Here is a 144179-nt window from a genome sequence, read left to right on the forward strand (position 1 = left end):
TACGCTTTATTTATCTTACTCTACCCTTTTATGCAGGAATTTATCTCAAGACACTGAGCAAAGAAGAAAAATCATGAAAAAGTGAAAAATGGCAGAAGTTGAACCAGAAGGCAGTAGCTACTCGCATCCTACTCGCAATGGCGAGTAACAAAAGCAAGCAACTCGCAATTGCGAGTTCATTCACTCGCAATGGCGAGTAGGGGCGGTTTAGCCCCTCAGAGGTGACGTGGCAAAAGCTTATTGGTGAAGAAACTTCAGCTCGCAATGGCGAGTGAAGTAGCTCGCGAGGCGAGTTAGGGCAGATTGAATTTTCTATAAATAGGTCACTTGCCTTTCCATTAGGGTTAGCATCTTAGATCTTAGTTTTTCTTAGTTTTTCTCATAGTTTTCACTTGTAATATCTTTTAGAGGGAGAAATAGGGTAGATCATATAGAGTGAGAGTGATTAGAAGTTGGATTCTTCTTCCTTTGTTGAGACATCACAAGTTGTAATGAATCCTTCCTCTTCAATCCATTCTTGCAAGGCTTCCATGACAATGAGTAGCTAAATCCCCTTTGTTGGGATTAGAGGTACTTGATCTTTGCTAACATGTAATCTTTTGATCTATAAATATATGGTTCTAGCATCTTTATTCAATATTGTTGTTATTCTTGCTTTAAATGTTTATTGAGACTCAAAATGCTTTGGACACGAACTTTTGAGTCTAGACATAGAATAACAATCTATCTTAAGTTAATACTCTAGACATGGATGTTAATATTTGATAATCACTTGTAATCTTGAACTTAATGTTTTTGGACATTTAATCGGTTGGGAAATCGTCGATTAGATTATCCGAACGACTTTGTGATGGTTTAAATGTTTGGGAAATTGATGTTTAAACGATCCCTTAGAACTAACGATATCATTTGGACACGAATGGTATTGTCGAGTGATTGTGATAATATCGTTTGAAAGGCTAGAATCCGTTTATGATCATTAGGTTATGTGTGACGTTTGGTTAAGGAAATCTAGTCCTAACAAGTTTCACGCCTTATTAATCTCCATTTTATTATTTGCAAAATAGTTTACATAAGTTACAAATGAAACAAAGAAGTACTCTTATAACTTAGAATGATATTTGATGTTGAATGGTCTTTGATGTCGCGCTAGTCCCTGTGGAAACGATATACAATACTTATCTTGTTTGATTTCAAAAACATTTCATCATACATTAACCCTTAAAAGTCTTTAGAGTAAAAGTAATATAAGTTTGTGTGGGGAATAATATGTTAAACCAAAATGGGGCGGAATCAATATCCACTACTAGAAAAATCAATTTTAGAGAGGGTAGAAATCCGTCACTAAACTACCATAATTCCCTCACTAACGAATTTAGTGAGGGATTTAGTGACGACCGGTAATCCCTTAAGAATATTGGCCTTGCTAAATTTTTGTGAGGGATTTTGGTTTCCGTCCCTAATTGACACGGATAAAATCCCTCACTAATCATATAAATCCGTCACTATATATGCACCAGAAAACTTTGGCAAATCCGTCAGTAATCAGTGAGGGATTCTTGTTCCCTCTCTAATAGTGAGGGACTATTCCATAGTTGTTTACCAATATTTCCGTCTCTAATTAATGACGGATTGCTATTCCCTCTCAAATTGTGAAGGCATATTTCATCACTAATTGTGATGAAACTAAATTCCCTCACTAATTCAAACAGAAATTTAATGACAAATCTCAAACCAGATTTCATTAATTAATTATATTAGTATTGTAAATATATTTACTATATTAAACTTGTTGAAAATTATAAATATACAATAAAAAACAATTGATAAATTGTCTTCATACCCATCACCATAAAAGTCATGAGGAAACTTAATAAGTTTACAACCATTGTTCAACTCTCAAAATACATGAGTCATAAGGAAACTCTCAAAATAAGTTTCATAAGAAACGCATAAACATTTTTAATGGTACTAGAAGTAGCACATTAACTAAGTTTGCAACCAAGCTATCAAAATAACCATATGTTATACATACTATATATCTATATATCAAGTAGATGGAGGTAGAGGTGGGTGTAGATGACCTTGAGAAATCATTTCCATCAATTTAGTCATTTGCTCCCGCGATGCACGAATCAACTTCTCATGAGCCTTCAATTTCTCTTTAAGTGATGTGTTTTCAGCCCTCATTTGTTCAAATTCAGAATGTAAGATGCCATCAGATATGGAAGATCTAAATGGCTTATATTTCCCAGCTTCCGGGCCCAAACCATATATACGACCCTTCTTATTTACTCCAACAACATCTAAGAAGATAATGTTGTCACTTTCATGTCTAGAAACATCATCCCCTAGTGCCTCCTCATGTGAATCCCTCTCAATAATCCTTTTTTCAAACTCATCCTGCAAAATAATAATATTTTACTAACAAGTAATAATTTCATACTTCATTCAGTCAACAAAAACAAACTAACATTCTGATATATCTTCTTGTCAAGACAATTCATTATTTTTCCCACAAGCAACATTATTATACTGTGTTCACTGCTTGCCTATATTACAAAAACTGAAGCATCAAGTGGAGTTAGGATTGGTATGGAATAAAAAAAAAAAGAATTGAAATGTCAGTGCTCAGTCTAAGTCATAGGTACATTTATATTATTTCTTAATATCTTTTAAGCTAATTGATTAAACATACACTTGCAGACTGCTACATATGTGCTTAACATTTAGCATCAGTGTAGAACCTCCATAAAAATAACATCAGTGTATAACTAGTTCCCAACAACTAGCATAAATGAACAATTATTTCAGTGCAGATCTATTAAAACAATTAGAAATAGCATCAGTTCTTAACAATAGACTAAATACTAAATATTCATCAAGTTCAATAAGGTCATGAAGTATTAACTTACAGCAATATCCTTTGATTTTGAGGATATTTTATCTAGAGATAGTTTATCACACACAACTTCAAGATAAGAAAGAAAGTTATCTAGCTCCTGAAATTCAAGAACTGTGGTATAGTCCTATCGAAACAAGTAAAGAATGAATTTGGAATGGTACAATAAAGACAACAAAATAAGAGGATATTCGCATGTAATGAGGAAATTAAACAAAAACAGCAACATACCCATTTCTTCTTGAACATGCCAATCTTGAGACACTTTGATTTGGGAACGCCATCTACAACCTTGTAGCCATATACTTTGGGCATATTAGGAAGGTCATCAACAAACATCTTCAGCTTGGATGCATTTATATGTTTCACTGTAGCTGATGATGATGATGTTGATAAGGTAACAAAACATAGTAAATAAGCTAAAAGAGTGAGTAGCTTCAGGAGCAATGTTTTCTCCATCGCTACCTTGTTGGAAGGTGGATTTGAGATAGACTAATATAAAGAGAGGAAAAGGAGAATGTTGTAGTGAGAACTCTCCTTACAGCAACATCCTTTTATGTGTGTTTGTTGTTGTATGAGATGTGGAAGGATTTGTTGCTTGCCCAACAATAGAGTGTGATGGAGTAGTGGCAGCCATACCTCTCCCAGATGAGTGTGGTACCCCCAACTCTCCTACCTCTACTGATACCTATACCAGTACCTCTTCCTCCACCCGTCATAGTAACATTTCATGCCATCTATATATACATATAAAAAAACATATATTTGATTAACACATCAAAATCTGGACATATCTAAAACATATAACACAGATGTCAGAAGAAAGTTCAATGGTTATTTGTAAGAAAAGCTTCTTATCATGTCGGTATGAGTACTTCTTATCCTACCAAATGCAAAAACAGAAAACTACCAAGGGAACAAACATAAAAGGCTGGGACAGCAGGCCAAACTACAATTACAAAGCAGCTGCGCAGGTACCTCAGCACAGAAGAACAGCAGAAGGTGCTGTTAAGGTCAGATAGAATCCACCAAAAGCAACAGAACAGCCAAAAACCAGCAGCTTGTTTGCACCAAAAAAAACTCCCATGCCCCATCAAAAAGTGGGCATATATCAAAAGTTGCATACACAAAAAAAAAACAGATTAGTTCATTCTCTAAAAGAGCACAGTGACCTACTTAAAGTGGCTATATCAAAAGTTGTTGATTTTTTAGGGAAATAACAGGTGTACATACAAAACATAACTCATTTCATCAAGAGGTGGAAGTTGGAAAATGTACACTAATCAATACTGATGCTGCTCTCGATATTCTTCTTTGTCAAAATATATATTATTTGGTTTTTCACTTGTGTTTGTCTAAAAATGAATAGCAAGTAATCTTTGTCAATGATATTTACAAAGAAGTTACATGGAAGGGTTATAGAAAATTCAAAGGAAGTTTCTGACTCTGCAAAGCCAAAAAAAAGCAAGAGGGTCAGTGCTAATAATAACTAATCCATAAAGATTACTAGCTAATTAGTCAACACAATAGAAAACGAGTTGTGTTATTCAAATATACAAAAACTGAAGCAGTTTTCATACATAATGTACAATACATACATTTTTATGCGCTGTATGTTCTGTTTTGAGTGTAAATAAATTCAAATAAATATCAAAATGCTATCAAAGTTAAAGCAACAAGTCGTATCTTTATAACTAAGTTTAAAGTCATAAAAGCTTAACCAAGTACAAATTTGACGATTTCTTAAAATTAAATGACCTATATCAGGGACAGCACCCTGCTCTAAATTGTATCAACACCATATCACATATCAACAAAATTCGAACCCAAAATCCAAGTGTCACTTCAAGTAAGGCCATGATGAAAATCACAGTTAATATATATAAATTAAAACAACATCAGTATCACAAACATCAATTTCACTGAAGAAAAAAACTCTGAAAAAAATAAAAATAAAATAAAAATAAATAACAAATAAATTCTGAGATTGAGAGAGTGGTTACCGTGATTCTGAGATTCACTGAAGATTTGAGAAAGGATTTCGGGAGAAGGAAGAAGATTCACTTTTGGGAGTGAGATTCAGTGAAGATCTGTATTGTGAGAGCATGAGCACAGTGAGGAGAAATTCAACATCAAATTCAGAAGAATCTACAAATTAAACACATAAATTAGTAAAGATGAGAATGGGAAGAAATTTAAAATTGAAACCTTGACAAAAGAATCTGAAACTAACCGATTTTGGGACTGAGAAGAGCTTTTGCGATTTCGTGAAGATGAATGCGATTCCGTGAAGATGACAGCGATTCCGTGAAGGTGTGTGCGATTCTGAGAAGATGAGAGCTTGCGATTAGTTTTTGAGAAGAGCTTGCTGTTTGGGATCGATAGATTTGGTTCAGATTTGGAACTTTGGAGCGATTCATTTTTGGATTGAGAAGAGCTTTGGTTTAGATTTGACGTGAATTGGGAAATTTTTTTATCTGAAGAGTGGTTGAGTGTTTGGGAAATTTTTTTGGTTAATTTAGGGTTTGTGAATATTGAGTTCTTGGGTTTGAGTATGAAATTTTGTTGGATAATTATTTTAGGGTGTTTGTGAGCCAAAAAAAAAAAAAAAGAGGGGGGATATTTTAGTAGAGAGGAGGGAAAAACCAAAACGTGAAAAGAATTGAGGGGGAAATAATTCAGTTTTGATAGTAGTGAGGGTTTTAGTGAGGGATGCCTTGGATAGAGTTATGTAAGTGATATTAGTGAGGGTTTTAGTGAGGGATCCATTAGAGAGGGATAAAGTCCATGCCAAATTCCGTCACAAACATACAGTTAAAGAATTTAGTGAGGGATTTAGTCACGGAATTTTTGTGACGGAATTTTTGTGACGGGTATTTAAACATTTCCGTTACTAATGCTTGGCAACTCATGTTTTGTGGAAAATACAAAAATCCGTCCCTAAATCCGTCCCTATTAGTGAGGGATTGTCTTCCCTCCCTAAAATCCGTCTCTAAATCGCGTTTTTCTAGTAGTGATCACCAACACATGGAGGAAAGGATACCCCCTCGCTGACTTCCTATGAGAAATGGTATCCCCTAAGCAATCTGCAAGCCCCCAAAGCATTTAAATTGTCAAATTAAATCTAACTGATTCCCATCTCTCTTATATGGAATGAAGAAAAGACTTTTCTCGGTTGTCTTAGTGCTAGGATTAGAACACGTTTCCTCATAATATCTATCTTATACATGAGCAAGAAAAGGGTTGGACTACAAACACACACACTCACTTGAAACTTGTTGTTGGGTTGAATAAAGATCATAAGAAATGCTTGAGTTTGTGATTAGTGTACGCTTGAAATAAAAGCCTTTGAGGAGACATGAGTTTTAATTGTATTGTCATTCATTAATCTTGTTTTATGCTGCTATGTTTATGCCTTTTGCTTGAGGACAAGCAAAGATTCAAGTGTGGAGGAGTTTGATGAGTCAATAATTAGTAGTTTTAATTTAATATTTAATTCTTTTTTAATTAGATTTAAGTTTATTTTATTTTAATATTATTTCCTTTTAGAGCTATTTTACTTCAGTTGCATATTATTATATTTCAGGAATAAATATTTGATGGATTGAGTCTTGGAGCAAAAGAAAGGAGTTTGGAGCTGATTCGGAACAAAAATACGAAGATTTGGAGACAAAAATATGTCTCCCCCAAGTCAGAAGCTTGGCACGGCCGTGCCACCTCCCAGGATCTCCTTTTGCTGCTTTTGCTTAGATTTCAAGCTACTCTATTTAGTTTTGACCAAAAGGCCTGCAGTTTCTTGTGGAACATTCTAGTGATGTATTGCTTAGGTTTTAAGTCGAATGTAAACTATAAATAGAGTAGCTAGCCATCACAACAAATCATCTTTTGTTCTCTGAAATAATAAGTGACAATTGTTTCTTTGAATAAAAGTTCATCTTTATTTTCTTTATTTTATTTTATGTTTGTCATACCCCAATTTTTGACCCAAGATCCTACATTCATACAGTCTCTGACCCCGAATATTCTTTGTCTTTTCAGAGGAAAATTCGGCAAAGAGGTATTTTAAAATACCTCATTTTTGTACCGATTTTGGGCCTTCTTCTCACTTTTTTTTATTTTTATTATTTATTAGTTTTTTAGTTTTATCTTACCTTTTATTTTCCATCTTTTAATTTTATTTTACTTTACTTTATTTTATTTTAATTTGTTTTTATTTTGTATTAGGTTTATTTTATTTTTCATTTCTTTTTAATTAATTAGTGCAAAAAAAAAAAACAAAGTGTCAATGAGTCCAAAAATCCAAAGTGTCTGAGGTCCTATTTTTCTTTCTTTTCTTTCCCATGCCACAATCATAGGCAATCACCAAAGTCATCCTCTTTTCTTTCCATTTCAAGCCAAAACGTGTACCATTCCATAAATCACCATCAAAAACCATTAAACCACTTTTCCATTCTCATCAACCTCCTCACCTATAAATAGAGCCCTCATTCCACACTTCAAAACACAAAAAAAGTTCTCTTGAGTTGTCAAAGAACTTTTCTCTCTTCTCCCTCATTTAGTTTGTGTTGACGAGCTATTCTTTTCTTGCTATTCTTTTCTTCTCCCTCTTTTTCTGTCCCTTCGGTAATTTTGTCCCTTCGGTTGTTCCTTTCTTTTATTTCTTTATTTTCTTGCATTTTATTTCTTTCTAGCATTTTTTTTTTGCGTTTCATTTTATTTCTATTTATTATTTAGCATTTTAATTGTCATTATTTGTTTTCCAGCAATTAGAATGTATCTAGGTTCAATGTAAACAATATAAATGCAAAAAAATTAGATTAGGGATTTTGTGGTGATCCAACGTCACTACAAAAATCCACGCGCTTTTATTTTTATTGCTCCGTTAGTTTAATTTTCATTTATTATTCCAAAACGACAAAAACATTCAAATAACAAAAACCACAAAAATATTTTCATAATAAACCTTGATTTTCAATCAAGTGATCGTTCTTTTTATTTTCTTTCTTAATCAAATTTCAAATCAATTTTAATACTACTTTGAGTCATTTTTCTTTCAATATAAAAAATACAAACAAATACTCATTTGCCACTTGGCTTTTATTTTAAAACCTTTTCAAAAACTAATAAAAAACATACAACAAATCAAACGCCAATTTTTTACCCCGAACTAAGAGGTTTTGATCCTCCACGGGTACGTAGGCAAAGGACTTTGTCCTTCCAAATCAATAAAAAAATGTAAATAAAAATGTTCCTTTTCTTTTATCACTTTAATTCCTTCTTTTAAAAATCAAGCAAGTTTAAGCACAAAAAGTTAAATAAAATCAAGAGGTTCTCGTAGAGTACTACGAATATTTAGGGTTCTAACACCTTCCCTGAATATAACCAACCCCCGAACCCTTAATCTTTAAAAATGTGGTATTTGAACCTTTTTCCACTTTCTTTTGAAAAAATTAAAAGTTCAGTCGTGAAATAAAATTAGTGAGTCTATACTAATCAAATAGCTTGACCTCCAAAAAATGGCGCGACAATGATCTTCTTCTTCTTCTTCTTCTCTATGTCTACAATGAACGTTAGTGAGTAGACTCTTCTTGTCTTGGGATTGTTGGATAAGTCTAATGACGTAATCCTAATCAAACCAAACCATAAACCCTAATTTTATGTAAATATACTTTCTAATCTAATTTCACCGTTTTTATAATGAATTAACAATTACCGAACTAAGAAGCGAACGCGGAGGGTTTTGTAATCGTTAATTCATCATCTCAAATATCAATTCATAAAGCGAACGCGGAGCTTTGATATTGGAACAAGTGAAATTAGACAAGGGTTGCGAAACATGAGAATAGTCTAGCAAACCTTGAGACATATAAAGTTTCGTTCTTCAAGGATTCTAATAGCAATCAACCATGAGAATAGGCGTGGTTGCTAGAGGAACACACTCACTGACTTCGAGAGAAGCTTTGATACGCTAAAGAGAAACTTGTCTTTAGAAAGTAAATCCAATATAAAATTCTAGTTTAGGGTTTGTTTGTGAAGGGCTTGTTATTTAGATGAACCAATAATCCCAAGGCAATTTTATTTTTATTATTTTCTTTCAATTAAAAATCCAAACTTTATAACCCAAAACTCTTTTCTAATCATTGCTGAAAGTTAATTGAATTCATAACTCCCTGTCCGAACGATACTCTCTTTTATTACTACTTCGGTAGAACCGTGCACTTGCGGTTTTATCCCATCAGTGACCTACGTGCTTCAGCAGCATTAACAATAGACATAGGCTCATCAATGGGAGAAGAAAGGGACTTATTATTACTCTCTTCTTGAACAACCAATGAATAAACCTTGTTGATAGAGGGAAGTGAATCAAGCATGAGCACTTGAGTTTTCACAACATTGAACTGGTCATTCAAACCAGTAAGGAACTGAATGACTTGATCTTTAAGTTTGAAATTTCTAACTTCTCTCATTGCAGCACAACGACATGGAGGCTGGTGTGAATTCAACTCTTCCCAAAGAGTTTTCATCTCAGTGAAATATTCCAACACCGTTTTAGAACCTTGTTTCAAGTTGTTGATTTTGGATCACAATGTAGCAATTCGATCAACTTTAGCAAAACGTTCCTTAAGGTCAGACCACGCATCCATGGCGTTTTCATGAAATACAAGAGTTTGCGCAATTTGCGGTGAAACCAAATTGATTATGCATGATTGAATGAGATGATTGCATCGCTCCCACACACTTCGATTCAAGTCATCTTCATCAGGAATCTCCATGGATCCATCAATGAATTTCAATTTGTTTTTTGCGCCAAAAGCTCGAATCATGGAACGACTCCATGCGAGGTAATTTGAACCATCTAGATGAGGAGTAACAAGAACAGAATTTGGTCCTTCACTTGGATGAACATAGAAAACGGATTAAGTGTTCAGTTGATTTTGGTGAGGCATGGTGAAAAACGAAGAAGATGAAGAAAATTGCAGAGAATAACGAAGAAGATGAAGATGAAACAATCAAGAACAAGCAAGAAAATCTACGAAGAATAAAAGAAGAACAACGCAAGAAATTTCTGCAAAAAACAGTGAAGAATCAATGAATAAGATGAGAAATGAAACCGTAACAAACTTTGTAACTAACTTTCTCCATGGAAATGGGAGAAAAGGCTCTAGATACCATGTTATGAAAATCAACAAATGAATAATAGTCTCATTCTCATTAATGAAAAAGTGCTATTACATCAAGTATTTACAGGCAGATATGAAATATTACAATGGCCTAAGATACATTCTAATATGATAACTTGAAACTCAAGTAACTAAGTAACTTGTGGCTCAAGTTACTGCACTATGCTTAGTATCTTTCTCCTCAATAGGTGCTCCTGGTAGTTGTTCCTTGTTTTCTTTTTTCTTTTCGGGTGTTTGTTTTTCGGTGCCTTCAGGTTGGTTCTCTTACCCCGGTTGTGGAGCTTGAGTTTCCTCCTAGGGGTGTTTGTTAATTAGTGGCGTCTTTGGATGTCCTTGTTGGTGTATCTTGTACTTTTCTTATTTCTCCTTCTTTACATACATACATACATACATACATACATACATACATACATATATATTTTGCCATTAAAAAAAAAATGTACTTAATTAATTCATTAAAATTTATATCATTCTTTTCCCTCTTCTATTTCTTTTCATAAAATTTCTCCCCTCAACTACAACTAAACATATCATTACTTTGATGAAAAAAATACCACTAAAAGATGAATAGAAGTGCTAAGAAATTAGTTTACATAAAACAGATGCATATTTTCATACTCTTAAAAGATACATTCTCCTTCTACCAGATTGCGCTACAATTGTGTTTTTCTTCTGTTTCAATTTTTGGTTCTTAGAGTATCCTCGAACAACTGCATAAACTAATTCTTTCAAAAATATTTTCAATTGTTAACAAATAACCGCAAAAAAGTAAAAATTGAAGAGACTAGTTTAACATTTGACCATTCAAAGAGCTACTAGTTGTTCCATATTAATAGGAGATGTGTATTTTGAAGGTCCATTATAAAGTCTATCAACAAAGATACGCATGGCTGCCTCAGTAGGATGGACTGGATCCCAAAAAATATGGTCTTGTCTATTGGCACAAAGGCTTGAAACTGGTGTACAAAAAAATTGAGCATTCAGCTCACCAAGTCCACAACAAGCATCTTTCACATCTTTAAATCCTGAAAAGGGCGTATAAAACCAAAGTCATACAAATGTCATTCTCATCACCACAATCCAATAAACATTTTACTTCATATATTCTTTAATGGTCTGTTTAAATTCCAAAAAGGGAATGAGAGGATATAGAAAGTTAATAGAATGAAAATAAAAGCTCTATTTGACAAGAAACAATAAATAAGTGATAAACAGATCTACCCAAAAGAAAAATAAAATAAGTGATAAACTAACTAATAAACTAATTAATTATATATTCTCTCCTCTCTATTTCCCCCTCTCCAACAAGTTGGCCCTAATTTTTCTCTCTCTAGGTTATCTCTTTCATTTTCTTCATTGAGGGGGTGATTGAGTCAATTTTTAACTAGAAATCACCCCTCATCATCTGTTTCTCTCTATTCCAAACAAAATAAGTTATTTTCGCATCATCTAGTTTTTCTTCTTCGTGATTTCGTTGTCTCAGTGCGACATTGTGTTGTTCGTCGTTTTATGCGTTGCTATTTGATTTCATGTGCGGTGTTCATTTGCTTTCTATTGAAAAGTAGGATATTCATTCAATTATTTGGATGTCAACGTGCAGATCCAAAGTCATGTGTCTTCCGCTCACTTTAATTTTATAAGTTAGTAGAAAAATACTTCAACCATTAAAACATGTTATAGATAAACTAGTGGGATAAGGTTTTTTATTAAAGAATTCTTTATTTTAAGTTAGTACATGGAACTTGATAAAGCGAGCCATAGAGAAGAGCAAAGAAGCTGCTGCCTTCATGCAGAAATGCGGGGATTGTATACAGGGTTGCAAATTAACAGAGAACAAGGTTTTATTTTTTTCTTTTCATATTATAGTTGGAAGTGATTTTAAGATTTTGATTGATATGGTTACCGGGAGTTGTAGGTTTAATGGGCACATCCCTATAATATTGTATTAATGGATACAAGATTCTACTAATTTGCAATATAATGACACGTCATTTTCAGGCATACCTTGTGTGAAGGAAACATATGTACCGATTAATTAGCTAATTATAATCTTAATTAGAGTTCATATTATGTTACAATCTTGGAGGTTCCTCCTATGAGAACTCCAAAATCTCTTCTTTGATGATATATTTGGGGCTTGCGTGCCTAGAAATGTTAGTGTAGTTGTGTAGTTTCTTTTTTAGGTTTTGCCCTCTTTTTTCACCAAAAAGAGAAGAGTAGAGAAGATGATATTATATTTAAGTGTGTTTAATATAGATCTCTCAGTAATTGTTCAAAGGTTAGTCTTTATCTTTTTTTTTAATAAAATAATTTTATATTAATAAAACAAAAAATAAATATTTAGTAAAATTTACTAGATATAAGGAGATCCACCTTTAGACCGGGTCCATATTAGACGCCCCATTATATTTTGCTTGAAGATAAATAAATAAAAATAAAAATGTGGATGCTATCCTATAACTCTTGTTATACATATGAGACAAAATTTAAGAGAAAAAATGTATTTATTTTTAATTTTTTTAATTTTTTTTTTCAAATAACAGTAGATGATAAAGAGATAAATTTTCCATTTAAAGTAAAATGAGATATAGGATTATGTGATGATGAATCATACCGTAAGAAATTGAATTCTGAATGATGTCTTGTAGGGCAGCAAAACTATCAAAATATGAGTAACTTATTAAGTCCTTGTTCTCCAATTTCCATTCCTTCAACATGGATTGAAGGTCTTTATTATATTTAATTGACAATAAATTGGTTTTTGAAAAACATTCTGTTTTGTTCTTGAGCCTGCTTATTGGGCAGCATCCAATTGGACCAACACCAACAATCTCAAATTTCCTTGCACCATTGTTATATAGTCTCTGCCAAAAAAGGTACCAACCCAAAATTATTATTTTGAGAAAAATGGGATATAAATTATTTTTTTTTTTTTTTGAGCAAATGGGATATAAAAATGGGATATAAAATTAAAATGAAACCAATACTCATTTTTGAAATTATTACTAGACTAGATCATGTGTTTACCATTGAGCCATGTATAGGTACCGATCCAATATTAAAATGCATGCAAAATAACATAAATTTTAACCCTTGTATGCATTTGATATATTTCACTATATAGAATTATAGGAATCAGTACTTCTTTAATCCCAGATTATATGACGTTTTGGCCATTTTATACGTATTATAAAATGTAATTAATTTTGTATGAGAAAGAGATATTATGAGTTGTTTTACAAAATTGTCCTTGACAAATGGTATGAGAAAAATAAATTAAAGAATTGAATGAAAAGAGAGTCCGGTCCTTATTATAAGAAACAATTTTGACTTTTTACGTTCATTGAATAATTGATGTATCTCGTTATAATTTATAAATATAGACTAGATACATCACTTACACAACGAATTTAAAAAGTCAATTGTTTCTTATAATAAGGACCAGATGGAGTAATACTTAAGGATATAATAGGAAAAATAACATTAATGTTTCATTGATATTGTAAAGTGACATATAATTTGAGACACTTTTTTTTCTTCAAAACGACATATAATTTGGGAGGGAGGGAGTAGTAATTTAATAACAATTTACAAACCATTGTGTTTACCTGTAGTTGTATTTTTAGTGAGGAAATCATGGAATCCACATATTGTTGTGGGGTGATTTTCTTTTGAAGATCCATTGAGTTATAGTAACCAAATATATCATTGCTTCCAATTACAACAGCAAATATGGATTTTGAGATGTGTTTCTGAAGTGTAGATGCTTCTGTTTGTTGTGTCAATTTTTCATGCACTTGTGAATAATAGTCCACTTGCTTTGTCAAAGATATTGATTGTCTCTGCAATAATTTCCACCAATGGGAATCTCAGTTAGAATGATATATTTTTTCTCATTGCTTAATCATTTTCTTTACATTTTGAGCTCTTTGGTTGCTACTTTTCCTATGTTTTCATCTTTGGCATTTTTCATTTTATCTAATGCTCTCCTTTTTTGGTCAATAAGGTTGAGAATAAGTTAAGATCTAGACCTATTTTACCGAAAATGTATATAATTTAGGGTTTGTCTAACATGTTAAATAGTCACTTTTTATTGAAAAACGCAAGTTATTTATTAAAAAATTATATGTTTAATATAAAATGTACAAATTCTAAGACAAATTTACCATGCTAAATTTTTTAACATGTGCAAATTTCCACATGATAGAAAAACTCATTAATTTTAATTCAAATTGTCACTTTTTTCATGCTGCACAATTTCTTTTTTGACTACAATTTTTTTGTACAAACACGTAAATACAGAATTGGATAAAGAAAAGAAAGAATTAGAACTACACTCACAATTTTTGGATCTGTGCGATTAAATATTCCAGCACCTCCAGATGCAAAGTTAACACCATGCAAGAATGATATATTCTTGTTGAATTTGATCTTAGATACTAAGGAGAGGTAAGGTGGTGACGTGGCAAGGCCTACTTTTTCAGCTGCAACCAAATATACCATGGCAAGTCAAACAAAATTTGTTGAATTTATGCAAATATTAGCAAAACAAATTTTGTATATTACTATTACCAAATATCAATAATCAATATGCATGTCCCAACATAATATCAACAAGACAAAAGCATTAAATTTTGGTCCTTTATAGTACATATTCACCCATTTCCTCTTTTCTTCCAATAAAAAATATATATAAAAATTGTGCAAATATTTTCTTTCCTACCCTTTGATAGCCAACATGCTTTTAAGTTTTTTTTATCTTTCTTTTTACAAAGGTTTCTTTTTAACCATATGCATGCATAAATGTTTTAACTATATATGAACTTTTATAAATTTGATGCTTGGGTCCAATATTGATGCATAAGCTAGTTTCCATCATCGGATCAATTATCATTATATTAAATGAAATATAATGTGACTTTTTGAACCAATGGGTGAAAAGACACTTATGTGCGGTGTAAGACCATTTTGCTTGTGCATGTTAGGCAAAACATTCTCAAAGTTGAATTTGTAATAGACAAACAAAGAAGCTAATAATATTTTTTTAAAGAAGCTAAATTGACCCACCTAAATTAACACCAGAGATAATCGAACCTGAGACCTGAGGAACACACTCTCAGGTCCCAAGTCAATGCCACTAGGCCAACCCATGTGGGTTAGGAAGCTAATATAATATTGAAGCAAAAGAAGATTGCAAATGACCAATAAGTGGTTGTGTAATGTTCCAAAAAAGAGTGTCAATTTGTCATCTTCCAATAATAATAACAACAAACACTTGTTTGAAAATCAAAGAGAGTGAACTTTGAATAACTTACCAATCAAATCAGCAGCATTTTTGCCATTGCTAAACCTCCCAGTTGGTTTCTTAGTTGGAAAGTCAATGCCATAGTAAGGAAGAATTGCCTTTACAAGAGAAAGAGTCAAGTGATTGTTGTTGCCAACATCAACAAGTGAGTCTCCAAATACATAAATAGCTGGAGTCTTTTGAGCTTCTAAGAATCCTAAGCTTATAAAGATGAAGAAAGATAGAAAGAAATTCCTTATCATAACTATGGAAATATCCATTTCGGAATTTGTTTTTTCTGTGTGTGTGTGGAGGTTGTGATGGCTTTGGGAAGATATTTATGAATGAAAAAATTGGACAATTGTAAAAGATATGTGTGGAAACAAGAATTTTGATTGGTGGCTAGTATGAGATAGTGGTGCAAAGAGAGTACTCTTCAGATATTGCCAACAATTCATTATGATTTCGTTGTGTAAACTGTTTACTTATATAACGGTGGTGGGACAAATATATATCGTCACAAATATATATTGAGAAGGGTCGAATCATGGTGACTCACTGTGATTTTGACAAAAGTCATTATTTGTATCTCCAACAAAAATTACGATGTCTACGTGATGCCATCAAATTAACTGCTCCGACAAAATTACAATACTCTTTCAAGATAATAAGTGGTTTTGAGTTTGAATAATAGTTGTGAAAATGTAAAGGTGCTAAAACTTTTGAGGAAGAATTTGCCTTTTATATGGTCTTATTTTTTTTTTTTTTGGTAGTGGCGGGGTTTGAACCCCAGACCTTGCTTATTTTATGTATTGTCCTAACCAACTGAACTAAGCTCACGAGGACCTATATGGTCTTATTTGATATAAGAGATCAATTACTCTTGTTATGTGTGGAAATATTAGATTTACAAAAAATATATATACATATAGTCAATATATATGATTAATGAACTTCATGGTGAATTGTTCAGGAAACTCAAACTCAAATCTTACATGAAACAATCTTTGGATATACTTTATTTGCCTTTGGACCAAACTCGTAATTATCACTAAAAAAATTTCCAATAAAACTTGGAGGTATGCAATCAAAAAAAAAAAAAAAACTTGAAGGTAAAAAAAACTTATATTTGCACATACATACATACATACATACATACATACATACATACATACATACATACATACATACATACATATATATATATATATATATATATATATATATATATATATATATATATATATATATATATATATATTATTTGCCTCAAAATAATTTATACGTATTATTGGAAAGAAGGATAATATTCCGTCAGAAGTCTTCTATTTAACTTTTTGTGTGTCGACATACTCGTTGTTTTTTATATCAAATTATTCATTAAGTTATCAAACTTCAAACAACCTCATTTTCGTCTATTCTATTATTACAAAAAGTCTTATATGGCAATAATCTTAAAATATATGACAGGGAGAGTAATGAACGAGCTCAAGATTAAAGCTCCGCGTTGAGGATACTCAACAACTTCCTTTGAAACGGATTCAATAATAATAATCTGATTATAACTTTTATCCAAAGCCAACTTAACTCTGGAATATTGCAAAGCTCAGTCGAGATTAATGGTACAATCCCCCATAGGAGTTGCGGGTGCATGCGACATAAGACTTCTTGATGAGGAGCTTAAGGACAACAAGAGGTGTGCTTATTACTAGAAGTAAAGCTAAAAGACTCCAAATGAAGACAAACTATTCCAAGTATTGTTTGTTTCTAATTAGGAGTTTCTGATGATAATAGAATTTACAAGTTTGAGACTTGTGTGTGAGGTACATAATATCCCTCCTAGGGTTCTTGATTGAACCATGTGAGCCTTATCAAGAGGTTTTTCAAATCTCTTCTGGCGATTGCTTTTTTTTTTTTTTTAATCTTATCTTTATCATGAAATTTGCAATCATTCATTTCCATTTCATCTTCTATTTTATTCCGCTTTGTAAGTTTCAATTTCTATCTTGATTTTTGTTTTTAGGGTTAGCTCTTGAAAAATTGTTTGGAAAAATTAAATTGAATCGTATTAAAGATCCTTCTTGTACCTTTATCTTAGGTTCACGCACTTATGTTATAATCTTTGCTTAGCGGTGCAACATGTTCTTCGCTTGTCTTGCACTCATGTGTAATTTTGAAAATTGAAAAGAAGAAAAAAACTGTTTAAAAAAAACACAATCCAAAGCCACCACAATTTTTCCTACTATTACTTGTGAGCTTCTTGCACATAACACAATATAAGTTTGCAGTTTCTAAAGAGGACAGTTAGGATTTGTAATGAAGCACAAAGACATGTCCAATAATTGGAACCTGGTTAGATACCATATAAAGAAGGAAATTTTATGTAGTAATGATCGGTATAACTATAAAAGTGAGTTGCATATGCTCAACTAAATAGAAATACAAAGATAGTGTAGGTCAATCACCACCAAAAAAATTACTAAGAGAAGAATAAAGTTGCCAATAAAATAATTGACATAAAACAATCACATATTTCTCCTTTTAGCTATTAGCATTACAATTATGTTTTTCTCCTCTTAAATACTTTTTTTAGAATATCCTCAAACAACTACTACATAGACTAATTTCTTCGAGAATCTTTTTTAATTGTTGTTTGATAACAAATAAACGCCAAACAATTCAAAAAGGAATTGAAGGGACTAGTTTAATGTTTAACAATTCAAAGAGCTAGTAGTTGTTCCATATTAATAGGAGATGTGTATTTTGAAGGTCCATTATAAAGTCTATCCACAAAACTGCGTGTGGCTGCCTCAGTTGGATGGAATTGATCCCAAAATACATGGTCTTGTCTATTAGTACAAATGATTGAAATTGGTGTACACAGAAATTGAGAATTCAATTCACCAAGTCCACAACAAGCATCTTTCACATCTGCAAATCCTGAAAAATATATATAAAAGTCATTTACAAGTTTCATCCTCCTCACAACAATCCAATAATTATTTTACGGGAAATTAGTCACTTTAGTCCCTGAATAGGAAATGAGTAGTCACTTTAGTCCCTGAATGCAGAGAAATTGTAAAACAGTCACTGAATGGAGACTCTGTTGGTCAATTTCAGGGACTAAAGTGACTAATACAGTCTACATTCAGTGACTAAATTGACTAACAGAGTCTGCATTCAGTGACTAAATTGATTAACAGAGTCTATATTCAGGGACTATTTTGCAATTTATCTGCATTCAGGGACTAAAGTGACGACTCCTTTCCTGTTCAGGGACTAAATTGACTAATCTCCCTTATTTTACCAAAATGATAATTCTAAGAAAAAAAATATAAAAATTGTTTCAAATGAGAAGTTGTTTTGACCATCTAATATAATATTTTTTTGGTATATATAATGCAAGGAGACATAGGATTATGTGATTATGAATCATACCATAAGATTTTGGATTTTGAATGAGGTCTTGGAGGGCAGCATAAGTATCAAAGTATGAGTAACTTAAGTCCTTGTTTACAAATTTTAATTCCTTCAACATGGATTGAAGGACTTCATTATATTTCATTGACATTAAATTTGCTTCTGAAAAACATTCTGTTTTGTTCTTGAGCCTCAATGCAGGACAACATCCAATTGTACTAACACCAATAATCTCAAATTTCCTTGCACCATTGTTGTATAATCTCTGCCAAAAAGGTACCAAACCAAAATTAAAATGCATGTAAATAACATAAATTTTAACTCTTTTGCAATATGGTCTAAGTTATTGTCCGTATATATAAGCATCCTTTCAAATTACTAATTCCATTTATTAATTTTTTTAATAAATCTATTCTTTATTAATACTACTAATTTATCTTCGTCAGTATTGAATACATTTATTCTTCAGAAAAATATTGAATACATTTATATATAAATTTAATAAAAGTCGTACACAAAATATACTCATTAATTACCCTACTAATTTTTCTTGATACCAGTGAAAATTGACAAAAAGAGCTTATGAAAAGAAACGAAGGAGTAGAAATGTGTAATAACATAATTACAATTTGAAACCATTGTGTTTACCTGTAGTTGCACTTTTAGTGAAGAAGCCATGGAATCCACATATTGTTGTGGGGTATTTTTCTTTTGAAGATCCTTTGAGTTATAGTAACCAAATATATCATTGCTTCCAATCACAACAGCAAATATGGATTTTGAGAGGTGTTTCTGAAGTGTAGATGCTTCTATTTGTTGTGTCAATTTTTCATGCACTTGTGAATAATAGTCCACTTGCTTTGTCAAAGGTATTGATTGTCTCTGCAAGAAATGTAATATATTTTTTCAATTACTTAGTCATTTTATTTAACATTTTGAATTTCTTGGTCAAGTGCATATTCTTTCTTTCTTTCGGATGTGTGAATTTCAAATCATGTTGAGATGAAAAAAGTTTCTCCAGTAAAAAAAAAATTAAAACTTAAAATCATATAGTCAAGATATTGACATTGATGGATCAAGATTGGAACGATTGACGTAAGTCATCTGATCTTTGATCTAACAGTGTCAATTTCTTTACTGTATATAATCCAAATCTTCACTTTAGTCCGTCTTTAGTTAGAGTGCAAAATTCCTTTTTGGACTACAAATTTATTGTACAATATGTAAAAACAGAAATGGTGAAGGAAAACAAAGAATTAGAACAAAACTTACAAAATTTTCATCTGTGCCATTAAATATTCCAGCACCTCCAGATGCAAAGTTAACACCATCCAAAAATGATACATTCTTCTTGTTGAACTTGATCTTGGATATTAAGGAGAGGTAAGGTGGTGACGTGGCAAGGCCTACTTTTTCAGCTGCAACCCAACCATTCATTTCATGCAAATATTAGCAAAACAAATTTTGTTTTACTCTTACCAATTATCAACATATCAACAATAAATTAATAGCATTAAACTTTGGTCCTTTATAGTACATGTTTGCGTACATCCTCTATTCCTCTTGTCTTCCAATAAAAATGAAATAATAGTGTCAATCTTTTTTTTCCTACCCTTTTATAACCAATGTGCTCTTTGAGTTAATTCCAAACATATAATGCATTTCAGTTTTTTTTTTTTACCATAGCATAACAAATCATCTTAAATTCCAAATTGGTGGTTTCTAAGCTCAATTCCAAACTACTTAAATTCTAATCTGTGTTTGAAAAAGAAAATTGTCATTCTCAAAGTTGGTGGCTTCTAAGGTACATGTGCATAGGCTACCCATACTCAACGGTTACCCTACCCATACTCAACGGGGATGAAAAATTGAATCCCATCCTCATCCCCGATGAGTTCGGATATCCCTGCCTCATCTCCATCCCCGCATTGAATATATTTTTTTAATAAAAAATAGCAGTTTTTTTTTGCAACCCCAAGAGCAATGTTGTAATAGATTATCCAATAATATGCTCACTTCAACATTCGTTAGTCTGAATGATTTAGTTGCTCCTTTAAATATCAATGGTAGTTTTTATAATATGACAATTATGAAACAAAATAACATGGCATATCAACATAAAATAATTTTCTACATTCGCGACGGGTTTGAGTATGGGTTCAGGGTGGGTACCTATATACCTGTTACCCGTCTCATACCCGTGTTTTGAAATCGGGGAAAACCAAAACTCATACCCAAACCCAATCAAAAAGGGGAAAACCCGTCAAATTGGGTTTGGTTTGGGCGGGTAACCGTGGGTATGGGTTTTGTTGCCATGCCTACATGTGCAAAATCCACATGTTATAGTATAGTTGGTCTTTGAATCAATAGATAAATGAGTTATTTAAAAACATTATAATAACTACTAATAATAATAATAATTAATCTTTCCCTCAAAAAAAAAAGAATAATTAATGTTTACCATATTTTAAGAAAAAATGTAAAAAAATTAGCAAAATGCTCATGTAGAAAATGAAATTGTGTTTCTTTTATTAATGATTCATAAATATGATAATTAACTTACTTGTTAAGAAAGCAACTCATTGAAAATCTTTAATTTAGTTTCTATATTTAAATAGGTAATCAGAGAAGCTAATAATTGTATTATAGCAAAAGAAGATTGGAAATAATGAGCAATTAATATGTAGTTGTGTGTGTGTGATGTTCATTTTGAATAACTTACCAATCAAATCAGCAGCATTTTTGCCATTGCTAAACCTCCCAGTTGGTTTCTTAGTTGGAAAATCAATGCCATAGTGAGGAAGAGTTGCCTTTACAAGGGAAAGACTCAAGTAGTTGTTGTTGCCAACATCAACAAGTGAGTCTCCAAACACATAAATAGCTGGAGTCTTTTGAGCTTCTAAGAACCCTAAGCTGAAGAAGATAAAGCAAGAGATAAATAGAAATGAATTCCTCATCATAACTATGGAATCCATTTTGGAATTCATTTTTTCTTTGCAAGTGTGTTTAGGTTTAGAAGAAGGCTTGGTAAGATATTTATAGATGCAAAAATGTGGACAAGTGTAAAAGATATGTGTGGAAACAAGAAATTTGATTGCAGCTTTGTGAGTATGAGATAGTGGAGCAAAGTGACTAGTCATGCATTGCCAAGAATCCATTATGATTTATAGTGTTATCTGTTTTCTTAAATAACGGTGGTGGGACAAATAATAATTGTCACATCAAGTATTTAAATGATATCATATGATTTTAAAAAAATGTTTTAATGAGACACTTATTTTTTTCTCCAAACCTGCGATACTTGGTTAATCACGTTTAAAATATTGGTTAATTCAATTTACAGTAGATGATTAATTCAACTATATGATTAATTATAATTATACAATTTTCAACTATAAAATTTTTGTAACCAAAAAAAAAAAATACAATTTTCAACGCGATATAAGTTAACTATATATTCAATTGAATTAACCACAATTTTCTATGTGATTATCCAAGTGTTGCAAGTGTAAGAAAAGTTTAGTGTACAAGAAATTTGTTTGTTATGTAAAATGAATGTGAAAGTTTGAAGGCCAATTTTATAAAAATAAAACAAAAAGGAAGGCTAACAAGGAAAAGCTTATTATATCAAAAAATTATTAAAGAAAAAGCTTCATCATAAGTATAATCTGAACACAAAAGCATTATAACTAGTCTTTCATCAAAAAAGAACACTAAAGCATTCAAATTCTTATTTTGGCAAAACACTCGTTTTCTTCATACGCGTAATAGAGAGTAAACGTTCACAACCTAGCTAATGATGGTTCTAAACAAACCGACATGAGAGGAAAAATATATTGCCCAATTAATTTTGGTTTCTCATAGTATTCTATGCAAATAGAGAGTAACAAAGGATATGAAAATAATTAAGAATATTTTCTCTCTAAAGAATTGTTTCTCTAATGGATGAATTTTCACACAGAAAAACTAGGTTGTTTACCGTCATTATTGTCCTTTGTTTCCCTTGCAATTTACTTCCTATCTTTGTTTTGATAAATCTCTTTTCGTTCCTTTTTATTTTAGTAAGAAAAATCAACCAAGGTAACTGATGAGATTAATATTTGTGATATGATTGAATTATAATATGGCATGAGATGATGTTGTATATTTTAGATATTTCAAAAGTTATTTATTTTATTCTAATTAATTTTATTTAGAAATTAAATTTGTTGAGTTATGTAGGATATACATTAAAAGCTCAATTTGTCTAATGATGTATATCATCGTCACGTTTTGGTTTTGTGGTAATTCCTTTTTATTTACTTTACGAATTTAATAGGTAATAATGGTTATCCTTAATTATTTTCAATGTGCTTTAAGTGTGATAAATGAATATGACTTGGTCTCCATATATGTGCAATTCATATCCTTAAAAGTAGTGGAACGTGCTCCATCTTCTATTTTTTCTTGATTTGTTATTATCATTATTAATTATTAATTAATATATAATATTGCTTTATAAACTCAGCTACTGCGCTACAATTCGTATCTTGATTTTTGAAATTTTCCCATATCGGCGTATCGATGCAGTATCGTATTCGTAACGTATCTCGTATCCGGGCTTCACAGATGATATGTATATATGTATATGTATGAATTTTGTGAAAATTTTGGAGTATATGTGAATTAATGTTTGGATGTCATAGTATGCAATGTTTAAGTGGACTGTTGTGAAGTTATCTGTTATTGTGATTTAAGAAAGTTTAGCTTTAATTTTAGAAATACATTGGCACGAGTGGAGTGAAAAATTAATTTCATATAAATTGGAATGAATTGAACATTAACTTATTTAACTGGAAACCGTGATGAACTTGATTTACCTTGCTTTTGCTATCCTTGTATGAGAAGGATGTGGCAAAGTTCTATACTAAATATGATAATTTCTATGTAGTTTTTAAATGTGATGTACAAATGAGATTTTGTAATGATGCTATTTGAATTAATCATGAGATACCACAAAAATTATGTTTATTAAAATTCGTTTACATGAAAATATATATTTACGGGAATTTGTTTTCTCCATTGTTAGAGTGTTGTCACTAATCATTCAAGTTAATCTGTTCAATAAATTTACACATTGCATTATATTAATCCAATGTGGGGGTTTGTTGTTTGAACATTTTCTAAGTAGACTTTGATAGTAACTTTATCTTTAGATTTAGTTTTTCCTTTTGCGGAGATGTTGTCCATTGGATTTATCTAGGTAGACTTGATAAACCATATTAGGGAAATTGATTTGACAGCACATGTAATATTATTTAGAGAGGATAAACCATTGTATTCAAATAATACAATGATGATAATTGAGTTTTAACCAATAAAATAAATAGATTTATTTTATTGATGAATATGTCGTTGCTTACTTCGTATAAGCAAATTTGTATAAAGCAAATTTGTATAAATTTATTACGAAAACCAAGTTTATTTTTATAGACTCGACGAAATATGAGATTAATTGACTTAGAGACGTCTTAGTCAATATTTGTGAATTTAACGAATTCGTAGACAAAAACCCCGGGAAGAAAACGAAGGAAATGAGACTATGCCACTCGAAAACGACAAGTGATGGTAACCCAACCTTTATGATTAGAGATCCCATGAAAAAGGTTCAATGGGAAAAACAAGTCACTTGTTAGTTATGTTAGCACTAAACTGTTTTGTTCTTTTCCTATAGTGTTATGACAATGAAAAGAGAAGTGCTAATTAAATTAAAATTTGAGGGTTAGGCTATTAATGCCTTTAATGATTACCATAAGCCTTTAGGGTGGTGTGTGGTTGTAGCATGCACTAGATGGAATCACCTATATGAGTGTCAAGTGGGGCCGTTTGCATGAGACCGTGGCGAGTCTCTAGAGCACTTATGAAAACCAAACACGCGCACGGCCTAAATGCGCAAACACGAGAACTGTGGGGGTGTAATGTGATTATGAGACATCTAGCATACATCAAGTGTATTGGGTTCCATAGCTTACTAAACCAATTCACTGTGTGTTAAGCCTCATTAGTCTAGGACAGGTTCCATAACTTGCTACACCGTTCCGATGCATTACATTCAAAGGTGACTCAGGCTAACTATTTTCTTAATTTAAAACTTTTGATATATGTGGGGGATAGTTGTATATTTTAGATATTTTAAAAGTTATTTATTTTATTCTAATTAATTTAATTAATTTTATTTAGAAATTAAATTTGTTGAGTTATGTATGATATACATTAAAAGCTCAATTTGTCTAATGATGTATATCATCGTCACGTTTTGGTTTTGTGGTAACTCCTTTTGATTTACTTTACCAATTTAATAGGTAATAATGGTTATCCTTAATTATTTTCAATGTGCTTTAAGTGTGATAACCGAATATGACCTGTTCCATCTTCTATTTTTTTCTTGATTTGTTATTATCATTATTAATTATTAATTAATATATAATATTGCTTTATAAACTCAGCTACTGGGCTACAACAATTATATGAGAAAAAGCATTTTTGTTTTTGTTCTTCTTTTCTTCCTTCATTTTACACAAAAATACTAACTGCCTGAGTTACGATTATTTCTTGTGTCTTGATAGCGTCGGCACGATTACCGCTGAGATGACCCAGTTGTATTTTGGGAGAGTTGCGCAATTCTGCGGATAATTAGTTATTGGTCGACCAGTTTTTATTTTCTTGTTTTGCAGGTTGTGATCCTTCAGTCATCCGCGAACAACAGATGATACTTTGATAATTTTATTTGTGGGTGAAGTTGTTATGATTCAAAGAGATTATTGAGAGAGAGACTTGAAGCCTACATAGTTTTACTTTATATGTTTTGATGATGTTCTTTAGTTTTCTTTACCTTCTTGATGATTGTCTAGTATTTAGCATGTTAAAGCACCCAACATCTATGTTTCTTGGTCTTAGGATTCACTTGTCTCGTGTGCATTACTCACTCACTTGAAAAAATTGTCAAATTTCATCTTTTCATTATTTGAATCGATTCAACATACCTTGAATCGTATCATCTGAAGTCTCCGACTTCAAATGAAACGATTCACAACTCTTTGAGTCGTATCATATGTGAATTGATTCATCACAGGTTGAATCGCATCATAAAACTCTCTGACTTGCACTGAATCGATTCATCAAAGGTTGAATCGTATCATTCTTCATCCTGGGCTCACTTGAATCCATTCACACTTGCACTTAATCGTATCATTCTTCATGTATCTTTGGGTTGGATTTTTTTTGTATGAATCGATTCACATATTTAGTGAATCGATTCACTATGTTGTTTTTGTGCGAAAATTTACTCTTGTCACTCCTCACTATATATATAGTCTCCTCCTCATAACTCTAAAATCATTGAATCATTTGCATCTATTCTCTCTAGATCTCAAAAATTCTTTGTCCATAAATTCTTCAAGATTAAACACTTTTTCTTAGAATCACTTTGAACATTGAGTCACATTGATACACGAGTAGAACAACCACGAGGAGATGACATCAGGGAAGGAGCTACTAGGGGCTCCTGGAAAAAGACTCCTTATGGACGATCTTGAATTTGCGGCTGTTCTTCACAGACGATCAGTTACGTTATATTACACACGAGACAATTTTTCTTTGGTACCTATAGCCTTTCAAGCCACCCTTTTTTATATTCTTATTATCCTTGGTGAAACCACTTTGAGCCTCCAAACGAAAATTTTCTTTCTTTATTAGTGACGAATCATGTCACAGTCCTACACTTTAAATTCACCCTGTTTGATTTCACTTGGAGTTAGATAGGTATTATTATGACTGCACATGCTTTGAAACTAAGTTTGGGGTTGCTCTTTGGAATTAGCAACATTTTAAGTTTGGGGTGGGGTAACAGTAGAACACATTTGTCAGAAAAAGAAAAAAAATGAAAAAAATGTAGATGACCATGGATCTACAAAAAAAAAAATCAAGAGCCAAAAAAAAATGGTCTCTTAAAAAAAAGTATGTTTCTGTCAAAAATAAAGACCAAAATTTCTACTCTTTTACCCATCTTGTTTGAATCAAGGAAGGAAGGATGGTAGTACATAATGTTTTAGTAGAAATCCCTAGGTTACGGAACTAACTCCAAGTTATTTTGTTAGCCTCCTTTCCCAAATTATATTCACCCTTAACCTAAGTCAAGTTATAACCCTCAAAGTCCTCTAAATGTGTGAATAACTTTAACTTGACTGTCTGTTTAGCATTGTTTCAAATTTATAGCAAGGTACATTCATGTGACGACTGGAGTGGGAAAATGTCGTGAACAGCCCTACTGGCTTTAGGAGATACATACGTGTATCATTAGAAAAGAGTATGGCTAAGAACATAGGTTCTTTTCACCAGGCTAGACCCGCTTGAATGTACTGTGGTAAGTTAGTTGTTGCTCTGCTATAAATGTGATGAAGGATTCCTAAGCACAACTTCCGTAAAGATATGTTTTTCCTGGAAAAAAATGCAAAGAGTAAATTATATTTTCTTTCGTTACTTGAGGACAAGCAACAATCTAAGTTTGGAGTTGTGATGATAGGTCATCTTACGTTATTCTTAGCATGTTTTCCAGTTATTTTCGGTAGGGTTTAGCAGCAAAAAGGAGGAGTATTAGAGCAATTGCCTATGATTTCGGGACTTTTGTAAATGTTTTCTATATTTGAGTCTGTAATTCTAGTTTTCCTGAATCATAACAATTTTAGGGGGTTTTTGAAGTAATTCACGAAGAAATCATGCAGATCGGCAAATCAAGAACATCTAAAGAATTGTAAAGATTCAGGAAGACAAAGAATGAAGATTCAAGAGGCCTCGGGGAAACTTACAACAGGGAGGAATTATGTTCCCAAGTTCCGAGGCAAGTTATTTGAAGACGAAGACCTAAAACGACGGAAAATCAGAGAACTTGGGCCCAGGAGATGAGCCATGAACCTAGCACATGTACCATGTTCCTAGCACATGGAAAGGCATGACATGCTCCTAGGGTGTTATCCATGCGCCTAGGGCATTTCTTTTGCCATACACTCATGCGCTAGGCATGCTATCCATGTGCCTCGTGCATCTAAAAATGAGGGGCGCAACCATCTTTTCCTGCTTTTATTTTGGGTAAGCCCAAACTTTTAGCCCGAACCCAGGTAGAAACTCTCACTATAAATATCAGCCTTCCTCATTCAGAATTTCTCTTTCAGGACTATGGTAGTTCAAGAGGAAGGAAACTTTGGAGCTTCGGGAGAGTTTCTATGTTCTCCTTGATTTTCTAGGGTATGTTTTTATCTTTAGTAGTTTGTTTTTAGTTACCATGTGTAACTAAATCTTTTTAGGTTAGAGTTCTAAGATGAACCTCTGTTTAAATTTGTTGGATATTTATTTAATATAATGTTGTTTATTTTATTTATTCTTTTGTTCGCAATTAAGTTCCTGATTTAGTTATTTATTTCAAAGGAGCGTAACCCTAGATTAGGTAATTAGGTTGTGACAGGGTCTAACATTGTTATTACTATCTTGTTGCTTATATCTTGATGTTTATAGTATTATACTAGTAACTATCTGTCTAGGAAGTAAGTAGTTATTAACTAGCGAAATATACCAAAAGAGAGTTGACCCTAGTAGTAAGTGCTTAGTAAGTGACATTACTAAGACTGAGTAGTAACTCTACTGAACCTAGGATGTAACTGGTTATTAATTAGGGAAACAAGCTTCTACAGGGATTAACCTTTTATCGAACCATTCTCTTGAAACCCTTAGTAAGATAGACGTAGATTAGGGCTTCCCGTTTGTAGAACTAATAAGAGTGTAGAGAGGGTGTGCTATGAGTGTCCTAAGATTCATAAATGGGTAGACCTACTGGAACATTGGACAGGACCCACACTAATAATTCTTACGAAGGTGGCAGAATCTTATAGGATTAATAACCCTATACCGTAACACCTGTATAACCTTAGTGTGACCATAATTGCCTTTGGAAAACCTAGAACGCCAATTTAAGTTTATGTTTCAATTACCTTTGAATTAGCAAGACCCCACACGTAAGGATCACCGTGCGATCAGTAGACGCAGTTAGCCGTCGGAGGGATAGACCAATTAGGTTAGTAACGTCCCAACGGCTTCATCACTTGTATAGTCTACCTAAGATAAATAAATGCGACATTACTGTTACTTATTATCCTACAATATAAACAGGGGGGATTCAAAGAATCCTAACCGCTGCTTACTTTTCTGCAACCAAAACAGGTAAATTTGCTCTGTTGCAAACAGATTAAAATTGCAACCTTTCTAACCCTTATCTTTTATATCGTCAACTTACAAAAATAAGTAACGCAAATTGTTTGGACCAAACGACAATCCCCGTGGATATGATACTCTACTTATCACTTTATTACTTGCTAAACGATTTGGTACACTTGCCACATCCGATACGCATTAGTTATCAATGTTTGTCGCTGAACCGTGCGGAGCAGGTAGTTGACCCACAACTCTGTACGAGTGGAATTGTCTTCCACCTTGTCAAATCGTGGAGGAACGTTGAGAGGTGGTTCATGCACGTGCATCGCTGGTTGGGAACTCGGTTGCTAGCTTCCTCGTCTAGAGCTGTTTGCAGGAGATGGAATGACGGTCTGTCCGTCACGGTTGACACGGCAGATTTAACTCTGGATGAACGGGTTGGCACCATTGGCAGTCATGGTATTTTAGTTTGGAAAGCTTTGGTTTTTTGTATGTAAAAAATGGGGATAACTTGTTATTTCCTACATACGGCGCCACTGATCGTACTTGATCAGAAGGTGACTATCAGTGTTGTTGAGTACGGTGGTTGTACGGTGGTGGAATGCTTTAGTTGACAACTGAAATGGCGGGGGGTCTGTACTTGTAGACACTCTAACACTCAAGTCAGTAAGAGATCATAATGGAGGTTCAGAGAGAAGATATATTCTACCTTGGGGACTGCAAAGAGTCCCCTTTATATAGAGGTGGGTGTTTGCAAAGCCGTTGTAAGGCACACGTATGGTCGGCGGTTACAAATTCGTAGGAAGTGTAACCGCCGAGGAGAGATTCGCAGGAAAATAGAAAGTTGTGTAGTAACAATCATACTCACAACAAGTACATCTTGCGCCCAACGTGAGATGCGATAAAATTGACATGGGCCACACCTTTCCCCGAACAAACTATTCCCGAGTAATTTCTCAACGTTGAACAATTGTAGGACGTAGCCCAGTGCAACATAGCACCTCCCACTACCGATGAAAATGCCCTTGCAGTAGTGCACACAGCCATGGACGGAATACATCTTCAAATTTAAACCTTACAAGATACCCTCACTATATTCACAACAATAACAAGACCATCAGACCGAAGGAAACCAAGAATATGTGGAAATCAAGACATGGCTCGGTGTGTTACCAGGATTGCCTTAGAATTAGAGTGGCAAATCAAAATCAAAAAATTTCCCCAAACTAAAAATGACCTTAAAGAAATCCAAATAGGTATTCAATGTTCTCAAACTAAAAAGATAGGCACCACCCTTACAAAGTTTGAGGAAGAACAACTAGAACGCATTGAACATTCCGAGAATTGACGTCAGGGTCATATGTCATTCTCTTGCCCTAAATCCCAACTCCAAGCTTGTTGTGCAAAAAAAGCAAAAAAAAATGGGAGAAGAAGAAGAAAAGTTGTTGATGAAGATGTTAAGAATCTGAAAGGGCACGATTCATTAATGAGATTAAGTTCACTACAAGGTTAGTAAATGTTGTCGTTGTGCAAAAACCATTAGGGAAATGACATAGTCATCTCCTGTGAAAGAAAATCAAACCAACGTTCATTGTTATGATAAGGAATCTTAGAGTTGGATTTAATCATATATCTGCATGTAGATAGTATTTAATGCATGTATTAAAAGTTTGACATACTATATCAATGTATTTAAAAAAAAAATATTTAATAAACTAGTTGTAAATAAAAAGGTTAATTGTTGAAATTGACTCGGTAATATACACGAAATTTGGAAAGAAAAAATAAAAACACATAATTTGAGATTCTTCTTATTTTTAACCATTTAATATACGCGTAATCCAGAAAAGTGACTTCAAAGTTGAATTTTTTTTCATGATTTTTTGTGGACATTTACGATGTTAAAATATGACGTTCCACAAAAAATTATAACTTTCAAACAAAAGACCAGTTAATTATAAATTTTAAGGCACAAAAAATTCAAAAATGAAAACAACGGAAATTTGATTTTTAATAGCATTTGGAATAAGCCTCAATTTATTTGATTTTTTAACCAAAACTTGCAAAATTGCAATTTTGTTTCGAGCAAGCATATACTCAAGGGTCGAATTTTGTTCTTTAATTTTGTAGGTATAGTTAGAACATCATAAGAACCTTCATCATAAAATTTTAGAATTTTTAAATGAGGGGTAAATTAACTATGAATTTTTTAAGAAATTCATAATTATGAGGAACAAAAATTCATGATAAATTATTTCCTTTTCTAAAAATTCTCTTTTTTTGTGGAAAACCGTAGTTCAACGTCCTAAACATGCATGCAAAAAATCATGAAAAAAATCAACCACTAAGTCACTTTTCTAGACTTCGCGTATATTAGAGGGTAAAAAATAAGAAAAATCTAAAATTAAAAGGTTAGTATATGTGCTTTTATTTTTACAGAGTCATTTTTTAGACTTTACATATATTATAGGGTCAATTTTAACAGATAACCCTAAATAAATACCATGAAGTATGCAAACAAAAAGAACATACACATATCAGTGTTTAATTAATCAAACCAAAACCAAAATCTCTCATATCATTGATTGATGTTTTGTGAAAAAAATGTCAAACGATGTCTTAATATTCAAAAACAAAATACAAAGTAGAATAACACAATAATAATTCTTTGTTCAATAACAGAACAAAATTTCTAAATCATTTGAAACCCTTGGTGTTGTCATCATATGTTCTTCTACTTTACGACATTTTTCTACAACCTCAGTCTCTTCATTTTGTACATTGATATTAACCCTTTTTTAAAACAGTCCCATTGCAGATAAGAAAACGAAGCATTAAAATCTCATTCACAGCTCCAGTAAAGTTATTCATCTCTACCACCTTCAAGGTTGATATCAAGCATTGACAACTATTTCCATTCTCTAACCAAGTTCTCTTATGATCAAAATCAACTTCTTTGTAGTAGTATTCACCAGGAACCTTGTGTAATGAATACAATCATATAAATACACACTATATCAATAAAACCAAATAGTAATTGCTAGAAAAAACTGAATTTAAAACCGAAAAACTCTAACTGTCCCTAAATTTTATGAATAATGTATCTTTTCTGTTACTAAATAACACACATGCATAAAGATATAAAAAATCTACTTACATGAATTAATCTTCCTGATCCTAAGTCAAAGGTGAGGAGCTCCAACATAGGACAGCTATTGAGGAAGAATCTGACTCTAAGACATTCATCACTTTGCAAGTTTGTCATCATTTTCAAATGTCTCGTATTCATTTTCAAATGCCTTCGTTCAAAAGAAGTTGAGATCCTCTTCATTTCCTACAATAAATGGCAATGTCCATTGCATACGAAATAATAAATGTTTAATGCATTTAATTGAGATTGTTTGCTTCATGTAATCGAGACTAATACATATTAAATATCTAACAGATCCTTTAATTTATATTTTTTTAGAGAATCAGGTATGGATATAACAACAGTTATAGATAAACCAAATTTTGGAAGAAATCTCGCATTATCCAATCCAACAAAGTGAGAATATACATGATTAATAAACACATATGTTGAATAAATTTACTCAATAGAAATGACTAATATATAAGTATCAATTACTTACAAAATAATAACTCCTCAAGGTAAGTGTTTTTAATTCTAATGTTTTGTCATATTTTGGTACAAAAATTGCATTTAGTCGAGCTCATCAATGCATACAATGTAGTAACAAAAAAAATGTGTTTTCACTTGCACTTCTAGTATATATATCTAAAACTCTATAGAAGAAAATTCATATAGAAAAGAAAACGGAAATTTGTATTACCTTGAGAATGAAACCGCAGACGGTGAGAACCTTAACATGTTTGAAATTTGTAAGGGATAAAAAAAGCCATCTTCTTCAGGATATATTCGTATTCAAGGCCAAAGTATAGATCAACCTCTTCCAAGTGTGAGGAATATTCTATATCAAAATACATTATATTCCCATAAAACTTGAAATAAGTTAAATTTGGCACATCGAATAAAAATCCACCCTCCATAAAAAAGCAACTATCAACAATGAGCTTTTTCAAACGTAATTCATCAACTCCAACACAATCAAGTCTATTCCATGACCAACATTTTTTTATGTTTAAAATCTCAGTCATCTTGCAATTGGATAAAAGAGTTTTGATTGCATTGTTTTTCAATTCCATCCAACCTAAAGAAACTTCTTTGAGTGCATGGAACTTCATCAACTCATTTTCAGAAAAACTGCAAGAAAAACAACTTGAGAGATTTTAGGGTTTTATTTTCATATACCTTTATTCTCAATGCAAACAAAGGCTTCAGGTTCCTCAATATCCTCTTCAGTCCAATAAGGACTAGAAAAATCTAGATCCAAATCTTTAACCACTTGTTGAATAGCAAAATCAACACATCTTTCGACAATCTCTGAACTAGTTACATGACCAGGATCTTCTAATGTCAAAGATAATTTTTCAACAATGGGATATTCTTGGTGATTTTCAATACATAATGTAATGAAATGAAGAAAATCCCATCTTTGGAATTCAGATCCAACAAAAAAGTGTTCATTGAACTCAATGTTGGTTGTGTTTTTCCACAAGTGCAACCAACGTTTGGAAAGGATAGATGTCCTTACAGCTTCCTTGAATGGAATGAGTGAGATGATGATGAAAAGCAATGAGTCAGGTAACAAACTGATCATGTCAAAGTTTTGTGTCATATCTAGCTATCTGGAATAATATTTTTGATGGAGAGGGTTTGATAGAGAAAAGAAAGCAATGATACAAATGATTAAGGGTTTTATACTCTTATGTAAAGTTTATGAGGATTTTATGAAAATGATATGTCTAATGCAGCATTTATATAATAATAACTAGCAAGAAAGCGCAATATACTTGATTCTCTTAATTTTAAGTTTTTATCCATATAGAGGTTGTTCTCAATTTTAGATAGTCAATATAATAAATGCTCTTTTTTGAGTAAAAGATTAATTATATAATAACCAGAAAGAAGGTAAAATATATTTAATTCTCAAAATATATGTAAAAAATAATAGGATTTCAAATTTTTGTATTTTTTTTCCCTTAAAGAATATGTTTTCATATTCATATAGTCAATATAATAAATGCTTTTTTCGAGTAAAAAATAAATAAATGCTTTTTTTTATAAAATTCCAACTTAGTCTTAATGAATATTATTAATGTATTCACATTATACTAAACGAAGGGCACTACGTGCCCGCCCGCCGGTCCGCTCTTTTATTGCGTTAATGCGTAAAAATAATACTACCTCCGTCCCTAATTATAAGACCCTTTTGAGAATTTTTTTTGTCCCTTTTTATAAGACTCATTTGCTATTTCCAACTACATTAATTATTTCTTTACATACATGCCCCTATTTATTATACATATTTTTCTTCAATCAACAATAAATAACATGTTGAAAACATAAACCAACCCTCTCTCTCTTAAGGGATAAAATTGTAAAAACAATAGTAATTACAAACATATTTAATACAAATATCCACTATCTTAATTCCCGTTATTTTTTCAAAAGGGCCCTATAATTAGGGACGGAGGTAGTAAATAGTAGTTTTTATGAAATTTTTACTTTGATTAAAATTATTTAGATTTAGATTAAAACTATAAGTTTATATATTTATCATTTTCATTTTGTAACAAAATATACTTATATTTTTCAATGACACTGACAAAAATAATATTTTTGCTTTCCTCAACAAAATGGTAAGTACGTCGGATTTTATTTAAAAATAAAAAATCAAATACACATAGACCACACTTAGCTCGACTTATGTTTGTAACACAGATTTTCTGAACAAGTGTTTATAAAATCATTTTAGTGATGTGAATCAAATTAACAAAAACAGAATAAATAAACTTTGACACCTATGGTGTAAAACCCTTAAACTATTTAGACCACCATTCTTTATTAGTCAACAATGAGTCTTTGAGTGCCACAACCGACTAAAAACAAATGAGGGAGGATTAATCCTTAATTTTCATGAACCTATATGAATATAGTCTAGTTTATGGAAATCATCCACGTCTTGCACCCTTGCGAGTCTAAAAAAATCCAAAAAGTTTCCCCCATCTTGTCTCTCTACCTCAAAATGAAAACATATATCACCGTGGCATAACCTTTGAAGAGATGCAAAGAGACACATCCGTTGACTCTTCTGGAAAATTGGACACAAAGAAAAAGGTGGATTTTTAATCCTATCCCTCACATAAGTTGGGAGTTTGTGTTCCTTACCCTCGAATTTGTCATCTTCGATACCAACATGTGGTAAAACCCATACTTTACGGGGAGTACGAAAAATGAGCAATACACAGCCCATATTCCGGCGAGCTGGTGGCGTTTCGAACATCCTACAGGGAGAATATAAGTAAACGTAGAACTATCCAGACATGAGCCAATCAGTAACAAGGTTTACGCTTTGCCGGTGAGTTCATAACAAAACAATTTCCAACCCAGATTCCGGCGAGAATGAGTAGTTCCAAAACGGAACAAAGTTGACCATTTCCTGCAAGAGCAAAACAAGCAAGTTCAACCAAGAATCCGACGACATGGTGGCGTTTGAAAGTGGAACACAAAGAAGAGAAAAAACCAATGATTTTTTTTTTAAAGGTGACCTCGATTTGGGAGGTTTGGTTGTAGATAATAGATGATTGTTATTGTGGCCTCATGATCAGGATGCTTGTCCGGAGCAACTAGAAAAAGAAAGGTGTAGCCGTTTATGTACTACAATGTTGCCTCTGAGGTTTCACAAAGTAAACCCTAGCAGAGAAAACATTTCACAAAAAAAGTGATCCTCTTGACTAATATTTTATTTTCCTGATAATTTTTATTTAATATCTTTAAAAAAAAACTCACAATCTTACATATTTAAATAGTTTTTATATAATTATACAATATGTGATCCATGCCTATACATATATCAATTACTAGTTTTAATTTAGAAGAAGATTTTAAACGATTGTATTCTCGATTGGGTTATTCCTGGGTCAGGTCTCATGTCCCCTAGTCTTTGTATCTCTTTTTTTTATTTATTATATTTTCTATTTTGCCAAAAAAAGGGTTCTCACTTTCCATATATCTTCAAAGTGTAATAAGAATGAGAGGCATTTAAAATGACATATAAAGTCACGTGGAAGAAAAATCAAACTAATGTTCTTTGCTATGATATTAAGGAATTTTAGAGTTGGATTTAATCATATCTCTGCATGTAGATAGTATTTTGTTAATATCATTGTATGAGCGTATTAAAAAGTTTGACATACTATATTAATGTATAGCAATAAATATCTTTAATAAACTAGTTGTAAATAAAAACCATGAAGTATGCAAACAAAATAAAAATACACATATTAGTGTTTAATTAATAAAACCAAAACCAAAATCTGTCATATCATTGATTGATGTTTTTTCCAAAATAAGTCAAAAGGTGTCTTAATATTCAAAAACAAAATACATAGTAGAATAATACAATAATAATTCTTTGTTCAATAACAGAACAATATCTCTAAATCATTTGAAGCCCTTGGTGTTGTCATTATAAGTTCTTCTACTTTACGACATTTTTCCTCGACCTCAGTCTCTTCGTTTTGTACATTGATATTAATCGTTTTTAAAACAGTTCCATTGCAGATAAGAAAGTGAAGCATTAAAATCACATTCACAGCTCCTGTAAAATTATTCATCTCTACCACCTTCAAGGTTGATGTCAAGCATTGACAACTATTTCCATTGTTTAACCAAGTTCTCTTATGATCACCATCAACTTCTTTGTAGTAGTATTCACCAGGAACAAAAATTTAAGCCAACTTCGCACCTCAACACTGGTCATGTAAGAACTAGTTGTTGCAGGTTCGATCCTCGGCATCCAAAGTCTAATTTCTTTTTTTTTTTATCTAAATTTTTTTGATAATCTTCCTTAGCCCAAAACTATATTATATATTAAAATCACGCCTAATCTTTTAAGCCCAAGCTCATAGTCCTTAACCCTAAAATTGAGTCCCCCTCTCTTACTACTTGTTAGATCTCCATTTTATTTATCTCTTCTTTTTTTTCCCTTCATGTTATGTCATTACTATTTCTTGTGTTTCTAGGTATTCTTCGTTTTATCAGAATTGTCTAAGTGTCTCTATGTGTTGAGCAATTGCATATGCGATATGGATTTCTAAGTTGCTTCATTTTAATTAATATTCTACCCGGTCTAACAATTTCAACAATATTCTAGATCTGATTACTTAACAATGCCGACTATGTGTTCAATTCTAGGTCAAGTTAGTTCATGTTTGAAATTCATATCACTCGACGATTATGAAGGTGAAGATCACTCGTCGATTTGATTTTATGATTGATAATTGTTTTAATTATAAGATCATCATCTTCAACATGATCTTCACCTTCATCATCGTCGAGTGATATGAATTTCAAACATGAACTAACTTGACCTAGAATTGAACACATAGTCGGCCTTGTTAAGTAATCAGATCTAGAATTATGTTGAAATTGTTAGACCAGGTAGAATATTAATTAAAATGAAGCAACTTGGAAATCCATATCGCGTATGCAATTGCTCAACTCATAGACACACTTAGACAATAATGATGATAAAACAAAGAATACCTAGAAACACAAGAAATAATAATGAAATAACATGAAGGGAAAAAAACAAGAGATAAATAAAATGGAGATCTAACAAGTAGTAAGAGAGGGGACTCAATTTTAGGGTTAAGGACTATGAGCTTGGGCATAAGAGATTAGATGTGATTTCACTACAAGAAATCTTGCATTTTGCCAGGGGCAGAAGCCCTGGCAAAATGCAGAAAGCCCTGGCAAATGGACATTTGCCAGGAGTTTTGCCAGGAGCAGAATACCCAGCAAATCCGCTCATCGCAAATGACCCTGCCAGGGCTTTAGCTCCTGGCAAACGCGCTCCTGGCACAGGCCCTGGCACAACCCCTGGCAAAATGTGTCTGGTAGAACACAGGCTTTTCTGACGCATTCTGGTCAATGCAGACTGTGTCAGTCCTTTTCAAAAACATGTTAGGCGCTTTGCCAGGGGTTAACCCCTGGCAAATTGTGTACGACTTTATAAAAAAAAAACGTTTTTTATTCGTTAAAAAAAATAAAAATATTAAAATTTAATAATTAAAATAATTTTAAAAAAGAATTTATATTTTCTTTTCGAAAATTAATTAAATTTAATTATTAAATTTTTTAAAATAAACGTTTTTAAATTGTTTTTTTATTTATTATTAAAAAATTGATTTAATAATAAAAATTATTTAAAAAACGTTTTTAAAATGTTATTTTAATTTAATTGGTTTAGAAAAAGAAGTTAACAATGCAAATTAAAGTAATAGCACACATAAAATAATAGGTCTAGCAACATTGAAATTAAAATTGTGCAGAATATTACATACATAAGTATCAAATAGGTAGAAATTGTAACCGGAAGTGTAAGAAACTTCCCCAAATATTACCGACCAATAAATTAAATAGATAGGCATCGCTCCAAATAATGAAGGATGCTGAGAATCATGTCCCACATTAGAAGCTTCTTTCAAAAAAAAAAAAAAATGTCCCACATTATAAGCATGAGACTGTGCTTTCTGAGCTCTTCGGGCTTGTCTTTCCTTTTCAGTATCAGCCCATTTGACAACTAAGGGAACACTTGAACCCTATACATGACAACATATATCAGAATTTTTTTTTTTTTGAAGAACATATATCAGAATTGGTAATGATTAATTGAGAGGAAGCAATGAATTTGTAATGAATATAATGTGAGCTAGAATTTGTAGTCACGATATAACTGAAAGGAAGTTGACATTGCATCATAACTTAATATGGGGAAAATTGGTAATGAAGACTATTGTATAACATGTTTATGCTAAAACATAAGTTACCTTCAAATTCAATTCAAGCAATTACTGGATCATAAACTTTGACCCAACAACTCTCTTAACAATTTAATTAAACAAAAAATATAATACTCAGTCTTGCTATGACTAAGTTACAATTTTAATCAAGTTGAATTAATTAGCCTCTCAATCCTCCCCTCTATATATAATCAACTAAAACAGAAGTTACCTTCAAATTCAATTCAAGCAATTCTAATTCTTTTCATAAACACAAGTACTCAAACAGGGGCGACCTGAAACACAAACCATAAGAACATGTCTCAATTAAAGAATATGTCAAATTTCATTGAAATATTTTTTAACATTACTATTACATTCTCCTAAACAAACTTGGAACTAAAATCTTATCTTTAGTATTTGGGAATTTACAATACTTCTCATACACAGAGCTTTTCAGTTACAAAATAAACATCACATTTTTAGGGCAGTTCAGATCACATTTTTAGGGCAAAAAGCTTGAGATAACAGTAAGAGTAAACATTACAGTAAAAGAGGAACATTACAGAAGTTACAAAATAAAGCAATTGAGAAATCATGAACAAAATAAGCATCACAGTAAACAAGGAACGACTGCGGCAGTGAGTTAGAGAAGTTACAGATCTATGAACAAAATAAGCATCACATTGAATGGGTTCAAGAAGTTACAGATCTAAAGAAGATTTCGGAAAGAGAGAAAACACGAGGTCAAGAAGTGACAAACCTGATGAACGGCAGCGGTGAGGAACGACGACGGCGTTTGACGGTGAAGGAAGGAAGCTGCGCTCTTGAGAGAGTGAAGGAAGGAAGAGAAAAGCTGAAGGAAGGCGCGGCTGGTAAGAATGAAGGAAGGAAGAGAAAAGCTGAAGCTTTTAGGTACTTTAGGGTTTGATGAAAAGTCAAAAAAACCCTTGTTTTTTTTTTAAAAACCAAGGACAATATTGTATTTACAGCATTACAATACAGGCTATTCACGTAGCCTTTGCAGGCTGTGCTGACAAATTTGCAGGCTTTGCAATTTGCCAGGGGTTTTTGGTGGCACAACCCCTGGCAAAGTGTTGTACCGTCCTGCTTTTCCTGACAACACAAGAATCTTTTCTGCTCCATACATTTTGCCACGGCTTTTGTGAGGGGTTGCCCCTGGCAACTTTGCCAGGAGTTTTCCCTGGCATAGCTCCTGGCAAATTTGCCAGGACTTCTTGCTCCTGGCATTGTTCCCTGGCAATATGCAAGATTTCTTGTAGTGTTTTAATATATAATATGGTTTGAGGCTAAGGAAGATTATCAAACAATTTTAGATTAAAAAAAAAATTAGACTTGGGATGCCGAGGATCGAACCTGCAACAACTAGTTCGTACATGACCAGTGTTGTGTTTTTCCACAAGTGCAACAAATGTTTGGAAAGGATGGATGTCCTTACAGCTTCCTTGAATGGAATGAGTGAGATTATGATGAAAAGCAATGAGTCTGGTAACAAACAGATCATGTCAAAGTTTTGTGCCATATCTAGCTATCTGGAATAATACTGGTGATGGAGAGGGTTTGATAGAGAAAAGAAGGCAATGATACAAATGATTAAAGGTGTTACACTTTTGTGTAAAGTTTATGAGAATTTTGTGAAAATGATATGTCTAATGCAACATTTATATAATAACCAACAAGAAAGCGCAATATACTTGATTTTCTTAATTTTAAGTTTTTGTCCATATAAAGGTTGTTCTCAATTCTAGATAGTCAATATAATAAATGCTCTTTTTTGAGTAAAAGATTAATTATATAATAACTAGCAAGAAGGACAAATATATTTAATTCTCCTAAATATACGAAAAACAATAATAGGTTTTCAATTTTTAATTTTTTTTCCTTATAGAATATGTTTTCATATTCATATAGTCAGTATAATAAATGCTCTTTTTGAGTCAATAGAAAATAAATGCTCTTTTTACAAGATTCCAACTTAGTCTCACATTATCCTAAAGGAATGGCACCCTGTGTCCGTTCACTTGTCTGCTCTTTTTTTTAAAGACCGCCTGTTGGTCCTCTCTTTTATTACGTTAATACGTAAAAATTATAAATAGTAGTTATAAAAAAAATTATTTTGATTAAAATTATTTTGATTTTGATTAAAACTATAACTATATATATTTAGCATTTTCATGTTGTAAAAAATATATTTATCTTTTTCAATGACACTGAAAATATAGGATTTCTGCTTTCGTCAGCAAAGTGGTAAGTACATCGGTTTGAATCATAAAAATAAAATATTGAATCCACAGAGACCGCACGTAGCTATATTTATGTTTGTAATACAGATTTCTAAACAAGTGTTTATAAAAGTGTTTTAGCACACTCGTAGTCCGAACAAAGCCTCAACAGAATGAGCTTCGGGAAGTGCTCCATAACTCATCCCAATAGACACAAAGAGACACAATAATACTAACACAAGTATCATACAAACAAATATACATTAGAGACAATGTTCAACTTATGCTCCTTCTAAAACTAAAATATATAAAATATAAAATAAAAAACAAACAACACATCGTTAAAAAAACAATAATTAAAATAAACATTAAATATTTTAACATAAATATAAATTCATAAAATTAAATTTAAATAAAAATTTAAATTGACGCGCGTAATTTAAATCTAAACGCATAATTTAAATTGACGATGATGACAGGTCATCTTACGTTATTCTTGACATATTTTTCAGTCATTTTCAGCATGTTTTAACGGCAAAAAGGAGGAGTATTAGAACGATTGCCTATGATTTCGGGACTTTTGTAATGTTTTCTATATTTGAGTCTGTAATTCTAGTTTTCCCGAAACATAGCAATTTTAGGGGGTTTTTGAAGTAATTCGCGAAGAAATCATGCAAATCGGCAAATCAAGAACATCTGAAGAATTGTCAAGACTTGGGGAAGACCAAGAATGAAGATTCAAGAGGCCTCAAGAGACTTTACATAGGGAGGAATTCTATTTCCAAGTTCCGAGGAAAGTTATTTGAAGACGAAGACCTAAAACAATGGAAAATCGGAGAAACTGGGCCCAGGAAGCTAATGTCATGCGCCTAGGGCATATGCCATGCACCAAGGGCATATGCCATGCGCCTAGGGCATGGCAACTTTGCTAGATGCGCCTAGGGCATATAGCATGCGCCTAGGGCATCTCAAAAATTACACTAGATGCGCCTAGGGCATGCTATATGCGCCCCGAGCATCTCAAATGCGAGGGACGCAGGTGTAATTTTATTTGTTTTTGTGGGTTTACCCGCGTTTTTAGCCCAAACCTAGTTAGAAATCTCCACTATAAATACCAGCCTTCCTCATTCATAATTTCTCATTCAGAACTGTGGCAGTTCAAGAGGAAGGTAACTTTGGAGCTCCAGGAGATTTTCTATCTTCTCCTTTATTTTCTAGGGTATGTTTTTATCTTTAGTAATTTGTTTTTAGTTACCATGTGTAACTAAATCTTTTTAGGTTAGAGTTCTAAGATGACTAAAGTTCAAAGTCCACAAAATACATACATAAATGACTCAAAGCCTATATGCAAATATTCTTTAGTAGTCATAATAATGCTAAACAACCTAGACAAAATACTTAAAGGCAAATCCTAGATGCCTAACAAAATACTTGATCACAAGTGAGTTAGGCTATTAAGTTTCAAGGCAAAGATTAGATGCCTAACAAAATATTTAAAGGAAAATCCTAGGTACTAGCCATCTCTAAACAAAACAGAGAGCACAAACAGAGAGCACAATCAGTATTCAGTAACCCAAAAATGCAAAAACGCGAACAACATATCTGGAAAGTTAAAGCAGATTAAACCATTCACCATTTTGAACGAATATGAAATCAATGTGAAAAAGAAATGGAAAATATGATGGATTGAAGATGAAACAATGATGGATTGAAGGAAAGGAAGATGGATTGAAGGAAGGAGACAATCTAGTTAGGTTTAGTTCATTTTGAACTAGATGAACCGTGTAACTATTGAGGAAGTGAAAGAATGAAAAAATTTGGCCTTTTGGGTATTTATAGAACCGGGTCATGGATTCTAATCGGGTCAATTTATGAATATAGTCAAAAATTGACCCTTATCAAAAAATGAACAAAATCCATCAAAATCCTGCGATTTTGTGCGATTTTGATAAAATTTTGCCTGTTTTTGGGATTCTGCTATGGATTTGAGTCGTTGAAGTTACGCAAAGTCGCAAAAACCTCGACTTTGGGACTTAAGTCGCGATTTTGACAATCATGGTCAAGACTGACATGGCCTAAAGTATTAAATTGTTGCAATAAATTATCACATTACATTTACATTAGGACCATGCACTCATCTTAATAAATAGGAGAATTAATAAGGAACATTTTTCGAATAATTATATTAAATAAAGTTGAATTTAGTGATCTTTGCTTATGTTTGATGATTATGAAGACGTTTGCTTATAAATAAGTCCGGAGTAAGAACAATTTTTTCTATAAAAGTGATAAGCAATAAGAAACGGAAGGGACTAAGGAGTATCAAATATTGTGTCAAATTAGACTCTGATTAAAATCCAATCTGAGTCTTATGACTTTTATCATGCATAAGTTTAGACCGCAGATAACCGAAGAGTGTGTGAGTGTTGTAAATCTCGATATACAAAGTTCATTTTTAATTTTTTTAATTTTGTTTTTTGAAAAGTCACAATTTTCGTTGCAAGTGGTCATCACTTAAGCAGTAAGCATAACTGAAAGGGACCAAACACTACATCTACATGAATATATCATTATTGGTTCATATGCTTCTTGTGAGGTTCCTCAACTCCACACTACCATGCCAGCTCAAATTGTTTCATGGCCACTACTCTTGTTTGTACGTGACAAGTTGTCGACAAAAACAAGACGTGTTTTGATTGTTGTCACACGGACAGTTTCTGCAAATCTTTGACCTATACGAATATTTTAATATTTTTCCTATGTTACTTGTTTCCCACTAGTACATAATAAAATGTGTGTGTTTGTTCATACCTTATATATAAATAATCAATCATCATGAATGCAAATTCAGCTAAACCACTTTGTTTTCTTTCTTGGTTCCTCAAAGGTGAAAAATCAATAATGGCTTTGTTTTTCTTCTGTTGTTTCTCTGAATCTTCAGAATCCAAAGACTTTGTATGCCATGGTGATGTTTGTATGCTAAGAGATCGGAATAAGTACCAAGCCAAAAAGTCAAAGAGCAAGCAAAAGCAATAGCAAAAGGCCTATTTGGGAAATATGGATTTTGCCATTATCATGATCCAATAAACCATTCAATTGTTTAGGGTTACTCAAGTTGATTTGTAGTACAATTCTTTTGGAAAGAAAAACTATATTTGAGTTTTAACAAAATTACGAGGTGTTATCGTTTATCGTAGTTTTGTCAAATTCACCGTAATTCTAAACATGCAATTAATAGAGATGGATAAAGATTTTTATTTTTGTTTCACTTCTTTACCTGAATTCTCGTTTATGTAGGATATATAGCTGAGAAATAGATGGTAAACTGATTCATAATTTGTACTTCATTCCTATCATTATGTTTGTCTCTAGAAGCGTTTGCATAAACAATTTAATTAAATGGTTATTGAATAAGCTACTATCTAGAGTTTAATTAAGAATTTGTTGATTCCTTCAAAAAAAAAAGTAAGAACTGGTTGATATACTATTCCGAAAATTAAATAATAAAATAAACAGAATGACATTTTTATAATTATTTTTTTGGTTACAAAGGAAAAAAAAATTATAATTTTTTTTGAACAAGCAAAAATGGAATATATATTAACCATAAAAAGCAACTCCTCTAGCACAAGATGTGCCTAAAGAACTACGGAAGGAACAAAGTTTCAATTACACAACCACCAAACAAACCATTATGTGATGCCCAAGCATTGAAACGGGCTCGAACACCACCTATATGTGCCAAACCTAAAGGCAGCCTTCTTGGCTTTCATCCAGGCTAAAGACATATTTTATCTAACAACCTGGGAATAGGGGTTACAACATTATTGAAAAACCTATTATTGCGCTCATTCCATGAGACCCAAACGCACAATAGCTAAATAACCTAAAGGAATGACCGTTTTGCTCTGCCACCACTCAACTTTAATAATACAACTCAACTTTTCTAAAGTATACTAGATGCATCCTTGAATATCCACATCCTCCTGCAACGGGTACGAACGAACACTTGCCGCAACATCCATTCGGCTACTAGCTTGCTAAACCATGCATCCTGATCTCTGAAACAAATAAGGATTGGGATGAGACATAATGTCTCAGTGAGTTCCACCTAATCCTAGGCTATAGGTAACCACAGGGGAAGCCTATGGTCACCACGTGTCTACAATACAACCTGCCGGTTGATTATACGTGTGTGGGGACTTGCTTTCCTAGACGGTCGTGTATACTAGACCCGTCATAGGTACTTCTTAACTTGTTATTGGCTTCTCTTCTTATACGTGTCATGGCGGTCAAGGGGAAACTAATACCGCAATGCCAAGATACGCTATACGTATCGAGGCCTAAACATAACATAAACATGACACGGTTCTAAACCGGACGATTAGGGGAAACCTAAGATCGTCATCGGCAAATCTTTCTTTACTTGCTTCTACTTGCTTGAATACGTTGTATCTAACAACATATCCTATCTTATCACATATAGTGATTCTTGCTATCTTACTAGTTCTTGGAGATCTACGTCAAGGCTCTATGACAAAACATATATATGTCTAATAAATATGCATAGTCAGATTCATTGATTATGTTAGCGTTTAACAAACAAACATATCTGAGTTCATTTTTACGGATTAGTCCCAGGTGGAGTAACCTCGGAAGTTAATCCCTTACTACCGGTGAAAATCCTAGCTAAGGCACACCGGACTCCTTCAGTGACGTGCGGCTCCCTTACGGCTTAACCGTTCTCCCCGGAGAACCCCTTGAATCGAACCTTGGAAGGATTACAAGAGACACGGCACCTACTCTTACTTAATGGTCTTGACCATACATGATTCTTGTCTTAAAAGTTGCTTAAACTTTCTTGTGAATATGATATCTAATCGCATCACAACTTTAACAAAGTCTTGGTCTTATGCATGCATGAAGGTTAAACCTATTCATACTATCTCTTTTACCTCGGATCCTTAAACGATCCCACTAGAGGTAAACTATATGCTTGCTTAACTTACTTTGAGAATAGATATCTACTCAATTCACAACTTGCCATATTCGTATGGCTCTTAGCTCCTACGCGAAAATAATACTCTAAATCACTTCGCGTCTTATCAAGCATATCACTAATGCATAGCATTCTATTTCTTTGCTAACTATTCTAGTTCTTGACAAGCTATGTCAAGGCTCTACTTTCATTCCCTTCCTGAATGATTAACTTGCTACCCGATTCTTATCGTACTATTCTCTCATTTGCCATGCTTTGTTAACTTGCCAAATACTTGCTTTTCTTCTCAAGAAAACCTTGCTCAAGATTTATCAAATAGGACCTTGGTTTGAGGGGTTTACTTTCATAAAAGACTGCACAAGAAAAATCGGTACGAAAAACATCGAAACAGCCTGAAACGAGCAAACGGTGTGCTGCCACACTGTCTACTCGCGAGGCGAGTAACCTTGCTCGCGAGGCGAGTAACCTTGCTCGCTGTGGCAAGTTCAAGGCGAGCAAACCCCCAGTTCTGGTCGTCTAGCTCGCCTAGCGAGCTGTCTGCTCGCTGTGGCGAGTTGTGACAGTCCAGCACTTGTAAAAATGGTGTTTTTGACCCAAAAACCTCAAAACCAAGTGTCTCTATGCATTTTATGACTCTAGTGCTCATTTAAAACCTGTAAAACAGCCTCAAGACAAGTATTCACAAGCATAGAAAGCATGACAAGAAAAGGGGCAACTAAACTTATACTTAAAAACCCTAGAAATTCATATTATCTTTCAAGAGTAAAACACATAATTCCCAAGGGTGGAAAACTATCTAGGAACTCACTGATAAGTAGATTTATTACGTATTTTAATTAAGTTATTTAGTTTAATTCTATTTAGATTTAATTAGATTCTATGTGTTTTTATTTATATTTAAGAGCTTTTTACTTCAAAGAATCCAATATTATATTTCAAGATCAAATATATGATTTGCAAGGCTTGGAGCTAAAGAAAAGGGATTTGGAGCACAAAAATAGGAGATTTCCAAGATTTGGGACCGAAATATGCACTTGAAGAAATCAGAATTCGCTCCCCCAAGTCAGTGAAGGGCGCACGGCCCACGCCTGCAAGGCGCACGGCCGTGCGCGATTGCCAGCATCCCTTTTAGCTGTTTTTTTGCTCCGAACAGCGGTTTTCTACGCAGCCTGCTTTGACGATAAAGCCCATGGATCTTCAGAGAATATTCCTTCAGTTATTTCTTAGGGCTTAAGTCATTAGTAGGCTATAAATAGAGAGCTTGTTATCCTTGTTTTATCATCTTGAATTCTGAATATTGTATTGTGACAGAATACTATTTCTCAATAAAAGTTCTCGTTTTTATTCAATTGTTCTTATTGTTTTCTTCTTATTCATTCATGGCAACACCAACCATGAGTGAGTAATTCCCTTAGACCTTGGGATTGTTGGGAGAGTCCTATGGCTTGATCCAACAATCCTAATCCGAAACCCTAGTTTATGTAACCCTACTTTTCTTATCTAAATTCACCGTTCTTCACAACGATATTAACAAGTACCAAACTTTGGATGCGAACGCGGAGGGTTAGTACTTGTTAATTCGTTACCCTAGTTATTAAGGTGATGAATCGAACGAAGAAGTCTTAATAACCGAACAAGTGAATTTAGACAAGGATTGCGAAGCATGAGAATAGCCTAGTGAACCTTGGGACTTATAGAATCTCGTACAATCAAGGATCTTAATATAGGAGTTAGCCATGAGAATAGGTCTAACACCTTGAGAGACACACTCCCCGGATATCGAACGAAGAAGGGGATAGGCTTTAGAGAGATTCGTCCTTAGAAACTAGGATTTACATAAACAAGGATTAGGATTAGGATGTTAGGTCAACCATAGGATGAACCAATAATCCCTAGGTTGCCTTTAGCTATTGTTTTCAACCGTCGTTTAGATTACCTTGAAACCCTAATTATCGATTTCTCCCTAACCTTTACTACTTTTGATTGGAATTTAAATAACTCCCTGTGGATCGATACTCTCTCTTTATTACTACTACGGTAAACCCGTGCACTTGCGGATTTACGGTAACAAGTTTTTGGCGCCGTTGCCGGGGAGTTGACCAAATTCCGATCAACTTTGGTGACGGTTAGGTTTTCTTTCTGTATTTACTTTCCTCTTGTCTTTATTTCCTCTAATCGATTTCTTCTTGTTCTTTTTGACTTTCTGATAGCTTGCAGCCATGGCAGACAATCGTACCCTCAAGGAGTACGCTACTCCTTCAACGGAAGAGACGACGGCTATCATAGTTTATCCACCCGTCGAAGGGAACAACTTTGAGATCAAGCCTGCACTTTTAAACCTTGTGCAGCAAAACCAATTCTCGGGATCCCCCGCTGAGGATCCCAATCTACACATCTCTACTTTCCTTAGGCTTAGTGGAACCATTAAAGCCAACCAAGAAGCCGTCAGGCTACACCTTTTCCCTTTCTCCCTTCGAGATAGAGCGAGTGCTTGGTTCCACTCCCTAGAAAGGGGTTCCATATCCTCATGGGACCAAATGCGACAAGCCTTCCTTGCTAGATTCTTTCCACCCTCCAAAACCGCTAGAATGAGGGACCAAATAACTAGGTTTAACCAAAGGGATGGAGAGTCTTTATATGAAGCTTGGGAACGCTATAAGGAGATGTTGAGAGTTTGTCCTCACCATGGTCTAGAACAGTGGCTCATAATCCACACCTTTTACAACGGTCTTTTGTATAATACCAAACTAACCGTTGATGCAGCTGCAGGTGGAGCAATCATGAATAAAAATTATGCCGACGCCTATGCGCTGATAGAGGATATGGCCCAAAATCATTACCAGTGGACAAACGAAAGGGCCAACACTGCTGGAGCATCATCAAAGAAGGAAACAGGTGTGCATGAAGTCTCTTCTTATGATGATTTGGCTGCTAAGGTAGAGTCACTAACCCTTCAACTTGATAAAATCAATGTTAATGCTGTTTCTCCTTCTCCTTCTTGTGAGTTATGTGGAATCGTTGGTCATAGTGGCAATGAGTGCCAGCTGGGAGGTGTTGCTTTCACCCAAGAGCAAATGAACTACGCCCAATACCAAGGTATTAGGCAAGGGCAAAACTTTTACAACAGAAACTCTTTTGGGCAACAAGCAACACCGCCTAGCTACGGTACCAACCAAAGGGCACCCCAGAAATCTAAGTTGGAACTCATGATAGAAAATTTTGTCCTAGGACAAGAAAAACTAAACCAAGAGTTCAAGCAACAAACCGAACTTCTGAAGGAATCCCTCTCCACACTCTCCTATAGGGTAGATTCTATTGCCACACACAGCAAAATGTTGGAGACTCAGATCTCCCAATTGAACCAACAAGTCTCTTCATCCTCTCAAGTCTCTAGAGCCCTCCCAGGCCAACCTGAGACTAATCAAAAGAGCCACGTGAATGCTGTTAGCCTTGTGGAAGAAAAATCTTTAGGAGGACCCATCTTAGATATCCATGTCATTGAGAGTGAAGCGGTTAGCGATGCTAGGGTAGAAAGCAAAAACCCTATGACCCTAAAGTTTAGTAGAAAGATGAACCCTTCCCCACAAGGACTAGCCAAGCATAGTAAGAAAGCACAACTCCAAAGGTTCATTGAGATAATGAGAGAAATATGTGCCAAAATCCCATTCGTTGAGGCCTTGTCCCGAATTCCTCTTTATGCAAATTTTTTGAAAAATATTTTGTCTAAAGGACGCAAAGAGGATAAGGAGACGCCGGCATCACCTAAGGAGAGTGGCGACATTTTTCTAGAGAGATCAACCCCAGAATACCGTTATCCCGGTAGTTTTTCCATCCCTTGCACCATAGGGAAGGAAAGTATAAAAAACGCTAGGTGTGATCTAGGGGTTAGCGTAAATCTAATGCCCCTATCTCTCTTTAAGAAAATTGGGGTAGGAAAATTAGAACCGGCGGAGCATACCTTAGTATTGTTTGACCATTCCACCGTTGACCCAGCTGGCTATGTTTCAAATCTTCCGGTAAAAATTGGAGGCACTATCATACCGGTTGATTTTATGGTAGTTAATGCGAAGGAAGACCCCCAATTTCCAATCCTTTTTGGTTTTCCTTTCCTTGTGGTCTCAGGTGCTTTTATTGACGCGTTGAATGGTAGGATCGTGTTCCATATGAATAATGAGAGGATGGAGTTTGAATTAGGAAACCACCTGAAGGAAATCTCTCCTTCCTCCATCAAGGCTGAGTATGAGATGAGAGAACGCTACCTAGCATCAACCACACAAAATGTTGTGTTCGATCCTATCTGAGGGTCCCCTCTTATCGTCAAGCTAATGACGTGAAAAGAGCGCTTCGTGGGAGGCAACCCACCTATTTTTACCGCTTTGTTTTCGTTTGTTTTGTGTTGTTTTTACTTGTTTTGTAGGTACATGTCCGATATGATATAGAAAACTTGAAAAAATTTTAACCCAGAGGACCAGAAACAGGCGCACTGCCCACGCCTCAATACGCGTGGGCGTGCGCGATTTTTTTGAAAAAATTGCCCAGCCAGAACAGCAAGGTCCGCACGGCCCACGCCTCCAAGGCGCACGGCCGTGCGCGACTTTCCCCTCCCATAAACATCAATTTTTCATCTTCTTCTCATTCAAACCACACAAAAACCTCTCTCATCCAACTTCTCTCTCTAAACCTCCATTTTTCCTCAACCTTAAACCTCACATATCTCCATCAAAACTCCACCAATTCACACAAAACTTTCACCCAAACCAATCTAAAATCAATTCCAAAAACAAACACCCAAACAAAATCAATTTCCATCCATCCAATCCATTAACCCCAATTTTCGTATACCCCATTAACCTAAACCAAAAACCACAAATTTTCCAACCAAATCCAACCAACCACTCAAAAACCTTACTTCCAACGTATACCCATCACAAAAACTCGGTCAAAAATGTCTTCAAGCAAGCAAGGGAAGGAAGCATCACCAAGGTTCCATGGCATCAAATTTAAGAACTCCGAGCAAAGAAAAAGGTATAACAAACTTCTCTCTCGACCTTTATTTCCGAATCGTTATCCTTGTTTCTTTGCTATGTTGGACCTAGGTATAAAAGAGCAAGTAGAATCGTTAATTGAAAACCTAGGATGGTCCGGCTTGATGAGAACTTACCCGGGGTATGAAAACCTTGTCTATGAGTTTTTAAGTTCATTTTGCTTCATAAAAGATAAGACAAAGTCGGATTACCCCCAACATAAGGTCTCGTTTCGGTTTTTAGGTACTGACTATGACATGACATTTGATTACTTTTGCCAAACCATGGGTTTCGCCGATGCGGGGCTCATCCATGATTCAACTAGTCAATACTCAAAACCCGTGAACTATGACCCTAAAGCCTTTTGGACCACAATCACAGGTTTGAATAACTACGTTGCTAGGTCCAACAAAGCTAGTGCTATCCAAAACCCTGTCCTCCGTTACTTTCAAAGAATTATGGGATGCACTATCTTCGGTAGGACGGACTTACATAGAGTTATAGCACCCGAGCTCTTCATTCTTTGGGCTGCACTTAATAATCACCCCGTGAACACATGCTACTACTTACTTGATCACTTATCCTCTATCACCAAGAGTGATAGTGTGATTGTTGCCGGTGGTATTATAACATGCATAGCAAATAAGTTTGGGGTAAGATATGCAGGACTCAATAGGATAGAGGGAGACAACACTTTGAGCAAGCACGATCTTGTGCAAATGAACTTTATCCGAAATGAAACTGATATAGGGACCTTTGAGTTTCGAGGCAGCCGAGGAGAAACATTGATTATATTGCCTAACCCTGCCCGCACCGACATAAAGGTGGCAGGAAATTTGTTGTATGTTGTTAATCCTCAGGTACCCGAAGATGATGAAGATGCAAGTGAAGAAGGTTCTGACTTGCCTAATGAAGCCAGAACACAAATGGATGATGAGCAATGGAATTGGATGCAAAGTGAGCTCCAAAAGATCAACACCAATCAACAACAATTTGGTGAAGAGTTCTCCGGTATGCAAGAGGAGGTGCAAAGAACAAACCAAAGGCGTGAGGAGACCCATAATGCTCTTCTAGCAATGCAAGAATATCTCAACGCCCGATATCCTCCACCGGGGAACCAATAAAAATGTGAGCTTTCCTCTTCCTTTCTCTTCTTTTCTTTTCCTTTCTTCCTTTTAATTTCTTGTTTTCTTTATGCATTGAGGACAATGCTTCTCCCAAGTATGGGGGGGAGCCAATAAAGTGTCTAGGTAGTAAGAGTCGTAGTGTTTCAAACTCCCTTGAATTTTTATCTTTTGTTTTGTTTTATTGCGAAAGGCATGTAAGCGGCTAGATAGTTTTCTTGTTTTAATTGTTAAATATGACATAATCTTTTGTTAAGTTCTCTTCCAATATAGGCTAGATAATGTTCTTGTTGTGTACATGAAAATAGCTTCTTGTTGCCTTAAGTTTTTCCAATAGACCCACATTGATTCTAGGTGAACAAAACTTCTCCAATGAGAAAATTCACAGTGCATCCTTTGAGTAAGTGTATGAATAGGTATTTTAAGGACCACGTTCTAAGTTTAATGGTACATGGACCCTTTAAAGTCTCTAGGAGTAAAAGTAGTATAAGCTTGTGTGGGGAAATTTAATTAACTTTATTTAACGTTGAAATAATATGGGGGGAAGCATGATTTTCACTTTTTCACTAAGTTGAGAACACCGCCGGAGCATGGAGGGAAGGATAGTGTACTCGAACAACTCCTACGCGAAGGATGGTACCTCCTTAGTGATTGTATAGCTTCTACAAACTTCTGAAGAAAAAAAAATATAGAAAGAAAAGAAAAAGAAAAAATTTTTATGAAAGAAGTTACAAACTACAGCACTACTTAGGGTGATTGCCGGAGTAGTGGAGGAAGGAGTGAGTCCCTCTCCGACTTCCTATGAAAAGGTGATATCCCCTAGGCATCTGTAGCCCCAAAAGAGACCAAAAGAAAAGAAAAATATGGTCCACAATTTAAAATTGAACCAACTTAAACTTAATTCCCACCTTGCTTATATGGAATGAAAATGAGGTTTTTCTCGGTTGATGTACTGTTGGGGTTAGAACCTGTTTCCTCATAATACCTGTTTATACAGGAGCAAAGGGGATGCACTACACACACACACTCACTTAGTTTCTCTTGTTGGGTTGAATAGGAATCATAAGGGGCTCTTGAGGTTGTGATTAGTGTATGCTTAGGACAAGGCCTTGGAGGGAACATGTGTTTTAATTTTGTCATATACTTAAATGTTTTCTATGCTGCTATGTCTATGCCTTTTGCTTGAGGACAAGCAAAGATTCAAGTGTGGGGGAGTTTGATAAGTAGATTTATTACGTATTTTAATTAAGTTATTTAGTTTAATTCTATTTAGATTTAATTAGATTCTATGTGTTTTTATTTATATTTAAGAGCTTTTTACTTCAAAGAATCCAATATTATATTTCAGGATCAAATATATGATTTGCAAGGCTTGGAGCTAAAGAAAAGGGATTTGGAGCACAAAAATAGGAGATTTCCAAGATTTGGGACCGAAATATGCACTTGAAGAAATCAGAATTCGCTCCCCCAAGTCAGTGAAGGGCGCACGGCCCACGCCTGCAAGGCGCACGGCCGTGCGCGATTGCCAGCATCCCTTTTAGCTGTTTTTTTGCTCCGAACAGCGGTTTTCTACGTAGCCTGCTTTGACGATAAAGCCCATGGATCTTCAGAGAATATTCCTTCAGTTATTTCTTAGGGCTTAAGTCATTAGTAGGCTATAAATAGAGAGCTTGTTCTCCTTGTTTTATCATCTTGAATTCTGAATATTGTATTGTGACAGAATACTATTTCTCAATAAAAGTTCTCGTTTTTATTCAATTGTTCTTATTGTTTTCTTCTTATTCATTCATGGCAACACCAACCATGAGTGAGTAATTCCCTTAGACCTTGGGATTGTTGGGAGAGTCCTATGGCTTGATCCAACAATCCTAATCCGAAACCCTAGTTTATGTAACCCTACTTTTCTTATCTAAATTCACCGTTCTTCACAACGATATTAACAAGTACCAAACTTTGGATGCGAACGCGGAGGGTTAGTACTTCTTAATTCGTTACCCTAGTTATTAAGGTGATGAATCGAACGAAGAAGTCTTAATAACCGAACAAGTGAATTTAGACAAGGATTGCGAAGCATGAGAATAGCCTAGTGAACCTTGGGACTTATAGAATCTCGTACAATCAAGGATCTTAATATAGGAGTTAGCCATGAGAATAGGTCTAACACCTTGAGAGACACACTCCCCGGATATCGAACGAAGAAGGGGATAGGCTTTAGAGAGATTTGTCCTTAGAAACTAGGATTTACATAAACAAGGATTAGGATTAGGATGTTAGGTCAACCATAGGATGAACCAATAATCCCTAGGTTGCCTTTAGCTATTGTTTTCAACCGTCGTTTAGATTACCTTGAAACCCTAATTATCGATTTCTCCCTAACCTTTACTACTTTTGATTGGAATTTAAATAACTCCATGTGGATCGATACTCTCTCTTTATTACTACTACGGTAAACCCGTGCACTTGCGGATTAACGGTAACACTCACCTAAACAAAGTCCTTGTGACAGCTTCATGCTCAAGCAACCAAAACCCTAGCTTGATCCACTTGCATCCTTAACTCATGTTACTCCAATCTTCATATCATCTTTCTCTTTGGTTCCTGACTCTAAAGAAACCACTTCATGAACAAGTTCAAGCTTCAACATCACCTTCACATCATCATCTTTCAAACCCTAACTCTTGATTCCAAGATAAACCCAAGCTCCCATTCAAAACCATTATTGTTTCTTGCTTGGTTCACCAACTCCATGAAACATGCTCAACATAAGCTCCAAACAACAATCTAAAGCTCTAACTTCTTGATCAAAACCAAACCCTTGATTTTGAATCTTTTCTTGAGAGGGGAAATAGAGTGATTAAACATAATCCAAGTTTCCTTAAGCTCAAGAGATCATGAAGGATCAAGGTCTAAAAGCTTACTAAGAAAGAAAGAAATTTTGGAAAGGATTGGTGGAGAGAGGAGAGGAAGAGGGCGTGGGAGATGAGAGGGAAGGAGGAGAAAGTCTTGCAAACAACTTAAGAGAGAGAAAGGATAAGGGAAATGAGATATTTTGTGTCCAAAATCATATAAATATCCTTTTGTGTGCAATTACCAAAATACCCTTTGCCTCAAGCGTGTTTAATACGACTCTGATACTTAACCTGTATTAAGCTGTTATCACATAATAATATTTTCCATTACACTTACTTTCCATGCACATTAATCCGCTGGCACGATCGACTGGTAATATTCTGATACTGACAGGCGGGATATTACAATAACGATGAATATATATTACAAGATAAAAACAAATGCTGTGATGTCTCCACTAAGCCACACTCTGAAACACACAAAGAAGCCTCTGAAGAAATAACCCGTCTATGAACCAGGTTGGACTTAGTTGGCAATTTGTCATGAAGCAACCTCCAGGCAAAGATAGAGACCTTCAATGGCACCTGATTATGCCAAATCAACGATGCTGCAGGATCCGCAATAGGAGTATCCTTTGTAGTCAGCAAATGATAGGAACCACGAACTGTGTACCCTTCAGAAGGCTCCGGCAACCAAACCCACATGTCTGAAACATTAGCATGCAAAGAAACATCAAGGAATAAAGTCCTACATTCCTCTAACTCCTCCTCCTCCCACACCCACAATCTTCGCCTCCACTTCCACGCCTCCCCTCCCTGCTCAACACCAAGAGAGAACAAACTCGCCACTGTAATGAATTTGTTCTCATAAAGATCAAATAGGCGAGGAAACCTCACACACAGAGATGCCGACCCTAACCAAAAAAAAAAAAAAACCTCATAATGGTAGCTTAGAAAAAACAACCAACTCTAACATACACCCTACGGTCACTATTATAAGCAAAAATTAACATTTTAAATTCATTCATTAGATGATATATGTGGTCTATAATAAAGACCATAAAAATCATTAATTGAATAAATCTAAAATGTTAATTTTTGCTTATATTAGTGACCAGAGGGTATACTCTCCATAGACAAGAGATGACACATTATTATGTGAAGATATTAAAGGATTTGTGAACATGACACTCTAAATTATTATTACCATATAAGTTAGATTAAAATTATGACATTAAAAAAAATTATTTAATTTACTCTTTATATGATCCCAACTCTGACATCAAAGTTGATTAAACCTTAGAAAATACTCTTTCCTTTCTAAAATATAAGCAAAAATGGGTTAACATAGGTTGGTGTATTTAGTACAAATTTTGAATCAAATACATCATTATTTTTTGTTGATTAAATTTCGCTTATATTTTGGGATGAGTGTAGTAGTAAGGATATCCATTTTTATTAGGGGAATTAGTCACTTTAGTCCCTGAATGGGGAACGATTCGTCAATTTAGTCCCTGAATGCAGATAATATGCAAAACAGTCCCTGCATGGTCAATTTCAGGGACTAAAGTGACTAACGAAGTCTACATTCAGGGACTAAATTGACTAACGGAGTCTGCATTCAGGGACTAAATTGACTAACAAAGTCTACATTCAGGGACTATTTTGCAATTTATCTGCATTCAGGAACTAAATTGACGAATCGTTCCCCATTCAGGGACTAAAATGACTAATTCCCCATTTTTATTATGATATATACAATAGAAAAACATATTTCGAACATAACTCAGTTGTCAGAAACATTGCATTATATATACGTGAACATAACACAGTTAGCAGGGACATTGCATTATAAAAACATGCTTACAGAGTAAAAATCCAACCAAGAACATTATACCCAGCAAGTTGATTTTATTTTAAAAAAATACCCAGCTAGTTGAGTATCTTCGATTTTTAATGGATCTTATGATGTCACATGATTTATCAAATCTCATTTTATGGATCTTATGATGTCACATAAGATTTATGTAATTCATAATAATTTCTACTCCAACAATAGAATCTAACATATTTTCTGTATGGCCTCCACGTCAGATATTTAAACACAAGAACCTGCATAAAATTTCATATTGATCTTTGTTCTTAGTGTTCGGAATAGGGTTGGAGAAGCATCCAATAATTTCAGGTTCTTGTGATCCTTACCATGTCAATTTGTGCCTTAAAAGCCAAAGTGATTTGGTGGTTTATAAAGGGTGGAAGAGATAAGCTTAGGTCTCACATTAACATTTCTAACAACTTGTTATTCAAAAAACAAAAGCCTTGGAATAGCTGTTGTTTGGTTTCATGTAATCTAAAATTGCTTCAATGTCTTCCTTGTAGCCTTGTGGGAAAAGAGGTGAGGAGAAATTGATCAAAGATTGAAAGATAAGAGTGATTTACTAAAAGAGAAGAAATTAATACAACGTGAGTAAAAAAATGGAAATAAGTATATATTTTGCTGAAATTCTCTCAGAATACCTTCTGATATTTACTTATAGCTTTAGCAATGGGTTGTCCAGATCCTTGATCCTATTTAGGATCACAATCATGACTTACAGGAATTTAACCATAATTTGTATGTTGAAGCAACACAATAAAGTTAAATTAGCCAAAAGAAACAATCAGTGGCTTTCCATTAGTAACAACTAACTCACATGTACAAATTAATAACATAATTAAGATGTCCTACCATCAATTATGATACAAATGTAGTAGTAGTACAAAGTACTAATCATCAAATGAAGAAATATCTAGGCAAATTAATTTCATCAATTAGTATACAATACACAAATTTGGATTTGGTGCATTTATTGCGTCACTGACACAGTTTTGCATCTCAACCGTTTGATCTCAAATTAACGGACGAGATTGTTTCAAGCTGATTTTGTTATTGGGTAATCTGAGTCGTCCGATCTCAAATTGATGGCTGAGACCGTTTACAGCGTGCAACTGCGTGCTTATACTACAGCTGCCAGCCGGCAATCCAGATCCACAATATACAAGGCATCATTAATACTTTTGCCTGCTACCTACTGATCATAATCAATTGACATGCAGTATCTTGAATTGATGGCATGTCATTATGTTATTTTTAAACATATTCACCAATGTCTTCTGAACTTGCAAACTCATTTTGATTCAGGACCATCTTGTGCTAAATCCCAATCCAGGCAAACTATTTGCTTTCTCACATTTATTCAAGCCTTTTAGGATCAAAACTCAGCATCAGATAACAGGATCTGCAAATCCCACCAGTCCAATTCCTGTCAATAAATCCAAACCATGACACAATGACGCTTCATAGTTGCAAAGCTAGGTCTGGTTGCTGTGAGCTAGAAGATTTTGCAGGTGACCCTGGAGATTGACAATCAATATTCAAGTCAGGCGGAAGGGTTCCCTGTTTTTGCCTTGATTGGCTTCGAGGACTGAGACCTCTCCAAGGGGACTGCATTTGAAATGTAGGTCGGCCCGCGGTTGTTGATTGAGGGGATACCATAGGTTGGTTGGGGAACTGTGAAACGGCACCTGTGTGAATAGGTTGAGGTCTAGGTGAATGAAATGGAAGATTGTTCTTATTAGACTGGAAAGACATTCCACTAGACGGAAACTCACCCTGAATTCGTGAAATATGCTGATGGAACTCTCTCGTTGAGTTGCGAAAAGAATCTGCAGAAATCTGATTTTTGGATGAACCAGTATTCTCAGGTCCTAGATTAAACCCTCCTGCTCCTGCAGACATCCATACCTGAGCAGCTGCCACTGAAGCATTGCCTGGGGTATCTCTTTGTCCAGATTGAGCTGATGGTTTATCTGGCAGAGTATCAACGGGTGAATAATTAGAAGCCTGTGGCTTTTGAGCCTCTTCTGTGAACATTCTCATGGACTGAAGTGGTTCACTGAGACCCTGCTCCTGCCCACGGGAAACAAAAGGAGCTGTTCTGATTGTTTGGTTTGTTGTACTCTCAGATGATGGACCAGTCAACCGTCTATTCAAGCTTGTATTCGTGACTTTTCCGTCAGACAATTCTCCGCTAACAACTTCATTTGTATCTGGCTGCTTGAAAGTTGTAGATGGCAAAGAATTCAAGTTCCTAGGCGCACTCTCTTTGGGATTAAACTCTGCTGTAGGAGTACTACTTCCAGACTTTGCAACCAGACTGGAATTATTTTGATGACTAGAGGGTAAAGACTTTAGCTCCACTTTTTTCAAGCTCTTATTCTCAGAATTGCCAAAATTCCTAGATTGGGAATTCTGCTGATTGGGGCTGTTGAGAGGAGCATTGAGCTTCACTCCATTAAAACCATTAGAAGGATTTCCTTCGTATGCAGTACCATTGGTAGGACAATCTGAAGAATGTTTTCCCTCAAGCTTCTGTCCATTTACAGGATGTTCAGTTTTGGGTTCTACACCCTTACCATTTGTTTCACCGTTCAACTTCATAATCAAACTAGTTTCTTTCTGGAGATGATTACCAAGCATAAATATCGGGGTTGGAATCGGTTCATACTCTCCAACCCATCCACGACCAAATTTACAGTCAGCAGGAAGTGCCTGTTGAATCCTGTTGGAAGCAATGTTCCAAACAACAGGTCCTAGAGATGCACTAAAACGAGCCAAACTCCTAGTATAGGAATATTCAGCATGGACGCCAACCTGTATTCAAAAAATACAATTATAATGCTTTAACAATACGAGTAGAATAAAGCTAACTATTCAAGAATTAGAATTGTATCCTATTGAAACATACAGTAACCAGCTGCCTCATTCCGCTCTCAAAGGTCATAAATGTCGAATCTGTTCTAATGATTGGTTGATTAGACATATTATAAGATGCACGGCGATTATCGTCAAGCACAAATGACTTCCTTCCCATCTTGGAGACCATATTCTTCCCTGTAACAATGGAAGAAAAGCAAATTAAAACGGAATAACCAGGTCCTAACATCAGTATCTTACAGGAAAACCATATCATATCATGTTATCTTCTTTGAGATACCTGACATAACATCTTCAGCTTTATCTTGATTTGCATCGATCAAGAAAGCATTCCCCTCCACAGTACCGTCAACATTGCCTGGCCTCTCACAGCTACCACCTTGCATCGGATAGGAACTTGGCTGTACATCTCCATAGGATAAATCAAAGCCAAAAGATTCTTGTGAGGCACAACTCGGTGGCTTTTTCAATGACTTTTTAACCAAAGAATTAGACCGTGTTTTCTGTTCTGATTTTAACTCAACCTGAGTACGTTCGAATTTAATCCTTAACTTCTCAAACTTCTTCCGCCCAAGTTCTTGTATTGTTCGTGCCTGAAGCAAATATAACGGTAAAAAAAACATGCCACATTTGTTCGTAGAACACAAAGAAGCATCGAGTTTCATACCTGTCTGTGGTATACAGTCTCCGGTGCATTGTATTTCATTGCATTTGAGCAAATTAAAAATATATCACTCTGCATTCAACAATTCCACTCACAAGTCAGTCTGATAATCGTGGAACCTTTTGTCTTGCAATTTTTATGGGAGTAATTCATTCACAGAGACGGAAAAAAACATAATAAAGAAAGCAAAATTCAGGAATTTTATGCAATAGTGGAATCAATTAGAGATGCAATTTAATTACTAAATTTCCATAGATCAAAAAGCATTAATAAATTGTCAGTATGAAGAAAAGCCATACTAGTTAGAGAGAAAAACGATGCCTCAGTGCCCATTAAAAATCATTATAAATCATAGGACTTCATGAAGCATAAACCGTGATATCAGGGAACTCTTTGACAGCTCAACTACAATTTTTATAAAATAAACTAATATAAGATTTTCATATGGTATAAAACAAAGATACTGCCACTGATTCATGGGCAAACAATATTTAGAACACAGGATTCAGTATATCATATCTTTCAGGCATTACCGCCTGAGTAACACACCTATGAAGAACAGGAAGCCAGAAACAAGAACCAAACGCAAAATATTGTATGCATATTAGACTTTTGACAACAGATATCTTTTATCTACACGGGCAGCAATATACAAATAAATACATGACGATGCCAGTAACAAATGGACATAATATTTTACTAGAAAAAGTTTCGGAATCTTGTGCTCACAAGTTAATTTAAGCAAGATCACATTGCAAGGATAAAATTGTTCTAAGGTCCTACTACCCCAAGAGCTAAATGCAATATTGATACCAAGTTAGACTGTCACAATTCATTGTCAGTCAAGAAACAACCAAAGGTGAAATGAAAAATATTTCCTTCCACTTCATGGGTTAAGGTAGATCCTGTTTACTAACACATACGTTGCCAAATCCAATCTTTCAGTGGGTGAAAACACAACTATCATAAGGCTAAAATAAAATTATATAAAGCACTAAATCCCAAATGATGCAATTCATATTATACTCCTGTAGGCATTACTTTTGGAAACCCTCAAAAGTACATGAAGGACTACAATGTATCTGTTAGACACTGCTATGCTAGACAACATGTGCGAAATAATTGAAGAGGCAGCAAAGGGAATAATTAGGTTGTTGTCACAGCCTCGCCTACATGGCAAGGAGGGTAGGAAGAAGGAATGGTTAGAAGCAAGCAACAAGAGGGAAAGACATGACATTGAGAGAAAGGAAAGCAGACACCAAGCAAGTATCATGGGCCGTAGGGTAGAGAGATTGTAGACCTTCAAAGTTCTGCAAGGTATCTTCTTTTTCTAGTTTTTTATCAGTAATTGGGGATTACAAGCATACCCTGTGATTGAATTCCTGTTCCTATCAGTAGCATGCCATTTTAAGTATGTATTCATAAATCCTGACAAAACTATAGCTAACAAACCACATTTTTACTGGTACATCATTGACAATAGCCATCTTTGACAAATTCATTAAAGAAAAGACAGGAAATTATGCCTGTATTTGAGTAAAAAAAAAACAATCAATTCCAATTAATGTCTCCATAGAAGAACAAAATCAACACCCAAATCCATCGCAAAACAACCAATTTCAAGAAAAAATAAAATATGTACTCATTAACAGCTTTGTATACCTCAAGTTGCTCTAATGTAGGGTAAGCTCCATTTGCCAACTTCTTCCTCACCGTGGCAAAATCCATGGGATGCTCAATCACATCGTGATAATCAGGAAGCTGCATTCAAAACAGAATTTGAACATCCAACTCAAGTGGGGTTTCAAAAAGCAAAATTACCAACTCACATTAAGAAAATTCTACACACCTCTTCCGGATCAACCGGCTCCGCAAAAACACCATACGTGTCCTTCCTGCCAATCATTCAAACCCATAACAGTGCTGAGTCATCAGAAAACAAAACAGTACCCAAAAACACACCACTAAGCAATTATACAGGTAATCATACACACAAAAACAAAAACTGCAAAATGTAAAATAAACATACTTCTGAAGCTTGTCAAGGATCACTTCCAAAATCTTCCTATCAGGCAACGGAATCCCGTGCGGATAATTGGCTGGTGTTCCTAACAGTAAAAAGTTAAACAAATATTATAGTAAAGTTTCAGAAACACACAAAAGGTAATAAAGAAACAGAATCTTAAAATTCAATACCCTTTTCAGTACACATCACTTTTTTCTTTTTCAATCAATTTTAAATAAAAAAGACAAATTTGCACCCTAAACAACAATAACAACAACTAGTACCCCATTAAAATCACACAAACCTGAAACAGAAACAAAGTGGAGCCCTTTTGAATCAACTTTTGTACCCTTTATCTGTCATCATTAGAAACAAACACACACACAAAATACTCAATTATTTACATTCAAATCCCCAAAATTACAGTGATATAAAAATAAAAAAACTGATACAGCCACAAACAAACATAGACTTCATTAAAATACCAAAAATATATATAGACTCCATTGATGTCAATCGCGAACTTTGAAACTCTGACACAGACACGGTACTAAAACATTAACGCCGGTAAAAACTTGAAAAAGACAAATCAATCAAATGTAATCACATGTATCAGTGTCATGTCAGTGTCGGACACACCTTTTATCAAAGACCGTGAATTACGCAAAAATTAAGTTTGTTCAAATTCCGCTACACAACGTTACTCACCTTTTATAGCCGCTATTTAACAACACAGATAGATTAAGATACAGACAGTGTCCTAGAAATTTTATTTTTTATTCTAAAAATAAATAAATAATAAATAACTTTGTCTCTCTATCTATCTATATATAGAGAGAGAAAGAGATCAGATTCTGTTGAAGATAGTTTGACAGTTAAGTTTGTTAGTTATACTTTCTCTCTCCTAAATTTTCAACAGAAATCTAGAGAGAGAAAACAGAAACACTATAAATTAAGCACAATTACCGCACTATCTTCTTCAGCTTCAACTTTTTCTTTTACATCTTCATTTTCTTCTCCACCTTCAATTTCACCAATCTCTTCTTCATCTTCTTCCATTACCGCGTGATCTTCATTCTCTTCCAATTCTTCCTCTCGTTCTTCCTGTTGCAGCTTCGCCATCAATTTCAACTTCTTCTTCTCGCGCTTTCTCTCATCTTCTTCGTCATCATCGACGTAATCACCGTCGTATTCAATTATATTATACCTCACGTTCTTGCGGCGGAGGCTCCGCCGTGAATCGGATTCCGTAGCGGCGGCGGCCTGAGATTCAGCGACGCGGCGAGCTAGATCCGCCTTTGATGGCCTTCCTTTCTTCCTCTTAGCGACTTGAACCATTGTTTCTCTCTCTAGAATTCAACTACTTTCTCTCACTAGAAAGAGAAAATGGGTTTGGTTTTGTTTTGTTCTTTTTTTCTCTCTCTAGAAAGTGTAGTGTTTTTTTTTTCTCTCTCGTTTCGTTTTGTATTTGTTGTGGCTGAGGTTCGGATATTTGGGATAGGTTCGGATTCTTCCGAAGCTGAGGTTTGGGGCTAGTGGGGAAAACCTAACATTAATAATGATTGCTGTGAGTAGAAGTAGTTGCACTCGCGTAAGTAACCCCACGTTGTTCACTGTTTCATTTATTTTAGAAGTTTTTAGAAGTGAACACTGTTTTACTTTCGTACTTGGTTCCATTTTTAAAAATTAAATATGTTAAAATTGATTCTGAAAAATGTCAAGTACTAGGTTCCACTTTTAAAAATTAAATACGTTAAAATTGATTTTGAAAATGTCAAAATTGATTATGATTTTTTTTTAAAGATGATTATGATATATTTGGTTATTTTTAAATATAATTTTTTTTATTTAAAATTGATTTTATTTAAAACTAAGATTTAGTTTTTTATTTTGTAATTGATTTTAACATATAATTTATATTGAATTCACTTACTTTTATATGAATGTATTTAAACACAAATTATGTTATCTTCAAATCTTTTATATTCATAATTAATTTTACGTATTCAATTTACTAAAAATAAGTTTTATTGGGTTCATGTAACTTATTCGAGGTACATGTTTTATTGATGATGTTCTGGTGTTGGTTGAATTTTGTTAGCGTTTTTGTGTCTGATTGTGAAGTGAAGAGTACAAATTTAATGTTTTGAATTAAATTGTTGTGTTGGGGTTATTAGATAGATAGGTAAGTTGTGATTCATTTTCTGGGATTTTTTTTTTTTTTTGAAGGGAAGTTTTAGTCCTCGAAATGAGAAATTAAATGTTGGGATAACAACCTTTGAAATTAGATTAGTGCTAGTTATAAATTGAATGATTAGGAAGCATGAGTTTTGGTATTGGTGCTTAGCAAGTTAAGATAATAATATGGTTTGAAAATTTTAAGTTTGACCTTTTATGCTTAGTTGTGAGTAAGTGAGTTATATCAAAAGTATGGATATGAATTAGATTAGCTATGAGCTGGATGGTAATCATTTGTTGGAACATATTTTAGATAGATAGTTATAAGATGTTGATGGAAATAATACTTTTAGGGAGTATATATTAGATAGGATTCAGTTACAGTTGGGTCATATAGGCTTTGATCAGTTTGGGTTATCCTAGTTACTGAGTAGAAATGATGTGTAGACGACCTTATTGATTAATTAAATAATAGGTAGCGAGTTAAATGGGGACCAAAAGTGAATTACTATAGAGACAAGTAAATGTTGGAAGATGGGGTATGTAATAGGTAATGATTGTATGTCGAGGAAAAATATAGCGTGAGGTTGGAGAGTTGGATGAGGGAGTCATATCTGGGGTTGTTTCTTCAGGTGATTTTCGAGGACGAAAATTCTTTAAGTGAGGCAGAGTTGCAACACCCCGATTTTTAATATTAATCTTTTAGTATTACTATTAAATAATATTAGTATTGTTATTGGATATTATTATTACTGTTGTTGTTGTTGTTGTTGTTAGTATTGATTGCTCGATATTATTAAATAAAATTATTTGTGGTTATGGATGTTAAGAATAATGAGGAAACAGAGGAGTTAACTAGTCAGTTAGAGAATGGTAGAAAATAATTTTAGGAAGGAAATAGCGTTTTTAGCAAGAAAAAGAATGTAGAGTTCAAATAGAGGTGCATTAGTAAAACTAAGTAGAAAAGGGATGTAAGTAGTAAGTTGTGTAGTGTTTTAGTGGTTTAGACGAAGGAAGGTGTTAGCGAAAAGAATATTGGGTGTTATGAATCCAATCATTTCGGATTCTCAGACGACTTTCCTCAAGGATATGAATTTGGTGGAAGCAGACTTGGTAATTGACAAGGTGGTGGATTTTGCGAAAGACTTTATAAGGAGTGTCTTGATTTATAAAGTCAATTTACTCCTTTCTCTTGGTAATTGTGATAAAAGAAGAATAGAGAGACAGATCAGAGAACACGAAATGTGAAAACTAGGAGAAAGGATAAGAGGAAGAGAAAAGAACCATAGGTAAGGAAATCAAGCCAAAATGCTGCAATTTTGAAATGGGAGAAGAGGGTGCCAAAAACCTTCATTGTTGTGTCCTTGATTTTCCAAATTTTAGAGTTGTTATGATTTTGTGAATTTGATGTTGTTATCATAGAAATTATGGAGTGTAATGATGATGAATAATACTAGTGAGAGATGTTGGTGTGGTTGGGGTTGTGAGGAGAAGATTGAAATTTTGAAACCAATATTTAGGTAAAGTGATTAGAGAATTAATCATATAAGAAATTGTTATAATTAGGTGAATTATGTGAAAATCAGTGTTTAGATGTTAGGGTAACCTAAGAGTGAAGTTTAGGGACGAATCGGGTGAGTTTGGGATTGAATACGGAGCTTGAGAATGCTCCCATGAGTGAAATCGCAAAAAAAAAATGTGATTTATGTACCCTAACACATGTACACCGTCGCGCGTCTAGGAAACACGACCCGTGCTAAATTTTCTGCCCAAAATCCAATTTTTGTACTCTGATCACGAGCATGGTCGTGCTATGGGGTCGCACGGTCGTGCTCCCTGTGCAGCATGGGAGAAATTTGTTTTTCTTCGTGTTTTGAGTTTGGAAGGTGAAATTAAGGTCCTGTAGTACTATACTTAGGTGAGGGGTGTGTGTTTAGGTGTTTTAGGAGTGATCCTCTTAAAGGAATGGTGAGTCTAAGATAGATTTTTGATAGACGAGTATAAGACTAATATAAAAGAAGAATATGATAATGTTGTTTATGATAATTGACGATGTTAAGTGTAATGTCGATGGTGAGATAATTCTTGTTAATGATGTTGAACTTTGGTGAGATAATTCTTGTTAATGATATTTTATTTTGGTGAGATAAATCTTATTTTGGTGTTGATATTTGGTGAGTTATATATTGTATAATGGTGTTGAAATATTGGTGAGATGTATGTTGTGAAATGGTGTAGAATATTGGCGAAACGAATCTTGTTTATAATGTTGATCATAGTAGTCAATAGTGGCTGATAGCGGCCGCGCGTAGCATAGTGGCGCATAACCAAATAGCGGCCGCTTCAGCCACTATTTGATTTTAGTAAGAAATTTCCAAATTGACCTTAATTTTAAAATCTTTTTTAGGGCATTTTGGGGATTCCGTAAACCCTAACATTTTTCAAGTCTTTCTTGTTCTCACATACGGTCTCTTCCTCTCTTCCATTGTTTAGCTTCATTTTGTTCTCTTCCTTTGTTTTCTTTTCCTCTGTTGTTTCTTTATTTGTTCCTCTATCTTTTGTGTGATGGTTTCTCTCTTTCTTTTTTTTTTCTTCTTCCTCTGTTGTATGATTTCTTTGTTCTTTTTTTCTTCCTCTGTTTTCTTTTGTTTTATGGTTTATCTTGTTTTATGATTTTTTATTTTTATTTGTTCCTCTGTCTTTTGCTTTTTGGTGTTTTGATTTATGAATGTTTTATGAGATTTGAGTGTTATATTTTTTATTAAATATAACATTTTTTCTTTGAGAAATATATAAGTTTGTTTATACTTTATATTGTTATTCATGTAATTTGTCCAAAAAATGATCAAATATCGGTGACCGCTATTTGTCATACTGCTATACGCTATCCCATTTTTGGGGTTGGTCGCTACGCACCGCTATCCAAGATTGACTACTATGGTGTTGATTACTGGTGATGAATTATTGTGTATATGTATTGGTGAGTTTCTTCATACATCATATCATTATTAGAAAATGTGGTGAGATTGGTGAGTGTATGCCCAGTAACATAACTCTGACATACAAAATTGATGAGTAGAATTGGTACCACATGCATATAGTTGATAGGAATGAAGTGCATTTTGCATATTAATGTTGGTGTTTGAAAATAGTGTGTGATGTGAATGGTGTGTAAATTGTTGATGTTTAACGTGGTGAGAATTATGAATGATGTACGTAAATGTTCATAGCTGAAATACTACTATTATTCAATGTTATTTATGTGCACTAGATATATGTTATGAATTGTATGCTCACCCCTTTGTTATTGTTGTGTGCTTGTGGTGTATGTACTCGTGGGGTACAAATACTCAGGTTAAGGAGCTCTAGCTGCGGGGTAATTGAAAGGTGGCGATGGAAGTTTCTTCCACTTTATTTTATTTAAGAAAAACTATGTAGACGATTTACGTGCTCTGATCTGTAACAATATGGTCGAGGGTTTCGTCGTTTTTGGTTTATGTTTTCTTGGAGTTGATTTTTGGAATCACGATTTATTTTCTTATGGTGTTGAGACCTTAACTTATTTTATTTGGAGTTGATGAACTATTCCACTGTTTTACTTATGATTTTTGTTTATGAAATAGTGAAACGTTGAGCATGTGTAACACCTTTTTGATTAATTATATTTGTTATTTAATAATTAAAAGTCGGGACCTTATAGTGTTATATGCCCCGCTCGTTTATAGTAGGACAAACAAACCCTCTATGCAAAGGAAGAGATTCCCTCAGTGGCCTTACCTCATATGAAAACCTAAACCAACAAATGTATTCTCTCTAATGCTTTCAATATTAAATGATTTTCATCTTCTATTTTAAAGGGTTGAGATTTCACGAGAGAATTTCCCTTTTACTTTTAATATTAAAAAAAATCAATTTTCAAAACAAAAAATAAAAAGATTTGACTAAATTAGGAGGGGCTGCGCGAACGTAAGCCCCCACTTGCAACAAATTATGATGTAGGCTCCACCACTTGGGTAGACCTTAGGCTAGCACCCCTCCTAAGTGCAATGGAGGTCGCTTGCCTAGGCCATGGGCCTTCTTGATCACCCATTGACCCCATCCAGGTAAGTATGTTTTTCAGTGCCACAAACTTTATTTTTATATCTCATACTGCAAATTATTCATTCAAAACTCAACGATGTGGGACTAATGCAAAGCTATACTAAAATTGTTCTGTAAACGTTCTTGCTAACAGTATTATAATGGCCTCAACATCACATTATGAATCTTTGTCTTGGTAAACATTGCTCCACTTTACAATCAATTCTTCACTGGTTTGACTAATTTATCACTAATTTATCAAACACATGCAACATTTGATCCTTTATTTATTTTTCAACCATTGTTTATGTTACTGATTAGAGGGTGTCATGGCTCCAAATCATATTCATAAGAGAGATATAGAGTAACTGCAATACTCATAAAGCTTCATATTAAGAAATTGATGGAAAAAGATGATGAAAATGAATAAATGATCATATATTCATTTACAATCATCTGATTCTATATTTCTGTTAATTAACATACATGTTGTGCCACACTTTTCTCTTGGTAATTCTTATCTTTCTTCTAATTTGTTTGTGTTTGATAACAAGTAACCAACAAACTCAATAAAATGAAAAATGTAAAGGGACTAGGTGATTTAGCAATTGATACATGAAGTAGCTCTTTCATACTAACAGGAGATGTGTATTGTGATGGTCCATTATAAAGTCTATCGACAATTATGCGAGTTACTGCCTCAGTAGGATGGACTGAATCCCAAAAGATATGGTCTTGTCTATTGGTACAAATGTTTGCACTTGGTAAACATGGAAGTTCAGCATTCAGTTCACCAATTCCACAACATGCAGCTTTCACATCTACAAATCCTGCAAAAAATAGAAAAAAATAAGTTGCAAAATCACTTAGACCAATAAACTTATTTAATGTTATAAAGAGATACATGAGAATTTGATAATACCATGAGAAGTTGGATTCTGAATGAGGTCTTGGATAGCAGCATAAGTATCAAAGTATGAGTAACTTAAGTTCTTGCTCTCCAATTGCCATTTCTTTAACATGGAGTGAAGGTTTTCATTATATTTAACTGACAATAAATTGGCTTCTGAGAAGCATTCTGTTTTGTTCTTAAGCCTCAATGTAGGACAACATCCGATTGCAGCCACACCAGCAATCTCGAATCTCCTTGCACCGTTTTTGTATAATCTCTGTGAAAAAAGTTACCATACCAAATAAAAATGCATGCACATAACATAAGTTTTGACGCTTCTAAGCATATAGTCTTGAGCATAGTTCTAAATATGCGGCCACAATATAAAGATTTTAGAGATTTCGGCCACAACATTGCAGCTCAATTACGGTTGCATTTGCTTTCATTTTGCCGCAATATCAAGGTTTGTAGTGTTATTGAAATCATGACCGCAAACACAATTTAGAACCACGCTTTTATACATCGTTATAGTAAATGTTAACTTACAATATACAACCATTGTGTTTACCTGTAGTTGCACTTTTAATGAAGAAGCCATGGATTCGACAAACTGTTGTGGGGTGTTTTTCTTTTGAAGATCCTTCGAATTGAAGTAATCAAAGATATCATTGTTGCCAATCACAACAAAGAAGATGGATTCTGAGAGGTGTTTCTGAAGTGTTGATACTCCTATTTGCTTTGTCGATTCTTCATACATTTGTGAATAGTAGTCCACTTGCTTTGTTAAATGTATTGATCGTATCTACAAAAAAATGTCACCAGTTGGGAGAAATTTTTCCATTCTTTAATCACTTTGACTTTAAGGGATAACAACTATTACTACATTTGGGTCTTTTTGCTTTGTATGATTGTATCTTTTTTCTGTCAAGAACTTTCATTTTTGTCTCAAGTGGAGCTCACATATTTAGCCCTACTTCATTGTCCGCAAGTAGAGCCGTCAATTTTGGTCCAGTTAAATGAGCTAGTTCGATTGGCCGGTATGTTTCGTAGCCCAGATATAATTGGGTCATTTTAACTCTCTGGGTCAATCTGGACGCAACCATTGTATATTTTATTTGGAAAATTAAAATAATATCTTTGTTAAAAGTTCGGACATGACTCAGTCTAGGCCGATATGGGTTGTTTTTTCAATTTGGTCCATTGAACTGCGGCGGGTCAGGCTGCTCAGTCCAATGCCTCACTTTTTGGCGGGAACCACTTGTGTGACATTGTGGTGGGAATGTCAGATGACATTGTCCAACCACAATGTGACACATAGTTTTTTTGGTTTCTTCTTTCTCTTTCACAAGACTTTTTTATTTTATTTCAAGATGAAAAAACCACATGTCATATTGTGGTTGGGCAATGTCATGTGACATTCCCACCACAATGTCACACAAGTGGTTCCCTTTTTGGCCATGTTGAAATAGACCACAAAATTGCATTTTGGACCCCATGTTTATCGTACAAACACAAAAGCAAAGTTGGTGAAAGAAAAGAAAAGAAAGAATAAGAACTGCACTTACATAATTTGGATCTGTGCCTTTAAATATTCCAGCACCACCAGAGGCAAAGTTAACACCACTCAAGAAGGATACATTCTTGTTTTTTACCTTAGAAGATGCTAGAGAGAGGTATGGTGGTGAAGTTGCAAGGCCTACTTTTTCAGCTGTAACAATCATTGATTTAATGCAAAAATTAGGAAAATATCACTTATATTATCATTATTAATATTAACTTCTGGTCCTTGAAATGCACTGCACAATCTTTTCTAAAGTGTCACTCAATCTTTTTTTTCCTACCTTTTTCTTTCTCACATAACATAAAGTATATGTTTTACAAAAATGAACTTTTCTAAAGTTAGTGCACGAATGAGAACATATATATGTCAGATTCCAATTGTGATGTCTCTCTTTCATGCTTTGTGGGAATCAAATCATCCAATAAACATAGTTTTCTTCCATGAGAAAAACATTGCAGAAAATAAGGTATATATGTCAAAAGTGTTGCTAAAAAAATTGTCCAAGAAAGATATTTGATAAAACAGTAAATTTTATCCAATTCTAACGACTGGTTCAGTTTCCCTAGCTTCCTAACTTAACATTCAGTAGCAACAAACAAAAATGCGAGAAAATATGAAAACAACTTATGACATATCCGTAAGTAGTTTCGACTTATATCGATAAATTATCCAAGATAGTTTATGAAAACAGTTCGTGTTAATGAACTGATTTATACATGAACACTTATATGATAAGTGTTTATGCTTTAAGCAATTAATTAAGCTGTGTGTTGAATAAGAAAAGTGCTAATAAAGAAATTAAAGAAAGAGTTACCAATCAAATCAGCAGCATTCTTGCCATTGCAAAACCTCCCAGCAGGTTTCTTAGTTGGAAAATCAATACCATAGTAAGGTAAAATAGCTTTTGCAAAGGTACCATTCAAGTAATCATTGTTTCCAACATCAACAAGTGAGTCACCAAACACATAAACAGCAGGAACCTTTTGAGCTTCTAAGAATCCTAAACTTAAGATGAAGAAAGAGATAAAGAGAAAGGAAGTTCTCAATCTCATCATACCTATGTTGTCTGTTTTGTAATGAGTATACTATGATTTGATTTGTGTTTTTTTTTTTGTCTTTGTAGTGTGTAGTAGTGGTTGAAAAGAGTCGGTTAGAGATTTAATGATACAGATACTGAATTTATGTAAAACGATAGGTGGGAAAAGAATTTTGCTTGCTAAGTAGTTAAAGATAGTGGAGCCAAGGGTACTCTCTAGATATTATTATCAACCCACTATGATTTATTGTGATGCTATGTATGTAGATTGTCACTGTCAATAGAGAAAGCGGTTGAGAGACATGTGTGTAAGCCATAAAATACACTGATTCAACAATGATTCAATGACTCATAGATACCGATAATAATTTAAGTAAATAAAAATAATGGTTTCTTATCGTAAGTGAGTGTCGAACACTCGAACACGCCTTCAATATAAAGACAAACCTTCAATATAAAGTATCGATGCTACATAGTTTGTGATTCAGTAAGGTAAGTTCTGACCATGTTGATCAATGCAGTCAAGTTAACGGAAAGTAGACACATGATTCAATAACTCTTAGGCACTAATAATAATTTAAGTAAATAAAAAAGATGGTTTGTAATCGTAAGTGTGAGTGTCGAACACTCAAACACGCCTTTAAAATAAAGTATCGGTGCTACATAGGTTGTGAGTCGGTAAGGTAAGGTAAGTTCTGATCATGCTGATCAATGTAGTCAAGTAGACACATAATTATGTTGAAGTGCATTGTACATTTTTGGTTTAATTGAATGAATAGAGAGGCTAACGGTGGTGTAAAGCAATTTGAACACACAAGCTTTGTAATTATTATGTGGCAAACGGTGTATAGGTGTAAACTTTGAGAACCAAACCAACTAATAGTCACATATACCAACCCATTTGGCAAGTGCATTTAAAAGGGAAAAGATATTTCTTGTTGATTATTTATTTCTTTTGCTACGTGTCTGTCATTCATTCAAGTAAAGCAGGATATATTTGTGTATGTTGCACAGATAGGGAAATTAAATTGATTGAATTTGTATTGTTACAGTGAGTGGAGTATAAAAAAGTTGAGTTGATTTTATGTAAAAAAACATATTTTAAAATGGGTTTGTTCCGGAATATATAAAATCCATATGACAAGGAGTTTCACTTAGAGCTACTTGATGTATGCTTGATTCACAGTTAATTTGACAAAATAACTGCAACACAGTAACATTAATTTTTAAGTAATTACGGTGGCGCGTTTTTATCGAAGATACGAAATGTAGTTTTACTGAAATCACAATAGTACACCATCATTATGACAAACTCATCGTCAATTCAAACATTATTGAACATAGATAAAATGCAGTGTGATAACCCGTTTAAGTGTGAGAATTATTGGGTATGGATCCCCTTTTCTTAATTTTGTAATGCATCTTGTGTAATTCAGGAAAAAATGTCATCAACAATATAACAATAACCAGGAACATAATTGCAAAACAGAGGGCTTAGCAAACAATATTTAGTGTGTTAGCCGCATGATTGGAAGGGAGAGCTTACAATAAATTAGGATTAATCTGCTGCAGAAAATTCTAATTTCAAATGGTCCTTTAGAAATTTCTTAAAGCTATCTTCATTGTTTCCTCTATAGGGCAAAATCTTCAGTGTAGAACACAGAACAAAAGTTTTAAATGGATAAAGTTGCTTAAGAATCTCAGGGTCCCTATCATAATCCTGCAAAGTGGAAAGATAAATTAAGGTGTTAAAAATAGAGATACATATATATCGATAATTTCGTATATAAACAACAATACAAATGTGCAAGCAAGTCTAATTACCTTTTCAGTTATTACAACAAAGGGTTTGAAACCAAACTTCCTCTCTAGTTCTTTAAGTCTGGCTCTGATCATACTAATGTCCTGGATTAATTGAATATATATTATAGTATCAGTTTAGTCAATGTAAAACTAAACCACATATTCAAAATGAATAAATACACAAATAAATGAAAGCAGGCACAGATATAATGGCAGCACAGCATTCAATATGATCTTCATGATTTTACTCACATACCACTGTTTTTTTAACAGCCCAGCAGGACACTATGCTCAACTTTATCAGTTTAAGTAATGTATTTATGGAGGGTCTGGTTTTATGTCCCCCGTCTTTTTTGTTACTCCCTCCAGGGTCCTCTATCTAAGAAAATGTTGAAAAAAAAAATTTGGTCATATTTATAAGAAAATATCACAACTTTTAAGGTGTAGTTATTGTTTAAAAAACTTTTATACCCCTTATTTAATTTTTGTCTTTTTAATATTAGTGGGTGTATTTAATGCTTCACAATTTTTTTATGAGGCTGTATTTGTAAAAATATTCAAAAAGTTACACTTATTAATTATTGCATTGGTTTTGATGTTTTTCGCTTTTTCTTCTTATAATAAGGACCGGAGGCAGTATTTTTTTTAATAATTATTTTGGTTTGCTGCAAATAATTGTTTGTTTCTGAGGCGCCAACATAGTTGGGATATTAGTTTCCATCACGATGCCATTGGAATCAAATTTTGGCTTTAAAAAAATCAGTGTCAAAGAGAATGAATGACAGATTTAAAAGTTTACTTGAAACAACATGGTGTGTAATCGGTCAACAAATTATTTAGTTCAGGAAAGATAAAAATGTACCCTTGAATGGAATATGTGATGATCACTGAAATCTATTCGATCAACATAAAGAGCTCCCATCTGCACTTTAGAGATGATACATAGAAAGAGAGTAAGAGGAAAAGAAAGGGAAAATCCACTTAAAACATTCACAACATTATCACTAGGCTTAACATATATTAGAATCAAATAATTTTAATTCTATCAGAATCCTTCCCATTCAAAGAATTTCATGATTTAAAACAAAATGGTAGATAGTATTTAACATGTGAAAATTAAATAGTCCTTTAATGTGTTTGTATTTAGAATATTCTCCAATGATTATAAAAATATATAATCTATTTAGTTGGCGGGAGATGATTAGGAAGGAATACCTCTTGAATCCGCTTCACAAAAGGATCTGCAGAACCAATAGCAGATACACATAAAATAGCAGCTTCGTGAAGAGCCGTCAACGGTATTTTAGAATTCATGCTTCCCACCTCAAATAAGTAAGTTGGGTCCATTTTTGTGAAGAAAATAGGAACAGACTTTTTAATTTCGTGGACCATAGACATAATATCTTCAAGAACATGATTAGAAACCTGAGAATCTCCAAAAGCACAATTTTCAGAATGATGTTATGTTCTATAAATTTGCATACAGGCACGCCACCTATATATAAGTAAATGCTGACTGATGAAGAAAAACTTGCCACAAAAAAAATTACAAATTGTTTTCTTTAAAGCAGAACAATGAATACCATATTAACATACCAAGTCTGCATGATGGATTACAACTACATCTGCTCGTCTGAGTGCAGTCAAAGGCTCTCTTAAAGGTCCAAGTGGCATTAGTTTACCGTTACCCCAAAGAGTTAATCCGTTGATCATCACAATATCCAAATCTCGCCATAAACTCCAATGCTACCTTGCATATGAATGGTTTGATTTAGAGCACATGCCATGTCAAAGAATATTTTAAAAAAAAAAAAACTAGATTCCATGCACTTAAGTCACCGGTAGTAGCTCTAACAAAATGATGATGAACATAACTAACTGACCAATGACAATATCTAAATTGTAGGCACTATTTGTTTTCCAGGGTCGTAACTATTGGATATCGTTCATAGTTTACTAATGAAAACATAAAGTGGGCATGCCGCTCGATTGCTGGGCTGCAATTGGGGTGGGGGGTGAATCCCCCGTGCTCCAATTCAGGGGTAATGTTGTGAATTGGATCGTACTATTAAAATCTCAGTGATAAAAGAAAGATACTGCAGTTGTTCTGCAGTCGGAAATGTAGGCACAATCATATCTGCTGTCTCTTAAACTGAGGTTGTTGTTCTAACAGTAACTAAGAAGTAAATCGTGAAACAGTATATTAATACATGGGAAAACAAATAAGGATAGTGCGTGGGAGAGTTTGTTACCTGCATTGCATCATCAAGAACTACAACTCCAATTTTTTCTGAGTCAAGAGAATTCTGGGCCTTCTGATCATGGTTTTGCTTCTCATACAATGAACTGTTGCGAATATCAATGTAGCCATATTTTTGGATCAAACTACTTGCAACAGCAGCTCGATTTGCGCCAACACCAAACTTAGTTGGTGTTCCAAGTAAATGCCTCTGAAGCATGTTAACTTCATCACCACCACCATAACCCTGTCAAAGAAATATAGAAATTAGTCAATCTAAGTAAGCAACTTACTGGGTAAAACGTTATTAAATGAACAGGATTTGAGTACTTCAGTTAGAATTTGACATGGAGGGTCAATATCTTCAATAACTTGGGGGCTTGGGGCATTCAAAATCAAGAAAATGAACCATAACCAAGGGTCATATGCTATAGGTGACATGGACTAGTTAGCCTTTATAGCATTCACTTGTTAGACAATAATCATACTAAGTGATCATTTATACACTTGTAATAACAACTAACAATATATTCAAGCCAAAGAACTACTTATCACTTAGCAAGCAATTCATTTCAGATTTTCCCCCCTTAAGTATTAGCATTTTTGTATAACCCTATCCCAGAAAACTGCAATAAAACAAAAAAGAGTACACGCATATCTTAACAGTAAGTTTGGTACCTTTTGATTGAGCAAGAGATTCTCTCCATTTCTTAAAAGAAATGGACATCTCCATTATTATGATTTTAGTGTATAAAGAAACAGTTATATAAAAGTCCAATTATACAAAATACATAAAAACGTTTATATACCCAAATTTTTAGTAATGGAGCTCACATTTTCTTTTGAAAAATGGAGAGGGTCCGTACTCTTTTGGAAACATTTCTTTATATATTTTATACATCCCGAAACCATAGTAATGGATCTCTCCATTTCTTTTGAAAAATGGAAAGGACCTATACTCCTTCTGACCAAGACTCACAAATAAAGGAATTTTACAGCATTTACCACAACATCTTAATAACATTTTGACTTTGAGTATTACTTCTCACCTTATGTTAACATATTTCAAGTATGTTAAGAGCTTCAGATGTTATCATTTTACATTATTAAGCTCTTGATAATACTTTTCTGATCATGTGGGAGGGGTAGTGAAGTGTAACCTAGGTAGCTTATATCCATTAGTTTTCTTGATAATACTTTTCTGATCATCTGGTATTTAGCTGGCTTTGAAGTTCAAAGAAAGACACATTGCCATTTGCAAAATGAATCTAGTTCTAGTTTATTACACTAAACATAGTTTCTTCAATTAAGCACTCATTTTCCACTACAACACATTCACCTCATTCACTCATTGAATTCTCTGCTATGAAGTACTGGATTTTTCAGTTTCTCTCCTAAAATCGAAATTTCCGTCTCAGGAAAACAAATATGCTTCTAGGCTCTGTTTGGATAAACATCTTACATAAGCGTTTGTCATATACAAATATTTATCATAAGCTATTTACATGCTAAGAGATAAAACAGAGTCAAACTGTTTTCTTATACTATAAACTATAAGTTGTTTTAATAAGTTATCTTGGAAAACTAATGGATATAAGCTATAAGTGGTATTGATAGTAGATAAGCTTAAATAAACCAATCCAAATCATTGGAACAATTAAATTAAACATTTCACATGTAAATTTTCCATCTTACATTAATTATTTCATTTTCAATTTCATATAATTAAAAAGAAAATAAACTAGATGCATCCATCCAATAATGTGTTGCAACGTCAGTAAAAACAAAATCAGTAAAAGAATTACCCTAGAAAGAAGAAGAGGTGAAATTCCGGAACGAGAAAAGTAGCGAGCGATGAACTCAACCATTGGTGTTTTGCCATTACCACCCCAAGTCAAATTTCCAACACTGATAACAGGAAGTGGTAAACGGTGGATTTGAAAATGGAAGAAACTGTTGCGTTTGTAAAGAGAGTGACGAAGTGAGAGAGCGAGTTTGTAGAAAGAAGAAGAGATTGAAAGAAAAGGGAGAAGAGAGATGTGAAGTGGTGAGAGTTTAGTGGGATTGTTGGTGTACGCTATTTCGTTTACCACTCTTCTCAATCTCTCCATTGATCGGATTAGTACATAGAGCTGCTCATTGTACTTTGTGGTATGTTTGTTTGGTACTTTGTTAAAAAACATTAATGAGTTAAGGGGAAAAAAAATATATTTTTTGTTTCTCTAAATAGGGTGCCCCTAATATGGTCCCTATTTTTAAGGATGCACCCATGGTCCCTTCAAAATAGACATGGCAAAAGAACCCGGACCCGTCGGGTCCCCCGCCCCCGCACCCGAATTTTAACGGGGAAAAGCCGAATTAACTGGGTCCGGGTCCGGGTCCGGGGAAAACCCGTAGGCTAAATGCGGGGGCGGGGACGGGGACGGGGGATACTCACACCCGCCCCGCACCCGCCCCCGCCCCGCACCCGTATATGAGTATTTACCTTACTACCCTTAAATTAGAAGAAGGGGGTATATAAAGAGAAAAAAAAAACTGAAAACCTAATTTCCTTTTCCTCTTCACTCTTCAGCCGCCACAGTTTCACTCTTCCATTTCCTCTTCAATCCGTTCGCTGTCTTCCGGCACCGTCGCTTCCACTCTTTCCCATCCGGAAACATCCACTCCTGTGTTGTTCATTGGACTTCCATACTCACCAACTACGCTAAACATGGTTACGTTGAACAAACACGAAACCTGTTTGATATAATGCCTCATAGCGGTTGTCCGCATATCTGCAAATTTCTTGTTGTGTGGTTTTCAATTAAATGATTTCTTTTCTGTAGCGGTTAGAGAGTGAGTTGTCACCGCCATTTTGTTTTGTGAATTTTTTTTTCAAACCCTGGTTTACTTCTTTCTCTTCTCCCTCTCCTCTAATCCTAATCAAAACAAGCATATAATTTATGTACTGAAGAAATGAAGAGAGATGAATATACAAGTGGAGGAACAAGAAAGAGAGAAGAGGGTCTGCATTTTTTTTCTTCACTGTTCGCGGGTGGGGGTGGGGGCGGGGCTGGGAAACCCGTCCCCGTTGGGGGCAGGTCTGGGGGTAAATATTCTATCCCCGTCGGGTCTGGGGGCGGGGGCGGGGCTGGGTAGTGTGAAACGGGGCCGGGGCCGGGGCCGGGGCCGGGGGTATTAAAACCCGCCCCCGCCCCGCCCCGCCCCGTTGCCATGTCTACTTCAAAATGACCTTTAATTGCAGGTCACACAAACAAAAAATTGTTTCATGGTCCCACATAACAAAAAATTATTATTTTAAAGTGAACACGAGTAACTACTTTTACGCCCTTCAGTATAAGTCAAAAATTCCCATGTGAGAAGCATTTTCCTCCTCTCTTTCTCTTTCTTCAAGACCGTAGTTCTTCTTCTTCTTCCTCTTCTTCTTTTATCTCTCCTTCACCTTCATAAAACCTTAAATCTTAGTAGAAACCCATTTATTTTCCTCCTTATCTCTCTCTGTTAATTGCTCCATAATTATTACTCCTTCATATACACACGCGATTCTCAGAGCAATTTCTCCTCTCGTCCGAATTCGTGATTCAATCACCTTCAGCATCAAATTACTAGTTCATCAATTTCTTAACCACCACTATTGCACCCGTATGGAATTGTCTGGTTCTAGACTATCACAACTACCTAATCAGGTCATACACCAGTTTCATGGACACTTGGAGTGTTTTATTTATTCAGTTTGCAGGAGGCTCAAAGTTTGAACCTCTACACCAGTATTCCTTTAATTTCCACCATTGTAGGATTTATTTCAAAAGCATTAACATCATGTTCCCTGGATTTATTAACAGCATAGTGTTATCCCACTCCAGCAACAATCCTGCGGTCTTGAAGAGAGAAAGAGAGGAGACAAATTTATCCATTTGGGGATTTTAGGCTTCAACTAAAGGGTGTAAAAATAATTACTCATGTTTATTTTTAAAAAATAGTTTTTTGTTATGTGGGACCATGAAACAATTTTTGTTTGTATAACTTGTAATTGAAAGTCATTTTGAGGGGACCATGGGTGCACCCTTAAAAATAGGGACCATATTAGGGGCACCCCTCTAAATAAAAGTAAATAATTTTTGTATTAAAAAGAGTATATTTTACACTTTTAAAAGCATATATTACACCTTCTTTATTGAAAAAAGTAAAAGGAAATGATGTGAAAGGAGAGAAAAAGAAGTCAAAAGAAAGAAAGATAAAAAAAAGTTTGCTATTTTTTTTTTAATCATTCGGTTTCAGAGTCAAAGCTCTGGTCAATTAGAGTTTGATCGTGAGATAAAGGTTTAAATATGTCTTTAGTCCTTGCACTTTCATCATTTTTTGCTATTAGTCCTTACACTTTTTTTTGTTTGGCTTTAGTCCCTGCACTTTATAAAAAAATTGGTATTGGTCCCTCTGTTAACCTTTAAAAAAAAATAATTAACGGAGTGTCACGTGGTCCAATCATTTCATGCCACGTGGCACACTAAAAGACAAAATTTCAGAATTAAAATAAATTAAATAAAATAATTGTTTTTTAAATAAATCAATCGTTTTATCTATGATAACTAAACACCATTCCCCGGCAACGGCGCCATTTTGACGAATGTAGTTTTGCATCAAACAAGATAAGTATTTGTGTATCGTCTCCATAGAGAATAGTGCGTTATCAAGAACAGTTTAACATCAATTATCATTCCAAGTATTAAGAGTACTTGTTTGTTTGAAATGTAACTAGCTAAACTAAATTGCAAAAGTAAAAGATGAGATTAATAAGGATTGAAACTTGTTAGGAATAGAGTTCCTTAACCAAGCGTCACACATAACCTAATGATCCATACAAATTCTAGCTTTATAAACAATATTATCACAATCAATTCTAAACTATCCTTCGTGTCCAAAGCGATATAATTAACTCTAAGGTATCGTTTAAACATTCGTGTCCAAATCCCTTAAACGATAACAAAGTCGATCAGATAACTTAATCGACCGTGTCCAGCCTGATTAAGTATCTGAAAGCATTAAACTCTTGATTATGGTGATTATCAAAGATTAACAAACTTGTCAAGAATGATATAACCTAAGATAGATTGCTACTCTAGCTCTAGATTCAAGAGTTCGTATCCAAAGCATCTTGAATCTCATTGAAAGCATTAACACGAGAATAACAACAATATTGAATATAAATTGCTAGAACCATAACTTGCAAGATCAAAAGATTACATGTTTACAAGTATCAAGTACCTCTCATCCCAACAAAGGGTATTTAGCTACACATCATCATGGAAGCCTTGCAAGGATGGATTGAAAAGGAAAGATTCATTACCCTTGTGATGTCTCAACAAAGGAATAAGAATCCAACTTCCAAAATCACTCTCACTCTATATGATCTACCCTATTTTCTCTCTAAGATATTACAAGTGAAAAGCTAAGAAAAACTAAGAGAAAAGGAATATCTAAGATATTTCCTAAGATCATATGATAATATCTCCAAGAATAGCAAGTGGGCTATATATAGAGGTCTGCTCTGCCTGAGCTCGCATCTGCGAGCTACTCCACTCGCAATTGCGAGTTGAGAAAATACAAAGGTCTCCAGAGAGATACGCTATTGGCGTATCTGGTCAAACCGCCCTTACTCGCAGATGCGAGTAAATGAGCTCGCAGTTGCGAGCACACACTTCCTCCTGGATCAGCTTCTGCCCAATTGCACTTTTTCATGATTTTTGGTCTTTGCTCAGTGTCTTGGGGTAAATTCCTGCATAAAAGGATAGAGTAAGATATATAAAGCGTAATAAGGCATTTCACACTTATTTCTCGGCTTTTCCTTCAATAACTTGCAAAACAAGTAACAAAAAGTGCATAAAATACAACATGAAATTAACACTTCTTGGCATTTATCAGCCTGACAATGTTACAGTCTTTGTGACTGTGTGGGTTACCAGTCTTTGTGATTGTGTGGGTTTCTGTTCATAGTCGTTGGTCAACTGGTAAACAACTTTAGATGTGTTTTGGCAGTGATGTTGCAGCTTTTACTACTTTTATTCTCCTAACCGTTGCCCAATGAGGGAAAATGTAATGCCAAAAATTACCATTTTAGGAAATAAATTTGCATGGTTGCAATATGAGAATAGTCTCACATTTTTTTGTAGAAAAATCCCATGTGTTTTTGCTTTTTTTATTGTGTTTGTTTCGTTTTATTATAATTTGGTAATTAGAGAAAATGGTCATTAGAAATTCAATAAAGATACATTATGTATTTAGTCCCTGTAAATATATTGAATTTTTATTTTTACCTTTCTAAATATACGAATTTTGTTTTTAGTCTTATAAATATGGCGAATTTATTTTTTAGTCCCTATATTTTTTTTTTTTTGCAACCAGTAGTGAGGTATGTGTGAATTTTTTTTAAAAGCTTAATGTTCGAGATTAATTCCAAGAAATAATGGACCTACAAAAGAAGTTTTAAACTAGCCTATTGTGGAGGAATTTTTTATAATATTTTAAATAAGTGTGTACAACATCATTATAGGGCTTACAAGCTTATTCGCAGGTAAACAAATTTACCTTGGTATAGACTAAAACTGCGTGTTGGAGAAAAATTTCGGGACCAAAATATTTTAATTTTTTAAGAATACGAACCGAGAAATTGACTATATTTCTCAGAAACAAACATTTATTTAACTCAGATGAATGACTATACTCTAAGAGAATTATTACCGATGTATTACATATTTGAAATATGAGAATTGATACAAGAATATGTAGTTAATTTTTTTTTTTTAAGTTTTGGTGTCATACGCTTCGTGTCCGTGTGGTGTGTACATCGTTTAATATGTGGCATGTCGTCGCTTGCAGTGTATGTAACGTTAATTTATGATCATGCGTCGTGTGGGGTGTGGACGGCGTGTAGGCAAATGTCGATACTTTTTCCACCCGTACGATGCACGAGCAACATGCTAGTTTATAACATAACGTACAATAAGGTTGCCACATGTCTCAAACGTATAACATAGCGTATGTAAAAGTAATAAGTCATTCTCATAGTGATAAGTGGTGTATTCCACCCTTTGACCTGAAACCATTGTGTACCCTAGATGTAGGAGTCAGATACTTTGTTGATGTACAAACGTTGTTCGTAACAGGATGACTATAAAGTCACTTGATGGGTACTCAACGAATCATGATGAGGGACACAAGTGTCCTAGATGATATTTGCCATTCCTACATAACAGAATAAATGTTTAAGGGCCCAATATTAAACTAGACAAGGGAGACATACCATGTCTTGTGTTCAATATAGACATAAGGGAAAAAGGGTAATTATAACCAATATATTTATCACAGAAAGGTTTGTCAGATCATGTGACATTCTCGTCACTTGGGTAGTTGTGATGTGTTGCTAGATATCGCTCACTATTTATAATACTCCCTCCGGTCCTATTTATAAGAGAAAGTTGGGTCAACAAAAGTTGATGTATCTGGATTGAATTTTTAACCAGATACATCAACTTTTGTTGACCCAACTTTCTCTTATAAATTAGGACCGGAGGGAGTAATAAATATGTAATTTAATAGTATTGTCAACATTACAAGAACATACAGGATCACACACAAAATGACAATTGAACGAGAGAAATAAGTGAGACTTATTTGAGGGTGCGTTTAGTAAGTGGAGCTAATTAATTAGCAGATCAAGTGATTGGGTTATTGGGCTTGCATAAGCCCAATAACGTCTGACTTGGTCAGCACACAAGGGGTTTAATAAATAGAACCCTTGCGTAGCAACAAGAGTTGTTGAAAACCTGATACCACTTCAGAAACCCTAATCCGCCTTTATCTCTAAGCCTTCGTCTTGTACCAACTTTCAGAGAAAATAGTCGTCCTTTTTAAAGTAGAACACAATAGTTTACTTTTTTAAAACCTTTTAACTTGACTATTAGAATAATTTGTGGGAAAGTTCAAACATAACTACACACCAATGGATAAATAATGTTTACCCCCTGCCATTTAAGAGAAATATGGTTTACCCCCACTACGAAAAATAGATTCCAACCTTGTCTTTTTAATATTCTTTGGATATTAATTATGATCCCATCTAACTGTGTAAGTTAAATTATGTGATGCACTGATTGTATGATTAGTTTTGTTTTTTCGTTTTTTTTTTTGTACATGTGTATTTTCCACTTATCAAGTCATAATTTTAATAAAAAATAAAAATAACATTAAAATTAGGTTTTCCTTCATCATCTTCATAAACTTATATTATTACTCGCTCCCTATTTCCCACCCATTTCAACATACCCCTCCGTCGTCCCACCAAACCCATTCTTCACCCCCCACCCCATCTTTCACTAGACCTCACATCTCCTATGCAAACTCATACATGTATCAACTATATCTCCACCTCCAATCAATTTTTTTTAAAATTTGGGATTTTATTTTTTTGATAGCTAGATTTGAAATTTTGTTGCATGTAAATCTGAGTTTTTTTCTCTCAAACCAATCATATATCTGTTTAAAAGACAAACAATCATCTTTTTTCCCTCGAACTTAAGACAACACCCTAATTTATGGAAAAAAAATGAAAGGGTTGAAGATGTAGAAGTGTTGTTGGTGGCTTATTCGACTATACAAGATGAATTGAAGAATGGAAATAAATTGTTGTTTTCTAAGTTTGTAAGATTTGGCGAGGAACGCAGGTATGCAACTCATATGCTTGTTTCACCTTCTTTATGTTAGATTTTTTCTAGTTTTTTATGTTTGATTTTTTGGATAGATATGGATTGTTGTGAGCGACATGTTTTAATTTTGACATGAGTTTTTTTTCTTCTTATGCTGAGTTCTAAAGAACAACGTTGAAGGATTTAGGTTGATGATAAAATTTCTAATAAATCATCGATAATAAATTTTCATTGATTAACAAAAATATCATCCGATGAAAATTCTAATACTTTATTTAAAAAAAACAATGGTATCACATGGTTCTTTCACAACCAATATATAAGTTTCTCGATGAAATTTTTGTGAAACTCAAAGTTCGTCAAAATTTGAAACGTGTTACATTTAACTTAATTTCACTAAAATTGAACTAAAATCAACTTCACATTTTTCAGCAACATTTACATTAGTGCATTAACACCTTTGTTAATAAATTGTTGTTTTCTAAGTTTGTAAGATTTGGCGAGGAACGCAGGTATGCAACTCATATGCTTGTTTCACCTTCTTTATGTTAGATTTTTTCTAGTTTTTTATGTTTGATTTTTTGGATAGATATGGATTGTTGTGAGCGACATGTTTTAATTTTGACATGAGTTTTTTTTTCTTATGCTGAGTTCTAAAGAACAACGTTTAAGGATTTAGGTTGATGATAAAATTTCTAATAAATCATCGATAATAAATTTTCATTGATTAACAAAAATATCATCCGATGAAAATTCTAATACTTTATTTAAAAAAAACAATGGTATCACATGGTTCTTTCACAACCAATATATAAGTTTCTCGATGAAATTTTTGTGAAACTCAAAGTTCGTCAAAATTTGAAACGTGTTACATTTAACTTAATTTCACTAAAATTGAACTAAAATCAACTTCACATTTTTCAGCAACATTTACATTAGTGCATTAACACCTTTGTTAATAAATTGTTGTTTTCTAAGTTTGTAAGATTTGGCGAGGAACGCAGGTATGCAACTCATATGCTTGTTTCACCTTCTTTATGTTAGATTTTTTCTAGTTTTTTATGTTTGATTTTTTGGATAGATATGGATTGTTGTGAGCGACATGTTTTAATTTTGACATGAGTTTTTTTTTCTTATGCTGAGTTCTAAAGAACAACGTTTAAGGATTTAGGTTGATGATAAAATTTCTAATAAATCATCGATAATAAATTTTCATTGATTAACAAAAATATCATCCGATGAAAATTCTAATACTTCATTTAAAAAAAACAATGGTATCACATGGTTCTTTCACAACCAATATATAAGTTTCTCAATGAAATTTTTGTGAAACTCAAAGTTCGTAAAAATTTGAAACAACGTGTTACATTTAACTTAATTTCACTAAAATTGAACTAAAATCAACTTCACATTTTTCAGCAACATTTACATTAGTGCATTAACACCTTTGAAAATTCAATGACATCAACTTATTCAAATATATTCAAAACAAGATTACTTACAAAAAAGTTCTCTCAACAAACAAACAACTAGAAAACCAAATAAAGAGACAAAAAAGAAACAAGAACTACTAACTCCAACTACAGTAAAACTATGGGTCTTAGCTAAACTATTCTTTTTTTTTTTTTTTAAAATATTTTTCATATGATTCTTAACAAACTATCCATTGATTTCTTCAAATCCATAATTGTCTAAAATTTTGTTATGACAAAAGAAATTGTATTTTTAGAGCTTGTTTGGATTAGTTTTTTTTAGCTCACGGAAAATAACTTATACAAATAAATTAACTTTTACGTTAATTTATAAATTATTCAAACTGTTTTTTCGTAAATTACATTAACAAACTTACGAATAATGCATAAAAACCACGTCAAAAGCACTGATAATTAGAAAAAGAAGCTCTCAAAAATAAATTATTTCAGTCAAAAGAAACTTATCAGGCCTAAGCCCAAACCCGGCCCAGAAACAACAAAAGCAAGAGAATCTGATCCGTCGATTTTCTCATCATATAAATACCCATCGTCGCCGTGATTCCACAGAAAAGCGCGTTTGCGTTTGCATAATCGGAGATTCTGAAGATGTCGTCAGGTGCAGCTGCTCCCAACACTGAGGAAGACAAGAAGCCAGAAGCAGGTGGTGCTCACATCAACCTCAAGGTCAAGGGTCAGGTTCGTTTGCTTCTTCCTTCGATTTCTAGGGTTTCGTTTTTGAAATTTCAATTTTTAGGGTTTCCGTTTGATTTAGACTTTGTGGATCGGTGATTTTTAACTTCGGTTACTTGGCTTATGATATATAAAATATTTGTTTGTGTTGTTTATTATTGTTTGTTGAAGCATTAGGGTTTTCACTTTTTTGATTTGATCGTTTGATAGGTTTGATTAAAGTTTTTTTTTTTTGGATTCATGGATCGATTTTTTTCTTTATTATTTTAATTTTGTTAATATTTTTTACTATGCTTTAGGATTTGGAATTTAATTTTATTGTTCTGAACCCTTATTTGTGTGTTCATAATCTCTGTTTTGATTGACTTGTTTGAGTTTATATACTGCTATAAGCACTCGTGACATGTTTGAACGAACTTGTAAAAACAACTTAGTTTCAACTTGTTACAGTATGATCCACACGACAGTGTATGAAACCAACTTATAGAGTATAAAATGAATTTGGCTATACTATTGCTGTGTTTTATGTTTATCAAATTAGCTTTGTTTATAAGTGCTTATATAAGTTGCAAAATAAGATCTTTTACCAAAGAGGGAATTAATTTCTATCGATTATTAGTTGCAAAATAAGTTCTTTTACCAAAGACGAAAACAATCTCAAATTGATTATTATTCGTTTTACATAATAAATCATGTGTGAAAAAAGAGGATCACTAGTACTCTTTTTTAATAATGAATGCTGGAATGCTTATGTGGTATCTTGTTGATGAGTTGGGATATATGTATTGCTTTTGGTAAGAAACTTCAAAAAACTATGTTCGTGGTTATTTTTTGGTTTTTGTTTTCATTAAGCTTTACATGCTATGAATTATTGTTCATTCGGGTGATAGCCAAATCTTTTGGTTCCACTTTTGGGTGATATGGAAACATTAGGATATCTTTTCATGTTTTCATTAGGATATCTTTTGGTTCCACTTTTCATGTTTGCACGTTTCATTGTTGTTGCATTATTTCATGTCTATAATCTGAGATTTTGCTTGTTTTATATCTTTGTATCTGTTTTGGTTATCTAAATTTTATAGTGGCACTATTGGTTTATTCAGAAAAACATAGGTGATGTTTAATTAGAGAGCAGGGATAGTGTGTATCGGTGTTGTGCTATGATCAATGCATTCTTCCGAAAGTGTTCCCTTGCAATATCAATTGGAGAGAATGGGCAGTTGTGTTTCATCTTTTATGGTTGAAAATCACAACAATCATTTTCCCCACATCTCTAATTATTTTTTCTAAAAAGAAAGTATGCATGAATGTGTTTCTTTTTAATGTCGGAATGTTTCACTGTTTTGTGCATCCCTTCATGTCTGCAATCTGTATAAGTTTGGCTTACAAAGAGGTTCCTTAAATTTTATATTGTAGCTTTTTTTGTTTCTATTGTTTGATGGTTTGCCTTTTAGATCAATTATATCTCTATACTCAAAATTGGACATTTCAAAGTGAACTGGATTTTCTAAAGAGTTTTACTCTGGTGTTGGATTTGATGGCCATTGAAAGTGTTATTATCGAGATAAATATCAAAAACATAAGTTATACTTTAAATTCTTGATATGAGTAGTTTTCATATCATCAGTCTTGGTTACTGTTGTAAATTGGTTACATGGAACTAGTCTTGGTTACTGTCGTAAATTGGTGGATACATGAAACTAAACATTGGAATTATATGCTAATCTTGGTCTGTTTTGGATGTTGTAGGATGGTAACGAAGTGTTTTTCAGGATCAAGAGGAACACTCAATTGAAAAAACTTATGAATGCTTACTGTGATCGTCAGTCTGTGGATTTCAACTCCATTGCTTTTCTCTTTGATGGGCGTCGTCTCCGTGCTGAGCAGACTCCCGATGAGGTTCGTGAATATGACATCTCTTCACTACTTTATCTCTACCAAATATATTTTTTTGATAATAATTGTCTAACATTCATGTTTTATTGCATGTAAATATGTCCTGTTTCAGTTGGAGATGGAAGATGGGGATGAAATTGACGCCATGCTTCATCAGACAGGAGGTTCTGTTGTCTGAAAGAAGCGATGATATTTATGCCATATTATGAATAGAATTAGTTTGTGACTTAGTGCTAGGCTATAATGCATATTATGCATCTTCTATCTGCTAGTGTATCATACAGCCATTGAAGCTGAACTTTGTAAAGGCGATGTTTCCTTTGTTAATATGGTTATGAGTGGATTACAATATACCAGTGAAGGTAATACTCGTTTGTCTTGTGCTTGTTCAATAAATCCATATGGGTGGTGGTTGATATATCTCAACTCTGAAGCATTTATTGAATGTTCTGCTCTGTCCTTTTGGCTTAAAGGGATTAAACTAGATAATAATCGTTTATGTGCGTGAATAGAATTAGTTTAACCTAGGGCCAGGCTAATGCATATAATGCATCTTCTATTATCTACTAGTATATCATACAGCTGCTGCAGCTGGACTTTGTAAAGGCGATGCTTCCTTTGTTAATACGATTATGAGTGGTTTTATAATATTTATGCCTGTGAAAGCTTATACTCATTTGTCTCGAGCTTGTTCAGCTCTGAAGCATTTATTGAATATATTTCAACTCTGAAGGGTTTATTGGATGTTCTGCTCATGTCATCTTGGCTTAATGTGATTAAACTTGATCATAATCATGTATGTGCATGTGAATGTATGATTTTTAATTTTGATTGATTGCAGGTTATAGCAGTTTGTTAATATTGTTATGACCATATTTGACTATGAAATCCCTTCATGGTTGTGATGGGTATTAATTTTTTTTTTTCCGTTTCTAAGTTTACTTGTCTCTAAATCCATAATAATACCGATGTTATGAATAGCAGACCGGCCGGTTGAACTGGAAAGGGCCATGTTGTCTGTCTGTTTAAGCCAGAAAATCTCTGTACATAAGCCGGTTAAAACTAAGAAACAAACTGGCGAAAGTGAAGTGTTGTTTGAGACATGGCCATTGTTCTTCTCTGAAGAATATTGGACATGGAAAACTTGCTCATCTGACTGTGAGGTACTGAACGATGAAATTCCTATGAATCGGCTTTGTGTTGTGTTATCCTCATGTAAGCAAAGAATGCGAACATGCTTTTCGTCCTTTCAGAAATGCGTTTTTTTGGTTCTGAAATTGATTTGTGAATTACGATATTGCGTTGGAAATGGGTTGCCATTTACAAGACTGGGAATTAAGAGAGTTGGTTTATGTTTTTGTCACATGAATCAAGAGGCATGAGTTACGGTGAAAATCTAGAGTAATCAGCTCAGTTTTAAATGAGTAAACCACTAAGTTTTAAATGAGTAAACCACTAAATTGGTCTATGTATTTGAAAGTCGCTCTATGTATTTGAAAGTTGCTCTCAAATTAGTTCACTCTGTTAATATATCAAACTAGTTTGTTTTTATATTTTTGTCTCATTTTGAAAAGAGGGACCTAACTATGAAACATTTGACAAAAATAGCGACTATTTTAAATGTTAACAGAGTTGAAACTAATTTGAGAGTGACTCAATCGGTGGTTTACTCGTTTTTAAATCTGTTTAAATTTTAAAGGCAAAATTGCATGAAAGGTCTTTTAAGTCATTTTTTTTTGTGGTGGCCGGGGTTCGCCCCGGACCTTTGCATATTTTTATGCATTGTCCATACTAACTGAGCTAAGCTCACGAGGTCGGTCTTTTAAGTCATTTAACTATAACAAGTTGGTTTTTAAGTTTTTTTTTCTTCGTATTTAACTATAACAAGTTGGTTTTTAAGTTTTTTTTCGTATACTTAAGTCCTTTAAATTATTTAACTGTAACAAGTTAGTCCTTTAAGCGTTTTTTCGTATCACTTATGTCTTCAAATTATTTCGTTTAACTTATATTTTTAAGATTTGAAATCCCTCAAATTATTACGGTTATTTAACTTAAAGACCTAAGTGGTACGAAGAAAACTTAAAGGACAAACTTGTTACTATTAAAATAATTTAAAGGACTTCTGATATAATTTTGCCAATTTTAAATATAGGTCATGTCTATGGTGCGTGCACAAGGCCCGGTTCATCTCTTGCACTTTCCGTCATATTTATTGTCATGCGTTGATATGAAAGTCCAGTTAGTAATAAGTTGAAATTAACGGCCAAGATTTGAGTAGGAACTTGGATCCGCTTCCATGTCTTGACCAACAAATAAGAGGTATACTAAAGTACCTCAAAACTAAATCAACAAAACAAAAGCAAATGGATAACCAACAAAATCGACAAAATGAAAGCAAATGGATAGCTAAGCGGGCTTCCCAGGACAAACTAAGGGATTAACCCACCAAAGATGCAAATGAAAAGATAAATTATAAAACTTAGCTTTAATTTAAAAAAGGACTAACTCTTTCACCTTATCAAACATATGGTAGATCAAAATCTCCTTATTGCAAAAACGCAAGCGTTTCTCTCCTTTCAAACACTCCAAACATAACCAAGCAAAATAACATTAAAACTTGTTCGTATCTTTTTAAAGCACAAAATCAAACCATCAAACAAGGTGGCATGATCAGAAGCAGAATTAGAGAGAACCCTATAAATATTGAGCAAATTTAAACTTAGGTCCTAAATTTTACCAAATCTATCACAATAAAAAAAAAAGATCAACAAACTCATCTGCCCCTAATCCTCTCATGCATATGCGAGAATCCTCATGTAAGACTTCACGACGTAACAAGATATCCTTAGCTGGAATTCTATTGTGTAAAGGCCTCCAAACGAACACCGACACTTTCAATAAGAGTACATGGCATCTCCACATAAATTAACATATGATAGACACCTTTAATAGAATAACCTTTATCCATGCCTAAGTGTCAATATTAGGCATCTGAATTGTCTTTAGTTCAAGATTGATTCAGTTTTTCAAAGAATGGTTATATAAATCAAATTATTATATTCCTTTCGTGGATTTTTTTTTACTGTGAATTAGTCTATTGGGTAGATTGATATGCTTTGGGTGTGAAGAAATTGGAAATCCGGAGTTCTAACATTGATCCCAGCAAATAATGTCTCTGATAGCCACGAATTGTGCTACACTTACAGAACAAATATATTGTTAAATTTAGATAGTGGAGCGGTCGACGTCGAATATGGAATAGACACTCTTGTTAAAAACGCAGAGAGTGGAGTTAAGATACAACAAAGGTATACCTTTGGAAAAAAATAATAAATATTTTATTGATAATCTAAAATGACAAAGGTCAGTTTGGTCATGCAAGCTTGTGACTTAAGTGAGCACATTAAGGTGTTGGAAGGTCTTTTAATGTGTGCAATAAAAAGGATAAATAATGCGACAAACAAATATTTTAATGTGATACTTGATATATGAGACATAAAAGTAATATAAAATGAGGATAATTAGCATTTGCATAGGTGAAATCTAGAGTTACAGGATGTTAATTCACATGCATTTTTAAAATAACTACAACTGGACAATTAATGATTAAAATGTGTCTTTAGTGGTCACAGTATAGAGAATGAGAGAAGAGAGAACAAAATAACAGACAGTTGGGGGATTTTTTTTTTTTTTTTTTATGGTCGGAGTTTGAATCCCAGACCTTGCATATATTATGCATTGTCCCTATCAATTGAGTTAAACTCACGAGAAAATACGGTGGGGTTATAAATATCATTAACATAACTTATCAAAATAATGGTTACAAGCGAAAAAATAGTAAAACCTAAAAGGACTAGACTATACTTATAAATAAGTCCAACAACATAAACCCTATGTCTTATTATCTAACGCTTCTCGTCAAACTCGCGATGCATCATCAAGAAGCATCAAAAGTTTGTCAAACAAAAAAAAAACATACTCAATAATATACACTCTAAACATATAGTATTTTAACACTATCCCTGAGGCTAAAGCTTAGTAAGTCTTAAGCCTTTTACAAAATTAATCCTGAAAATAAACCAAACCAATTGATAGCATAACCAACTCAGAGAAGTAACCAACCAAGGCGAGTAACCATTATAGATAAAAGCAATCAAAGAGAAACCATAACAAATCAAATCAAAATCGAATAGAAGAGTCAATAGCGAGAGAAACAACCAAATGAGATGAATTAGCAGTGAGATGATCAATCAAACAAAATAATCAACATGGAGTGAATCAATCAAACAAAAAATTCAATATGGAGAGAAGTAATCAAACAAAAAATTCAATATGAAAATAATCAATCAAACATAAGAACCAATAAGAAGATGAGCAATCAAACAATCATAAGAATCAACACAGTGAATCAATCAAATAGAAGAATCAATTAAGAAAGAGTCAATCAAACAATAGAATCAATATGGGGATGATCAATCAAACAAAAGAAGAAGAAACCAAACATAGGAGGGAAGTGACCAATAGTTTAAGGTGGATCGAATCATGCTCTAGATACCATGTTAATAGTATAAAGAATCATAAAGAACAAAACAACAAAAACGACTAGAGTTCAAATATAAATATCATTACCATAACTTATCGAAATAAGACTTACACTGAAATATATTGTAAAAGCTAAGAGGACCATACTAAACTTAGAAATCCAAAAGATCCAACGTGAGTTAATTAATTTATTATTTAACATCTAGAGGTAGATAAACAAATACTTTTTTTGAAAGAAATGTGCTTATAGCATTTCATTATTAATCGAAGATTCAATACAAACGGGTTTATGGAAATAAACAACTGGATTAGCTAGAAATGTGGCTTCTCTCCTGCAAGAGTATGAGCAACCACATTTGTGTGTCTCCTAATAAACTTCATCCGAGAGTTGATGAATTTGGAAGAAAAGACAACTCAGGAAGCTGTGATAATGTTGCCAAATTCAAAAATATCTTCCCGTTCAAAATAAAGTGCGTCTTGAAGGTGAGAAAAACACAAGAGGCGGAGGGGGGGGGGGGGGGTTCAATTGTGTTTACTTTTTCTTCGATTTCTCCTAAGCTGAAAACACTTGGTCAGAAGCAGATAGAGTTCTGCTTCTGAAGTGATGTTCATAACTAACTTGCAGGGGATAAAAACAGAGAGAGAGAGATAGAGAGAAGAAAGACACAAAGCAATTATACAGGTTCCTTCCATAAGCCGGAAGTAGTCATGTCCCCCTTGCACTTCCAAGGAGAGTTCACTATAATGTAATATCTGATTACAACTGCTCACTGCTACAACTAGCAAGAGACTTCAAATTGCTCAAGCACAACTGCAAGAGACTTCCTATGCTCCTGAACACAATCAAGAGACTTCTAATGCTCAAGCATAACTGCAAGAGACTTCTAATCAAACCGAATTACAAAGAAAAATGTTTGAGGTTGAACACTTGATATACAATCAGTGATGTTCACAATAAAAATCAAATACAGACCCTTAAGACTCTAGAATTTCTAAGATATGAACTTTGAAACAGAAATTCTAAGTGAACTTTGAATGCAGAACAATTTCAGTAGAGTTTTGGCACTAGTAAATTGTTGTTGAGTCTGATACCAATCTCTAAGTTTTCACTCCTTTATATAGAGGTGTGAAAGAGACGTTGTGAAATTGCTAGCACATCAAAAAGAGTCGTTTGAAGCTTTGATCAATCACCAATGATCTTTTGCCTGATATGTAGTTGTCCTATGAAGGATCAATTTCAAATCCATTCCCATTGTGAAGGAACATCGTTGCAGGCAGAGTTGTTTTTCTTGTCTTGTAGCAGAGACAAACAGTAGTGGAGGTAGTGGTTGTACACTTCGTACAATTGTACTTTGTCAACGCTTTTTGAAGATAAGCATCCAATGCCTTCAAATCCATTCAAACTGACCGTTGCTTTATATTTCCAGTCTTCTGCAATGCTTAGACGAGTTTAAATCCATTGAACAACCCTTGAAGCTTTAAGTCTTGCATCTCCTGATGAACTACAATTTTTGGTGATCTTCAACTTCTGATGAGATGCTTCTGATGACGTCATCACTTCAGAAGCACTTTGTCTTCAGGATCACTTTTGACTTCAGGAGCACTTCTCTTCAGACGCTTTAAGCTTCCTTTTTGTTGATACTTTAGCTCTTTTTTGTTCATCCAGAACCTATTTAAGATGTAAAATTTTGTCTATGGTCCTGTACACTTGAACAAATATTAGCTAGTCCAATTGACAATTTTTAATATCTTGTTATCATCAAAACTCTCAAAGGTTCATTGTTAAACACATTTTGTTCCAATACGTCTTTCGTGGTTTTGAAATATACTTTAAAATCAATGCTATCAAGTTGCATATCACTCGCCCATTAGAGAGCATGATGAAGTTACAATGCTTCGCCTAGGTCAACTGAATATATACACCTGCAAAGCTGATTGTTTTTATTACTAGACCAATGACCCGTGCTACCGCACGGGTCCAACTACGTAAAAGTTGATCGGAACAATAAAAATAATGTAACCATAATTGGCGATAGAAGTTTTATATCATACATAACAAAATGAAATGGTAGCATATGTTCCTCCTCACCTTGTAATTCCCCGCGTTGAATCCGACCAGGACATTCTCAAGCTTATATGTTCCTCTTTCTTCAACCATATTTTGCATCGTTGGCACCAAGAATTTATGAACCGTAGCATGGATCCGTCCTCGCTAAACAAAAATAACATGTCATTAACATAAATCAGAATAAACCTAATAGCAGTGACAACCTAAATTATTGTATATGGTAAGACATTAGATTCATATAAAATACCTTCTCATCAACCAATATCATGTTCATGAAGATGATGTCATCTGGATTCTCCTTATCACGGATGAGCTAGATATGGGCCACACGCACAAGCAACTTCAAATCCTTCTTCCCACCTTTGATGGCTGAAATGGGGGTGAAAATGTTGGCCATCTTAAAGAGAAAAACAAATATTTTTGCTTACAAAACAGAATAGATTTAATCCCACAACTAAGTGGTATTTAAACAGGTAATTGGCAAGCTCAAGTTGAAAGTTTTAAATGTCGATTCTACTGGTACTAATTATTATTCATTGTAGCCATAAAATGCAATTACTGCGAATTGATTTGTTATGCTTTCATACCTGAATTTTCGAGTAGCAATTACTGTATTTTTAACAGTAAAGGAATTAAATATTGGCATATTCACTCGCGTGTATACATAGGAAATTTATACATAGAAAATTTTTCTATTAAAAGTAACTGTTATTAAATGCAATCACTACATATTTATTGGCGTCATAAAAACAATTAGTGCAAATTAAATGTATTCTTCTAAGAAAGGTATTTTGTTAATATGATCATTGCAGTCATGAATGCATTCAATACGCACTAATTGACAGAGCAATTAGTGCATACTGCATAAAAGAGTTTACGATTAGATCAAACATGTTGCATAAAAGAGTTTAAATGCATTCAATCCTGTTAATATTTTTTATTTGAACTCTTTTGGCAATTTGTACACTTTTTTTGTTGCATGTATGATTTGTTAAATGAATACATAAAAGTTTACGGAATCCGTTTAAATAGAAAAAAAGTTTACGGAATATCATATCATACCTAACCAAATTATAGACAGCATAGAAAAAGTTTACTAATTCTATATGACAACATAGAAAAAGTTTACGGAATCCTTTTAAATAGAAAAATGGACTATCTTATATATATTGCATGTATTATTCGCTAAATGAATACATACGATTTGATTGGCATTAACTACGATTTTATTCACGAAATGAATACATACGATATGATTCCCTGAATAGAAAAGTTTACTAATCGTTGGGAGTTATGGTGATTTGATTGACATTAACTACGATTTTAATGGACATTATGACGCATCTGTATGAGATAGGAAATGAGTAGTTTGAAACATAGCCTTTGAATCAACGGCTGAGATTAGATTAGCAGTGAATTCACATCAATGACTGAGATCATATAAATGCTTAGGAGGGAAAAATAAGGAGTGATTAGGACAAACATAGCTTGACAACTCTAGCTTTTATAATAAATGATAAGTGGATTTTAAGCCTAAACATATTTTTTTTCTTTTCGGACTGAAACACCACCATGGCACCATCTCACCTTAAATTTTATTTATAAAAAATGATTAAAATGAAATAAACTATTAGAATAACATACTATGAGTAGATAACACCGCATACACCCCTTTTGTTAAAAAAAGAAAGAAAGAAAAAACACAAAAACGCCCATATATAATAATGCAATTAAATTTTATCCTTTAAAATATATTATAGATTATAGATATGCCAACAAATTGCAAGTTCTTTGATTGATTTTGACTTTGCATTAACTTTGTGGTCCATCTGAATGCAACAGGATACTTGGTTCGATAAGAACAAGATTAATACTGTATTCCCTAAGTTACGATAAGAGGGTATTGTTTTGGCTGCAGTTGATAAGCACTGTTTCGGTCCTTCGGTCTCACAACAAGATATGTTACTAGTACATTGTTTTTTTTTTTTTGAAGGAAATTACTAGTACATTGTTAGCAACACTCATTCATTTTTTTTATCATGAAGTATTAACTAACTTTTTTTATGAAATACATGAGATTGATATAAAGTGGTAGGATATATATATATATATATTTATATTTTATTTTTTTAGTAATTTAATAACTAAAAATTCATTTTTTAAAGATGAATAAATAAAATATTCAGAGTTCAACTCTCTTATGATCCTTTCAATATGGATTGTTTGATGTTAGTATATTTTTGACTTTTTAAACAAAAACTTTAAAATTAAATTATGTTGACAGTTGCATGTGAGCTTTAATATTGACGGTGCATGTCAATTTTTCTCATTGTAATTTAGTGAAGCATTTTCTCCACATTTTCCAGAAGAACCATTCACTCTACACGGTCAAACCTCCAAAACCAAACAAATCACAATATATTCATGTCATATGGCATAAATTAGGAATTAGTCAAGGTAGTTAATAACAAGGAGAAAAAGAAACTCGAGAACTCTTTGAATGTGTTAATTAGTGTTCTGAAACTCTAGTATTAACTCATAAACTCTATTATTAATTTGGTGGTAAACTCATTTTTAGTGAAATCGGAGCTTGAACCGAGTTTGAGCAATTTGATTTGGACTAAAATCGGTGAAATTAAATAAACTCTTTTGATTTTAAGCGAGTTTGCAATTTTACTTTTAAAAAAACTGTTTTGTTGAGCTCAAATCTTCTTTTTTCCTGATCCATAAGCTCATTTAACGCGTTTTCAATAACCAAACGACTCTTTTCCCACACATTACCTCAAGCGATTGAACGAGAGAAATGAACCAAACATAGTAATCTTAAACAGTGAAACCCTAACGTCAGCGAGGCTTCGATGCTGACAAGGTCGCAAGTCTTGGACACTTCATTTTGATACAAGGTTAATCATGACGCTTTATTTTAGTGATTAAGTATATTTGTGTTTTATAATTAAGTTAATATTTAGATTTCTTAAACTATTTAATATCATATTAGTCTATATATGTCATGTGTATAACCATTTTAACATAATTTTAATTTTAGATAAATTGATACTATTTTACTAGTTGAGTTTACGAGTCGATCCCATCTAAGCAAAAGGAGTTGCGGTAGAAACTCGAATTTGACACAATTTAATTCTACGACCATAAAAAATAATTTTCAATAACTATATTTTAAACATTAATTGTAATTAAAAATGAGTTAAAAATAATAATTTAGGTTTAGAAATATTCAATAAAAGTAACTTGACTTATAAATTTGATGTTAGAATTGTTTGTTTTCATAGAGACTCTCAGTCATGTTGCCATAGAGCTAACTAACTCACTTTTTTTTTTTTTTTTTTTTTTTTTTATGAAACTAACCAAGTGTATGTTTGGTTTCACTTCTAGAGTGATCAAAATTGATTCTGAATGGTAGGTAGAATTGATTCTGACATGTTTAGTTGCCGTCGAGTAGAATTGATTATGTCTTTAGAATTGATTATACTTGAAGATAAGTTTTGTAGCTTTTGATTTTAAAATTGATTTTCACACATATGTTTATGCTTCAACTCACTTTTATATGGACGTATCCAAACATAAACCACTTTTAGTTCAAATTACTTTTAACCAAAATCAATTCTATATAATCAATTCTATCAAAATCAATTCTTTCCAACGTACAACTAAACACTCGCCAACTCACATATGATAGCTTTTCAAAAAGCGTTTCTCTAAGCCTAACCTTTTCTTCCAGCCGCAACCTATCTTTTCTCCCTTGACAATCCAAACTTGTTCCTTCAGGATGTAGATCCAACGTCAGTGATGGTATGCCCGGCCTTCATGGCGGCATCACCATCACGCTCCAGCTTGGAGGTTGCTCGTCGCTGTTTTGTCTCTGTTCGTTCTTCTTCGTCATCGGACTGTCGGATTCCGTCCAGTTGCAGATGGTTTGGATCTGCTTGTTCCAATCGATGTAGTAGAGAAGACAGAGGAGGATGGGTCGATGCACAAAGCAGGAGCTTTCCTCGTTGGAGTCTGAGAACAAGTTTTGTGTCGGTTCCTGTTGGTTTTGATGGTGACTGTTTGCAGGATTTGGTGGCAGACTCCCTCCGGGGTCTTTTGTGCTTTCCTTGTTGGTGTTTTCTTGTTCTGGTTTGGGTCGATGGTGGCGTTAGTGGGTGGCTTGTTTTCGGCGCCTACGAGTTGTTCGTGTTTGGGTTTATGACAGTTTGGTTTGTGTTGGTTTAGCAGAGGTTGGGGGTGGCCGAAGGCTTGCGGTGAATGGTTTTCATAAACCCGAAAGGGTCCGGTTCCGTTAAACCCGAAAGGGTCTGTTTGGTTACTAACGTATTGGACTCATCCCACGATCTGAGTTCTTACGCGTCAGACTGTAACTTGTTGTGTTTGGTGGCATGTTTGCTTGACTCTCTGATGATTCCAGATCTGTTGAGATCTGCAGGCTTCAAGGCAACTTGTCCGCTTACACTCTGGTTCGTCGAGCTCGAAAGAGCTTTATGCTTGCTGCTTGTGCAGGGAGTTGTTGGCACTTGGATTTGTTACTGTGTTGGCGGTCAATCCATTCGCTAAAATTTAAATCCTAATTGTTTTTGACGAATGTTCACTTTTCATATTTTTTTTGTAATCTGGTTTCGTCCCCGTACGCGGGTTCGCTGGATTATGCTCTTGACTAGTGAATTTTTGTTAGGATATTTTAGGACTGTTTCGCTTGGTCTGATTTATAACGATGTATCCCCGTTTTGGGTTTTACCTGGGTTAGGTTTTATGTCCCCCAGTCTCTGTATCTCTTTTTATTTTAATGTATTTTTCTTTGTGCTTAAAAAAAAAAAAATATATGCATGATCACATGTATACAAAAATAAAGTGTGAATTACATGATTCGTTTTAATCAATCAAATAAGTTAATTGGCCCACGGAATTACTTCTTGTGGTATTGAATATGTCATGTGGACCTAGTAGCTGTCTTTTGAATCAACTTCAAAGTGGATGCTAACTTCCAACCACAAAGGAATTGGATAAGAATTAACATAGCATCAATGGAGGGTCCATTTGCAACTTCTTTCACAATAAAAGACATATTTGTGATCTAACTAGCTACCTTTACGAAATTCTAACTAGATAAAATTATAAATTGCTTCAATCCTTTGATAACCACAAATTAAAGTAGAAATTGTCTTTTATATTTAAAAAAAAAAATAGACATATAACTAGCTAGCTACTTTTATGAAATTCTAACTAGATGAAAATAGAAGTTTGCTTCAAGCCTTCAATGACCAAATGTTCAAGTAGAAATCATCTCTAAAGTAACTATATTTATAGAACAATTTTTGACAATTTTTTAAACAATTTTCTTTTTCTTCTTTTTTATACAAAAACAATATAAAGAAGTAAAGAGAGTAAAAACACAATACACTTTTGAGAGAATTATCGTAAAATGATTGTATAGATATCATTTTTCATAGTTTATATACTTTGAATACGAAAAATAAAAAGGAACACAAAATTTCTAAATAATTGATTCTTGAAAAGAAACGGGATAAATATTGGTTATGTGTTATGTACTATCACTTGTAGGGCATTCATGTCGATCACACTATATTATTTGGTGGGTCTTGTTAATGTATATCTTCGAATCATTTTTTTAAAGATTTTAAAATAAGAAATTATTCTTTAAGAAAGTCAAATATTTTGATTTTCAATACATTGATTTCACAAAATTTCATAAAAGTTATCATTTAAAGTTTTTGAAGAGTGTCCCACAAACATTCGTTAATATTTCCCTTATTTGTTTTGTTGGTTATGTTAGGTGTGTTGTACTATCATATGTAAGGTTCAACCAATACACCAATATGAGGAGGAAGGAGGATTGTTGTAGGATCGAGCCTACACTATATTTTACTCCCTCCGATCTCAATTATAAGAAAAATAGTTTTTTAATAATAATTGAATAATTAATGCATCTGATCTATGATATAAATCAAATATTTATTTTATTAAATAAAGTTAAAAAAGTAATACTTATTTATGATAGTGGTCGAAGATAGTAATAGTGTTAACCACTACACTATCAATATGACGAGATAATCAATTTAATTCATTTGTTAAAATATGTTTTACGAGCATATAAAAGGAGAATATTTGTTTTTGTGAACATATCTCAATTGATAAGAATATCACATAATGTATGCTGGAGCCGAGGTTCAAATTCAGATTCTCCACTTATTCAACTTATTCATATTAAGAATGAATTTCTCTAATCACCATATTAGTTGACAAAAAAAATATATTTTTTCACTTATAAAAGATAAGAAGAAAATAACTTGACACCAATTGTAACGAGAGAAAAATGAAAATTAATTCATGCCTTCAATGGCCACAGACTCGCTCCACCTATGAATATCCGCTATACATTAAAGTCAAATTTGGACAGGAAGATAAACTCAAATTGAGGAACCATTTAAGGCATAAACTTGTCTTTTTGTTTATTCCCTATTTTTTTTAATAATAACGATATTTGTATAACTATTTTATGATAATTTTAGAATATTTTTTTAATTAGTCAAAAATAATAAAGAGGAAAAGAAACAAATATAGTAAAAACATAATGTCAGGATGAGAGAAAATTATCCAAAAATTATCATAAAACGATTATACTAAAATATCATTTCTTTTTTGTAAATAAAAAATAATTGCGAAGGAGAAATATTTATTACTTAAAGTGTGATATTGAAAGTTTGAACCTGGCAACGTCGGGGCGGCCCAGAATTTGTCTTATCGGTTGATTGGTTCTAATGACGATAATATGTGCCAAGAAGTATTGTCTTAACCTTCGAGCCGTCCCAAATTGAGATTATAAGGCTGAGTTCTTGCTACTGAATTAACATTTCATGGACTAATTATTCGGTTGTTCATATCACATTTGAAAGAAGGAAAAAAAATTGTCTCAAAATATAATCACTTTTAATTTTCAATGAAACTTTAATTTTTTATTTATCAATATCAATTGTACCCTCTAATTAATGTGCCTTTCTCTCAAGATATTATTTTTCATTTTACATTTACCAACAAAAATACATCAATAATTAACATGAATAATTCAACAAAGTCACCACTTCCTTTCATTCATTTACCATCTTATTTTATATTGTGTAAAATGATTGAAATGGGACAAAATATAGTGACACAATTTATGAAGAAAAAAGAACCCAACTATTTACCCCTCAATCAATCCAATCTTGAGCTTCAGCCTCCGCACCACCGTCGATCCTCTTCTCTATCAGGCGGTCCTCCTGTTGCTGATCTAGTTTTCACAGGTTGTGTTTTCGTTACGCAGCCGTGATCTTGGTCGTGACGGATCTGGCTCTCGCCTACGCTGATGGGATGAGGGTCGATTTTGTGTTGCCGGTTTTTGTGTCACCGGATCCTTGCCGCCGGCAGGCTTCTTGTCCTCTTGGGTATCTGGTTCTGTTTTTGCTTTTATTTTCGTTTGTTTTTACTTTTGTGGTTGTTACAGGAAGATGAAGATGGCTGGTGGTATAGTTGTGATCCTATGTTTCTGTTTGATAATCTTAAATTTGGTTTATAAATTTAGGATCTGGTTCTATAGTCTAACTCTGCTCGAAAGAGCTAGGTGCGTAGATACTCCGTGTTGACGGTAGTTATCGTTTATCGTACCTTTAGACTTTATCTGCCGCGGTTGCTTTTCGCGCCATTGGTGGACTGTGATGACTTTTCGTCGGTTGTTCATCCCATGATCTGGACTTCGACTAAAGTTTCAAGACCTATGCGACTCCGTCTTTGGTTCGTGTTTGGTTGGATTGGCCTGAAAGGGCGTTTAACTTGCTTCATCTAGAAGGGAGTTGTGGACCTTGGATCGTTTCTGTGTTGGCAGACGATTCATACGCCTTCTCAAAAGCTCTGAATGCTCACTCTGCGTGTTTTTTGCAATTCGGTTTCATGCTCACACGTGGGTTCGCTGGATTGTCCGTGGTTGTGATTGTTTAGGGTTGTTTCTTTTATACCACTTTTGTACCTTATTGTTGTATCACCTGTTTCAGGTTGTTTTGTGGTTTATTGGGTCAGGTACATGCCCCCCAATCTTGTACTTCCTGGTTTCTCTTTTTAATTTATTTTCCTTTTGGCTTAAAAAAAAAAAAAAAATCCAATCTTGAGGTCGTGGTTGATCACAAAAGTTGCAAAAAATACAAAAATGAAAAACTAGTATTAAATGCAAGCGTAATTTCCGTTGGTGTATTTGGTTGCTTTATGCCTACATGAATGCCCTACAAGAGCAACACACATAACAAACCAAACTAATAATGCATTGGGGCCCTTAAGTATAAGGTTATCAATTTGATACTTGCTCCATATGTATAAAATAACATTTGTCAGAGAAATATATTCTCTAATGATCCTTTAAAGACTACTCCAAGTCAAGCACGCTTAACTGTGGAGTTCTTATGGAATGGGCTACCAAAAAGAAGATGCATCTTGTTGATATAGGTAGTACGAAACAATTCTTATAAGCCTTCCTTCAACCATGTAGTCCCGTACCTACACGGCCTCAGGATCCCTCTCATTCCGATGTGATTCGGTTCCTCTATAAGCTGTCGGGAGTCGCTCATTGTCGTACCTTGTGCACCGGCGATCACTCCCCTGCCCTCGTCAGCAGTGGGTGTTACAGACTAAATCGAAAACGTTTACAAACTTAAATGACTTATGTATAACTAAAATAACTTAAAGGACCATGATGTAATTTAAAGGACATATGCAAATTTGTCTGCTTCTTGCTATCCTTCGAAAACCATTTTGATTTTATATCTCTTATTGGCTCAATGCAACTCGAAAATGACTTACTATTGTTTTTCACATGCGATTCTGGAATGTGTTTTTTTGGTAGAGTCTAAGTGTGTGAAGGGGTGTGATATAGCCTTATATAAGCTTCCTTCCTACCATGTCATACCTGAAAATTGCTGTTCAGACTTCAAGATGTTTCTAATAACACATGGAAAGTACGAAATTGACCCCATCGGTAGTTAACTACCGTTTGCCAAACCGGCAGCAGTTAACTACCGCTGGCCTCAACGGTAGTTAACTACCGATGCGATCTGGGAATAAAGAAGAACAGAAACTTCATTTTCTGTTTACAGAAACATAAACCAAACACTCACAAATTTAATCCAAAATCACCAAAACTTCAATTGCACGAAAATCATCCAAATTTCTTCAAGCAAATCACAAGTAAGTCATCTTAATCCTATTTACATGCAATGTAGGTTGTTTAGGGTGTTATTTTGATAATTTTAGCAAAATGTTAGTGTTTAGGTTAGGTTTAAAAATTGCATATTATGATAGAATTTTATGCTATAATGTATGGTTATTGCTATCATTGTTATTTAGAGTAGGTTTAGGTATAATGTAGTTGTTTAGATGTTCAAATAACACTAATCGTGCTACTATTTAGAATGCACTTAAGGTGTTTGATGAAATGCCTAGGTGATATAATTTTGCTTTTTTTGTGTAATTTTTTTGCAAATATGTTAAATTTTATAATGTTTATATGTTATAATGATTCTAAGCTTGAATTTTTTACATTTTTTGGCAAGTTTGAAGAATTACATAATGTTATACGTTACATAAAATATGATGAATGTATATATGTTATATTAAGTTTGATGAATGCATTTGCTCAAAATGTTATACTTGCATTTTGGTGTTGTGTATAATGTGAGTGTTAGATCCATAGTTCCATGCCTTAGGTTGTGTTACCTTAAAAGTGTATAGTTTTTAGGAAATGGCTAAATACATTGCCCACTTATTTATGTTATTTTTAATTCCTTTTAGTACAGATATGGCTGGGGAGGAGGATGAGCAGTAGCGGCTTTATAGAGAGGCCATGATGCGCAAAGGTAAACAGGCGACTACCGCTCGGAAAGAGCTGGAGGAGATACTTTATGAGGAGCACCTGACAGAGGCTAGACAACTGCATGACCCACAGACGAGGGAGGAGATGCTGGAGAGAGATAGGAGGAGGAGTTGGTGTGTGAGGAGTTTTCTTTTATATCTCGTCGTTAGTGCGCTGTTCACTAACAAAAGGAACAGACACATCGACTTGATATATCTTGATTGTATGACAGACTTGAATGTGATTGGGAAGTGGTCATGGGGAGGGATGACCTTAGCTTACCAATATGATTATCTTGATGATTCTATTCATCCGAGTAACAAGACGATGGCTGGTTGTGTGACCATTCTTATGGTAATAATTTAATATTTATCTTCATTTATTTATGAATTTATTTTATAGTTTTTATCATCAGGTTAGATTATTTTTTTCCTAAGTTCGACTACATTTATTTTGGATTTTATTTTAATATTTTTGTGAAGTTTTTATATTGTATTTATCATTTTGTTATATTTATTTAATATTTAACTCGAATGTTCATTTGTGTATTATTTTTTTGTTGCAGGGATGAATTTTGGAGCATTTGCCAGGTCCATACCAAAGGAAGAAAACCAAGAGCTGGAAGTCGGAGAGACCATGTGCGGGGAGATAGCTTACTACCAGAGGGCATACAATTGTGCACATTACCGCCTACTCCTGGATCGCGTAGAGGTGGATGAAGTGAGGTGGTCTACATATGATGATCACAGAAAGATGCGCCCTTTTCAGCTTATTGTCACTTACTCGGGATGACTGATGTACGGGATGGAGAGGGTGCACCGTCATTTATCTGAGCGGGTTAAGAGGCAGTTTAGCTTTGTACAAGACATTCCCTGACATCCGTCAGATGTCCCTTAGATGCCTAAGGAGATGTTGGCTACTTTGTTGATAGACCCCAGTGCATGGTTCTACACTGATTGGGGACAGAGGTGTCAGAGAGTGTGGGAGCATCAGCATGGCTACATGGCTTGGTATGCCAAAGTCTCTCACCCTCGGATTATCCCACCTGATGAAGGATCTCCTCCCAGGCTGGCGATTCGGGAACAACTTATAGAGGAAGAGCATGCCAGAGAGTTGCCTGACACACTGACGATCATCAGGGATGTCGTGCAGATGGCTCATAATGTTGTGGCCATGAGCGCCGAGATGACTAAAGAGGAGCTGTTGCAGGAGATGATCCGGATTGGCAGTACTGGTCGCCCTGCCCTTACGTATGATGAGTCATAGATTAGTCTATTTTATTGCATTATTTAGTTTAGTTTTATTTAAGATTTGATTTTATTTTATTGCATTTTATTTCCTTTTTGAATATTTTACTTTAAATTGCCTTTTATTATATTTTAGGAACGAATATATGGTGGAAGGTGCCTTGGAGCAAAAGAAAGAGGACTGGAACAAATACAGTGCGAGAATACGAAGATACGAGACAAAAATATAATCCCACCAAGACAGAAGCTTGGCACGGCCCGTGCCAACATGTGGCACGGCCGTGCCCGTTCCAGAAACCTGTTTTGCTGCTTTTTCTTCGGGCCCAAGTTACCCTGTTGCAACTTTACTGTTTTACCCTTTTAGTTGCTTAGTTTCTAAGTCGATTGTAAAGCTATAAATAGAGTAGCTCTCCACCATAAACATTCACCTTTCCTTTGAATATTTTAAGTACAATTTCAATAAAGTCTTTATATCCTTTTACTTTCTTTTCTAGCAATTTACTTTATCGCATTCTCTCTTCTAGGGATGGCAATGGGTACCCAATGGGCAGGGTACTATAGTACCCATCCCCATACCCGCGTTTGTAAAAAATGCCCGTACCCGTGCCCGTACCCTCTTGGGCAACAACTTTAGTGCCCTTCCCCATACCCTATGGGCACCTAAGTGCCCATACCCGTACCCATTACCCGCACTTTAACTACGAAAAGACAATAAAAAAGCAAAACAATTGAAATAAAACTATGATCCAAAAAATTTCGAATCAACTCATAGAATAGTACGAATCGTAGTATTTAGCGAAATAAAAAAACATCCAAAATATCCCTCGAAAATTAAAATAAAAACATTCAAAATTCATATAAAAAAGTGCATACTAAAATAAACATAAAATTGATTTAAATCATCAATTTGTAGCTCCTGAGCCTATGTCCTCCATATCCTAGAAAGAAAGAAAAAACAGATACATTCCATTAGTTATACATTAAAAAGTTGCAGTTGCATGTTCAAGTTATAATAAATTGTTGCTAAAGTTTTTATATTATTTTACCTCATCTTCAGAATCAGAGTCTTGAAAAGTTTGCAAGCGCTTGTCCTTCACTTCTAAATATTGCATTGGTCCAATTATACCAATAGAAGCTATACCAAAAAATAATTAATAGTTAGGCTAAAAATAATTTCATTGAAAAAATATATAATTGTATTATTGATTACCTTTCTTTTCCTGCTTCATCCAACTTTGTGCACACATAAGCGCCTCCAAAGTATCCTCATGAAGCCTAGAACGATGAGGGCATAACAACCTACCACTTGTGCTAAAAGCAGATTCTGAAGCAACAGTTGAAACTGGGATGGCCAAAATATCCTTAGCAAGTTTTTGCAATGTGGGATACTTAATTCCATTTGTTTTCCACCATCCTAGTATATCAAATGCAGTATTTCTAGGTAGTAACTTCTCTTCCAAGTAGTTATCTAGCTCAGACTTTGATTGTATATCACTGGTATCATTGACAAACGAGTCATAACCACTAAGATAATTGTTACCATGAACATCATCAATATTTGAATCCTTGTCATTGGACTTTTCAGTTGAACCTTCAACCATTTCATTGATTTTAGCTTGATATTCTTCAAACAATGAAAAGCATAATTGCTTGATGCTGCTAATTTCATTTGAAGATGCACTTCCATAAAGCAAAGGATAGAAGTATTCTAATAACTTCATTTTATATCTTGGATCCAAAACAATGGCAATTCCCATAATTCCATGAATAACAGACCAATATTTGTCAAACTTAACAATCATTTTTGAAGCCATATTTCTAATAGATTCAATTGAGCAAGTCTCCCACTTCTTCAAAGATAGTTTTATTTCACAAACTAAAGGAAAAAATATGTTTGTTGTGGGATATTGTGTATCTGAAAACATCTCAGTTACACGATTAAATACTTCCAATCTAGAACAAATTTCTTTTGCAGTTTCCCACTCAGCTGTTGTAGGCAAAGATGTATACAAGTGATCTTTTGTTCTTAAACGAATAAAAACATCTTTATAAGCCAATGCAACAATAAGCATGTGATAAGTAGAATTCCATCTGGTTTTGCAATCAAGAATGAGTTTCTTTGTGATTGTAACTTTTATTTGGCGTGCTGCTTCTCTAAAACCTTGTTCTCTCTTAGGCGTGGCTGTCCAAAAAGCCACACTATTCCTAACTTTCTCAATACCATCTCCAAGAACACTCAAACCATCTTGAGCAATTATGTTTAAAATATGAGCACAACACCTCATATGAAACAACTGACCATCAAGCATAAGAGTAGAACAGTCAAGCTTGTTTAATAGCATACCAATAGCACAATCATTAGTGTTACAGTTATCCAAAGTGATGGTTGACAACTTTCTATCAATATTCCAATCTATCACGCATTTAAACAACTTGTCTGAAATAACTTCGGCTGTACGTGGACATTCTACATACACAAACCTATCATGCAAGATATTTATTAGATATGAAGACAATGCAAATTCTATATGTAAGGTAATGTTAACAAATTTCAAGTAAATATCATACCTTAAAATGCGACTTTGCATACTCCAATCATCACCAATGTAGTGAGCTGTAATGACCATATACCCTTTCTTTTGGTTGCTAGCTGTCCACATATCTGATGTTAAAGCAATCTTACTCTCAATCTTGTCTAGGAGTCCCATGGTCTTCAACTTTTCATTTTCATAGATTTTGATAATATCACTTTTAACTGTGTTTCGACTAGGAACCTTGAACAAAGGTTGCAGACCTTCTGAATATGCTCTAAATCCCAAATGATCAACTATTGAAAGTGGATACTCATGAATTATAATCATACTAGCAAGGTCTTTTCTTGACTTTTCAGGATCAAAGTGATAGTTACTCAAATAAGAAGATGACCCGTCTGTTTTCTTTTGTTCTCTCAACAAGATTGCTTGTCTTATATCCCTATACGGTTTTCTATTACAAGACATATAATGTTTCTTCAAATGACTAGTTCCATCGGTTCTTCTACCTGTCAAAGCTTTGTTGCAATAATTGCAGATAGCTTTTTCCTCCCCCTTAATTGTTTTTCTTTTGAAATGGTCCCAAACATCAGATGTCTTTTTTCTCTTGCCCTCATTAGTCAATTCACATGCATCAACATCATCATCAGTAAGAGGAGGAATAACGTCAGTTGGGGATTGAGATTGATCTCTGTCAGAATTGTCCACATTATCACTAGGAGTGATTCCAGGTTGTGTGAGAGAAGGGGAACTTTCAGAATCGTTTGATTGAATCATTCCACTCCCAGATTCCATCTAGAAACAATACAATTGTTAATAAGTGGTACTTTGTTTAGAATCACACTAATGAAAAAAATAATGTAATATTAAGTATTATAAGGAAAAATTATTTGAGTAGCCACCACAACTTGAAACATATACAAATAAAAAATTCAAAGCAATTGTTAACAAATAAAAAAGTTCAAAGAAAACCATGCACTACGTCCACCCCAAATATGAGACATTAACCTATACCATGCAGTGGCACTTGGTAAACTATATCCAAACATGTTTCAATTATAGTATATGGAGTAAATTGTTTATTCTTTTGCATTTAAATTAAAAAAAAACTACATATATAAGTGCCACCATAATCAGCCAAAAAATAATCATGATCCTTTGGGAGAGTATAGACTATAGACATGTTTTTTCTTTATTACTTTTGGTGAGATTACTGAGATTAGAATGTGAGGTTTCATTCAATACCTAATCTCTCGAGTATTATGTCCCAAACACGTAACTGTCCCTACCAAAATTGCAAACGCAGTAGGCACCTGACTATGTCTGTTTTTTCAAACTATAAAAAAAACAAGAGAAAATCAAATCAGCCATTGAGTCACGACTGAATGGCTTAAGAAGTGTTTTCCTTCCCACTCACAAAAGTGAATTGAAAATTTCCAATGTTAGTTTGATTATATTAAAAACAACACAAAAGTGTAATATTGATTTTATATCAATCAACATAGAAAAAAACTGAAATAGGATGGAAAACAATATGAGAAAAAAACTGAAGTATGAGAAAAGTGTAAATACTATTTTATAAAAATATTGGATTGAATTTGGTAAAACATTTGGAAAAGAGAAAACAAAACAACGGGAAAGAAGATGTTACCTAGAAGTAGAAGAGAAGGATTAACAGAAAGCAACGAAAGGCACGCAGCAGCAGCAGCAAAGAATCAACGCAACAGAAGGCTAGGTTTAGGTTACTGTAATAAGCAATTTTTAGGTTTAGGTTTAAGCTTAAATAGTTAGGTAAATTAATTAATTAACATACATAATTTTTTTTTTTTTTTTTTTGAATATATAAATACATATATGCGGGTTGCGGGGCTGGGTAGTATAGTGCCCATACCCGTGCCTGTACCCTTTTAAGTTTGCGGGTAATTACCCGGACCCATGCCCATGCCCATACCCATAAAAACGGGGTTTTACCCTACCCATTGCGGGTTTTTTTTGCGGGTATCCATCGGGCCTGGGTCCAATTGCCATCCCTACGTGCCAACATGTGGCACGGCCGTGCCCGTTCCAGAAACCTGTTTTGCTGCTTTTTCTTCGGGCCCAAGTTACCCTGTTGCAGCTTTACTGTTTTACCCTTTTCGTTGCTTAGTTTCTAAGTCGATTGTAAAGCTATAAATAGAGTAGCTCTCCACCATAAACATTCACCTTTCCTTTGAATATTTTAAGTACAATTTCAATAAAGTCTTTATATCCTTTTACTTTCTTTTCTAGCAATTTACTTTATCGCATTCTCTCTTCTTCCCCCATGTCTACGATGAACATGAGTGAGTAGACTTCTTTGTCTTGGGATTGTTGGATAAGTCTAATGACGTAATCCGGATCAAGCCAAGCCTTAAACCCTAATTATATGTTACCTTAATTCCTAATCTAAATTCACCGTTTTAACATGAATTAATTATTATCAAACTGTGGAAGCAAACGCGGAGGGTTTGATAATTGTTAATTCATCATCACAGATATCAATTCATAAAGCGAACGCGGAGCTTTGATATCCGAACAAGTGAATTTAGACAAGGTTTGCGAAACATGAGAATAGTCTAGCAAACCTTGGGACACATAAAGTTTCGATCTTCAAGGGTCCCAAAGGCAATCACCCATGAGAATAGGTGTGGTTGTTGGAGGGATACACTCACTGACTTCGAGAGAAGCTGTGATATGCTAAAGAGAAACTTGTCCTTAGAAATTAAGATTAACATAGAATTATAAAGTTTAAGGCTTGCTTGTGAAAAGATTCGTTATTATGATGAACCAATGATCCCAAGGCTCTTTATTATTATTGTTATTTACTTTCAAACAACTGCACTCTCAAACTTCTTATTTCTTTCTCCTCTGATCATTTTCTAAAAGTTAATTAGATTGAACAACTCCCTAGCGGAACGATACTCTACTTACTACTATTACTTCGATAGGCCGTGCACTTGCGGTTTGGCCCTATCAAGTTTTTGGCGCCGTTACCGGGGAGTTAACTAATTTGATTAACTTTTTCTTAGTGATTAGAATTCTCTCTTCTTCTTTCTCTTTTCTTTTTCTTTTTATTTTTAACTTTTTGTTTTTCTGTTATCGTTAACTTCTTGGGTTCTCAATTTTTTATGCGAAAAACCAGGAATCGAGTTGTAATAATCAACGAGATCAAAAGGTATTTGCATAAACGAAAGAGAGACGCACGAAATAATACCGCCATGGCCAATCGCTCTCTCAATGAGTATGCAACGCCGTCTATGGCTGAGCCACAAGCTGTTATTGTGTACCCAACGGTTGAGGATGACAACTTTGAAATAAAGCCTGCCCTACTTAACTTGGTGCAGCAAAACCAATTCTCGGGATCCCCCACCGAGGATCCCAATCTTCACATATCCGTTTTTCTACGAATTAGTGGAACCATGAAGGAGAACTAAGAGGCCGTAAGACTTCATCTCTTTCCCTTTTCCTTAAGGGATAGAGCTAGCGCTTGGTTCCATTCCCTCGAAGTCGGTTCCATTACTTCATGGGATCAGATGAGGCAAGCATTCCTTGCCCGATTCTTTCCACCATCTAAAACCGCTAAACTTAGAGACCAAATCACACGGTTCAACCAAAAAGATGGGGAATCTCTCTATGAGGCGTGGGAGCGTTTCAAAGAAATGCTAAGACTTTGTCCCCACCATGGCCTAGAGAAGTGGCTTATAGTCCACACTTTTTATAATGGCTTATCTTATACCACTAAGATGTCTGTTGATGCAGCTGCAGGTGGAGCACTTATGAACAAGAACTATACGGAGGCATATGCCTTGATTGAAGACATGGCTCAAAATCATTACAAATGGACCGACGAGAGAGCCATCACTAGTTCTTCATCCTCCAAAAAGGAGGCAGGTATGTACGAAGTCTCTAACTATGACCACCTTGCTTCTAAAATTGATACACTAACTGAAAAACTTGAAAAACTCAATGGTAGTGCTATCAATTCTGCTTCTACTCCTTCTTGTGAAATTTGTGGTATAGCTGGTCATGCTGGTGTTGATTGCCAACTAGGTAGTGCTATTAACGGTGTTGAGCAAATGAATTATGCTCAATACAACCAAGGGATGAGACAAAATCAAAAATTTTATAAAAACCAAAATCCCTATGGACAAGTAGCACCATCCGGTTATGCAAACAACCAGAGATTCACTCAGAAATCCAATTTGGAAATTTTGTTGGAAAATTCCATTGCCAACCAAAATAAACAACTTCAAGAACTTAAAAACCAAACCGGATTTCTGAATGATTCTCTTTCCAAGCTCAATACCAAAGTTGATTCTATTGCTACTCACTCTAAAATGCTTGAAACTCAAATCGCCCAAATAGCCCAACAAGTGGCTACCTCTTCCCAAACACCGGGAGTCTTTCCTGGTCAAACCGAAGCCAATCCCAAAGCCCAAGTTAATGTCATATCTTTTGGGGGTAGTAAGTTAGGAGAAACTTTTGCTAAGGTTAAAAACATTGGGAAGGAAAGTGTCAAGCCTTTAGGTGATAAAATTGTGATAGAAGAAGCAAAACCGCTTGAAGAAAACAAAACTCCATCCCCCTTAAATCCTAATAAGCTTAAACTAGAGAGTAAGTTTGAAAAATTTGTCAACATACTTAGGAAGATTTGCATTAAACTTCCTTTTGCAGAAGCTTTGTCTAGGATGCCTCTATATGCCAAGTTTTTAAAGGAAATTTTTTCAAAGAAAAGGCCTATTGAGCATAGTGAGACAATAGCCTTGGCTAAGGACATTAGTGCAATCATTCAAGAGGCACCCCCTAAGCTTAGAGATCCAGGTAGCTTTGCCATACCATGTGAAATTGGGAATGAAACCATAAACAAAGCCTTATGTGACTTAGGAGCTAGTGTTAGTTTGCTGCCTTTGTCTCTTCTTAAAAGGATAGGGATAGGAAAATTGAAACCTACCGAAATAGAATTGAAGCTAGCTGATCGTTCTACCATGAAACTTGTAGGATTTGTCGAGGACATACCTGTTAAGATAGAAGGGATATACATCCCAACTGATTTTGTAGTTGTTGACATCTCAGAGGACGAAGACGTCCCTATAATCCTAGGTAGACCTTTCCTCGCCACTGCGGGAGCTCTTATAGATGTCAAGAACGGTAGGATAGTCTTTCAAGTGAGTGATAAGATGGTAGGATTTGAGTTGGACAACGTTATGAAAGGTCCCGCTCTTTATTCTTGTTGCATGCTTAACGATCATGTTGTGAAAGAATGTTTTATAGCGTCATCTACACAATATGATATCTTTGATCCATTCTAAGGACTATTTCTAACCGTCAAGCTAATGACATTAAAAGAGCGCTTCGTGGGAGGCAACCCACACATTTAATTGCTTTTGTTTTGTTTTTCTTTGTTTTAAGTTGTTTTGTAGGTAATTGTCGAAGTGTGAATAGAAAAAAAATCAAGAAATTGACAAATTTTGAAGTCCCCTTTACCAGAAGGTTGGCACGGCCCGTGCTGAGGTTGGCACGGCCGTGCCATGGTTTGTGAACAAAAAAAGGCCAGACCCACAGAATGTTGGCACGGCCCGTGCCCGACCTCTGGAGCACTATATCACCAATTTTTCTCTTCTTCTCCATTCATTCTCTAACACAAACCTCTCTCTACCTTCAAACTTCTCTCTAAAACCTCCATAACCTTCAAACCTCCAAACCTTCATATCTCCCTCAAATCTTCATCAATCTACTCAATTCTTTCATCAATCAATCACAAACTTCATTCTAAACATAAACCACCAATCAAAAACAACTTTCATCCACCCAAACCCATAATTCACCAAAACCCTAATCTTTCAAAACCTAACCCAAACACCACAAAACCTTAACCAATCTCCACATCTAAACCCACAAACCTTACTTAAACATCAACCCCAACCCTAAACCAATCCTTTCCACCAAAAATCTTCCCAAACCCTAAACCTTCAAACCAATTCAAACAAGGGTCAAATGGCTTCAAGAAAAAGTGGTAAGGAACCAACAAGCTCTTCCGGTCCTCCCTCAAAGAAGCAAGCACAAGTCAAGAATCATGGGATCAAGTTTAAAGACAACTTTCAAAGGGACAGATACACAACTCTTATCTCTAAAACCTTACATCCCTCACGATATCCTGATTCTTATGATTTGAATGTGCTAGGGCTTAGAGATGATGTTTTTAGGCTAATGGGTAGGTTAGATTGGACTAACATGTTAACACCTATGCGGGGTTATGAGAATTTCACTTATGAATTTTTGAGCTCTATTGTTTTTACCAAAGATAAGCTATATTTTGATAACCCTAACCATAGAGTTGTTTTCCGGTTAATGAATGTTGATTATAATATGTCTCTCCAGCACTTTTATGAAGCCTTAGGTTTTGTCAATGAGGGGTATATTCATGATCATTGGGATGATAGTCTAAAACCGGATAACTATGACCCAGCTGCCTTTTGGAAACGTATCACCGGCCTTGATGAATACGTCCCTAGGTCCAACAAAGCTAGCAACATTCACAACCCTGTACTTAGGTACCTTCAAAGGGTAATGGCTTGCACTATTTGGGGGCGAACCGAGCTAGGAAACACTAGAACCGATGATTTGTTCATGCTATGGGCAATGCTCTACAACCACCCCGTCAACACTGGTTTTTATTTGATTGATTACCTAGATTTCTTGGGTAATAGACCACCCGGAAGGGGAGACATAGTGGTGGGTGGCATCATTACATACATAGCTAGGTGTTTTGGTGTGAGTGAGGATGAGGGGATCAAACCAATTGAGGGAAATAATAGGCTTAACCGAGAAACCCTCATTGCTATGAATTTCATTAAACATTGTCCACCACTACACTACCAACTTAAGCTAAATGTGCCAATCATGTTTTTATTGCCTAACCCATCTCGGACTACCACCGAGGTGGAAGAAAATTGGTTGTATGTTGATGATGTGCAGGTTCTTGAATAACAAGATGATGAAGGAGAGGGTGCTGACTTGCACCATGATGTAGGAGAAGGTGCTAACTTGCACCAAGAGGGGCACCATGGCCATGAAACCAATGAACTTAATGAAGATCAAAGATGGGCATGGATTCACAATAAAGTTGAAAGAGTGAGCACCGAGCAACAAAGGCAAGGTGTTGAAATCATCGGACTAAGGGACGATGTTCAAAGGGGCAACCACTTAACTCAAGAAAATAACGAGATGCTCCGCCAGATGATGCAACATCTACAACTCCAAGGTCCTCATTATGGACCTCAATAGACATTGTGAGCTTTCCTCTTCCTCTCTTCCCTTCTCTCTTCTCTCTCTTCTACTACTCCTTCTTTCTTCTTCTTCTACTCCTTCTTCTCTTTTAATTTCTTTTTCTTTGAATCATTGAGGACAATGCTTCCCCTAAGTGTGGTGGGGGGGGGGGGGGGCTAATAAAGTGTCTAGAGTCGTAGTGTCCAAACTCCCTTGAACTTTATTCTTTTGTTTTGTTTTTATAGCAAGAGGCATGACTAGTAGCTTGTTTTTAATGTAAAATATGGCATAAATTTTTTTGTTTTGTCTCTTCTTTAAAGGTTGCTTCTTGTACATAAAAGTAGTTTCTTGTGTTTCTTGTGTTCTTGCTATACCCATGTCTTGTTTTATTGTGAAAATCTCCAATGAGAAAAGCACCCGGTTGCAATCTTTGAGCAAATGTATGAATATGTATTTTAAGGAACACGTTCTATCTTTAGTGTTAACTTAGACCCTTTAAAGTCTTAAAAGTAAAAGTAGTATAAGTTTGCGTGGGAAAATTAATCAATTGTGCCTTATTGTTATATTCTTAATCGTTAAAGTTAAATCGGGCGGGAGAATGGCACCAACATGTGGGGGAAAGGACAATCCCTAACTTCCTAATTGTGGTGGTGACTCCCTAATTTGAACTTAAAGTGAAACAAATTCATCAATGCTAGGGGGAAAGGACAATTACATCCAAAAAGACTTCCTACGCGGAGATGAAATAAAAGAAAATTTTGCAGCACTGCTTAGGGTGATTTTGAATCTAGGGGGAAAGGACAATTACATGCGAGAAGACTTCATACGAGGATAGATAGCCCCTAAGCATCTGCAGCCCCTTGTGCTTAATTGTTAAATCTAATTTAATTTTAATTTAAATTCCCATAACTCTTATATGAAATGAAGAAAGGACTTTTCTCGGTTACTTTAGCATTAAGGATAGAACCTATTCCTCATAATATCTGTCTTATACAGGAGCAAGAAAAGGGTTGGACCGCACACACACACTCACTTGAGACTTGATGTTGGGTAGAATAGGTTCATGAGGAATGTTTGAAATTGTAATTAGTGTACTTGAAGCAAAACCTTTCTTTAGAGACATGTGTTCTTAATATTGCCATGATTAATCTTTTGTTGCTGCTATGTCTATTGCCTTTTGCTTGAGGACAAGCAAAGATTCAAGTGTGGGGGAGTTTGATGAGTGATAGATTAATCTATTTTATTGCATTATTTAGTTTAGTTTTATTTAAGATTTGATTTTATTTTATTGCATTTTATTTCCTTTTTGAATATTTTACTTTAAATTGCTTTTTATTATATTTTAGGAACGAATATATGGTGGAAGGTGCCTTGGAGCAAAAGAAAGAGGACTGGAGCAAATACAGTGCGAGAATACGAAGATACGGGACAAAAATATAATCCCACCAAGACAGAAGCTTGGCACGGCCCGTGCCCGTTCAAGAAACCTGTTTTGCTGTTTTTTCTTCGGGCCCAAGTTACCCTGTTGCAGCTTTACTGTTTTACCCTCACTACAAGAAAAACTGCATTTTGCGACCTTTAAAATGGCAGATTGCGACTGTTAGAAGGGTCGCAGATGTACAATTGCGACCCTTCCCCAACAGTCACGGATGTTGGGGTCGCAAGTGTCTTTTGCGACCCTTCATAGAACAGCCGCACCAACTGCCGCAAAAGGCACTGCGACAGTTGCTAAGGGTCGCAAATGAGGAGATTCAAATGGATTTCAAGGGACTTGCGACAGTTGGTGAAGGGTCGCAGATGCATAAAATTTATTTATAAAAAAAACATTGCGACAGTTTGCAAGGGTCGCAGATGTTGAGTTAATTTAAAAAAAAAAAAATCAGTTTTTTCCTGAATTTTTAATAGAACTATTTACTAATAAAAAATATATAAAACTAAAATAATTCATAATAAAAAATATATAAAACTAAAATAATTCATAATAAAAAATATGAACAAATTCATAAACTAAAATATGAATTTTACATTCATATAAAATACAAACAAGTGATACAATAAGGTTTCTTGAGTTCCTAACATAAAAATTTAATCAATTATGTAGATGATATTTGGCGAGGAAGTTGTTTTGATCAACTAGAGATGAATAGACTCCAAAGAATGCTATGCTCTGTTTGGTGATTCTAAGTCTTCCGCCTAAAAATAAGTCAAAGATTATATAAGACACATCAATTAACAAAAATAAGTAATAATGTCACGCAAGTCATGATTCTAACTTATCGCGCAATTAAACTTATAATTACTTTCTGATATATCTGTCAAAAATAACCACTATGGAATTTTAGCTATTTCTTACAGAGAAGCTCACAAGATCAATTAATTGCATTCAATGTGAAACAAATAAATCATTACCCTTTCATTCAAAACACCAGTCTTGAGTTCAAGCAAAACTCCAGGGACTCCAGTATGGATGCTAGACCAGCATCTGAACCCTCCAAGCCTGTGCATTAAGAAAATCATTTACTACATTAGAATAGATTTGAGCCCACATATATGCATACCACCAATAGTAAATACCTTTGAAACTACGTTTGTAAGTTGACGAAATTAATATTCAATAGTAATGCAGAGGACAAATATTGAGTAAGGAATGAATCGAAAATATTTTATAACGGAATTTCATTTTAAAATGTATCAAAACTAACAGATTCAATAGTTTTGTTAGGCATTAGACAAGTTTCAGAAAAATCTATTTCATCCAAGAACAAGAACTTCCATCCCCTCCATATCAAACATCTATGGTAGCACTGGATTGTGCACCAGGAAAGAGACTTTCAGCACATGAACAATAATAGTATACTCACCACCAGCAGTATACTCAAGTGCAGCTGAAACTTGGCATATTGATGGAATTGCCGACGAATCCTGAGCACCGGCTCTTGCTATCCAAATAGCCGCACTTATTTCTGCATTTGTAACTGCTTCCTGTCCAGATGATCCACTGGACCCGATGGCCTCAAGCAGTGCCTGAACCAGAATATATGATAAATTTAAATATAAGTTGAAGTAGATCTTCATATATGAGATAGATTATTAATATATTCAAGCAAATGCCTCTAAAGCCATCAAAAGTTCCCCGTTCTCAAAAATGTATTAGGATTCATTTGATTTGCTAAAAAAGATAGGAATATAGCACAAAAAAATTTGCTTAGTATTATATTTAAAATTTGATCATGGGACAGAGCAAAACAAAGGATAAGGTATAGGAGAATGATCTAAAATATTTTTACTCACTAAACTACAGAAGCAACTCTTAAGTAAAAAATACACCGTTTTGCCCCTCACTCCCAAAACACTAACACAAAAACAATCCAAAACACACACACAATACCGCCGGATTTTTAAACAAGGTTAATTTTTGGTACACATATTTATACATTCTCAATTTTAATTCTTAATGGTATAACAACATCTATAAACTTTTATGAAACTCATAATTTGGTAGAACACGCGTGAATTGTAACCAATCAACAAGAGGGATAGAACGTGTGTATTAGAGAGAGTGTTGATAGCATTCTTTGTATGAGTTAAGAGCACTTATAGGTAGTTGCTAAACCTGCAAAGTCACTAGCTCTTAAGATGAAGGTGGGGTTTTAAGTTACTAATATGTATAATAACTTTGGAAATTTAGAAATAGTGATTAAAGTCATATGTTAACGGGTAATTGAAAATGTAAACAAATTTAGTGAAGGAACTCAATAATAAAAAAATTAGTGAAGTGAATGAAAGAAATATTGCACTTGCATTTAAAAGAGGGTGACTACAAGGTCTAGTTTTTGAACAAGAAAGCTCCACAAGGTCTATTTGCAAAATATCTCAGTCCAAGAAAGCTCCACAAAGTGATTCATAATTCATGTTCACCACTCTCGGGTACCTCAGCATGTATTGTTGTGTGACCAAAATATGGAACCAAATTAGAATGTAAACTAGAAGTAAAGTACCAAACAACACCTATATCAGATAAAGTAGCCACACAAAGTTCATTATGATCAGGCCAAATCAAGGATGAATTGTGCAAGTGCAGAGTTGGCATCTGACACATTTATGCATATAATGCACATTTATACATAAGCATATAATGAGCATTTATGTTATAAACACTTGCTTAGTCAAACAGGGCCCAAAGCTAACAACATCAAAATTCAATTTTCATTATGCTTACCTCAAAAGGTGTTAAATCAGTCTCCTCATTCAAGTTGTAAGAAGAATTTCCTGTTATCAATCTCAACAAAGGCTGAAAAGCAAAATAACTAGCCAACATTAGAGGCAATGAAGGGACTAGAGCTATATCATCATGTAATCATCAACACAAACCACAACAACTCATCAATAAGCAATGAAATTGAAATTAAAATATAATGAAATCAAAACTATAATAACACAACAACATTGCATTCCAAAGTTTAAACAGATTCAGCTATTAACTATCAAACAAAGTACATACTGTGAAAATGATACTTTTAACAATATTGGTCAAACCATTCTTGAACAAAAAGCTTAAACAGGTTCAGCTACTGTCGCAAATTTCAAAACACAACTTAAAATATAACAACGAAATAATCAAATAAGAAAGAATTTCACTAACCTGGCCATAAGCATGCAGAGTATCGACCAAATCCAATGAGAAATCGATCAAATTCAGTGACAGTCGAGCAAATCCATCTCTGCAAATCATGTTAACTTCTATCAAATCATGTTGTGTCAATATTCCAAATAACATCTTTTTAGTAAAATGAATTCTATAAGATCATACTTTCATGTAAAAATCAATTATCTTCTGTATAAGTTCTGTGAGATCATAAAATGAGACCTCTGCACTTTGTCAATAAACAAATTGAAATTGCAAACATTACTAAAAAGAAAAGAGTCCAGAAAATTTCTTATTCTTTGCATGCGGACAAGCACAAGTTGAACATCAAGGTAAAAAAAAGGCACAAAACAATCAACTATCAGAATCTAATCAAAGTAACATAAAAAAGCAAGCTATAGAAAGCTAAGGTTACAATAATGTTATTCTTAAAATCAACAGTTTTTATCTGACAGGAACCTTAAAAACAACTCAAATCAGTTCATGAAATGTTATTCTTTGTTAATATACCATAACACTACGAAATCGTTTTGCAGTCAATAACACACAAATATTCATTCCTTACATGAAAAACTTAACAACTTACATATTATATCAATTGAATACACATCAACAAAACATTTTGATCACTAAATTTTGAGTTCAAGTGTAGTCTGAACCATGCAAATGAAGCTCTCTGTATCAGATTCGTTACACTGTAATAAACACTTAACTCTCACTTTCAAGTTTCTACGAAAACTCAAAGTTCTAGCTACAGTAAACACGTCTTGAAACGCGGAATCAAATCCAATTGAAGCTTATAATGAAACATACTATAAATCAACCAATCTCTCTTCAGATCCTAAAATAAAGGGGCATAAATACAAACCCCAAGCTACTAAAAAAACTTCCCTCAATAAAACCACTTGGCACCGGTTTGTATTCACCGTAGAGTATCAGCCAGCGCGCGTTAACTAACTCTCACCTACAATGTATACCTCCCATATAACCACACATTGTTGAAAATCGATAAACGCACATTAACTGACTCTCAAACTACAATTTATAACCCACACATAACTACATGCCATAGAAAATCGGTCAACAAGTGTTAACTCTCAGCCCACAATTCATAGCTCTCACATGACCACGACGGCGGCACCCGACGGCGAATCAACATAACAGAGTTGATCTCAACCAATTTAAAATTGGTTAGACAACACTAACAAAGTTGAATCAACATCTAAAAGCAGAAAATTTTAAAAAATAAAATTCTTAAATAAACAAAAGGAGAAAAGAAATTATAACCTAGAAATGAAGAGATACAGCGAGTGGAAAAGGAACCCAGCTGTTGAAAAAGGAATAATCTGATAACCATAACAATTAATTAATGTAATAGTTGAAAAAACTAGCATAGATAGAAGTAGTAGCAAAATCATAATCGATAAGAAAAAAGAAGCTTTCGAACGTAAAAATTAAACTTTAAATGGGAAGAACTAAAATGAAGGAAGACGGTGCAGACTCACTGGATATGAGATTGAGGGTGAGGAACAGCAAGCTTCGATTGAGCCGGGGTTAGTGATGGTGAGATTGAGCCATGGGTTGGAGATTGAGATTCACGTTTGAATGGGGGAGAATGAGAAACGTGATGCTTTGGTGGGGGAGAGTGAGATTGTAGCTTTCAATTTGGGGGAAAGTGGATTGTGGGGGAGAGTGGTGGTTTCAGATTTGGGGAAAATGAAATTGATGAATGAAATTGGATTTTAGGGTTTTGAAGCTATGGGAGGAGACTCAAATTGCAGGAGCGGGAGTGTCAAAATACTAGATCTTTTCCCCGTGCTACCGCCCGGGACATTAAAAATGGAGAAGCTAAAAAAATTCTGATATTATTCATTACATAAAAAATAAAATAAATAAACATAAAAAGTATTTAAGGGCGTACAAATATTGGGTCACACATTTTCGAATATCTCCTTATAAACTACATTTGAAGTGGTGCTGATACATTTGAAGCTTAATAAACCAATAAACTACATTTTCGAATATAGTAGTAATAAAAAAGTAATAGTTATGTTAGCTGGTTTTGATAAAGGCATGACAGCAAACATGAAAAGAGAAAAACATGAAGCCAGCATAACAACTACAGCTGCTAGCCCAAAACAGCATCCAAAACTCAGCTACTCCTCAAACAGGCACGACACCAGTTTCAGAAGCAGTTTCAGACGTGAGTGAGTGAAGTCCTACAATAAAATTAAATAACAAAAACATAAGTGATTTGTACAAAACTGGAAACAACAACATCAAAGGATGGAAGACTTATATCTATCAAATCATGGTAGGCAAGCAGCACCTGGATTCCATTATTTGCCAAGGGATTCGATTGAATTTGAAAAAGAATGAGATGTGATTCATGTGATTCCATGGTATGGTATATATACACGTTCAGATTCATTCATCATGTATCATGGAAATGATACCTATATAAGATAAGAGAGTATTTGATTTTGAGTGCTTTTCATTGATGTACAGTAGCTTACATATATACATAAGAATACCTTACAGTAAATGGAAAGATAATTACTTCTATAGTTGACCGAGACTCTATTCTATGAATTAACATTATATCCTAGTAAATGACAGTAATACATACTAATTGAATCTCTATTATATATATTTGCGCTATTTTTTTTTAAAGTACACGTGACAACCTATTAGTGAGAGACTCATTTAATGTTTTTCTCATGTACACAAGACAGAATATCTCTCATCAAAGAATATTTCTTCTTATTTTTTTGTGATTAAAAACGTAAATGGTGACTGAAAAATGAATGGTTTAATGGCGTGTAAATGCTATTAATTAACTTTCATTGCATTTTTTAATTTGTTTCATAGTTAAACATGAAAAAATGAACATATTTTTTATCTTCTTCATTTCCATATGTTCCTTCCAAGCTTTAACACCATTCTTTTTTTCTCTTCAGGTTGTTAGGGAGCATATTTTAAATCACGATCATATTTTCAATCACAAAAATATGATATAGTAAAAATCAATTAGATGAAAATCATAGTCTCAAGTGTAACAAGGTAAGTGGATTCAAATATTTTATTTTCTTAGATTATTGACGGTGTCAACGTGTTAGTATTGGTTTGAAGCCCGTGTTTGTGTAAATGTTCATTGATGCGTGTTGATCGTTCTTGCATTAGTATTTGTGTACAGAAAGTTTTAACCACTATTTAATAGAGATTTGTTTATAATTTCCTATAAATATTACCTCAACCATAACCATTCCTCACATCATTTCAATATTCAGTTAAAGAATACAAAATTATTTCAAAACAATCATGTTTGTTCATTTATAATTTGTATCCATTTTTTTATAAAAAATATTTGTATTATTTTTCTTCATAGTGCTTATAAATAGTGTCTCATCCTTATTCTCTAAATATCACATATTTGTTTCTGGTTCTTGACTACTCTCAGATTGCAATTTATTTAAACCCATTATTTTATTTTTTTAATCCTCTTTCTATCTCTATATTTTTATAGTCTTTTTGCCAAAAAAATTGATCAACTTTTCTTCTTTAGCAACAGTTGAAATATATGGGTTGCTCTTCGACCAATTGTTCTTTGGTTTTGACTAGATTTTATTAATTTCTTATTTTTCCAGTTATGTGGATTCAATCAAAGATGAAGTGCAAGGCTGCAATAACTGAAGTTTGACTACATGGATTTGTAGAGTTCCTCTCAACAATAGAAAGGATCTGTAGAGTTGAATATTTTACAAAACTAATAAAAGTTGTAAAAAAAAATTACATTGAGTTGTATATTTTAATCAAGCTTTATATTTTTAGAGTTGTATATATTAAAAATTTGATTAAAGTGTCTGATGTTATATGAATTTTAAGTAGTTTTATCTGCATTGAGATTGTAAAAATGCTAGCAGTAATATTGACGAGTTATGATTGTTCGAATATAAACCAATCTTTATTATAAACATTTGCCTTCCTTTAAATCAAGAGTACATGTGACATCTTCACATTCTTCATCTCATTTAATGTTTTTTTATCATCCAATCAAATTGAATCATGACTCATTTCTCGTGACGCATAATCACGACATCTAACTCTAAATGAATATTCCAGTTAATGTAATTAATGGCTTCCTTTTGCAACTAATTACTAACATTTATCATTACAAAATCATTAATTTATTTTTTAATGATATTACATTTAATGATGTTCTTATTTTATCAATTCAATATATTAAAGATATCACTTTTCAACTATGATAATGAATAAAATATTATATCTTTCATTTGTAAATAATATTCAAGATAGTTTTTCGTATTTAAAATAGCAAATTATAGATATTTTAAGCATATTTTTTAACAAGCTTTTTAGGCTAAAATTTATTAAGAAAAAAATGACAAATAAAAAACTAATGGACATAAACCTAGCCAAATAAACAATTATGGACATAAACCGAATTCAAAGAAAGAGACAACATAATTTTTTCCATTAATTTCAGTGATTGTCTTTGTCCCAATTATCTTTACTGTCACCTTAAATTTCATTTAAAGATATTATGACATTTAATATCATAACTAATTATAGCTTACATATTTTTTGTTTTGCATCATGAGAATTGATATAAAATTTGGGCGGTATTTTTTCATGTGATTTGAAAAATTTATGTGCGAAAATTAAAGTTTTTTCTCTCTATAAAATTAAAAAAATTAAAAAATATTGATAGCATCAAAACTAAGCACAAGATATGCAAATAAGAGATAAAAAAACAAATATATTAAATGTACCAACATTTTTTTTTAAGGATAACATGTACCAACATAGCAGCTATAATTTAATAAGGGAGCAAAAATTAATAGAATCGATGTCTATGTTCCACATAAGAAACATCATTCAAAGCAAGGCTTTTTTGTTTTTCTCTATAAGGAATAGTTTGGTGGTGTATAAAAAGCATTGATTAAGTTCATATTATTTCTTTCCATAAAAAAGTTCATATTATTTGTAGAAGCAAGAAAATAAAAAACAAGGGTGATAAGAAGGGTCAAAGAAAAAAGTTTTTTTTTATTTATATATAAGGAATGATTGAATTAATGTTACATAAAAACATTATTTAAGTTCATATTATTTATTGAAAAAAAATAAAAACATTTGTGATGAGAAAAAAATAAATTACTCATACTTTTTTTATCTACTCATATGTTTTTAAAAACAACTTAATACTTTTTTTTCATTTTCACATGATGTAATTTTTTTATAAAATATATTATTAATTAATTTTGCAGCAAATTTTGGATCCATACGTTAATGTAGTGATTTTCTTGAATTTTTTCTATAGATGTTGATTCTAATTTCACCATTCTTCACACAATTCTGATATTGAACCAAATAATTCAAAATTATTTTCCATTTTATTGTATTTATGAGTTTTCAACAATACTCACTATTTGTAAAAAAAAAAAAAACTTACTACTCTCATTTTTTCAGTGGGCCCAAAACCATTAATCTTAGAGTTTCGTTGTTCGTCTTTTGTTTGTTTTTGATGTATCAAACTGTAAGAGCATCCCTAATGGAGACCCCCAATTTTGAGGTTTTAAACGAGTCTCCCAAGTACATATCATTCATTTATAATTTTTTAATAAAAGTACACAATAAGTACTCCAATGGGGATCCTATGACAAAAAGTCTAAATGGTTTCCAGCAATAACTCTTCATCATTTACATTTCAACACTAACATATTATTTTAATAAAAAGTATTGTCGGGTCCAATTAAGAATTGGGGGTCTTAAGTGAGACTCTCGGTATTAGAAGACCCTCAAAAAAATTTCCCCATGGGATACCTATTAGTTACCAGATCTTAAATGGTGAGGACCTCATCGTTGGCGATGCTCTAAGCATCTATTTTTACTAGACATCTATTGTCACTGTGTATTCGTTAGTACACATGTTTCTCTTCATTTTCAGTTATTGAAGTGTCAAACAAGCACATAATACGAAATAGTACGAAAAACATTGGGAAGAAGAATATAATAAATAGTACGAAAAATATTGGGAGGAAGAGATAAATAGAGATAGAAAATTAAATGTGGTGTTGAATGAGTATTTGAAAATAATTGGTGTTCAAATATAAGAGTTGTTAATGATATAATTTAATTCATTAAATCAAGATAAAATGAAAGGTGTGAATCTTGGTGGGTTGGTAGTGGTTTCAAAGAGGGATGTTTTTTTATTTTTTTATGAGAAGAGAGAAAGTAAATTAGAAAAAGAAATAAGATGAAAAAGGAATTTGAACATAGAGAAATAATATGGGAAAATAATAACTTGATGTTAGTGTTATGGGTTTGTTGAAGGAGTTGAAGATTAGTCGGTAACTATACTACCAAAATATTACACTTATTAAAAAAATTCCATATCAATTTTAAATGTATAATAAACATGTATTTTGTTAACTTTTTTTTTTTTAGCAAATGTATTTTGTTAACTTAGTATAACACATCTACGTTTTCCTTTTGTGAGATCTTGCAAAAGACCAAGGGTGAAGATTTTTTTAATAAATGAATAGAATGTAAAGCATAAAAGAGAAAGGCATGACGTCTCAACTAGATTGGAACTTGATAACTAACTTTCTTCTTTGCCCATACTCTAAAAAAGGCGAAGAAATTTGAAATAATAGATGTTAAAAAAAATATTGTCTTGATAAAAAAAATTGCACGAAAGTGAATGAAATCAAAAATATAAAATTTAAGATAAAAAAAAGTTAAACAAATATTATCCAAAAAATAACAAAATAAATCATTATAATGTTGGCAATTCTCATGGAGCTTACATTGGGTTGTATCATCGTATTAGACTATATGTGAAACCACACAAGTGAAATTAATATTACATCTTCTTTCAAAATATCTAGGCACATATATATGAGTCATCTCACATATATGTTATTCAACATCTACTATTCCATCAATTCTAGAACTTTAACTCATACTTGACATATTAACACCTATCCCCCAAGTGTGCGGCTCTCTATGTCCGTAATTATATGACATAGTCAAATAAGGTCAAACGGAGGCACAACAGATAAAAAAGTGGGTTGGTGGTGATTTAATGATGAGATATTTATGTTCCTTTCTTTCATGAGAAAAGAGAAAGAAAATTAGAAAATGAAAGATGATGCAAAAGAAATTTGAGATTGAGATAAATGACACCGGTAAAAAAAAAAGTGTGTTTTGTCCCTGAGGTTATAAAGAATAAAGTGAGTCAAATGAGTTGGAGAATTTTGAGTAATTCACTTCCCAAAAATTAGACTTAATAAAAAAAACACAATAACATTTAAGAAATTCTAATAATTAGGCACATATTCTGTTAATTCAGCATAATACATTTGAGTTTTTCTATGGTTAAATCTCACCAAAGACACAAAGTGAAGAAATTCGAAATAATAGGGATTAATAAAAAAAATTGCATAAAAATGAAAAACAAAAAAATTTAAATTTAATATAAAATTAAACATATACTCTTACATTGGTCATCTCATTTATGTGTCTCAACATCTACTATTGTATCTAATGTGGAACTTTAAATCACAATTGACATTTTAACATATCTTCCTTAAGTGTGAGACTGTCTGCGTCTCTGATCTGATAACATAACCAAATAAGGTCAGAAGGAGGCGTAACATGGTTAAACAGGTGGATTGATGGTGATTTCATGGAGAGGGGTTTATAATTCTAACTTTCACGAAAAGAGATAAATGAAATTAGAAAAAGAAAGAATATGAAAAAGTAAGTTGAAAATCAGAGAAATGATAGGAAAAAAATAGTGAGTGTTTCATCCGTGGAAGTATTGAAAATAGATCGAGTTATTGGTAATTTTATGGTTTAGTTGCAGGAGTTTGAGATTTACGAGTGATTATTCTACCCAAAAATAAATAAACTCAATAAGAAAATGTCACATAATTTTAAAATATCACTTTATCAGCTCAGCAAAACACATGCATTTTTTTCATTGTTAGATCTCACAAAAAGCGAAAGTGAATGTATTTTAAATAATATTGAATGACTTCCAATAACGTATATTTAATATAAAAAAAATTAAGCAAACGAAATCCAAAAGCTAACAAAAATTCATCACGATGTCCAGAGTTCTTAGAGTGCCTACAATGAGTTTAATGATCACATTTGACCAAGAGACACCCCACACGTGAAATTCACACCACATCTAAACTCAAAACCTTAAGATTTTGCGTATATTAGTGTTCTCACTTATATGTTGCTCAATATCTACTCTTTCATATAATGGAGAAGTTTAAATCAAACATGACACATTAACGTCTTTCCCTCAAGTGTGAGACTATTTGTATTTATGATATGATGAGATAATCAAATAAGCATAAAGGCACAACAAGGTAAAAAAAATATGGTTGGTGGTGGTTTAATAGAGGGGTGTCTTTTTTCCTTTTTTTTAATAGAAAAGAGAAAGTAAATTAGAAAAAGAAATAAGATGTAAAAAGAATTTGTGCACGAGATAAATGATTTGTTGGTATTTTTATGAATTTGTTGAAGGAGTTGGAAATTATTGGGTAATTATGCTACCATAATAAGCATGTATTTTATTAACATAGCAGAACACGTCTACATTTTTTCATTGTCAAATCGCACCAAAAACCAGAAGTGAAGGAATTTAATACAATAGTGGTTGAATAAAAAATTGCTTGAAAGTGAATGACATCCCAAAACCAAAATTTAAGATAAAAAAAATTAAACAAATGACACCAAAAGCTAACAAAACAAATCATCATAATGTTGAGACTTTCGTGGGAACCTTTATTCGGTTGTATCATAACATTAGGTTAAAAGCAAGCACACAAGTAAGATTGACATCGCAACTTCACCCAAAATCTTAAGACATTAGATATACGAGTCATCTCACTTATATGTTTCTCAACATCTACTATTGCATTCAATGTGTTATTTTAACTCACACATGACACATTAGCATCTCTCCATTAAGTATGAGACTCTCTGTGTCTGCGATCCACCACCACGAACCACTTTCGCTCCCCAAAAATGTTGAAACGAATATGATATCACCATTGGGACTTATGGCGAGCCAACACTTGTGTGAATCAACACAATGTAGAAAAAGCAATCACACAAGTGAAAATGATGTTACACCTTCATCCAAAATTTTAAGACTTAAGTATATGATTTATTTTTCACTTATATGTTCTTCAACCTCCAATATTTTATACAATGTTGAGATTCAACTGACACTTGATGCATCACAATATTCTCTATATTGAGGAAGACGAAATTCTAGCCCGTGCTTGGCACGGGTGTCCATACTAGTATAATCATATTCTGATGAATAGGTGTTGACTGAGATATCATACTTTAAATGCCAAAATATTATAATGAATGTCTATCCTTTAATAACCTATACATTGGTATCATATCAAAGGCTTTGGAATCAATAACAACATTAAATGCAATCATGGAATGGGGAAAACCACAACCAAAAGCGTTGAACTTAAAAGGCATGGGGAATTTAACGTAAAATGCAATCAGATTAGATCAAAGGATGAGATGAATGCTTAGCTTGCTGATTTGATCAAACGGTCCTGCTTGATTGGCGCCCAAAATGCTTAGGTTTAGGGTTTGCAAGGTATTTAGCATTGTTAACAAAGATTAGATATAAGTATGATTTGGCCAAAAATTTTATTGTGAAAGGGCGCTTAAAAAAGGTTGTAAAACCTGCGACCCTTAAGCCTAAAAGTCGCAATAACTGTCGCAAAAGTGTAATCTGCAACAGTTCTAAGCCAAGGGTCGCAAAGTAAGTGTCGCAAAATGACAAATTTCTTGTAGTGCCTTTTAGTTGCTTAGTTTCTAAGTCGATTGTAAAGCTATAAATAGAGTAGCTCTCCACCATAAACATTCACCTTTCCTTTGAATATTTTAAGTACAATTTCAATAAAGTCTTTATTTCCTTTTACTTTCTTTTCTCGCAATTTACTTTATCGCATTCTCTCTTCTTCCCCCATGTCTACGATGAACATGAGTGAGTAGACTTCTTTATCTTGGGATTGTTGGATAAGTCGAATGACGTAATCAGGATCAAGCCAAGCCTTAAACCCTAATTATATGTTACCTTAATTCCTAATCTAAATTCACCATTTTAACATGAATTAATTATTATCAAACTGTGGAAGCGAACGCGGAGCTTTGATATCCGAACAAGTGAATTTAGACAAGGTTTGCGAAACATGAGAATAGTCTAGCAAACCTTGGGACACATAAAGTTTCGATCTTCAAGGGTCCCAAAGGCAATCACCCATGAGAATAGGTGTGGTTGTTGGAGGGATACACTCACTGACTTCGAGGGAAGCTGTGATATGCTAAAGAGAAACTTGTCCTTAGAAATTAAGATTAACATAGAATTATAAAGTTTAAGGCTTGCTTGTGAAAAGATTCGTTATTATGATGAACCAATGATCCCAAGGCTCTTTATTATTATTGTTATTTACTTTCAAACAACTGCACTCTCAAACTTCTTATTTCTTTCTCCTCTGATCATTTTCTATAAGTTAATTAGATTGAACAACTCCCTAGCGGAACGATACTCTACTTACTACTATTACTTCGATAGGCCGTGCACTTGCGGTTTGGCCCTATCAACGTATCAGATTGCTACGCAACGCAGGGGGCACATGCATCGTAGGCAGCATGGTTGATTAGCATTAGGTTTTTTTATGTACATTTTGACTTTGATGATGGATGTATTATTATGACATTATTTGTACCTTGTGATATTTCTATGACATTTACGTACGTACCTTTTATATTCTTTCTTGCGTTTTATTTTTATCATGTTAAAATTATTTCTTACATTTTATATGTTTTAGAATTGATGAATGTGAAATTGGATGAAAATGATTGAAAAAATGTTTTCAAAAATAGTATGTTTAACATGTTCAAATGTGGGGAAAAAAGGAAGGAGAAAGTTGCTGGAAATTGAACCAGGAACGCAGCAGTAGTTAACTGCCGCTGGCTCTAGCAGGAGTTAACTACCGCTGGATTCAGCGGCAGTTAACTACTGCCGGATCTCCCAACGATAGTTAACTATCTCTGAGGGCAAATTGATATTTTTCATGTGTTTACAGGAAGTTCTTAATGTCAGAACAACAATTTTCGTCATACCTGCATTTATATTCCAAAGTATAACAGGCCATGTGCAATCAAAGTCCAATTCTTCTAATGTTATACGTTACAATTGCAGCAGAACAGAATTCAAATGCTATACGTGTGGATTTATCTTAAAATCCAAAATGAGGCTTAAGGACCATATGAAAATTCATGTAGGAAATTATTCAAGTTTCAAATGCAATCCTAATACTGTGTTGATCTATCATAAGATAGACACACCTATGGTAAAAACGTGGGTTTTCAAATAGTTCCCTGAAATTAACAATTTACATAAATCACATTCTATTCAATCGGTTCTCATAGACTATATGAGGTTTAAATAATTATACCATTATATTTATTTTACACACATATATTTATTTACTATTTATTTATATTCACTAAATATTATATTTCATAACGAGAGTCAAGATTATCCATGATTTATATTTAGGCCTACTAGTAAAATATTTTTTTTATTAGATTTATAAATAAAATGGCCAAATATGAAGATAAAAAATTACATATAGTATTAAATTTGTTAGTCCCACTTCCTATTAAAAATTATTGGAAAACCCTAAAATTGTTGAGACATATGATTGAGACGACAGAAAAAACGACCAAGTCCGTGTGTGATTGTAGCAAATCTGAATGCATGATCGAAAATTTGTTTCACTTTGACGCAGTAAATCAAAGATGAACTACCGGATGTTAATTTGAAACTAGAAAAGCATGATGGGTACATTTTGATGGGCAAAACTTTACAAACACATAAATTTTGGCTTCAATTTTCGTCACACTTGTGACATGAATTTTGCAACTAAATTAAGTTCCTTTTGTCCATTTGAAAATTCAAAATTCTTTTGAAGTATAGGAACTAGGAAAGTTTTGTAGAGAATGGAAGTTGGTAGAAAAATAATAGTTTGCTTGCTAATGATCATTAGTGGCGGAGCCAAAAAAGTTTTTGGGTGGGCCACCAAAATAAACAATGATATATAAAATAAAATTTATGTTTTTTTTTTAAGGAAAATAAAATTTATGTTGTAGTGTGCATTAAACATAACGTTGAAAATAAAAAAAATTAAACAACATATATTAAAAATTTAAAATAATATATTCTCTACACATTCTAAAATACTTGAAATCATATAAAATATAATCAAAACTAATACTTACACTAACTTCTTTTTCAATATAAATTGTCATACTATATTTATATTTAATATCTTAAAATTAACGTATTATATACTTTTCAAACAAATGAAATATCAACCATTTGATTAGATCCAAAAGTATATTTGTACTTGTACTTAAAGTAAACAAATCACAAAGCATACACGAGGTGAAGATAATTGGAAGCGCCGGCTTGAAGTTAGTATTTAAATTTAGTGCTATATTTATACTTACACATATAAAACAAAATTAAAAGTCGGGGGATGGGTCTTGGCCCACCTTGGCCCAAGTGGTGCTCCGCTACTGATGATTATTACAACAGGTCTTACATAACAGAAGGCGGCAGAGAACCTGTGTTGTACAGGGTTGGAGGTGGAAGGTATGTGATCGTACCTGATCAGAAGGAGACTGCCGGTGCTTTGAATGCGGTGGTTGTGACGGTGGTGGAATACGTCAGAGTGCATCTTGGAGCGGATGGGGGATGTGTACCTGCAGACACTCCGACGCTCAAGTCAGTAGAGATTAGAGAGTGGGGGTTTAGAGGAAGAAAAGAATTCTACCTTGGGGACTGCATTGAGTCCCCTATTTATAGAGGTGGAGGGCTGCAAAGCCGTTGAGGAGGCACACCTGGCTCCGGCGGTTACGAAATCGTAGGAAGTGTAACCGCCGGAGAGTTTATTGTGGGAACGTGCAGAATGTGCAAAGAGACGTTGGGTTTCGTTCGAACCGGTCTCGTTTGCTTCGTGCACCCCCCGCCAGAGAGAGGGTATGTTGCGAGCAATAATGCCAGACGTGGAGTTTGGGCTTTAGAAGGTATTGGGCCTAAGCTAATGGGCCAATAATCCTTTTGACCGGTCCAGAACAGTAGCCCCCCAAGTCGTTGCTCTTGATGAAGAGTGATGACTTAAGTGTGGGCATCATGCTCGTTTGAAGCCGATCCTGAGGGAAGTTCAGTTTGTATGTGTCCCCTTGCTCGAGGATGGGACAGATCTTATTTGCCGGGCCCATGCATGCCTTGACTTGGAGAATCGTTTGTGAGGTAGATGAGAGCGCTGAGAGTATGGGTCGAATATGACCGCCTGTCTCGAAGCGTTTGCTCTCCCTCTAACGAGGTAAGTTCGCCTGAAAGTGTGGCGGAGTCCGGCATGTGCGTGCTCGTCCTTATGAGATCGGATGGGAATATTCCCTCGCCAGGAAGTTTGGTCGGATGTCATTTCGTAATTAATGCCAACGTCTCGAGTGAGAGGTTGAGGAGACATGACCTTTGGTTTCTGAGTGACACGTGTGAAAGCTATTAGTAGCACTTGAGTACCTATAGTTTCCAATGTATTCTCGGTTTGAACTCCTGAGGTGTCATCATCACCATTGATTGAATCCTGACGTTTGGGGAACCGTAGTGAAGGATCAGAGCCCTTGGATGAAAAGGTTTGATTGAATCTGGACCGTAGAAGCGGTGCTTTAGAGGAAGAGTTGAGGGTGAAGGGACGCACTGGATAAACTTCGTAGCTTTTGGGTGATTTATGAAACGAGTATAAATAGTTCCACTGTTGTTTAGAAAGTCACTGTGTTTCAAACTTCTGAGAGACTTAGAGGTTTTCCACAGTTTTCCAAAAGCAAAGTTTTTCCGAGTTTTCGCCTTTCAATCGCAACTTCAACCCCCTTCTTCTTCATAGGTAAAGTACTGATGACTTATCTCTTTATTCCTGCATTTTTAGTTTCTGTTCTTTTTAGAAACTGTAGGAATGCATGCTTCTAGGGTAGACGTAGGTTTGACTCGGTGGTTTCCGCCGTTTGTTGAGGCGGTTTCCGCCGTGCATCAAAAGATTCTGTAGTTATGCTGTCTGTTTTCTGTTTAGTGTTCTAGAAAACATTGGCGACAGGCGCATGCTTCTTCTATAAGCTTGAAGTCTATTCGCTGGGACTTGGTGTTCTCAACGAGGGAACTGAGCTTATAGATCCCATTTTCTAATGGTAGCGACTTGATCCCTTCCTTGCCGTGACCGACCTGATGGGTGAAGGAAGGGTGGATCTGAACGTTAGATTCACTTTTTCCCTTGCTTTTTTCAGGTCTATCATGGCTAATAAGGGAGCTGCCGCGTCTGTCGTTTCTCGGCCTGGAGAGGAGCCTTTGGAAACTGAGTCTGTGTTTGCTACCGATGGCGTGGGTGAAGTCCCCTTTAGCACCATCGGAGAGGTGAGGGATTGGGAGCTGGTTTTGCCGAGCACATCTAACAGGGTGTGTTTGGAGTATGGAAATTATGTCTTTCCCATGTATGAGGTGGTTTTCAAAGACATGGGTTTCCGGCTCCCTTTCTCTAACTTCCAGAGGGAAGTGCTTCGTTGGACCAAGCTGTCACCCACTCAGATTCATCCAAACTCTTATGCTTTTATGAGGGCTTTTGAGTTGTTATGCGATTACCTTCGCATCCCTGCCTCTAAGAACGTCTTTTTCTCCTTCTTCACCGTGCAATGGGGCACAGATTGGTTTCTTTCCGTCAGACCCAGAAGATGTTTGAGATTTTTACCGGGAAGGTCCGGAACTTCAAAGAGCGTTTCTTTCTGGTTTGGCCAACAAGTGAGGTCGCATTAAACAACCTGTTGGAGGTTGCTAAGGATGGCGTGCAAGAGCGCCGTCCTTTCTTCCACTTGTGCTGGTCTCAGGACCATTTTGCATACGAAACGAAGGATTTCGGCCGAACCATTGCCAATCTGACTGACGAAGAGAAAAGCCTTCGTCAACAACTTTGGGCTTTTGTTCAGTCTCTCCCGCCGAGGGTTAAGACTGACAAACGAGGTAACTCATTGATGAGTGTGGATGGGACCCCAGTAACAGAACCCCGCCTCATCAATACCCACGATTTGTTGACTTCAGAGGACTTCGAGGACTGTCTCGGTAGTTTATCTTCCCATTTGTTTGTTCATTTGCTATATTCCTGCTTTCTTGTTATATCCTTGCTCTGTTCCCTTGATCTAACGAAGCTTCCCTTTTTATGTTTTGCAGGAAAGATGAAAGATTTGGGGGCTCTTGTGAACGCGGCGAGTAAGAAGATCTCGACCAAGAAGAAATGCAAGAACGTTCAATCCCTGGAGCACCTTATAGCTGGTCCTGGCCCTAGCTCAACCTCTGGTCCTGTGGTGGACTTGGAAGGTGATGGGCCTTCTGAGGAGCTGGTGCAGGAATCTACTAAGAGGCAGAGGGTGAGAGTGCCTTCCGAGGACCCAATCACACCGATCAAGACTGTCCCTGTCCGTTCTAAAAAAGGGGACTTCCTCCAGCTTCCCAAAGTCTGGTCTGAGCCGGAGCTGTGCGGCCCCCAGTCGTCCCTTTTCTTGGATGATTCTGAACTGAGGATTATCCAGGATCTGGGTCCAGCTGGCCGGAGTAAGGCGATAACTGATGGGGTTATTGCTACTATGAAGGCTTTGGAGGTCGCCGCTGCTCTGAACAACGCTTCGCTGGACAGTGAAGTTAGGGTTGATGCTTTGGCGCGGGAGAGGGACGCCTTGTCCGCCAGGGTCGCTGCTTTAGAAGAGGGTCAAAGGAGCAAGAGGTCCGTCGCTGAGGAGCGTGATCGCCAACTTGCTTCTTTGAAGGAGCAGTTGTCAGAGGTTCAGGCTGCTCTGGAGCAGGCGACCGCATCTTCTCGGAAGCTGGCTGAGGAGAAGGTTTCCTTGGAGGAGACTCTGAAGAAGGCGGACCTCCCGGGGGAGGATGAGGCGGAAGATCTTGCTGTCCTGCGGCGTGCCAGCCTTGTGGACAGGATTGGTGAGCTGGAAGGAAGCTTGGTGGAGGCCGTCCAGCTTGGCTTTGATCGGGCGGTGGCCCAGCTGAAGGTGGTAAACCCCGGCATTGAGCTGAATGTCGAAGGAATTCACCCTCTTAGCGAGGTGAAAGACGGGGTGATCGTTCCGCCTCCTGATCATGAGGAAGATGACGGGCATGTTGATGAAGCCCAGGCCTGATGAGGCCTTGTAATTAATATCTTCTTCAAAATCTTGTAATGACATTGTGCGTCCTTAGTGGTTTTAGCACCTTTATATATAATTGTATTATTCTCAATTACACCTGTTTGTATGATTTACTTTCAAGTATAATGTTTTGAATATACGTGCTCGTTGTGTGAGGCTTTTTGATACTGTTTGAAGTATTTGTCGAGAGCGAATTATCTATCTTGTGTTTTGACAGAGTGCAATAATTCGTATGCTCTTAAACTGTTCAACTTGTGGACTTGTTCGCTTTTGATTTGCGAAGTCCTTAAGTCGAAGTGTGGTGGGGTGGACTACCACCCGCAGTCATTATTTCGACGAAGTGACTTAATGACTGGAGAGTTTAGCTTGCCCGCTCAGCTTTTGTTTCTTTGACTTGATGAAATCAAAGTTTTGCCCTTTTCTCTTCCTAGGTAGTAATTTACTTTGTTTGAAAAGTTTTACCTTTGCGTATTTTTGCAAGGAAGAGTTCGGCAGGAGGTTTCCAACTGTTTATGCTGAGTATTAGTTAGAAGCATTGCACATCCAAGAGATTGTTTATCTAAATGTGTGCCCAAAGTTATGGACGTGTAATAGCGGATGAACGAGAGAATTTTTCTAAGTTCAACACACTGAGGCGTGAAACACCCATCGCGAGCTGAGGTTCTACCTAACATGTCGAGCAGTAGTGTCGCAGCGGTAATCGTACATACTGAGGAGTAAGAGAATTTGTTGTGTGAATTCTTCTCATCCTTTTTCTTTTTGGATTCGGAGTGGCACGACTTTCCTCTTCTGTTTATTTGCTCGACAGGGAGCGGTGAGTTCGTTGTGTAGAACTAAGTAAGTACATTAGAGTAAGTTGGTGTTGTTTGCCATCTAAGTGTAATACTTTTTGAGTTTTTCTGCATTTTAAGTCCTTGGAATTGCGTTTTGATGGAGGTCTTCGAGTCCATAAGCTCCCGTCCCGGTCTTCATCCAGATCCTGAAGGGGCCGTCCCAGTTGGCGGCGAGTTTCCCTTCTTCGAAATCCTTCTGGTTTCGCCGGAGGACAAGATCGCCTACTTCGAATCCCCTTTTTATGACCTTTTTGCTGTGTCGAGCGGCTATTTTTTGTTTTAGCGCTGCTTCTCGTAAGGTCGCCCCGATTCTGACCTCGTTGACAAATTTGAGCTCTTCACGTAGATTCGCCGTGTTGGCGGGGAAGTCAGTGCTGTAGTCAGTGCGCCATGTGAGCTCAGTTAACTCAATGGGCAAGACCGCTTCTGTCCCATACGTGAGTCGAAAGGGTGACTCACCAGTTGTAGAATGGGGAGTAGTTCTGTAGGCCCAGAGGATTGCGTGTAACTCCTCAGCCCATTGAGTTTTGGCCGTGTCTAGCCTCCTTCGTATCCCTCGCAGAATTACCCTGTTTGCAGCCTCGGCGAGGCCGTTGGCTTGAGGGTGTTCAACGGAGGTGAAGCCTTGCTTGATGCCGATATTCCTTAGGTAGTCCTGGAACCTTTGGTCCGTGAACTGTGTACCATTGTCGGATATCACTAATGCTGGTACTCCAAATCTTGCTAAAATGTTTCTTTTGAAGAAACGGAGTACGTTTTTAGCTGTGATCTTGGCCAATGGTTCTGCTTCGATCCATTTGGTTGAGTAGTCGATTGCGACGACCAAATATTTAAGCTGCCCGGAGGCTTTGGGGAACGGTCCCAAAAGGTCGATGCCCCACCATGCAAAAAGGCCAAGGGGATACCAAGGATGTCAGCTCAGCAGGGGGTGCTAGGTGCATGTCCCCGTGTCGCTGGCATTTATCGCAGAGGTTCACGTAGTCTTGGGCGTCTTTCAACATAGTAGGCCAGTAGTAACCTGCTAGTAAGACCTTTTTCGCGAGAGCTTTTGCACCAAGGTGTTGTCCGCAAATGCTGTCGTGGATGTCGGCAAGGACTTATTGTGTCTCGTTAGGTCCTAGGCACTTGATTAGTGGAATGATGAAGCCTCTTTTGTACAGGGTCCCTTCCACCAATGTGAATGAGCAGGCCCTTCGTTTCAACCTTGTTCTTTCTTGAGGATTGGTAGGGAGTTCGCCATTATCTATGTATCGAGATATGGGTCCTCTCCAGTCTTCCATCCCGATGATCGAGTTGATCTGTTGATGCAGAATTTCGATGTTCTGGATGCTTGGCTCGCCGAGGACCTCCTGTATTACTGTTTTGTTTCCGTTCGCAGTTCGCGTACTTGCGAGTTTTGAAAGAATGTCTGCCCGAGTGTTCTGTTCGCGGGGAACGTGAGTCACTTCGACAGTGTCGAATTCTTTCATTTTCTCTAGTACTAACTGCACGTACTTTTGGAGGTGGTCTTCCTTTACTTGGAACTCTCCTGTGACTTGGGAAGCCACTAGTTGCGAGTCGGTAAAGATTTTCACCTTTTTGGCCCCCATATCTTTGGTGGTTCGCAAGCCAGCCAGGAAGGCTTCGTACTCTGCAATGTTATTTGTAACAGGGAAAGATAAAGCGAGGGAAATTTCGACAACGATACCTTTGTTGTCCTCTACGATTATTCCGGCTCCGCTTCCCTTAGAGTTGGACGATTCGTCAATGAAAACTGTCCATTGGTCAGAACTTTCCTCGGGTGGGAAGGTCATCTCGGCAAGGAAGTCGGCGAACACCTTTGCCTTCAGTGCCTTTCTGGATTCGTAATGTATGTCGAACTCGGATAGCTCGAGTGACCATTTCATCATCCGTTCGGCCACGTCTGGGCGACCCAATATTTGTCTGATGGGTTGGTATGTCCGGACTATCACCGTATGTGCTAGGAAGTACTGCCTCAATCTTCTGGCTGCGGTGAGGAGTGCGAGAGCTACCTTTTCAATTCTCTGATACCTTGTTTCAGGTCCTAACAATGCTTTGCTGGTGAAGTATACCGGTTTCTGACCCTCCGTCGTCTCTCTGATGAGGACGGCGCTTACCGTGTCAGAGGAAACGGAGAGGTATAGGTATAGTACTTCACCTTGATCTGGTCGCGATAGCACTGGTGGCGCAGATAGCGTTTCCTTGAGGTGTTTTAAGACTGCCTCGCACTCGTCCGTCCAGTCGAACTTCGTTTCTTTCCTCAAGAGTTTGAAGAAAGGAAGTGCGTGTTGAGCGGATTTGGCCACGAACGTAGAGAGCGGTCAGCATTCCTTTGAGCGTTTGGATGCACTTCTTGGAGTGGGGTGTTGGAAGCTCAGTAAATGCGCGGCATTTATCTGGGTTCGCTTCAATTCCTCTTTCTGTCAGGTAGAAACCAAGGAACTTACCCGCTTGGACTCCAAAGGTACATTTCTCTGGGTTGAGTCGCATGTTGTACTTCCGAGTTTGTTCGAACACTCTTCTGAGATGGGCGGCATGATCCACCTCTAGTTGGGATTTTACGATCATGTCGTCCATGTAGACCTCGAGAATGTCGCCAAGAAGTGTCTTGTCATAGACTCTGTTCATCATGCGTTGATAAGTAGCCCCAACATTTCGTAGACCGAAGGGCATTACATTGTAGTAATAGTTCCCTGATTCAGTCATGAAGGCTGTTTTTATTTTATCTTCTTCAGCCATGGGTATCTGATTGTACCCAGAATAGGCGTCCATGAAGGATAAAAGTTTATAGCCAGAGGAATTATCAACGAGTTTATCGATGTTAGGAAGAGGATATGCATCTTTAGGACAGGCCCTATTAAGATCGCTATAGTCAACACACATACACCATTTTCCATTAGATTTCTTGACAAGTACAACATTGGAGAGCCAGGTAGTGTATTTGGCCTCAGAAATAAAATTTGCCTCTAGGAGGTCTTTTACAGCTTTTTTTGCAGCCTCTGATTTTTCAGGAGACTGCTTTCTACGCCGCTGGGCTACAACGCTAACTCTGGGATCTACTGTCAGCTGGTGACAAGCGACCTAGGGTCGATTCCGGGCATGTCGGTTGTGCTCCACCCGAATAGGTCAGCGTTCTCTCTGAGGCAGGCGATCAGCTGGTTCTTTCCATGGTCAATACACCCAACACCATACAAATAAGTAACATAAGTCTGAGAACATAACACAACTTAAAAGTGCGACACAGCAAAACAAAAACAAAAAAACAAATGAAAACGAAAGTACAACGGACTTGGACATCAACTACAGAACTGCTACCCCACAATCTTGTAAAAGACCTCAATATTTGGATTCAATCCTCGCACGCACCAGTTTTGGCTCCTTTGTTGCGGATGCATCAAATCCATCAACAGAGAGGTCATCCAATGATTCCACCATAGCAACAGCTCTCTTCCAAGGTTTGCTAGTCGGAGTCACAATTGAATCAACTATAGCGACATCGTCCTTATCAGTGGAATCAGCTCCACATATTTTTTCCTAAAACAAAAAAATGGTGCATTCCTTTAGATGGTTGTTGCTACTAAATTCATTAACAAATCAAAATAATGTGATCTAATTTAATATAATTATATACCGCTGAATTTTGATCAGTCAAATCACAAACAACCATCTTTCCCAATGCCTTGCTAGTTGGAATTACACAGAATCAACCACAGTAACTTCATCCTTGTTACTTGAATCAACTCCTTCAACATTTTCCTATAAGAGAAAAAAGGGTGCACTTTATTACTCTGTTGATTCATATATATATAAGCAAATCATTTATAGATAAAAGAAATGTAAATGAATTGGAAATGAAAATATACCACAACATTTTCATCAGCAAACTCACAAACAGTCTCGATGTATATCTTAACATAATGCATAAATAAAGAAAAAGTCCACAAACAGAACAAAAAACAACAACAAAAACATTGGTAAAAAACATGAATGAATGGAGAAAATAAGTGAGTTGCAAACATTTTAAATTAAGCAATCCTTCTGCTGCTTCTTGCATGTTGCTTGCCATGATAAAATTGTTCATAACCGAATTTATTGACACCAAATTGAGTTCTAGGCAGATGGCCTTTCGACTATATTTTCTATAGCTGCAAGTAAGTAAGTTCTCTTCCTCCGAAGGATTTTCCTTTATAGTATATCAAGAAAACTTCACAGACCTGTTGAGCACCGTGTCTCATTAATGCGCTGCCTATTTTCATTGGAATTTTCTTTGAGCGATTATACGATGTATTAGTTACATTAAATGGAGAACGGATTTAGTTAGCTAAATAATCTCAGAAGTTGTTACTAATTGGCCATACACTATATTTTTGTCTTAAAAGATAACCTTGAGCCTCTCAATTTATTACTAATTGGATAATGCATGCACTCTCTACATAGATAGAGATAACTGCGAGCCTCACAATTCATTAAAGCAGTGTTAGTAACATGTGCAGAAATAAATATTGAGTAAAAGGTATTGTTATGGCCAGGGTTAAAGTTATTGTATTGGAAGATTACATGCTCAAAATATAGTCGGCATTTGTTAGAAGCATGTGCTTTTTTCAATGACATGTTAAACATGCGCAATTAAAGTGAATGTGGAGGAGTAAGCATGCATTTGACGGGCTAGGGCCTGCATTATGCCCATCAGACTTAATTTCATTTTTAGTAAGTAAGAAGTAAGATAATATGTAGTGGACACAATCTGATTTCAATTTTATTATAGTCTCATGGCAAGGGTGAAATACATGAAATAATTGATAGATAGAACAACTCTACTTACCCAAATAACACCCATGAGTATCAGCAAAAGCAAGTATTGAACACCAACCAATACCAATAAACCTGCACAGTAAGGATGGATGCAAAGCAAGATCTTAAAAACTCCAATAATCAAAATCATACTGAATAAGGAATAAATTGAAGATATTCATATGCATGCTAGCTAGATATATACCAGAGGTTTTTTATGCCTATAAAGTAACATGCTTCAATAAACCAAAGCTAAGGATCCATATGTAAAATGGCTTCGAGTTAAAGGGTATCAACACCTATATACATAGCAATAAATCGATACTTTATTTTTTAAGATAGTAACAATATATCAAGCATAATCAACATCAACAAATCAATATCTAAGTATCTAAACAAAAGGTCCTTTTCTAAAAAAAAAAAAATAGAAAGAAAAATTAAAAACCTTTATTCGTCTGGCAAACCCTTTACCTTTATTCCTCGATAGCTTTCATTCATATTCATCATCATCATAGTCATCATCAGCAACATCATCTATTAATGTACTACTTCCATATTCATCTGCAGTGGTTCAACAAGTATGTTATTCACTACATTAATTGTTAGCAGTCAATTCACATATTGGTGTTTAAAAAAAAAGACCATGTGTGGTTATAGTAAATCATGATTATAAAGTATCAATCATTTTATTTTATTTTTGAAGAAGAGTATCAATCATTTTATTATCATCATTCCAACCATGTAAAGAACCTGTTACAATACACAATAGTAAAATTTGATAATCTGTTTGTTACCTCTAAAACTTATCTGTCAACCCAAGCCAAACTTATTCTTCTGAGAATTCAAAGAATTCGAGTTGA

The 144179-nt window shown here is 34.5% G+C and overlaps 10 protein-coding genes, 3 long non-coding RNA genes and 4 other non-coding genes across 32 annotated transcripts; 5 read left to right on the forward strand and 12 right to left on the reverse strand.

The window, feature by feature from the left end:
- Window positions 1–1808: 1808 nt before the first annotated feature.
- On the reverse strand, window positions 1809–5913 carry LOC146938188 (uncharacterized). Of its 6 annotated transcripts, none has more exons than XM_085752192.1 (6): window positions 5136–5913; window positions 4906–4992; window positions 3881–4348; window positions 3134–3639; window positions 2916–3029; window positions 1809–2403 (listed from the first exon to the last, which is right to left on the reverse strand). In XM_085752192.1, exons 4-6 carry the CDS (start codon window positions 3359–3361, stop codon window positions 2050–2052), a joined length of 696 nt encoding a protein of 231 aa, XP_085608318.1. In that variant the 5' UTR covers window positions 3362–3639; window positions 3881–4348; window positions 4906–4992; window positions 5136–5913; the 3' UTR covers window positions 1809–2049. The 6 variants fall into 6 exon arrangements, with proteins under 6 accessions (XP_085608318.1, XP_085608317.1, XP_085608322.1 ...); XM_085752191.1 differs by having other exon boundaries at window positions 4906–5050; XM_085752196.1 differs by having other exon boundaries at window positions 3134–3276; window positions 3368–3639; window positions 3881–5050.
- A 4736-nt stretch (window positions 5914–10649) lies between these two features.
- On the reverse strand, window positions 10650–15846 carry LOC146938189 (GDSL esterase/lipase At5g55050-like). Its single transcript, XM_085752198.1, has 5 exons — window positions 15399–15846; window positions 14425–14567; window positions 13692–13925; window positions 12698–12947; window positions 10650–11108 (listed from the first exon to the last, which is right to left on the reverse strand). Exons 1-5 carry the CDS (start codon window positions 15646–15648, stop codon window positions 10888–10890), a joined length of 1098 nt encoding a protein of 365 aa, XP_085608324.1. The 5' UTR covers window positions 15649–15846; the 3' UTR covers window positions 10650–10887.
- Window positions 15847–17858: 2012 nt separating this feature from the next.
- Window positions 17859–21975, reverse strand: LOC146938190 (GDSL esterase/lipase At5g55050-like). Its single transcript, XM_085752208.1, has 5 exons — window positions 21510–21975; window positions 20060–20205; window positions 19436–19669; window positions 18806–19052; window positions 17859–18307 (listed from the first exon to the last, which is right to left on the reverse strand). Exons 1-5 carry the CDS (start codon window positions 21943–21945, stop codon window positions 18087–18089), a joined length of 1284 nt encoding a protein of 427 aa, XP_085608334.1. The 5' UTR covers window positions 21946–21975; the 3' UTR covers window positions 17859–18086.
- An 11355-nt stretch (window positions 21976–33330) lies between these two features.
- Window positions 33331–33765, reverse strand: LOC146938191 (putative F-box/LRR-repeat protein At1g56400). The gene has a single exon (XM_085749597.1). The coding sequence runs from the start codon at window positions 33763–33765 to the stop codon at window positions 33331–33333; it is 435 nt and encodes a 144-aa protein (XP_085605723.1).
- Window positions 33766–38443: 4678 nt separating this feature from the next.
- LOC146938192 (uncharacterized) lies at window positions 38444–39841 on the reverse strand. Its single transcript, XR_015033355.1, has 3 exons — window positions 39699–39841; window positions 39168–39231; window positions 38444–38755 (listed from the first exon to the last, which is right to left on the reverse strand). It is a non-coding gene; the product is annotated as an uncharacterized LOC146938192 (long non-coding RNA).
- Window positions 39842–48762: 8921 nt separating this feature from the next.
- LOC146938193 (small nucleolar RNA R71) lies at window positions 48763–48869 on the reverse strand. The gene has a single exon (XR_015033724.1). It is a non-coding gene; the product is annotated as a small nucleolar RNA R71 (small nucleolar RNA).
- Window positions 48766–50478, forward strand: LOC146938194 (uncharacterized). The gene has a single exon (XM_085749598.1). It carries the CDS (start codon window positions 48766–48768, stop codon window positions 50476–50478), a length of 1713 nt encoding a protein of 570 aa, XP_085605724.1.
- Window positions 50479–57807: 7329 nt separating this feature from the next.
- LOC146938195 (uncharacterized) lies at window positions 57808–64035 on the reverse strand. Of its 7 annotated transcripts, XM_085752205.1 has the most exons (11): window positions 63566–64035; window positions 62904–62955; window positions 62624–62702; window positions 62444–62489; window positions 62257–62355; window positions 60598–60666; window positions 60455–60523; window positions 60211–60331; window positions 59962–60107; window positions 58826–59867; window positions 57808–58738 (listed from the first exon to the last, which is right to left on the reverse strand). In XM_085752205.1, the coding sequence occupies exons 1-11, from the start codon at window positions 63935–63937 to the stop codon at window positions 58512–58514; spliced, it is 2322 nt and encodes a 773-aa protein (XP_085608331.1). In that variant the 5' UTR covers window positions 63938–64035; the 3' UTR covers window positions 57808–58511. The 7 variants fall into 7 exon arrangements, with proteins under 7 accessions (XP_085608331.1, XP_085608330.1, XP_085608328.1 ...); XM_085752204.1 differs by having other exon boundaries at window positions 57808–59867; window positions 62624–62693; XM_085752202.1 differs by having other exon boundaries at window positions 60211–60523; window positions 62624–62693.
- Window positions 64036–68723: 4688 nt separating this feature from the next.
- Window positions 68724–72399, reverse strand: LOC146938196 (GDSL esterase/lipase At5g55050-like). 2 transcript variants are annotated; one of them, XM_085752210.1, is made up of 6 exons: window positions 72125–72399; window positions 71315–71457; window positions 70318–70551; window positions 69780–70026; window positions 69464–69687; window positions 68724–68906 (listed from the first exon to the last, which is right to left on the reverse strand). In XM_085752210.1, exons 1-6 carry the CDS (start codon window positions 72363–72365, stop codon window positions 68766–68768), a joined length of 1230 nt encoding a protein of 409 aa, XP_085608336.1. In that variant the 5' UTR covers window positions 72366–72399; the 3' UTR covers window positions 68724–68765. The 2 variants fall into 2 exon arrangements, with proteins under 2 accessions (XP_085608336.1, XP_085608335.1); XM_085752209.1 differs by lacking the exon at window positions 68724–68906 and having other exon boundaries at window positions 69218–69687.
- On the reverse strand, window positions 68727–68888 carry LOC146938197 (U1 spliceosomal RNA). The gene has a single exon (XR_015033596.1). It is a non-coding gene; the product is annotated as a U1 spliceosomal RNA (small nuclear RNA).
- A 1320-nt stretch (window positions 72400–73719) lies between the features above and the next one.
- LPXK (tetraacyldisaccharide 4'-kinase family protein) lies at window positions 73720–78574 on the reverse strand. Of its 2 annotated transcripts, XM_085752206.1 has the most exons (8): window positions 78194–78552; window positions 76402–76635; window positions 75746–75895; window positions 75365–75574; window positions 75012–75071; window positions 74406–74528; window positions 74171–74251; window positions 73720–74066 (listed from the first exon to the last, which is right to left on the reverse strand). In XM_085752206.1, the coding sequence occupies exons 1-8, from the start codon at window positions 78497–78499 to the stop codon at window positions 73905–73907; spliced, it is 1326 nt and encodes a 441-aa protein (XP_085608332.1). In that variant the 5' UTR covers window positions 78500–78552; the 3' UTR covers window positions 73720–73904. The 2 variants fall into 2 exon arrangements, with proteins under 2 accessions (XP_085608332.1, XP_085608333.1); XM_085752207.1 differs by lacking the exon at window positions 74406–74528 and having other exon boundaries at window positions 78194–78574.
- An 8531-nt stretch (window positions 78575–87105) lies between these two features.
- LOC146938199 (small ubiquitin-related modifier 1-like) lies at window positions 87106–89821 on the forward strand. The gene is made up of 3 exons (XM_085752187.1): window positions 87106–87255; window positions 88999–89148; window positions 89258–89821. The coding sequence occupies exons 1-3, from the start codon at window positions 87166–87168 to the stop codon at window positions 89321–89323; spliced, it is 306 nt and encodes a 101-aa protein (XP_085608313.1). The 5' UTR covers window positions 87106–87165; the 3' UTR covers window positions 89324–89821.
- Window positions 88378–88522, forward strand: LOC146938200 (small nucleolar RNA snoR135). Its single transcript, XR_015033872.1, has one exon. It is a non-coding gene; the product is annotated as a small nucleolar RNA snoR135 (small nucleolar RNA).
- A 13137-nt stretch (window positions 89822–102958) lies between the features above and the next one.
- LOC146938201 (uncharacterized) lies at window positions 102959–103862 on the forward strand. The gene is made up of 2 exons (XR_015031137.1): window positions 102959–103212; window positions 103350–103862. It is a non-coding gene; the product is annotated as an uncharacterized LOC146938201 (long non-coding RNA).
- A 9177-nt stretch (window positions 103863–113039) lies between these two features.
- Window positions 113040–113146, reverse strand: LOC146938202 (small nucleolar RNA R71). Its single transcript, XR_015033629.1, has one exon. It is a non-coding gene; the product is annotated as a small nucleolar RNA R71 (small nucleolar RNA).
- Window positions 113147–118727: 5581 nt separating this feature from the next.
- Window positions 118728–121644, reverse strand: LOC146938203 (AUGMIN subunit 5-like). Of its 3 annotated transcripts, none has more exons than XR_015031136.1 (5): window positions 121367–121506; window positions 120526–121015; window positions 119586–119748; window positions 119134–119221; window positions 118728–118917 (listed from the first exon to the last, which is right to left on the reverse strand). XR_015031136.1 is itself a non-coding variant. In XM_085752189.1 (5 exons), the coding sequence occupies exons 1-4, from the start codon at window positions 121499–121501 to the stop codon at window positions 119142–119144; spliced, it is 435 nt and encodes a 144-aa protein (XP_085608315.1). In that variant the 5' UTR covers window positions 121502–121644; the 3' UTR covers window positions 118728–118917; window positions 119134–119141. The 3 variants fall into 3 exon arrangements, 2 of the variants coding, with proteins under 2 accessions (XP_085608315.1, XP_085608314.1); XM_085752189.1 differs by having other exon boundaries at window positions 119134–119206; window positions 120944–121015; window positions 121367–121644; XM_085752188.1 differs by having other exon boundaries at window positions 120944–121015; window positions 121367–121641.
- Window positions 121645–124075: 2431 nt separating this feature from the next.
- Window positions 124076–125301, forward strand: LOC146938204 (uncharacterized). The gene is made up of 2 exons (XR_015031138.1): window positions 124076–124432; window positions 125017–125301. It is a non-coding gene; the product is annotated as an uncharacterized LOC146938204 (long non-coding RNA).
- The last annotated feature ends 18878 nt before the right edge of the window (window positions 125302–144179 follow it).

This window comes from Medicago sativa, chromosome 3 (assembly GCF_051527215.1).
Source record: "Medicago sativa cultivar Bolivia chromosome 3, Bolivia_mono, whole genome shotgun sequence".
NCBI classification, from domain to species: Eukaryota; Viridiplantae; Streptophyta; class Magnoliopsida; order Fabales; family Fabaceae; genus Medicago; species Medicago sativa.

Bases quoted from the DNA above. Each gene is read 5' to 3' on its own strand.
- LOC146938188 (XM_085752194.1), bottom strand. From the start codon at position 3,361: ATGGAGAAAACATTGCTCCTGAAGCTACTCACTCTTTTAGCTTATTTA. The intron at 3,030-3,133 runs GTATGTTGCTGT...TTGTTTCGATAG, and splicing joins GCATGTTCAAGAAGAAATGG to GACTATACCACAGTTCTTGA. The intron at 2,404-2,915 runs GTAAGTTAATAC...ATTATTTTGCAG, and splicing joins CAAAATCAAAGGATATTGCT to GATGAGTTTGAAAAAAGGAT.
- LOC146938189 (XM_085752198.1), bottom strand. From the start codon at position 15,648: ATGGATATTTCCATAGTTATGATAAGGAATTTCTTTCTATCTTTCTTC. The intron at 14,568-15,398 runs GTAAGTTATTCA...ATTTGGTTGCAG, and splicing joins AAATGCTGCTGATTTGATTG to CTGAAAAAGTAGGCCTTGCC. The intron at 13,926-14,424 runs GTGAGTGTAGTT...AAATTATTGCAG, and splicing joins ATCGCACAGATCCAAAAATT to AGACAATCAATATCTTTGAC.
- LOC146938190 (XM_085752208.1), bottom strand. From the start codon at position 21,945: ATGGATTCTTGGCAATGCATGACTAGTCACTTTGCTCCACTATCTCAT. The intron at 19,670-20,059 runs GTAAGTTTTGTT...CATTTCTTGCAG, and splicing joins ATGGCACAGATGAAAATTTT to AGACAATCAATACCTTTGAC. The intron at 19,053-19,435 runs GTAAACACAATG...CCTTTTTGGCAG, and splicing joins CACTAAAAGTGCAACTACAG to AGATTATACAACAATGGTGC.
- LOC146938191 (XM_085749597.1), bottom strand. From the start codon at position 33,765: ATGACACAAAACTTTGACATGATCAGTTTGTTACCTGACTCATTGCTT.
- LOC146938194 (XM_085749598.1), top strand. From the start codon at position 48,766: ATGAGGGACCAAATAACTAGGTTTAACCAAAGGGATGGAGAGTCTTTA.
- LOC146938195 (XM_085752199.1), bottom strand. From the start codon at position 63,937: ATGGTTCAAGTCGCTAAGAGGAAGAAAGGAAGGCCATCAAAGGCGGAT. The intron at 60,667-62,256 runs GTATACAAAGCT...TGTTGAATGCAG, and splicing joins CTACATTAGAGCAACTTGAG to AGTGATATATTTTTAATTTG. The intron at 59,868-59,961 runs GTATGTTTCAAT...TTTTGAATACAG, and splicing joins GAATGAGGCAGCTGGTTACT to GTTGGCGTCCATGCTGAATA.
- LOC146938196 (XM_085752210.1), bottom strand. From the start codon at position 72,365: ATGATGAGATTGAGAACTTCCTTTCTCTTTATCTCTTTCTTCATCTTA. The intron at 71,458-72,124 runs GTAACTCTTTCT...TGATTGTTACAG, and splicing joins GAATGCTGCTGATTTGATTG to CTGAAAAAGTAGGCCTTGCA. The intron at 69,688-69,779 runs GTATTATCAAAT...TATTTTTTGCAG, and splicing joins TCAGAATCCAACTTCTCATG to GATTTGTAGATGTGAAAGCT.
- LPXK (XM_085752206.1), bottom strand. From the start codon at position 78,499: ATGGAGAGATTGAGAAGAGTGGTAAACGAAATAGCGTACACCAACAAT. The intron at 76,636-78,193 runs GTAATTCTTTTA...TTTCTTTGACAG, and splicing joins CACCTCTTCTTCTTTCTAGG to GGTTATGGTGGTGGTGATGA. The intron at 75,896-76,401 runs GTAACAAACTCT...TATGCAAGGTAG, and splicing joins TTCTTGATGATGCAATGCAG to CATTGGAGTTTATGGCGAGA.
- LOC146938199 (XM_085752187.1), top strand. From the start codon at position 87,166: ATGTCGTCAGGTGCAGCTGCTCCCAACACTGAGGAAGACAAGAAGCCA. The intron at 87,256-88,998 runs GTTCGTTTGCTT...TGGATGTTGTAG, and splicing joins ACCTCAAGGTCAAGGGTCAG to GATGGTAACGAAGTGTTTTT. The intron at 89,149-89,257 runs GTTCGTGAATAT...GTCCTGTTTCAG, and splicing joins CTGAGCAGACTCCCGATGAG to TTGGAGATGGAAGATGGGGA.
- LOC146938203 (XM_085752188.1), bottom strand. From the start codon at position 121,501: ATGTTATTTGGAATATTGACACAACATGATTTGATAGAAGTTAACATG. The intron at 119,749-120,943 runs GTAAGCATAATG...ATTCTGGTTCAG, and splicing joins CTGATTTAACACCTTTTGAG to GCACTGCTTGAGGCCATCGG. The intron at 119,222-119,585 runs GTGAGTATACTA...CTTAATGCACAG, and splicing joins ACTTGAGTATACTGCTGGTG to GCTTGGAGGGTTCAGATGCT.